Here is a 144,179-nt window from a genome sequence, read left to right as displayed (position 1 = left end):
AAAATTAACGATAAAAATAAATGGTGTTTTGTTGTCTGGTCTGGTAGACACAGGTGCGGACATTACCATAATTGCACCAGAATTTTGGCATCCAGCTTGGCCTCTTCAGGAGGTAAACGTTCAACTGTTAGGAATTGGGACATTATCTGGAGTGAAACAGAGTGCAAGATGGCTGGAATGTATAGGTCCAGAAGGACAGAGAGGAAAATTAAAACCATATGTCGCTAACATAGCTATGAACCTGTGGGGTCGAGACTTGTTGCAACAATGGAATACTCAGATTAAAATCCCTCCAATCTCAGAAACAAATCATAAACTAGCACATGTTTCTGAGAGAAATATTAGAAGGCATTATTTTGAGTGGTCACCAGCCATCCATATTATACAGGAACAGGGCACAACAACTGATAATCTTCCAAAAATACCAACAGCTCTACCTTTAAAATGGTTAACAGACAAGCCTGTATGGGTTCAGCAATGGCCTTTAACAACAGAGAAACTCCAGGCTTTAGAAGAGCTGGTAGAAGAACAGTTAAATGCTCAGCATATTGAACAGTCAACCAGCCCTTGGAATTCTCCTGTATTTGTTATTAAAAAGAAATCTGGTAAATGGAGAATGGTAACAGACCTTAGAGCAATTAACAAAGTAATTCAGCCGATGGGCTCTCTACAATCTGGAATTCCTTTGCCTACTCTGTTACCAAAAGGATGGCCTCTCATAGTTATTGATTTAAAAGACTGTTTCTTTTCAATACCCTTACAAGAAAAAGACAAAGAAAGATTTGCTTTCACAGTGCCTACTTATAATAATTCTCAACCGGTTAAAAGATTTCAATGGAGGGTCCTCCCACAGGGAATGTTAAATAGTCCAACTCTGTGCCAATATTTTGTACAACAGCCATTGGAAGTGATACGTAAAAAATTTCCTAAATCTATAATTTATCATTATATGGATGATATTTTACTAGCTGACTCAAATGCAGATACTTTAGAAAGAATGTTTGAAGAAGTAAAGAAAATTTTGCCTTGCTGGGGATTACAAATTGCTCCTGAAAAAATACAAAGAGGAGATTCTATTAATTATTTAGGATATAAAATAGAGCTACAAAAAATTAGACCCCAAAAGGTGCAAATTAGGAGAGATAGACTACAGACTCTTAATGACTTTCAAAGATTATTTGGAGATATTTCTCATCTACGAACTATTGTTGGGGTGAAAAATGATGAACTGACTAATTTGTTCAAAACCTTAGAAGGTGACAAGGACTTAAATAGTCCAAGAGAATTATCACCTGAAGCTGAGAAAGAATTGGCCTTGGTAGAAAAGAAAGTACATGAAGGGCACGTGGATCGTATTGATCCAAAGCTGGATTGCATTTTGGTTATTTTACCCTCTAGGCATTCCCCTACTGGAATATTAATGCAGAGGGAAGATATTATATTGGAATGGATATTTTTACCAAATAAACCAAATAAAAAATTAAAAACTTATGGGGAAAAAATCTCTGACTTGATTTGGAAAGGAAAATTGAGACTTCGTCAATTAGCAGGAATAGACCCAGCAGAAATTGTCGTACCTTTAACTAAGGAGGACATTGAAAAATTATGGACAGAAAGTGAACCTTGGCAAAGAGCTTGCAGTAATTTTTTGGGAGAAATTAACAGCAAATATCCCAAAAGCAACAGAATTGATTTTATAAAGAGAGCTGATTGGATCTTGCCTCGAATTGTACGGCAAAAACCCATATCTGGAGTTCGTACATTTTATACAGATGCCAACAAACAAGGAAAGGCAGGTTACAAATCAGAAAATTTAAGTAAAGTGGTACAAAGTCCTTATAATTCAGGGCAAAAATCAGAATTGTATGCTATTCTGTTGGTATTAATGGATTTTTCAGAACCTCTCAACATAGTAACTGACTCTCAGTATGCTGAAAGAGTGGTATTACATATTGAGACTGCAGAATTTATCCCTGATGCTTCAGAATTAACTTCACTATTTATTCAATTACAAGATACAATCAGGAAAAGGAGTCATCCTTTATATATAACTCACATCCGATCTCATACTGGTCTGCCAGGCCCTCTAGCACAAGGCAATGATGAGATTGATAAATTATTGATAGGAAATGTGCTGGAGGCCTCAGAATTTCATAAAAAACATCATGTCAATAGTAAAGGTTTAAAAAAGGATTTTCCCATAACCTGGCAACAAGCCAAAGAAATAGTAAAGAAATGTCCTACTTGTTCCTTCTATAATCAAACACCATTACCAGCAGGATGTAACCCAAAGGGTACTCAGAGGAATGAAATCTGGCAGATGGACGTGTTTCACTTTGCAGAATTTGGAAAACTGAAATATGTACACCACACTATCGATACTTATTCAGGATTTCAATGGGCAACTGCTTTGAGTTCTGAAAAAGCTGATTCTGTAATCACTCATTTGCTAGAAGTTATGGCCATTATGGGTATACCTGCACAAATCAAAACTGACAATGCTCCATCATATGTCTCTGTTAAAATGAAACAGTTTTTTGCTTATTACAATATAAAGCATATTACAGGTATACCACATAATCCTACAGGTCAAGCAGTTATAGAAAGGTCAAACAGAACTCTAAAGGATATGCTAAATAAACAGAAAGGAGTAACAAAAACCCCCAGAAATAGACTGCATAATGCTCTATTAACTTTGAATTTTCTGAATGCCAATGAGAAAGGAACAACAGCTGCAGAGAGACATTGGGTAATAGAAAAAACTACAGAATTAAATCAGCCTATATACTTTAAGGATGTGCTGACCTCAGAATGGAAGCCAGGGTATGTATTACGTTGGGGACGAGGTTTTGCTTTTGTTTCTATAGGAGAAGATAAGCTGTGGGTACCATCAAAATTGATAAAGGTTCGATTTGAACAAGAGAAACCTCTTAATTAGAGGAGGTGATAGTTCATCAACCAGCATGAACATCCAATTTAAACTAACTTGTACCTGTAACACATGTCTTTTCATTTAATCAGATAATAACTTGCCAAAAAGGAACATCCCCAAAATTAGTCTTGGGGGAAGGTTTTTGTTTTTGTCTTTTAGGAGAATGAAGGTTAAGGAATCTGAAGGACACAAGACAAATGAGACAACTGAAGAAAAGGGACAAATCATCTATCCCAGGAAACAGAGTATATTGGAGTATATGGCATATGGGTATATATTATCTAAAAAATTTTATGTCTTCTTAAATGTTTGTTTCTGCTTTTCTCTAAAGATTTAACACTATTGGTTTTCTAATAGTCCCAGTTCAATTAAAATTTAAAGCTGACTTTGGAGTTGGAGAATGGCTCTCTCCTTCTTTAAACTCAAGCATGTTGTTAAAATGAAAATACAAACTCCCTGTATCATGACAGAATAAAAGAGCCATTTTCTGCTATGGGACAGGACAAAAGCCAAATTAATTAAGGGACTATTCTATTACTAATCTCAACTCTTTGATTCTATTCTGATTCTTTAAACTTTTCTTAAAGTATAAATTTTATATCAAAATTTACAAGATTAATATATATATACATTTTAAACTTTGTTAAGATATGAATGGTCATATAGAGTACTAACTAATTCTAGAAAAAAGGCTTCAGTTAGCTGCATATATATGTCTTTGTGTTCGAGTCTCTTATCAGTTTTCTGCAGGAAATCACGGCCAGGCCTAACATCAACTGAAGTCTCCGGAAAGAAGATGGGGCCCCACAACAACAACAACAACAACAATTCCACGTGGACAATAATAATATCACTAAGCTGACAAACATCATCTACAGATCAGCTTTGAACTACAAGGTGCTCAGAGCAATTTTGAGATGACTAGCTGAGATGATCCAGTCTCAAAGACTACTTGAATAAGGACTTGAGATAAACCCTGAACTTTGGCTTTATACACAGACTGGATAATAATGAAGGATATAGTTACCTTTCCTAGAAGTTGACAATTAACCTAAATTTTTCTTTCAGGATAAAGATAACTTCCCCCATACCCAGCAGGAAGCAATTTTAAGAATATGACACCCACATTGCCAAAGAAGTGGTGTGGGGCGGGTGGTTTTTTGGTTCTTTTAATGGGTTTTGGGTCTGGGATAATTTTCATTGTTTAGGGGGGTTGGTTACAAGTTGTTGTCAAGGGTTAGGAAAAAGGCTAAGCAAAGGAGATTAGATTTAAGGTTATTGTTAAAAAAAAAAAGAAAAGAAAGAAAGAAAAGAAAAGAAAAGAAAAGAAAAAGACAATTGCTAGTTTTAAATACTTTACATTATTACCAACTATTAGGATATAAAGAAATGAAAGTAGTTAGACATTACAATAGAAATTGTAGTCATATTAGATATGTTTTAAAAATTGAGCAGATATATTTTAGACAGGTCATCTTCAAACCCTTCAGAGATCTAACGAATATGGCATTTAAAATATTTTAATAACTTAGAAATTTTTCTTTTTTTGAGACATGTCAGCTCCTGGCAGTACCAATCTACTTCAGAGAAAATATGGGCATTGAAGAAACTGCATATGGAGTTAATTTTCATTGTGGCAAAAGTTAGCCACTGGACAACAAAGTATCCTCAAATCAACAGGACAAAATGGACAGACAGAACACGAAACAAAGGACTACCGATTCCTGCCAAAACAAGTATGGTTATGGCTTTATCAGAAGGCATCTTCTGAGGCCAGGACAATATGGCACCATCCCTGAAGTGGCCTTCACAATCTGGAAAAGGTACAGTGCCCTTTTCTTTGAAGGCAGCTGAACAGGCAGTGGGCCGATGGCTTCTGTTGTGCAATGGAACAGCAACTGAAAGCTCACGCCTCTCAATAGTAGACTGGCATTTAATAGAGGGATGTGGAGAAGGGATGCTTAGATGAAGCCATATATACACAGCCAAGAAGAATGGACAGCTGAATTCAAAAACCATCAACAATTTCCAGAATTTAAAATCCTGAATCATGACATGACACTAGTGGAATTCAGGTGTTTCTGGTACATGGACTGCTCTCACCCAGTGTGAGGTTGAACTGTTGACCTTGTGTACAACCTACTTCACAAGTGAGTCTGTCAGATACGCTAAGCCTATAGGCTGAAGATGATGCCCCAACACTGTGGAGAAACCTCAGGTGACTGTCCAGGCAGCTGGCTGTTTCTGTCAACTCACAAAATTTTTGGAAGTTGCTTTTGTGCACTTCCTGTTTTTATTTTTGTTAGCTAATATTATTTCCTTCTTGGGTCTCTGAGGGAGTTGAAGATTAGTTAGTTATAGTTGAAGATTAATTAGGATAGAAAGTGAATTAGATACATTTTGGACTTACTAAAATAGGATAGATAAGGGAATTATTTTCTCTGATTTGTCAAATACAAATGGACTAGACATCGTTTAGGTATTTGTTACTTGTATATATTGTATATAGTTATTGTACTTTTGTATATAGTTTTTCTTTTGTTAGTTATAACCTTTTGCCTTTTTTCTTTTTATTAAAATAGAAAAGGGGAAATGTGGTGATATTTTATTTGTACTGAAATGTTATTTTAATTTTATGTTAATAAATAAAGTTGCCCTGGGGTCAGAGCTATTAGAGCCATAGTGAGAGCGTGGTGGTTAGAAGAGCTAGGTAGATTTCTGTGTGTTCAGGGATACAGCCAGTATTGGAGACATACGCCTTTAAGACCTGGAGGGCGGTACTTACAGGCAGTGATGAGGCAGTCATGTGGTTGGGTTTACAACCAATGAGAAGGCAGAACAGAAAGATTATTTAAACAGGGACACAGGAAGTACCTCCCTCTCTCGGGGAAGCTAGGAGCACTGCAGGAGGTAAGATTTTATCTCTGAGCTCTGACCTCTCGGCTTTTCTCTTTTACCTTGGCTCTGTGTTTCTTATTTTAATAATACGATTGGTTACATCTACACACAGGTTTGCATTTCTTCTTGTTTTGTTTTGTATTTTTAAAAATATTGCTGTGATGAGCATCTATTTAGACCTGCCTAGGTCTAACAAATGAAGATGGGTACTCCAATTCAGTTAGATTTAGATTTCAGATGAACAACGAAAACTTTTCTGTCATAAATATAGCATAATCTTTAGGATGTACAAACACTAAAAGGGTATTTATCAGTTATCTGAAATTCACATTTATATGGACACCTTTATTTTATTCATAATACTATAAGTATTTCTTATGATCATCATTGGTTGAAGCAGATAAAGGAGAGAAAAGCACATAGAACACGCAATGTGGTTACAACAGTTCTCTCCAGGGTGGGATTTCTTCTGACTTTTATAATCATTAAATTGGTATGATCTTGTATAATATTATAAGGACCAGCCTTAATATTATACATCCCAGGGGCTCAGGAGAGAGAACTATTAATGGGGAGGGCTATTTTCAGGAAATAGAATCTCAGCACACTGAACTCTATAGTCCACTTGCTTTAATTCCTGGCATAACATCGTTTATTCACAGCTTCAGTTCTGTTCTCATGTCTAGCTCCTTTCTTGCCTGATTTTTCTCTGTTTATCTACTGCTCCCTCTTAAGTCCTATCTTAATTCTCTCATCTTAATTCTTTCTCATCTAGATCCTTTTCACCTTGTTCTTACCCAGCTAGGACTTTCCCATCTGACTCTTCCTCATCTTCCATCTCCTACTGTGAGACCAAAATGAGCCATCTTAGAAATAAGACCAAAATGCTTTCGCCCTAAAACTAAGGCCTAAGATTTCTCCTTTTAGGAATAGGCCATTAGTTACTGAAACCAGTCAGTTCAGATTCCAGAAACCAGGAAGTGTAGAAGTTCAGAGTCACAAGATAGTCACAAGGTAATGCCTGCCAGACTATGGAATGTCCTCTCCCTGGTTTCCAGGGTAACTGGCCACAGAAATGCCCCCACCTGAGGGCAGCCAATGAGAAATGGTGGTGAGCAACCACTCCCTTAGAAGTAATTTCTAGAAGTCCCTAGAAGCGAGCCAATCAGAATTGTACCTGTACTAGCACCCCTAAATGATGTAACCTTGTGACTTTTCCCTTTAAAAACTGAGCTTGCAGACAGGTGAGCGCTTCCTCCAGCCTCCACTGCGTTGGATGTATTGGACGAAGTCCCTGCCTAGGCTTGTATTGCTTTTGGATATCCAGAATTAAACCTTGCTTTTGCATTCCGGCATGCTCGTCTTTGGTGGTCTCTCTGGGGGTCACGATCTGGGCACAACACTACCTCCAGTACTCTTTTCTAGCTCTTCAATCTAGTTCTTTCCCATCTCAGTTTGTTCCTCTCAAGTTCTTACCCATCTAGTTCTTTCATTCTTTTTTCTCTTCTCTCCCTTGTGCCCTGGGAGTCCCGGTATAAAAAGAGAGGGTCCGAGCTAAATTGTGTAAAGCTATTACTTAACGTCCACCTCTCCTAGGCGGTGTCTCCTTGTGGAATTTACCTTAAGTCAGGAGACTTGCCTGTGGGTTGCTATCATTGTTAGTCCTAGGAAGTTGGGCGCCCCTTGCAGAGGCCTTGTGGAATTTAAGTTCTCCAAATACCTGGAATGTGTATGTCCAGAGAGTGATCAGTCTACACTGTTAGCCCTTCTTAGGGAAAAGCCAATTGGGAAAACTATGAAGGCACACATGATTTTCATAACAGAATACAGCTGATATATAACAAGCCAAATAACACCCAAAACTCCTTGGGATTTGGCTTCCTCTGGAGGAATTCCCTGATTCCTCCAGGTAGTGACTTTGCCATAACCAGCTGAGTTCTTATGATATATTCCTGCGGCCTGCAGCAATATGAGATTTCCAATTTTTTATCTTAGCTTTTATATTCAGAAATCTAGTGCAAGTCATGTTTTAAATGATCTGTATAGCGGACTTATAGTTATGCAAATTGTATCCAAACAAAACTCATTCTTTGGAAATGGAATCCACACCTCCATAGCAGGCTGAAGGAGTAACTGGCTTTGAGGATCCCTTGTCATCATCCTGAATTTCATGCAGAGGAGCCTCACCCAGGGAGAAGAAAATCAGCATTTCCATCATAGAACATGCCTGCAAATGAAAGTGCCTGTGTGCGCTGCAGAGAGAAGCCAAGGTGTGCACTGTAGAAAGGGAATGGAAGCTGTCTTTCAAAGTGATTGTTTTTCAAGTCCCAAACCACACAAATTAGAAACAGTATGAATTAACTTTTTTTATTTGATACACGATGCATTGATTCTGTGGCAAATATCTTTTCTATAAATTCGATCACTCATGGGTAAGTATTGGGACAAAACAAAACAAATTTCACAGCCACAGATTGCTCTTCTCACTTGAATCTTGCAGACCATAAACAGTCCCACTGAGACTTCGTAAGCTTTTCAGAATCATGAATATTTAAGTGAATTTTCTGTATTATTAATAATAAAAATGTAAGCTACTTTTCCATGACATAAGAAGAAGCAGCTCAGAATTTGCATTAGCAGTTCACAAGGGTCACAATCAGACACCACTTTTGTTTATACATACATTCATTTGAAGTTATTTTCTCTTCATGAAATAATTTATTCAAGTTTTGTGGTCTCTATGGTTTTATAAATCACCCTAAGAAATGGTTCCTCATGGATATGTTGGCATTCTTGGTGAATTTACATGATTAGTGATGATTAAAGGTTATTAAAAACTTACATGATAAATATTAAATAGCCATTGTGCTAATTATTGGCTCTTATTCTAAGTCATTTTTGTAGTAACAGAGGCTGTGAAGGGTTTCTGAAATAAAACAATGGTGTTCACAAAAGGCCTACCTCTTAAAGGAAGCCTTCTTTCAACTTCTGATTCTAATTGACTAAATTCCTGACCTCATCTCTGTGTTCCCAGCCATAGACTAGAGGTGAACGGAAAGCCAGCAATCAGCATTAGGAGGACAGGACACTCCTTTGTGTCGGCTTTGTTGTGGCTGTTGTTCATTTTCCTTTTTATTTTTCCTGTGGTTTAGGGTCACTATTCCATAAATAAGAGCTAAGTAAGAATGATGGTCTAAAAATCAAAGAGAAAAAAATCAGCTGCTGAGAATTTTCTTAGAGAATCTAAAGCTTACCTCACTTTTCAAATGTCAAGTAGCAACTCCATGCTATGGCATTAGAGTGATGTCTCTGTTCCTTGGGGCGGGGTGGGGGTGGGGTGAGAGGTGCCTCCTAGAGTTCACAAGGCAACCAGGGGCTGGTTTCTTTCAGCATACTGAGGACATGGTTGCTCCTGCCAGTTTGCAGTCAGCAAGCTAAGACAGGCCAGAGTCAGGAAAGCCAGGAGGGGAAAGAGGGAAAAGGGAACAAAAGGAAGGAGATGGAGGGAAGGAAAAAAGGAGGAGAGCAGAGAGAGTGTGGTACTTTAGATGTAATTGGCTGCCATAAGCTCATAGGGACTGCTACTATTAGGAGGCGTGGCTTTGTTGGAGTGAGTATGGCCTGGTTAGAGGAAGTGTGTCACTGTGGGGGCAGAGTTTGAGGTTTCCTATGCTCAGGGTACCACCCAGGGTCTCAGTCAACTTCCTGTTGCCTCTAAGATGTAGGACTCTCAGCATCATGTCTGCCTGCACAGATCCATGCTTTCCACCATGATGATAATGGACCGAACCTCTGAACCTGTAAGTGAGCCACCTCAATTAAATGTTTTCCTTATAAGAGTTGCTGTGCTCATGGTGTCTCTTCACAGCAATAAAAGCCCCAACTAAGACAGAGAGGAGAGAGGACAGAGAATAGAGTAGCAAACTGGAGCACACAGGTAGGAATAGCCTGATGCAGAAGTACAGGAGTCGGAAAGTGAAATCGGGGGTTTAAGGGCAGCCACTTGCTTGGGGAATAGTTTCAATGGGAGGGGAGATGGCTAGGTGTGAAAAGTGCTGTGCAAGCATGAGGAGCTGAGTTCAGGGCCTGGGGATCCCAAAGGCTAGAGACAAACTCCAAATTCCACAAGAGACAACTCCATCTCAAAACTTAGGTGGAGGGGTCAAAAAGATGGCTCAGCAGTTAAGAGATTTAGCTGCTCTAGCAAAGGGCCTGGGTTTCGTTCTTAACACTTACATGGCAGCTTCTAATCATCCATAACTTTAGTTCCAGGGGTTCTAATGCCCTCTTCTGGTCTCGGTGGACACTATACACACCACACAGTACACACACACACACACACACACACACACACACTTTTACTAATTGAGACTTGTTGGAATATGTTTTACTCCTCTGCAGTTCAGACCCACACTCACACTCACACTTGGATTAACATATACTCCTCAGACCTGTTCTGATGACCACACCCTCAGCCTTCAACTTGACTAAGACTATGTACCTCAGACAGGTCATCAGCATTTGGCATACAAGTGAGAAAGGCAGAGCAGAGCTGCTTTTGCACTGGAAGCTGAGTAAGTCCTGGTCATTTATCATATTTCTATGCTTTCTTATAGCTTAGGAACTTTTTCATTGTTTGTATTTAATTAAATTATAATTACATCACTCACCTACACCCAGTGTTGTCTGCATGTATGTGCTTCTGAACCAACAGAGCTCATTCATGGAGAAGACTAATTCTCCCTCTCTCCATAGTCATTAATTGCCCATAGGTCTTCTTCTTCATCTAGGAGTAGGGCCATTAAGACTCTCCCCATTTAGGTTGGGATGTTCTGCTGGCTAGTTTTATGACAACTTGACACAAGCTAGAGTTATCTGAAAGGAAGGAACCTCAATTGAGAAAATGCTTGCATAAAATCTGTTAAGAAATTTTTTAATAAGTGGTTAACAGGGGAGTATAACAATCATTTTCTTTGGGCCATCATCTCACAAATAATGACAGGGAGACTTATTATTAATTGTGAAAGCTCGGCCTTAGTTTAGGCTTATTCCTAACTCATATTTTTAAATCTATGTTCTGTCACGTGGCTGATTACCTCATCTCTCCATACTACCAATCCTGCTTCCTCTGCATCTGGCTGGCAACTCTGCCTTTCCTCTTCCCAGCATCCTCTCTGTCCCCAGAAGTCCTGCCTAACCTCTTCAGGCCTAGCTACTGGCCATTCAGCTCTTTATTAAGCCAATCAGAAGGTGCCTTCACAAAGACACATCTTCACAGTGGAAACAAATATTCCACAATGGGGGGAGGCAAGTTTATAGTGAGTGATGCTATCCCCAGGCTGGTGGTCCTGGGTGCTATAAGAAAGCAGGCTGAGCTAGCCCGTAAGTAGCACCCCTCCATGGCCTCTGCATCAGCTCCTGTCTCTTGGTTCTTGCCTTTTTGAGTTCCTGTCCTGAATCCCTTCAATAATAGACTAAGATGTGGAAGTGTAAACCAAATAAACCCTTTCCTTCCCAACTTGATTTTGGTCATGGTGTTTCATCATAGCGATAGAAACCCTAACTAAGACAGATGTAAACTGATTTTGGAATGGTTCATGTCTTGTTTAGGCATCCATGTTTTTGAGAGTCATGGATGTAGCTTCCCTGTCATAGCTAGAAGGCACAATCTCACAGAGGACGTCCTGGTCCTCTGGCTCTTATAATCTTCCTACATCCTCTTCTACAATGTTCCCTAAGCCTTGAATGTAGGAGCTGTGTTGTAGATGTATCACTGGGGGCTGAGCACTTTACAGTCAGTCATTCTCTTTATTTTGACCAGTGTGGCTTTCTGTAATGGTTTCTATATGATATAAAATAAGCTTATTTGATGAGGGATGATAGCTACACTTATCTGCGAGTATAAGGATCAATATTTAGAATGTAGTTAGAAATTATACCACTTTAGGAAGTGACAGCAGTAGGTTCTCCTCTAAGATTCATGGCCTTACTAACCAGACGCATTTAGCTAGTTTTAAAGTAGCAGGCATGAGTTCCTCCTATTAACTAGGAATTGAGTCCAATTAGATAACTATTGGTTAACTCCAATGCTATAGAATGATCCATTTGTACATTATAAAGATTTGTCACTCAAATTGGTTTAATAAAAAGTTGACTGGCCAGTAGTCAGGCAGGAAGTATAGGTAGGACAACCAAACTAAGGATGTTGGGATTAAGAAGGGTGGAGTCAGAGGAGATGCCAGAAGACACAGAAGAAGCAGGACATATAGAAAATGACATAACAAGGCATGATCCACGTGGCAGGTGGTAGATAAGAAATATGGGTTAATTTAAAATGTAAGCATTAGCTGGTAACAAGCCTGAGCTATTGGCCAAGCATTTGTAAATAATATTAAGTCTCCATGTTGATTATTTGGGAACTGGTAGGCAGGAAAGAAAAGTCCACCTACAAATGGCACACAAACATGTGGCACCTACACCCCACGTAAAACTGAGAGAACTTGGGAAAGGGTTCTAGACACACAGAAATGGAGCCGTGCATGGTTTCCCTCTTGTGTCTCTCATGGCCGGCACAATGCGGAGATGTGTCTCCCAGCTACTGCCCACGGACTTGAGTTGCCAGCCTGAGCCCTGCCTACATGCCATGAGGTAAGCCGCTTGGCAGGTTCCCACAGTCTCTCATGCAGGCAGTGTTACAGAGAGGTGTCTCCTGGCAGCTGCCTGTGGGAAGAGCCAGCAGCCATGTACTACCACCATATGCTTGAAAGCTACACCTGCAGCAGCTGACAAACCACTTTAAGATTTATCTCATGAGATCAAAACCCAATACAGATATCTTGGTAAAAACAGATCCAGACTGAAAAATACCTCTCAATGGGTTACAGTGTTTTTAAAAATATACACAGGCTTGGGAAAGAGATGAGGAAGAGTATATACAGTCATAGATTAAGAAATATAGTTTTAAAATAATAAAGTACTTAAAAGGGAGTAAAGTAATTTTAAAAAGCCACGTGAAGATGGAAAACACACAGAGAGTCTGGGTACTGTATGTTATTGTGTTGTCTTTGAATTTTTTGACTACTAAAAAAGGAGTGGTAGCTACTAAGAGACATTTGATTATAAAAGCTGCTGAATTAAACCAACCTACATATTTTAACAATATCTTGATTTCAAAATTTAAGTCAAAAGGTATGTTATTTTGGGAAAGAGGTTATACTTTTATTTCCACAGAAAATAAAAGGCTATGGATTTATTCAAAGTTAAAGATCATCAGGTTTGATGGAGGTAGACTTCCTGAAAATCCTGGCTACAAACATAAAGAAAGAAATATAAAAAATTACAAAACACATAGCATATATTTTACCTGCTCAAACATAAAACAAAAAAATCATCTTTGGCAAACTTGCATACAATACACAGTCTATACTCGTATTAATACAAAAAAGATCGTTACCTTTTAAAGTTTATATATTTTCAGAACAAGGAGACCAAACACCAATAAAGATGGATGACCCAGGTTATCCAACATCTCAAAGCACCTCTGTTACAATTTCCTCTGAGTTCTACATCCAGAACAGCTTCAAGGCTGCTGGCTGAGATGATCCAGCCTCACAGACTATTCCAGCCAAGATTTAACAATTATCCTGATTTTTCTCAAGGTTCCCCCAAAGTTGTCAGTGACCCCAAACAATAGGAAGCAGCCTAGAGAATAATACCCACATTCCAAAAAAATATGGGCTCTCCCTATGGGTGTGATACACCTGAAGCCTCATCCTCAGTCACTGACCTGCATGGTCTAGTTCTAGGACCCTAAGTTCTAGAAGAAGTCACTCTGACAAGGCCAGGCCTGGGTGCTCTGCTATGCCTATGGCCACCCGCACTCCATAGCCCACCAACAGCAGCATAACAAGAGAAAACCAGCTAGATAGAACCAACACCATGGGCTGCCTTCTGCTGAGGCAGAATCATGGCTCAACACTGCTATGAGCAGCCACAAGTAATTTTAGCACAAATAAAACTCAGATGGAGTAGACCCACATGTCTCCACCAAACACCATGGCTGTCCCGGTGGCTCTTGCCACAAGCAGGTCTGAAGACAGGGTCCTAAGGACATGTCATGTGAGGCTGCACCAGTCTATCACTAAGTTCTGAAACTGTCCTTGGCTGTCCTATCCTCTTCAACCAACAGTGAAAAGTCATTCTTCATACTGTGCTGCTTGAAGTTGAGGCAGTGCTGGTGAAGTAGTCTGTTGGCCACTGAGGTTGATTCTAAACTGGGGCACATCTGAGTCTCTGAGTCACAAGGACCTGCACACTCTCAAGGGAGCACCCAGACCCCTTTACCAACTGATAGTAATGCAGACCAAAATATGAGTCGGTCCCACTAAGGTAGAGGTCTCCATCTTATGCTGGAAGCCTGTCTAGAGGATGTATGTGTGAGTGCTAGCCTTCGGATAGCTGTTCGGCACAAGGCTAGGGAATGTGTAATGGATTATTCATTTGGCCACCAAGGCTGGTGCTAAGCTGACTCACACCTGAGGTTGATGATGCTCCAGGTACACTTCAAAGATGGCAATGATTCAGGCTAAAACTTGAGTGTATCCCACAAGTGTACAGGTCACCACTTGATGCCAGGAACGTCTAGAATTTCCATGCATGGACTTTGTCCTAAGTGTAGAGGCTTTCCGTTTCTCTCTGGCCCACCCGCTCACCATCAAGGATGCTGCTCTGAGCCCCTCATCAGAGTCCTAGGATACCTTTTATTTCCTGTTCCTCATCAGGTAGTCTTGTCCCTCCATCCGCCGCATCATCAGAGTGAATTGAGGTGGGAGTGGTGGAGGCATTCAGACACCAGTTGATAAGTTCTGCTGACTTGTGCTGTGGCCACTTGCCTGATGCTAGGAATTGCTGGTCTCGTCCCTGGCACAGATACTCACTCTGGATACCTGGTATCTGGATTCAAGAAGAAGGCCTAAACTGAATTCCTTTTCTTTCCCCAGATAGTAGTGTCTTTATCATCTGGAGTTGGAGAAGGGCTGAGGACATCTTCCTTCCTGTGTTCTTTATTGCATCTTTCCCTTATATTGTACCTGACATGGGCTGTCCCTTGGCTTCTTCAGCTTTTGCAAAAGGAGTTTGAAGAGCTGTTCAAGATGGTGACTTTGTGAGAAGAAAGCTATTAAATAATATTACTCATTGCTAGTTCACTCTACTTCTTTGGTTGGATGACTGAGGAGAGGTATGTACACCTTGGGTAGAAATGTTGGAGACCATTGTAGAATTCTGCCTACCACAGCCTGAAAGCAAGAAACCAAACCTGGCTTCTTGGAAACATCATCAGGGCCATAGAGGAAATGTCCAGGTGATGTGCACAAGACTATGAAACTAGAAAATCAGTACCATTTAGCAATCCATTCCTCATTGTTATAGTGAACTGCCCCAGTCTGGAGACTTTATAAAGAAAATGTTCACATACTGTGCTGTTCTGTAGAGTAAAAGTCCAATCTTGGGTGGCTTCATCTTGTGCAGCTTCTGATAAGCACCATCCCAGCTGTGTCACACATGACACATGGCTAGCGTCATGGAAGGAGTTTGCATGTGATGGAGACATCAATGTGGTGAAATGGGAAGCTTGGCTATGCAGGGGTCAGCGTTACTGCTGGAAGTAGAGCCTAGTACTTTCTGTGCCATTCCATTGTCTGAAACAAGCCACATGGCCAAGCTGATGTAAATGGTGTAAGTATCTACAACACTCTCCCAGGATGGAGGCTGCCAAGCTGCTCCTCAGACCACACTTTTTAAGAGCCTTTATTAGGAGTACAGAAAATGAAAATCTCTCTAGGGTAGGTACACCTGTATTGCCTGTGGACAAGGCCTACTCAATAGGAGACTCATGGTTGCTACTGCTAACCCAGCCAGTCTGTGGCTACAGAGGTCACAGACCCTCAAAGAGAATGTACCATTGCCATTTTCCTAAATCAATATAGCTTCTAACTGTATTTTAAATACTTATCCTTATACTCACAGATGAGTGTAGCTGTCAGTCTTCACCAAAGAAACTTCTTTGTGCAGCAAACACCATTACAAAAACCCACATCTGGTTAAGAGGCTGATAGTAAGTAACCATGTGATGCCTAGACACAGTTGTTCCAGTACAACCCAAACAGCTAAGACTCATGGGACATTTGTGGAAGAGGGGGCAGAAAGACTGTAAGAGATAGATCCAAGACGTCTGCTGCAAGACATTGTCTCTAGATGTGACAAGGTGCTGCATCCATGAAATCTCAACAGCATGGTTACCTAAACAAGACCTGCATAATGACCATGAGTAGATGGGGGAAATTTCACAAGGCCCCACCTTAGATGAAGAGCTATTGGTAAAGCAATGGCTGATGGGAAAGGGAGAATCTATTTCTTCAGTTTAAGGGGGCAGTCCTAAACACAAGTGCATATGAACAACATTAAATGGATCAATTGACTCTGTGTGTGTATATTCATGTGTGTGTGTGTGTGTGTGTGTGTGTGTGTGTGTGTGTGTGTGCATCAATAATAACTACAGGAGAGTTCATTAATTCAAGAGGGGAACAGACACAGTAGGAGCTGAAAGGGAAGGAAAGAGGTGGAAATTATGTAATTCTAGTACTCATGTATAAAATTTGCAAAAAATATTTAAGTTCTGATTATCAGATAAGGGGACACACACACACACACACACACACACACACACACACTGCATTCTTCTCTCAGAAGCAAACAGGATCTGTCTGGTTTTCTTCTCTATGCTACCCTGGCTGAGCTTCACGCATTCTGAATCCCCAGCGGTCACAGGCCTTGCTTGCTCAAGTGTCAGCTCATCTGGCAGGGCCTGGTGCTTCTTCTTGTGTTCCTGCCAATGTGTCACCACAGATAGGGTTAGATGTTTTGATGGGAAGCAAACAGTTTTATACAAATAACAACTTGACTCTCAGCTATCTCTGAACCAACTACAAAGCAGTGAGAGGTTTTGGAATCTCAGTAATGGAACATGGCCTTCTCTTACTGAGAAAAAAAGTGTCCAGAGGCTGGTGAGGTGATACAGTGAGTGAAAGGCTGGCCACCAAACCTCTAAACCTGAGTCTGATTCCCCAGAACTCACAGGGTGAAAAAAAACTCCAAACTCCCTGTCATCTCCCTGTCATGTTGTCCTTTGATTTCCACATGGGGGCCATGGAATGAACACACACACACACACACACACACACACACACACACACACACACACACACACGTCAATGTCAAAGGGATGATGAAAAGAAAGGCAACAACAAATGGCTGGGGTTTATTTTCTCTCCTCGCCTCTTGCACTTAACATCTTTTTGTGTGTGTATTGGACGTGGAACAGAGATCATTTTCCCCAACTAAAAAAAATTAAAATTTAAGTAATAGACTTAGTTTACTATAATTACAAACTACCTAGTTTCTTATAAACTTCAGTCTCCTGGGCTAAAACCCAGAAGCATATCAAATGTTTTAACAGTATTCCCTAGAACAACTTCACATTAATAAAGCCATATCAAATATTTTGAGAGTAAGGTTCACTCAAGTGAATTCCACATCTTCAAAGAATACCTTTTACACCTATGACATGAAGTTGTCATAAGAGAACTACCTTCAAAGTCAGTGATCCAGACTACAGTTACCTAGACTCTAGCTTACCTACCACTCACTGTCCCTGCCATTAAATATACATATACTGTATTATATATAATAGAATTTTAGTTATATCAAAAAGGAAATAAACACACCCACAGACACATTCAAGCATGCATGCATACATAAAAAGTATGTGTAAACACATTCATATTTATATTATAACATACATACTATTTTAGAGTTACAATAAAATACACACAAATGTGTATGAAGCATACATAGTTATATAAGTTAAAACTGTGTTTGGATTTAAAATTATGTACACAAATATAATATATAATGTAAACTATTACTTATTTAAATTATAAATATATATTTCTTACTCAATTTATTACAAATTATACATGGATCTCATATGCATTTCTGTCACTCCAAATAACTCTGCATTAATAGGCAGTTATCAAAATCTTCTGTTTGAACTAAACACCCTCAAGGTAATTTGGTATCATGAATGTCTAGTTTTATTCTTTTATGAACCATCCTTTTAACACCTTAACGTAAAGCTTATATATTCTCAGTTCTGCCAAAGCTTCCTTGGCTCAAGGACAATGGAAATGGCCTGGATTTAATAGTCACCCGAATAAAGTGGATCTTTTGTCCCCATCGGGATTTAAAGACAGTTCTTCAGGTAGGCCTCAGTGAAGCCACACACCAAAGAAGCTGCGCTTTGAGTCCCCACGTGGCTTCATACAAAGCAAGTTATTTTTACATCACCTAAAATGAGCACTAACACAGTAGTGTGTTCACAAAACAACAACCCACGTTTTCCTCCTCCACATGGTTTCATAATACTTTAATTAACTTGAATTATTTTGTTAGATAAAGTCTGTAATTGAACTAATAAGAGCCTCCCACTTCATTATTGCTAGGAGTCACAACTAATCATCTTGAAATACAATTTCTTAACTTGATGCTCATTATTAAACCATGCAAAGAATTAGAATAGATATTTTATTCATCATCTATTATTAGGGGATATGTATTTTAGTTATAGCTTTGGATAAGTGTTATAATTATTTTTCCAACTTTTGATAAAGGTTTTCTAATCAAAGAACTGGAGGAAATGTTATAAAAGAAGAAAAGGTAAGGATAGTGTCAATGAAGAGTCCAGATGTGAACGCAGCCACAGTGAATAGGTGCTCTGAGTCAGAGGAAGAATAATGCATTTTGGCTTTTCTGTATTTAGGTAGAATTTTTCAAATTTCCTTTTGGCCAAAAACTAGATTTAAGGAAATCTGAATCCAATTTCATAATCCTTAAACTTTACAGCACAAAAAACAGCTACCTATCTTTGCTTCTCCAACCCCATTTACTAACAGCAAAATATTCAAACTACCTCACAGTAAATCTTTAAAATTTGGTAGAGAAATTTACTCCAAAGAGTTTTGTAAACTCATGACTATATAAGGTAGTTCCCAAGAGCCTAAGAGAGACAATTTCTGTTCTATAGAAAGGTAGTGATTGGAATATTTTTTAGAATTAGTGTATATTCATTGAATAAACAATGGCTTGGGTGACATTTTCACACATGTATATAATGTACTTTGACAATATTCACCTTCTGTTCTTCTTTCCTGACTCCTCCTGCCTTTTTTTGGTCTCCCTTCTCTTCTCAAGTAATCTCTCTTCTATTTTCATGTCTTATTTCTATATACTCTAGATTGTACATATGAGAAAACAACATGTGGCATTTGTCTGCGTCTGGCTTACTTCATTTAACATGATGATCTCTAGTTCCATCATTTTTTTTTCTGAAAATGACATGATTTCATTCTGATGTTTGTTCACACTCCATTGTGTACATTTAATACACTTTCTTTATCTAGTCATCTGTTGATGGACATCTAGGACAGTTTCATAACTTTTCCTACATCTTGGCAAAGATAGCTGTTTAGCTCATAACTCAGAAATAAGAATAGCCATTTCCACCTCCGTTTGAACCATGGGGAAAGTGTCTCTGTCCCTATAAAAATTCTATTATTCTTGGGGAACCCACTGCAAGGATGCCACTTGTGCAATTATTTCTTATTTCCTCTATTTATTTTTCCTCTGGATTGTTCCAACAACTCAAAGACATGCTCAAGTTGCTGGTGTTACCCATCCCCCCTCCAATGAAGTTCAATGATGCCATCAGGAGGTTAATTTCCTTGCATCTCTGCATCCATGCATGCTGTTAGCTTCATCCTCAAAGCAGTGTCTCTTACACTGGCCAAGTCACTACAGCAGTTCTAACTCCATATCTGCAAACCATGCCATACAAAATGATTGGGGAGAGTGATTTTGGCAGCTTCCTTGGTACTCTCTGAAAGACGTGAACTGCTTCTTTCTATAGAAACTCACAGAAATTGAGACTATTAACATTTTATTTGCCAAATATTTTACAGACCTACTTCTATTCTAATTACCTTGAATAAATCAACATCATATGGAGAGTGACTTAAGTCTATGTCATGTGAGTCAATGACTATGATATAGGAGAGGAAATATTGAGACACAGACATCAAATCTATGTTAGTCTCCAAGTAAGGAACCAGAGCCCTCCAAATATAGCAGGTGCCACACATGGTGATGAGAAAGAAGTGATGGTGGGAGAGGGTGCCACTACCCCACACATCATTTCCGGAATTATGTTTCACACTCCAATGTGAGATGCCCAAGCTAGAACTCTTTTACTGCCATCTGCCATCACTAGATCTGGTATCTTCTCCGGTATCCCAGTAAATGCTAACATTTATCACTTTGTTGATAACCAAAATTTAGAGATTATTTTAACTTGACTTGGTTTCCATCTTCCCGTCATCTAGACCATCAGTGGGGTCTATGAGTCCCATATCCCATCTATAAAAAAGCTAATGATCTCCTGATTCCAAGAACACTGTCTAGCTCTTCCCACCCTGTAGATTTTACTGTTTTCTTAGGTTCTAAAGAGAATTTTAGAAAAGATATTCTAACAATAATCAAAATAATTTATGCATACAAATATTAACAGTGACAAAAATAATTGCCAATACAGAGATGGGTAAGCTTTTAATATATTTACTCAAAATGTCAACATAAGATCCATATATTTATTAATCTCAGTATTAATTAAACAAATAGAAAGTATGTTCATGTTATTTTAAATTCAGGAAGAATGGAAGCATGCATGTTGAATAAAGAACAAGTGTCCAGCCCTAGAAATGGCTGTGGGAGTTAGGCCAATGTTGTAAAACGGTCAGTCTAGTTCTTTTACTTGTCCCAGTTTTAACATTTTTGTTTAAGACATATTTAGGAATTCTGGGGGAGGGAATAGAGAGACAGCTCAGCAGTTAAGAACATGGGCTGCTCTTTCAGAGGTCCTGGAATTCCCAGCACCCGCATGATGGCTCACAATTGTCTACAACTGTAGCCCCATGGGACCTCTTCTGGTGTACAAACCATGCAAACATACATATATATGTGTGTGTGTGTGTGTGTGTGTATATATATATATATATATATATATATATATATATATATATATGAAATATTTAGGAATTCTTTAAAATACTTTTAAGTTCTTCAGGTATGGAACAATTTTATATAGTCCTGCTACTTAAAATGTATTGATTGTTATTTTACTTTATGAACATTAGTTGACATTGGCTTACTTTGCCTGGGGTAGGGTCCTCTTTAAAAGCAGTCTTCATGCTGGGTTGGGTGGCAGTTGTGAGGTAGAAGCAGGTGAATCCCTATAAGTCCGAGGACAGTCTGGCTTACATAGTGAACTCCAGGCCAGCCAAGGCAATATAATAAGACCCTGTCTCAAACAAACAAAAACAAAATGTCCCTCAATTCTATTAGAGTTAAAATTAAATAAATAGAATGTATCCTGAATTCTTTTTGAAGAGTTCTTAACTATATGCAGTTGAAATAAATGAAATCCTTTTGATAGTTTTTTAAATTAGTTCATATTCACTATGCATAGTGATGAGTTTCCTGGACATTTTCAGTAAAGCATACTACATACTTTACCTATATTTAATCCCATATGTTTTTCCCACCTCTTTCCCCACCAGTCTGTCCTTTTCACACACACACACACACACACACACACACACACACACACACACACACACACAGACAGAGACAGAGATAAAGGAACAGAGAAACAAAGACAAACAATATATTGATACATATCTAAAATCAACATATAAGAAAAAATTGATATTTGTCTTTCTGAATTTTGCTTAAAATTATAATCTCCAGTTCCATCTACTTTCCTTCTAATGACATGACTGAGTTTTCATCATAGCTGATTAAAATATCATGTGTGTGTATTTGCTACATCTTCCTTACCAGCCTGATGGACATCTAGGCTGATTTATAACTTGAATAGTGCCATGGAAAGCACAGACAAGCTGGTACCTTTGTAGTACATTTAGACTCCTTAGGATATGTCTCCAGGAGTGATATAGCAGAATCATATGACAGATCTATTTTCATTTTAAAGTTTTTGAGGGAGCCTCTATATTGATTGCTATAGTGGGTAGACTAATTTATACCCCCAACAACAGTGTAGTAAGTTTTCCTTTTCCCCCAACATTGTGACCAGGATTTGGTTTTTGTTTCCATAATGATAGTCATTTTGAGTGGGATAATAGCAAAAATAAATGTAAAACATGTCAAAGACCTTAATGCAAATCCTGAAAGTGAAAATGCTTCAGAAAAAAATATTTCAAGATATCCACATAAGCAAGGATTTTCTTAAAGGATGCCACATAAAATTAAAAAGCTTCTATACAGCAAAGGAAATAATGAACTGAATGAAGAAATGCCTTACAGAATTGAATAGAAATCTTTGTCAGCTACATATCTGGAAAGTGATTAAAATTTATACTATATGAAGATCTCAATAAAATAAAAATAAAAACTCTCCAAGCTAAAGACTCCAATCAATAAATGCACAAATGAAATTGTGCTGGCTAGTTTTATGAAAGCTTGACACAGCCAGAGTCATCAGAAAAGAGGGAGTTGCAGCTGAGAAAATGTCTGTAAGTGCTTTTATTATTTTTTATTTTTATTTATTTTTTATTTTTATTTTATTATTTTATTAATAATTTATATTGGTGGTATCAGCTCATCTTGGGTTTACAGTCTGGGATATATAAGAAAGCAGACTTAACAAGCTATGAGAAGCAAGCTAGTAAGCAGCACCACTCCATGACCTCCACTTCAGTTCCTGCTTCCAGGTTCCTACTTTGAGTTTTTATGCTCACTCTCCTCAGTGATGGAGCTGCAAGGTGAAATAAACCCTTTCCTCCTTGAGTTACTCTTGGTTATGGTGTTTTATTACAACAGTAGAAACCCTAACTAAGAAAGAAATGGACAGATGATTCTCAAAGGATGAAATACAAAAAGGAAAAAAAAGAACAAGAGGAAAAATGTTTATCATCCTCAGCCATGAAGTAAATGCATGTCAAAACTGCCTATTGATGTACAAGAGACTTCAAATAGGCAAAGCAATACTGAGCAAGAACGCAATGCTGGCGATATCACAATACCCTACTTGAAATTATCCTACAGAGCCATAGGAACAAAACAGGATGGTGCTGGCACAAGCTCAGACATGTGGACTGATGAAACAGAATCAAAACCCCAGAAATCAACCCATGCAGCTACACTCATTTGACTTTCAACAACGGAGCCAAAAATTCACATGGAGAAAAGAGCCTCTTCAACAGTAAATGACCTGTCAACAAAATTTTATTATAGTCCAATCTACAAAAAGGAATAAGAAAAGAATATCTTTGATCATTCATAGTTTCTAAACTAATTTCCCCTGAGACTGAGAAGTGTTATCTTGGCATTCTTCCCTCCACAAGTATTCTGAAGTGGAAGTCCTACTCTGGGAAACAACGGTACCATAGTGTTTGTGTTCTGAGGTTCCCATGGTTGAAGATGGTTTTATGGAGAACTCGGACAGAGAAGAAAGGGGGAAGGAGAAAGGAACAAACCTCCAGAGACCCATAAACACACAATCTAACTCATAAACTCTGCCATCACTGCAGAAGGGGGAAGCTCACCATGTCCAAAGTCACTAAGCATCTTATTTTCCTCTCTTGTCCCTGTCAAGAAGAGCTCTCTCATTTCCTGATGCCTTTCAAGGGTTGAGGTATGGAAAACAGGAGGCAATTAGACATTGTTAGGTGCCCGGAGCCTCGAAGCCTCACAGCCTTACATTATGATGGTCATTTCCTATTTTTGTTTTCAAATGAGAGGAGGGAATTAGGATTATGTCATTAAAACAGTCATTGGCTTAACCTTCTATTTGAGGTAGAAAAGTGGTAGCAATGGAGACAAAAAGAGACGTCTCCGGGATATATTTTGGAAGTAGATTGACATATATTGTGGTTGGAGGAATAGCAAATAAAAAAAGAACTAAGAATTACTCTGAGGTTTTTTTTTTTTTTTTCTTTGAATAACTGAGTTTCTTTGAGTGGATGCCACTACTGGGAAAGGGAAATGTAGTCAAGAGGTAGGTTTGGGGAGTAAAGAACAGAAATTAGAAAGTTCTGATTTGGGCCATTTGAACTTTGCAGTGTTTGGTGGCCATGTAAATGCAGATCCTGTTCCACCCAGCACTAATCAGGCTGACATACGCATCTTCATACACTGCCACTTCTGTTCACCGTTCCCAGAGGGGAAACTTCCATGTCATACTAAATCAGGCCTTTTATTTCTGTCAGCCATTTTCTCCCAAATCTTTCAGGCTTTCTACATTTCATTGCCCTGATGCTAACTCTGAATTTACATACCCAGCCCACTTTTCACCCCAATTTCCACTACTTTGTGTTCTCTGTAATCATTAGAAGAAAAAAAAAAAAAACAGGATCGCATAACTTCTGCTGGCTGTATACATCAAAATACAAGAAACAACTCCACAAATCACAAGAATGTAGTCATCTGAATATGGGAGAATTTGTTTATTTAAGCTGTTCCTACTTGCATCCTTCCCACCCACTCTGAGACCAGCAGAAAATGAAGATTGTTGAGTACCATTGGCCATATATCATTTGGTTTTCTTGATCGTGGAAATAAAGGGTGATAACCACCACCAGGTAACACTGCAAAGGAGCTAATGGAATTCTGGCTACCAGATGCTCCTGTGTGAACATTAAAACTGTTCCCAAAGGTAAAAAACAAAAAACAAAACACCTTTAGTGCACAGCGCTCTTTCCAGCTCAAGTCTGTTCAGCTCAAAACTCCAGCTTTAGCTAGAATGTTCTTCATCATCTCTTACTTTGTCCATGCTTTAAGATAGTAAAAATCAAAGGGAGGAAGGGAGGGAGAGGAGGGGAGGGAAGGGAAGGAGGGAGGAGCGAGGGAGGGAGGGGGGAGGATAGGAGGGAGGGAGGGAAGGAGGGAAGCTGTGCACACATCACTTTATTTCCACCCTCTCAAACTTTATATCATTCTAACCCAGAGTGTAGTTTGAAGCAATTTGATATGCTAAGAACATCTAGCTGGATCTCCTGTGAACGCCACAGGTAGACTATACATGTAATTCGTGTTGCATACATGGTGAAGAGAGAAGTGATGGGGATGAATAATTAGATATTTCTTCAATCTTTTCAGCAAAGGTTCTTGGGAGTAGAGCATTTCCACTGATATTACAAGGGAAATGAAGACATCAAACATGAAAGGAGGAAGACAGAAATGATGCTAGTTAAAAAAAACCAAATACTATGAATTGATGCAAAGTCAGTCAGATTGGCAGTTCACGAGTATGCTTGCCTGAGGAGTGGACACTCCCAGGAGGCCCTTGTGTGTGTTCAACAGAAGTCATCAGAATCAACCGACAGGAATTTGCATTTCACACCTGGGAAATCCCCAGAGCAAGTGTTTTCCTTACTTTTCTGCTTCTGTGATAAGCAGTGTCACGAAAAGCTCCCTGAAGACAAAAGGGTCTCGTACATCTCACAGCTTAAAGTCTGCTTATTGGCTTGCTCTCTATAGCTTGCTCAGCCTGCATTTTCACACAACTTAGGACCCCTTACTTGTCCAAGAGTGACACCGCCCACAGTGGGCGGGGCCCTCCCACACCTGTCATCAAGTCAATGTCCGAGACTTGCCTACAGGCCAACCTGATGGAAGCATTTTCTCAGTTGAGGTTCCCTCTTCCCAGATGACTCTAGATTGTGTCCATTTGACAAAAAACAAACAAAAAACAAAACAAAACACCTAAGCAGCATACCACGGGACAGCAGTTAGAAGCAACCAGACTAGCCAGAGTTGAAAACACCTCCATGCTGTTCTCCAGAGCTCACCTCCATAAGAAATCAATTTGTGTTGCACAACTCAGCCTTCTGGTGTAGACAGAAATATTTCATTTTTTAGAAATTACTAAAAATATTTATAGCTTGACGAAGCTAATTTAAAACACACAGCAAAAGCAGGCCATTTCTTGGGTTCTCTGGGCTGCAGCTGCAGGGATGGCAGCTTCTGCCTCAGCAGTGATGGCTCAGGTCGGAGCTCTCTGTGAAAGCCATTCTCTATTCAAGACAACCCTTGAGAGGGCAGCAAGGCCTTTCTGCTCATCGGGCAACCACTGAGCAAGGATATGAAAATTCCTCCTGTCCCATTTCCCCTAAACTTTCCAGGCATTTGGGCCTCAACAACATCCCGACTTCATCCTAGCGAGAGGTGGTATTTTTTTCTGACCCAGGAAAGTAGTTTATAATCGATTTCCTAATCTAGGAAAAGCTGAATCTTACCCGTTTAAAATAAACAAAACAAAACAAAAAAACAACTAAAATTTGTCCTGAAAAACAAGTGCAATTAAATACAGTAATTGGAAAAATATTTTCTTTGTTCTGCTGAGAAAATTCAACAGAGACTACGGACCCCAGCCAGCCTGGCCATTAGGAATCCTGGCCAAGGTAGGAAGGTGGCCATGCTTATCCTGTCTGGCAGAAACAGCCATAGACATTGCTGATCTTTTTCTGCTCCTTGGATAGAAACAACTGCTATTAGCTTCTTTAATAGTTCTGGAGAAGATGAACTCCATCATCTCTGCACATACTAAAGGAATCAATTTTTCTCTGATGGAATTAACAATACTTCTTGTGGAAAAACTATTTTGTCATAAATTTTAATGAGCACACAAGGAGAAACAATTTGCTAGCTCCAAAACGTACAAAGAAAAAAAGAGAAAAAAAAATCAAAAGGGAGGATAAGGGAGGCCATCAGGAAATGGGAAGACCCACTAATCACATTCATTCTGAGGACGTTGCTAAGCGGGTGCTGATTTCACACTCCGCATTTGAGGCACATATGTCTCTTGATAAAAGCAAAGGGAATGAAATTATAAAGCCTGACAATGTCATCACCGTAAAAAGCTCTGAAAGTTATTGTCTTAAAATAAGCGCCCGGGAGGCCTGGATAGCCTCACCCACACAAAAGCAATTTCTTTGTCGTCTTCTTATTTAACTACGCTAATCCCTAGCGGAGCAAACATGGGGTTCCTACGACGAAGTGCAATGTTGTGAACCATGACATTTAACAGATGAGCAAGCTGTTCCCCCAGATGAGCCGTTCCTCTAAGACTGGGCAAAAAATAGCCTGAAATGAATCACATAACGTACAATGGCACAAAAGATGATTCACCGGGTCCCAGGGCAAATAAGGAGGAGTGACTGGCTGGTGTACTCGGTAGCACAATCCCAACGGGCGGGCGGAGTGGATTGGTCTGTACCACACCGAGCTTGGAGCTGAGGGGACACCACAGGAAGTGCTGTGATGGACAGGGCCTGAGGGAACTACTCCTTCGGGGATGACAGCAGGCCATGGCTGCTTGTGTTCTGAGGCAGACAGGGCCCACTGCACTACAGGCTCTGAAGTGTATGCAGTGGGGTGATTTATCCAGAAGGCGGCACAGCTGGCATCAGATGAAACATTTGGGATCATTTTACTTGTATGTTACCTAGAGGCAGCATTCCCTCTGCTGCTAAATCTAAACCATTCCTGTCCTGTCATTGAAGGCTCTTTAATGAAATCTGTTTCTCACAGGATGTCTCAGTCTTGGAAATAGTATGTGATTCCCCTACCAAATGGAATCACCTATATACATAACTCCTTCTCTTTCTACACACACACACACACACACACACACACACACACACACACACACACAGAGAGAGAGAGAGAGACAGACAGACAGACAGACAGACAGACAGACAGACAGACAGACGAGGACTTCCTTTAAAGAAAAAAAATCTCAAGATGAAGTGATAAAGATGTGTTTCTCAGGATGGGCACATTAGCACCTGCAAATACCTCATACTAGAGGTGACTGCTCACTGACTCACAAAAAAGCCCCAGAGAGACTGGTTCCCATAGTTTCCCTTAGGGAAAGAGGGACAGAAAATGTGGTATGATAAACATTCCCACAGAATTACAGCTTCAGTGGATTCAGGGCAAGTGGAATTGCCTTTTCAGACATTCACCATGCAAGAGTGAATTAAATTAAACTCTAAGAGAAAACATTCAAAACGCACCCCACACAATGCACACAAGTCCAAATCCAATGAGAATGTATTGATAGGTTGTGAGTCTATCCTACTTAATGCTTGAATGTTAGTCAAGTTTACTTCTTGATTCAATTTAAAAGCAAAATCAATATTGTGATTATGACTATTCATATCTTAACTATAGGTTCCAAAACTATTTTAAGAAATTAGAAAGCATGTTTAAGCAAGACCCAGGAAGAGTTCCAGTTTGATGCCCAAACATTAGCACCCTTTGCAATTGGTAAATGAGCATCTTGCTCACATCCATTATAACCCACAGGCATACCACATCTTTAACTTTTCCCATATGTCCTGGGTTTGCATGGTGACAATACTGCTGCTTACCACAGTTTTTCACTTCATCTAGAAATAGTCAAAGAATTGGATGCTATTTCTAGCATTCCAGGAAGGATGCCTAGAGTCTGTGCAAGTAGTTAACAGTGCTTATAAGAGTCTACAAGTGCAAGGAAGGGTTAGCAAGCCTTGTTTGGTCTGAGTGATCTCTTCTTGCTTCACAATGGGGCTCAGAAAAAAGATGACCAAGCACAAGTTCACACAGCACTCCTGTGAGGCAAGCAATGGGCAGGTCATCAGGTGCCCTTATCGGTGACACCTCAGAACCGGGAAGCCTTTGCTTCTTTTATGTCCAAAGAACAGGTGCCCATAAAATCACTGAGACTTCAAATGACCCAGGCCACTCTGGCTCTTCAGTTTGAGTGAACTTTTGCCAAACTGCTAAATTTGCTGTGAACGGTGAAGTCATGGTATGAGTAGGTAATATTGGTAAAAGCTTCCACTTGATAGTTTACGGAATATAACATAAAGTCAGAGGGAAAAGCTGGTTTTTGGAAGCCCTGAAGTCTTGCATCAGAGGTTACTTTAGGGGTCAAGATGGGGTCTACTTAAAGCACAGAAATCAATGCTGTGGCATAATTAACACAGCAAAAAAACCTGCAGTCCTCACTACCAAAGCAAAGAACTTTAGTCTTCCTGGAATTCTACTGTGCTTTCATCCATGTTAAGTATGCTGAAACACCTCACCTCTTCACATCCTTTTTGATATAAAGGATGCTTTCTAAGAAGTCAAGCATTTATTCAAACTTAGTGTGTGTCAATAAGTTCTGGTATAGACAAATTATTATTTGGTATTATGCATTGTATTATCCCTCCAATGAAAGGCATTCATGGAACAATATTAATTGTACAAACTTATCTATAGAATGCAATCACCTCTATGATAATCAAGATGTTGTTACATTATCATACCAAACCATTCCACTCTTGCTCCATCCTAAGAACAGAACTGCTGATTATAAACATCTGTTGGTGGATTTAGTCAAGCAAAGGTGAAAACAAGTTAACAAAGCAGTCCATCGCCTGCCTGTTGGTCTTTTTGTTGTTTTAAGATTTATTTTACTATTACTTATATGTATGTTGTGTGCCTGTGGGTATCCACACATGTGCCTTGGGAAGAAAGAAGAGGGCGTCAAATCCTCTGGGGCTGGAGTCACCAGGCAGTTAGTTGTGAGCTACTTCATGTGGGTGCTGTGAACCAAACTCAAGGCTTCTACAAAAGCAGCAAGCGCTCTTAACCAATGAGCAATTTCCCCAGACCTTTAAGATCTTCATTTAATGTTCAGAAGAGATTGGGTGGGATTCCTGGTTGATTTCCAGAATGCAAACAGAATCCATTTTTTTTTTTATTTAGTTAAAACATACAGCAGTTAGCAAAGCCTGACAATGCATACTCAGTTACTAAGATATTTTAGATGATTTGTAGGCAGGTCATGGAATGGACCAAGTAGAAAAGTAGGCACTACTCTTAAATATATTGTCTTCTTTACCAAAAAAACAAAAAACAAAAAAACCCTGATCTCTTGTATCAGTGTGGAAATTTCAGTTCTTCTGACAGCAACATCTAATACTGGCTCACAAATTACAAACTAAACTTGCTTCCTTGTGCAGTGACCATGAAGAACATTGACATTCAGTAACATAACACACACACTTCAAGAACCAGTGACTGTACTCACCAGATGTGGTTTGATTCCACCTAAATATAACCTTACACTGCTTTGCTATATAAAGAAGTAGAGAACTCTGCAGTCACTTCTTAACTGAAAGTATGTGGAAGAGACACCACAGCAAAGGGAAGGGAGCACGACCCAGTGTTCCTGAAGAGGAGCAAAGTGATGGTTTCTTTGTGCTTTGCCCTTTGCTTGACTTGCCTTATCTTCCTTCCTTCCCTCTCTGCCATCAGCTCTGTCCCAAGCCAGAGACCTTCTAAGAATCTGTCCATTTCATCTGCTATGAAAGCCACCTATAGGATCTGACAGCCTCATAGGACCAATTGGATCAGATTCTTCCTGGTGACGTTGCTAGAATCGGCTTGTGCATTTTTTCTATCAACTTGACACAAGCTAGAGTTGTCTGGGAAGAGGGAACTACAACTGAGAAAATATCCCCATGAGATCGGCCTGTAGGCAGGTCTAGGGCATGCTCATGATTAATGATATGAGAGCCCACTGTGGGTAGTGCCAGCCCTGGGCAAGTGGTCCAGGCAGGTGTAAGAAAGGTAGCCTGGGTATCATAGGCCTAGGTATCATAAGCCTGGGAAACAAGCCAGTAAGCTGCAGTCTGCCATGACTTCTGCTTCAGTTCTCTCTAGGTTCCTACCTTGAATTTCTGCCTTGACTTACCTCAGTGAAAGTGTAACATGAAATAAACCCTTTCCTCCCCAAAATGCTTTTGGTCAAGGTTTTTAAACACAGTAATAGAAACCCAAGACACTGCCTACCCCAGAGTTCACTCATTTGTTCCTTCAAAGTAGCCTTGTTTTCAACACTGGGTCTCTGCTTAGGTTGCCCTTTGATATTTTCTTTGATAGTTTCCACGTGCAGTAAATTCTCTGCCCTCAAAGAATGGCATTAATGGAGTTAATGGAGACGGGGTCTTGACAGTTCTTACCAACAATATCAAGAACTGAGTCCTGTCGCCAGTGCCCTCAACAAAATATAGGTAATTATTTGGGACCATGACATTTACTGGCTCAAGGATTCCAAGTTCTTTGTACCACTGTGTCCTCAAAACCTGAGGGACTATGTAGCCCATGAACAAGATGGAACAACAATCATTATTTCATCTTTTTTTTTTTTTTTTAGAAAAACAAACATTAAAAAAAACCTACAACTTTTTAAGTTTGAAATAATTATAGTCTCACAGAAAGATGCAAAAATACTACAGTCCCAGAAAACCATCAGCAACATCCCAAGAAGAGCTACAGCACATCACAAACCTAGCACGATGGACGAACCAGGAAAGTGGTAGCCATCTTTTCCTGCTCGGTAGACTTCACTAAGTCACCACCGTCCGGCCATAATGCGTACTTCCATGTAACAGCTTCCACAATGGAGACAGAAAACCATTCCACCTCTTTTGGGTGGGTACCTTGGATTTTGGGCCCTGCCGTAACTGGCACCTGTCCCCTGGCAACCACATGTCTGTTATCCTCTATAGTTTTATTTTAATGTTTTTTAAATACAATATGAAATCTTTTGACTTTGTTTTTCAGCAGCCATATAGTCCTTGAGGTCTATGAAGGTTGGAGTCATGTACCAACAGCTCATTCCTTTCCATTGTTTATGCATCAAAGTTTGCAGAGTATAGGAATGCAGGGACTATTTCCATCTCAGAAGTCTCCTGCCCTAGCTACATAAGTAAACAGTAGCAAGGGCTGAAAACAATCCACCCACAATGCAAGGGATGTAGGTTGAGATCTGGTTAGCTTCCAGCAATCTCCAATCACAACTAACCTAAGAAGAACATCCAAGTACAAGTTTTGTGTAAGTATAAACTTCTCTATCTCTAGGAAAAATACTTAGGTGGAACTGTTGGTCACAAGGTCAGTTTTCCACAACAACTGTACCATGTTTCATTCCCACTAGACAATAACAAACCCAGTTCTTCCAGGTCCACATCATCACTCGCTGTTTTCACTATTTCTCATTTTAGCCACGGTAGTAGGTGTGCAATGATATGCCAGTGTGGTTTTAATTGCTATTTTCTACTAGCTAATGAACATGTTTTCATGAGCTTACCTGTCAACTCTACCCCCTCATATGGTGAAACAGCAGCTGTTTTCCCATTTTGCAATCAGATTGTTTTTTATAGTGATGTATGAGAAAGCACGAGTGTGCGTGTGCGTGTGTATTTAGGGCCCGGAGCTTGTTGTTCATACTTAGAATGGAGCCTTTCACTGCTGAACATTTTCTACTGATTCAGTTAATGCTTTGATGGCCAGTTTCTCCCTTAGAAGGAATTAAGGACAGACACATTTCCATTGTGCTTAAATCTACATAAGAGGACTGGGAGAATGCCTTATGGAGCTGCTGAGGAACAGGTAGACATGAGGGACATGCAAGCTCAGCAGTATTTTTATGACAATTAAATGATAAATGCATATGAAAACACCCACTTTAACAGTGAATTACAAACCATGTGTATTTTTTGTTGTTGTTTTTGTTTTTGTAGACAGGGTTTCTCTGTGTAGCTTTGCGCCTTTCCTGGAACTCGCTTTGAAGACCAGGCTGGCCTCGAACTCAGAGATCCGCCTGCCTCTGCCTCCCAAGTGCTGGGATTAAAGGTGTGCGCCACCACCGCCCGGCCCATGTGTATTTTAATACAAGAGATAGAATTCTTTTTTTCTTACAAAGCAGTTGTCTTCTAACATATCATAGTTCTTCCAGTCTTTCTCTGCTGAGGAATTGTACTGGCTGCATCTGTGATCTCTGCTTCACCACCTGCTATGTTCTTCTATGAATCAGCAGTATTCCATACTCTGGTCAAGTAGGAATTATTATTGTACATCAAAGTTTGCCAAGCGTAGGAATGCAAGGACTACTTCCCTATCTCAGAAGTCACACTCTCCTCCCCTGGCTACATAAATAAATAGTAGCAAAGACTGAAAATGATTCACCCACCACACATGGGATTTAGGTTGAGTTGTTGGCTAATGAAATGATGAAAGGCTGAAGGAGATGTGCCTTTGTTCAATTAGATATTTTGCAGGAACCGTTTAGTGTGCAGCATGATTTCTAGTTCAGGACATGAGAGAAAAATCATCTTCAGACTTCAGTAGAAAATCCACTCAGAACAAGGAAAACAGGATGGAGATGTGTTTGTCTTTGATTCTCTGCACCAACGTGGCTGCTCAGAGTCATCTGTAACTCTGTTCCAGGGCTCTCTGATGCCTCTTCTGGCCTTTGTGGGCAATGTACACACAGTGTGCAGACATAGAAGCAGGCAAAATACTCACATATACAAATAAATAAATCCTTTTAAAATTAGAGTAAAAGGATTTTGAGACCAAAAGTTTGGGCTTATTTTAAAGGATATAAAACACAGTAAATACATTAGAAGTAATAAGGACAGTGTAGGACAGAGAAGAGAGAAGATATGGAGGAGACAGGGTGATAGATGTTGAGACCAGCAAGTGTGTAGAATGGGGAAACAGAGAAGCAAGGAATGTCCCACAGGCTTGGCCTGAATGATTTGGGTAGATGACTAAGGGACAAGAAAAGAACGGGAATAGTAGAATAGCACTTCAACACAAATCAAAGGCTGACTTAAGAACAACAGAGGAACAACTAGAAAATGAACCACGTGTGCCTTGGAGCAAAGGTGCAGCTGGTTAGGTAACACATAAGGTGGCTTTGACATCTGTCACAGCTTGACATTATCTTAAGAGAGAACACCTAGACTTCAGCATGTCTCACATCAGTGTTTCCAATTTCTTCTTGGAAGATAGTTCTATTTTTTCCTGAAAACCTATCTATATTGAAAATCTGGAAGTCTCTGGACTATAACTGCTTTATTAAGAGGTCTTCTATAACTTTTTCCTTGGCTAACTGCTGTAGATAAATGACAGTTTCAAAGAGACAGCCTGCTATAGTTAGAGAACCACACTACAAAGATAGAAGACATCATTCTCATTGCTCACTTTCTGGACTTCGATTTCTTCAGTATATAAAACAAACCACCTGAGGTAAATCAATAGGGCTTCTTTAGATCTAAAATTGTGAGAAATGGGCATCAACCCCCATCTTAAAAAACAAACACATGCACCCTGCCCTCCAGAAGAGCACCAGACAAGCTGCCCACCATGGCTGGGCTTCAGACTGCAGCTGTTCCCATGCGAAACAGGATTTCCTAAGACTTGTCTTTATAATTTAGAGACCCAAATCCTAGTATTCTGTCAACAACTTCACTTGACTTAACTTGCAGTTTCTTGATTTCACAAACTTTCAGCACATTCTGCTGCTGGTCCTCATTCCCCCAGCCCAATGTTTCTTACACCATCACCTTTCTAGACTCCAGCACTGGGTCTGTGAGTCTTAAAGGGCCTCTCCATCCCATTGATCACTTCAATTGATGACTCACAGACTTTCTTCAGTTCTACTGGATTCTCTTGAATCTATGTACTAGAGATGGATGAGTTACTACAGGAAGAAGGTACTGTTAGGAAAAACTACCATCATCCTCCTGGGTTTTCAAGGCAATATAACAGATGTCATCTTCATGGACTCATTCATGAAAAACTAGAGTTCACAGCAGGGCTTATCTTCCACTTTTCTTGCAGGAGACTTTCTTCCCATATAAAATTTTATACAGTAGCTCACTACATAAAACAGACCATAAAGTATAAGCAATGTGGTCACGGTTTATAAGAAATGACAAGGGTCCCAAGCTTGTCAGCCCCAGCTCCTCCTTCCCACCTTCCATCTGCAACAAGGACTCCTGCAGATGCATCACAGGCATGGAAGACAGGAGAAAAGCACCACTTACATTCTTCTTCTGAGTATCAAAGCTTCCAGTAAGCCTATGACTTTGGAAAGCTTCTTTACTGATATCAAAAAGGCATCGTAAAAGTCATTTTTCCTCAATTACTCAAACATATGGAATACAAAACAGGATTTTTAGCAGAATAAAAATATACAATGGCTGGCTATCAGTGTGGCACATGAGGGAAATAATTAGGAATAGCTAGAAATTCTTTCCTCAAGGTTTCAATCAGACACACATTAGTAGTGAAGTGGATCAAGATTACTTTTTATTGCACATTTGCTTACACATCTGCTGCTTGCGGGTGGAACTGAACTGAAACACTGAGTTAGCTTCAGCCAATTTCCCATCAACTGAAGTCAAGCGGTGAACTGCCTACATGTGCCCAGGGATTCTCTCCCAGAACTCAGGCACTGACATTCTCATTCTACCTACACACCAAAGCACACATTTTAATAATGTTTTTCTTTTCATTTTAAACACTCAAAAACAAACCAAACAGCATACTATAAAGAAGATAATCAAAACTGACATGTCCACATATAATCCCGGCTCACAGAACTTCTGATCACACAGCACTAAGAAGGAACTGTAAACAATCACTCTGCAAACTCCTCAGCAATCCTATGTTTGTTTTGGAAAATCCCAACATTGAAGAAACTTACTCTTTCACAATTAGGCATTCATGACCTCTCTTGCCACCTTCCCACCCAACAAAAATTCATGAATCCAAATCTCCCAAGAAGTGATGATTCTTGACCAAAATGTCCAGAGCAGTTAGGAAGAACACAGCATTTCATCAGGTCCAACTTTAAAGAGGCCTAAGACATTAACAGCCCAGTGAAAAAGCAACAAAAGACACATCCACTGTGGCAAACAGAACATTCTGGCCAGTAGTGGATTAGAAGTAATGACTGAGGCTCCTGCCTTAATCTCATCAATGTCTTACTTAAAAACATATGTGGCAAACTCTTCTAAATTACTCCATATTCTAAAATGAAAAAAAAATATTTTAATGGATCATTCCTAAACTTTACACTTCACCCATATTTTCCTGTTTAAGGTAATTTAGAGTAAACAATCCAACCAACCTTAACCTAACATTTTTCCTGACACATCTTCACATAAAAGCTACTAAAATCACAATTTTGAAAAATTTCTCATTAGTCATACAAACATTATAAACTACAGGAAGAAATCATATCCACATCTGCTCTGACTAGAGCAATGTGCTACCAAACATGTCCCAACACTTGTGCACGGGTTCTCTTCATGTCAGTGCAGCAATCACAACCTCGGCAGCAGCCTCCTCTTTCCAGTGAGCTAGCACCCGTGCTTGTTCCACATAGGCACTGCCAAAGGCCCCTGCGGTGTCCTCTCCACGACGACAAACTCATCAGGGTTGCCAAATGCCTCATAGAAAACCAGCAAGTCTTGTATCGCATGCTCCTCAACCTGGGAGAAAGAAGTGAAGAAGATTTACTTCATTCTTTTAAGTAGAACACATTAGTGGGGTTAGCAGTGTTCTGACTTCCTTTGGAGAAATTGAGACTTTACATAGATACAACACAGCAGAACTGAATCAGAAACCTTTCTAGTCCCACTGCCTTGCTAGAAACCTTGAGTCTGAGCTGGAATAATCAGATACCTGTTCTCACTGCAATTCGAATCTCTTCTCAAAATTGTTATGTGCGTGTGTGAGTGACTGAGTGCATGGCTGTGCACTCCCTGTGTGCAATGTCCTGGGAGGTCAGAAGAGAACTTCCGAACTCCTAGAACTCGAGTTAAACGGTTGTGAGCTAACCAATGCTAGTTAGTGTTGAGAACCAAACCCAGGTCCTCGAGAAGAGAAATACATGTTCTGAGCTGCTGAGCCGTCTGCCAGCCCCTCAATTTGAAGCTTAAGTTAAGGGAAAAGAAATGGAATTGACTTTCTGGGATCCATTCATGGTAGCAGTTTCACCCCGTGAGGTATTTCCTGCTACTGCACATTCCTCTACAACTTGCTTTTGCCCTCTCCACTGTCCTGGGGCTTATCTTTTCCCAGCCGGCCTCTCTAATCTTTCAGATATGTCTGTGAAATCTTCCATCTCTCAAATAAATCCTCTTTTTCATAAATTAAGCCCAAGATGGTCTCTGTTGTCTATAATCTATAAGCTTCAGTAGCAACTGAGAAGAGCAGTAACACCATCAAATTCTTTTAAAGTTTAGAACAGCCCAGAGCATTGCCAATACTAAAAATAGAAACCTGATTGCAACGTGCTAGTTCAAATTATCCTGAATAACTCCAATTAATGACTTAAGTTAATGGATATTTCAGTCTAGACTTACATGCACTTAAATTTTTATAGTAGATCTAGTCAAATGCTCTAAGCCAGTCAATAAAATGTCCTACAGACCTGTGGATGGATGTGGTGCCACACCAATAATGTGACATTTGGAAGGCAGAGGCAGGAAGACAGCCAGGAGTTCAAGGCCAGCTTGGACTAGAGAGTTAGACATTGCCTCAAAAATACAACAAATAACAACCAAACCCATGGGCCTCGGGTTGAAACAGAGAGCAGTCCTGGCCGAGCTGGAGCCCGCCAGTGTGTCCCTCACCTGAATGAGAGCCAAGGGTTTCTCCCGACTTCTGATGAGTGCGGCTTCTTGTTGCCGCTCTTCTTCTATGATAGACGCAAAAGTGACAGGAGCGACTGCCGTGGGAGCAGCCAGTGAGGAAGACAGCCAGGGACTGGAAGGATGACAACAACAACTTTCATTCATGTCCTCAGAGTTTTGCATGTACAATTTCCTATGGATATTACTTAGCAATGCTGTCCCCCACCCCAGGGACTATTCCATAATGTAACCCGGACACTTTTGTAGAAATTACAGAATGGTGAGTAAAAACACAGAAAAGGAAAATTATTATTATTTTACTTAAATAAGTATTACAGATAAAATTTTAGAAAATTCTAAAAAGTAAAGGTGTAACAGAAATGATATAATTAACTCTTATTTATTAAAGAGAATACTCAAATAATACAGTCTAGTAATTTCAACTACCCAATTATCCATTTCTTAAACATGTATTTGTGTCAATGTATAGCACCAGCTTAGCTTTTGAGGCCCACAGGTAATCAATTAAGCTTACTTGGGACTCTCTAGAATTGGAAAATCAGAAACATGATTGCTTTCTAGTCCTGGAGTTCCATGAGTTGAACATCTGCAAAACAAATTCCAAAAATTGGGATTAAGGCTTTCAGTAATATTAGTAACACTACTTATTAATAGATACAGCAGAGCCATAAGCTTCTAACTCAGAGACAAATGACTGTTTGCACTCAGACATAGTTTAAGAAAAACAAGCAAACAAAGGAATTTGCAGAGAATTGAACCACACAGGGAAAGCATCGTAAGAAGCAGTCTTTTTCTAATGATGTTCATACATCATTATATATGGTAATCAGGCATACATGAGAAGTATGAAGGCCTGTGTGAATAACTAGCACTCAGTACTAACATACTGTTGATATGCTCTAGATGATAAGCTCTAGATGACAGATAGAATAGGAAATAGGACATGATCCGAAAGAGTTTCTGTCTCTGGAACATAAATAAACCTTTTTCTGTAAACTGCCTTGGTTATGGAGTTTTATCACAATAGAAAAGAGACTAATACATGAAGGCATTGCCCACACTTGTTCTTTTATTGTGTTTTAACACCCTAGCAAGACTCTGCTCTAGCCCTGACCTGACTTGTGAGATCGTCCCAAAGACTTCACCAAGGGAAGTTGCATTTACTCTCCATCCAAGTTAATTCCATCAGAATATAGACTATTTCCCATTTATGTTACCCTCTTTTGTAGATCTGAAGGTTTATGATTCATGATGGCAGAGCAGAGAGAGTATGTATGATAGCTAGAACAAGCTGAGAGTTCACATCTTCAATCACAAACAGGAGGCAGAGAGAGTGTACTGGAAATGGCCCAAGTTACTCTCAAAGCTTGCCTCCAGTGACATCCTTCCTCCAAGGCCATGCTTCCTAAGCCTCCCCCAACAGTACTGCCAGGTGGGGACCCAAGTATTCAAATGCCTGAGTCTATTGGAGACAACTCATTCAACAACCACACTTCAGATGCTGAAAATTATCCTGGTGGTTCTGGGAACCAATTAAAATGTATTGACACTTTCAAAGATGCACAAATAATGTAGAACCGATAATTACTTAGTTGTTAGATAACTATAGTAAATCAGTAGTTAACAACTATTGAAGAGGAATAAAGGGTAGACATGATCAAAGTACAACAGTTATATATGGAAACGTCACAGGGAAATCTGCTATTTTCTACAATTAATATTAGCAAATAAAGGATTAAAAAAAATGGTGTGTTGCTGGCTAACAAAAGAAAATTACCAGTCTAAGGAGGTTTCAAACGCAGGGCCTATTAAATCAATGTAAACTAAAGCTTTAAAAGTAACAATTCCAGCCCGCCGATGGTGGTACACGCCTTTAATCCCAGCACTCGGGAGGCAGAGGCAGGCAGATCTCTGTGAGTTCGAGGCCAGCCTAGGCTACAGAGTGAGATCCAGGATGGGTACTAAAGCGACACAGAGAAAGCCTGACTCGAAAAAAACCAAAAAAAAAACAACCAAAAAAACAAAAGACTAACAAAAACCAAAACCAAAGACTAACAATTCTACATAACATTTCATATTTTATGAGAAGTGTCAGTAGGTTTGTATGATATAGTATTGTGGCCCTTACTTCATATATGACATTCAGAAAGGGCTATGATGTGATGCTGAAACATCAATCTGGAGACTGTAGGTTTAATGTAAGAGAGCAAGTCCTCCAAAAATTTTAAAACGGCAAAAATTTGTTTCATAATATTATAATCCCACAACTCTTTCCACTAATAATATTTAATGGATAATTATATTAATCATTTCTTTATCCAAAAAACTTGGGAGTCCATCAAAATTTCATCATAAAATATAGGAAAGCCATTAAATAAAACAACTAGTATTTTTAAGAGTTCTAAGCTTCCAAATAATATAAAATTAGTAAGCTTCAGATATAAAAACAAAACCAGACATTCCAATATACAATCTGTATATAATTAGCCTTCTTAAAAACTACCAAAAGGTTATCTAAAATATTCTTTAAAGATTTTTGTTTAAATTAAAAGGTACTGTCAATTTTAGAAGTTAACTGAGCTATTTTTGTTTAGAAAATATCTTTTTATAAGATTTTATACTACCTTTATTTTAAAAATTTACCTAATACTAAAACTAATATAACAATAACAGTAACTTTGTTCCAGGAATAGTTTTTGATGTGATTAGAAGCACAGCTCACATTTCCCAGTGCAGAGACACAGTTATTTAGGTGAAAGGAAAACAAAAACAAACAACAACCACACGGAACAAAGAACTAAAACAGAACACAAAATCCTTCCCTTCTGCACTTTAATATCCCCAGAGGACACTGCCTTTCTTTGCTTGCCATTGCCTTGGAGGCGAAGCATTTTTTTAAGTCCCATTTTGTACAATTAAGACATAATGTGTGGTGTGCAGAGCCTCCTCAGCTGAGTCCGATGCTTACACTCTAACCCCTGAGGACCACCTGCGTTCCTGTCCTCCTGCTTTTCTCCCACTGTTTCCTGTGAATGCTGTCTTTTCTCCTATCTGTCAATGTTTTCTTTAAAGATCTCAGTTGGCATTCCCGAGCCTGTGACATCAAAAGGATAACTCTTTTCATGGCCTGTTACTCTGCTGTTCCCACCGTCCCACAGTAGAGCAGGACGGTCAGGTCTGCAGCAGCCACAGCTGTTCTCTACCTTACTTCCAGCATGTCTGACTCTCCCTTTGCCAGGTCCTCTTCCATGCTGCACTGCATTGTCCTTTACTCTGCCTTGGCGTTGAACTTCATGTCTACACAGTCTCACTTATTAACCAGACCTCAAATCCAGTAAGGCGAGGTCCTGCACATTATAGGTTTATATACGCCCAACAGAAGTCAGTACAATGCTGTGCCCCTGCCAGGTATCCCATAATTTGGTATTGTTTTTGTCTGCTGTGTTTTATATGTCCTTTTTGAAAAAAACTTACTGGAGAATTACATGTTTTCTATGGTTAAATAAAACAAGAAACACAACCCACAACCTATGCTTTTTTCCATATCCTTATTAGTGAGAACCATCTACATAAAAATTAGTTCCCACGTCAACCATCAAGCTATTGACACATGATCTCTCAACTCAAGCTTCCAAAGTCACACAACAGCACATACTTCTCACAGTTAAGTTCCAATGTGATAGCACACTCTAGTGACCAATGAGCAAAGCACAGGTCCTTAAGATTTTTCTGAGTTCCATGACCAATGGCAACATATTCAGTGAAGAATTAAAATCCTAATGGACACTGCTAGTATTCAAAATGTAAAATACTATAAAAAATAAACTTAATTTTTATACTTTCAAATTTGTGCATCAGAGATACCCAATTCATGACATTTAAAACAAATATCACCTGAAAAAGAGTTACAGTTTTAATTCATTTATTTATTCAATCACCAAATATTCATTAAATGCCCATTCTAAATATATGTGTGCAATGACCAGCAAAGAGAGACATCATCCTTGCTTTAGTAATACTGCTACAAAAACAAATGCAGCACACATACATCAGACAATAAGCTGGCTCACATCTATAATCCCAGCCGCTGAGGAGGCACAGGTAGGGGCAGGTGGAGCTCAATGAATTTGAGACTGGCCTGGTCTACATAGCAAATTCCAGGCCAGCCAGAACTATATACTAAGATCCTGTTTCCAAAACAAACAAAAGAATCATTAGCAACAACTATAACCACGTAACAGAAATAAGTAACAAGAACTTACTAACTAAAGGAAGTAAGACCCTTTAAAATATTCAACTAAACAGACTATGAAGAGTTGGAATCACAGTTAAGGTGATAGAAAGAAGGACAGTTGAACAAGAGAAATTCAAAGATACTATAACAGTATGGCTTCCACTAACATGAAATTCTAGAAAGTATACAAGCTCTAGATTGTCAGAAATTAATGGGTAACTGCTAGGGAAAAGGAGCATGAGGCAGACTCTGGAGCAGTGATTATATTCACTCCTTTCAGTATATGTGACCACATCATGGCTGTAGATATATGCCAAAACTCCAAACTATGGCTTCAACATGACATTTAGTATAAGCAAATATCTTCAAAAGCATTACCAAAAGTAAAAATAAAAAGAAAGAGGAAATGGACTTTTTAACTTTAATCCTGAATTACAAGAAGTTATAACATATGCCCTATACATTTTTAACATCATTTCAGAACAAGAAGTCACCAGAGAATATTTTAAGGTAGAAAATATAGTTTTGAATTTATTACCTCACAACATTTAGGGCCTGAGAGTTTTCGATTCCTTTCAAACCAACTTTTTTGACATGATCTCCTGAACTATGGCCGGTAACAGGTTTTTTGTCTCCTAGTAGGAAATCCCGGAATGACTTGGATGAAGGTGAGTGCAGAGAAGCCCTGCAGAAGAAAGCAAAGAGCATGTTAAAAACACTTTGCAAAGGGGCATTACAAGGAGATAATACGTAGCATGAAACTGTCAAAGAATAAAAAAATATAAAAACCAATTTCATAGATTTTTCAACAAAAACATTTAAAGACAGACGAGCTTCACAGTTTTTTTTTTTTCTTCTCCTACAACTGTTTATTCCAACAGAGTTTCAGTGTGCATGCCTGAAAAGGACATGATATACTTAATTTTTTTTGCTCAACTTGATACAAGCTAAGATCATCCTGAAAGGGGGAACTTCAGCTGACAAAACATCTCTATCTGGCTAGCCTGTAGGGAAATCTGTGAGGGGCTTTCTTTAGTTAATCATGCAGATAGGCCCAGCCCACTTTTGGACTACCCTGGGCAGGTGGTCCTAAACCATGGGGACCAAGCCCTTTCCTCCATGGACCGTGACCTGGGACATGTAAACCAAACAAACCTTTACTTCCCCAAGTTAGTCCTGGTCATTGCTTTAACACAGCAAAGAAAAACAAACTAAGACACTAGAAAACACTTTCATTAAATGACTATTCAAAGCGTATGCAAAAAAATGAGAGGAGAATATACAGTGATTTAATTATAACTTTCAATGTGGTACTGGAATTTTGTCAACTTTGCACCAATGAAAATTATGCCATAAGAAAAAGGAATTACTAGATACCTGAGCTGGAGATAAACTCTAGATATTAAAAATTAGCAAGGATACTAAAATAGTTACTATAGTTGTGCAACAAATTTATGTTGGGATGTGTGCTGGCTAGCTTTTTGTCAAACTGACACAAGCTAGAGTAATTTGGAAGGAGGGACTTTTAATTGAAAAAATGTCGCTGTAAGACTGGCAAGTCTGTCAGACACTTCATTGATCAATAACTGATGAGGGAGGGTGCAGCCCACTATGGGTGGTACCAACTCTGGGCAGGTGGTCCTGAGTTGCATAAAAAGCAGACTGAGCAAGCCAATAAACAGCATTCCTCCCTGGCTTCTGCTTCAGTTTCTGCCTTGAGGTCCTGCCCAGACTTCCCTCAATGATAAGACTGTGAATGTTGAACTGCTAAGGAGAAATAAACCCTTTCTTCCCCAAGTAGCTTTTGGTCATGGTGTTTTATCACAGCAATAGAAACCCTAGCTCAGACAGGATGAATAAAATGACATAAATAATGCAGCAGAGAAAAAGAAATGATAAAATAACAATGGCATTTCAAAAGTGAAACACAATGTTAAAAACAGTTAATTGGATGGACTTGCAGACTGAAAGTCACTAAAGGATAAATCATTGGAATTGTTGAATATGGAGAACAAACAGATGACTGCCACTAATTTAAGTCAGCCTTGGTGGGTTATGAGACATTAAGTGGCTAATCTTTCCCTACAGGAGAACCAGAACCAGCGGAGATATACAGAAGACAAAAACGGAAATCAGACAATGACCAAAATCTTTTCACAATTGGTAGGAGACATAAATTTAAAGATTAAAAAATGTTAGCAAACTCCAAAGCCAAACGCAAAAAAAAAAAAAAAAAAAAAAAAAAAAAAAAAAAAACTAAAAATTTGCTTTAAATTAAAGATAAAAGGAAAAGCTGGAGGGCCAACACATTTAGCTCAGTGGTACAGAATGCCTAGCATGCAAGAGGCCCTGAGTTTGATACCAAGACCAGAAAAGGTGTGTGTGTGTGTGTGTGTGTGTGTGTGTGTGTGTGTGTGTACACATGCATGTGCTCACGTGTGTTTGGTGCTGGTGATGTGGGGTGCTCTGAAAACAGACACAGAAATACATCAGAATATGAATATAACTAGCTTGTCTCAGAAAAAGCAGTAGAAAGAAGTCACTAACACACCAAGAAAAAGAAAAATGTCAAGCCAGCCTACATCTCCAACAAAACTTTGAAGCCATAAACAGGCCTTGACTGTGTTAGATGAGAGCCAAGACCCCTGAACCAGGCAATAAACACTAAAGCTGCATTGTAGGGAAAATACGCTATGGAACAAGATAATACAATGCACCACAGGGATTATAAAGGTAACGAGGAACTACTGAAAACAACTCAATGGAGAAAAGTGACAATTTACATGGCATGGGCAAATATATTTTTTTTAAAAAAATCTATTACCAAAGATTAAATGTTCATATACCCAACAGAGGTAAATCTGCAGAACAGGCTAAGTGGAAGAAACCAGAAAATGCACCTATTTCCAATTCTACTGAAATTACATATAATATTCCAATTACATATATTCTAATTGCATTATGTTTTAGAGTAGGTAAAACTAATCCACTACAACAAAGAAAATGACCAGTCATTGGCTCTGGGACAAGAAGGGCGCACGGTTAAAGAGACTATTCCAGTGAGCATGTTCTAGAGTGACACTAATGTTGAGTAATTTATAAAACCAACAATATACAATTAAGAAGAGGAATTTATTTTAGGAACACTAAAAACAACACAAAAAGTCAATCAATATATATAATTCATCATATTAAGATGACAGGATGAGAAAAATCCTATGAAAAAATTGTATGATTCAGTCAACAGAGGCTTCACAAACAAAATACTTAGGAATATATATATATATATTTGTACATTACGAAAACTGTTGAAACAACCCTAAGATTTACTATGCTCGTGATTCGGAGCACACTAAATTTAAGATAATTACCAACAAAAGTCCATCAGTCTTTTATCTGTTCATAATATATTTATTTTTGACAAAATTCGTGTAAACATGCAAAAGATAAAACAAATAATTTTGGAAAAAGTCTGAGAACTTAACGCTCCCCAATTTCAATGCTGACAGACACTTCTCACGGCAGTGGAGTAGAGAGGACACAGACCTAACAAATTCAGTAACGGGTCTAGGTTAGACCCACATTCAGTTCCAGCAACAAACCCTTTCATCAGCAGATACTGGTCCCTCTTTAAGGTCAGTTATTATAAATAAAATCTCAAGCAGTAGGAGACAAAATAATTTCTTTAGAAATTTGTATTAGAACCATGAACTAATAAAGTATTTGTGTTTAAAAAAACTTAAAAAAAATTAATCTGAATTTGACTTTATCATAAAAATTTTGTACTCAAGATGCGCGCGCACGCGCGCGCGCACACACACACACACACACACACACACACCAAAAATCCAAAGTCCATTTGGAAGAACCACCTTCATTTCCTTTGCAGCCTCAGCCCTAAGCCACACACATCTACAGGGACGGACAGCACAAAGGACAGGAACCATGAGTGACTGGGAACACTGCTGAAGATCCTGACAGCTTGCTTCTAAATCTAGGAACTCTGTAACTCCTACTATGAAAAGACAAGCTGTCAAATTCACTCATGAAGTTAGGAATTCCCACATGTAGTAAACAGCATACACCCTGCCAGGTTCTTTCCAGACAAAAACAGTTCTTTGCTTAGGATAATAAACTACTAAAAAGTACCAAGAGCAGTTAGAGAATATCTTAAGCACACACACTCATTAACTGTGCACGGTAACCACCTATAAAGCAGCTAATTCGGCAGTCTGAGCAAGCCCAGCCCTTTCCATTGGTTATGCCCAGATGTAAAACAGAGTCTTGTTTCCCACAATTTTTCTTTCTGAAGTTGGGCCTTGGCTATTTTCTATCCTAAAAGACACAGAAAATTTATGGAGAAATAGTTGCAGAAATTTATATCCATACAAAAATTAGTCAAGATTCTGTTCCTTAGCCTCAGAAACTTTAATAAATAAAATTTCCAGGTCAAAAAGGCTAAATAACTGCAATTATTTTATATAAGCTAGCTCAAAAGAATTTTATATTCAAACATCACGCCAGGCCACAAAGACCATATATTTTCCACAAGATGATAGTGAAAAATATATTTCGCCAAGTAAAACATTAGAAAATGAAAAGTGCCCAGATCCCACACACACTCAATGTTTCACATTAGTTTTAAAATTCAACTGGCTAGAACTCCATTCTAAGGCAAAACCCCATTCTATTTAGCACTTTCCATGGCCAAAGCCAACTGTAGGTAGCAGGGGTACAACTATATCTTGGGAACTTAGAGAGTTATTGCATGGATATGTGACTAGACCAGTAAACACTACCACAACCACAGTGTAAGATTTAGCAGGCTCATTTGTGCTTTAATTAACTGCACATTTAACATTAATCTAATGACAAGTATAAAAACATTTACAAAAGTAAAATTTCATTAGGTGATTCCATAGATAATGAAATGTAAGTAGCTAAAAAAAAAATCACTACTATCGTAAATACATTCTGTAAAGATAGCCTAACAAATCAGGTTAAAATGCTAACTTTAGATTTATTTTCTACTTTCTAAACTAGAATATAATTTAAACTCTACCAATTACTTTTCAACTAGCTTGTACAAGGGATAGTATCTCAGGAGCATTCACCATGCATTACACATGTTTTCACAGCACATGTGTCTGACTTAAAAATCAAATTATGTATTATATTGAATAATGTGATTAACTGTATTTTTTTAAAGATTTATTTATTTATTATGTATACAGTATTGTGCCTGCATGTGTCCTTGCAGGCTAGAAGAGGGCACCAGATCTCATTACAAGTGGTTGTAAGGAATTACAAGTGGTTGCTGGGAATTGAACTCAGGTCCTCTGGAAGAGCAGTCAGTGCTCTTAACCACTGAGCCATCTCTCCAGCCTGATTAACTGTATTTTAAGTATTTTGTACATAATTAACAATTATAAATCTATCAAAAGCAGCATATTATATTCATTTTTTGTCTTAAGCTCAATTTAAGCTTTACAGACATATACTAATTCAAGAAAGAAAATCACTCAACAACTAATATTTATTTCAATTTATCCTAAAACATGCCTCAAAGTTCCTAAAAACTAACCATTAACTAATTATTTTATATAAATGTATTCTTTAAATTTCTAACAAGTAATATTGGGGAATATTATTTTAAGGTGTGTTTCTTTTATTTATGTTGCATTTGTTTAACTCTGTGAAGCTGTGTTACTGTGCCAAATAAAGATGGTCTAATAAAGAACTGAATGGCCAATAGCAAGGCAGGAGAAAGGATGGGCAGGGCTGGCAGGCAGAGAGAATATATAAAAGGAGAAGTCTGGGAGAAAGAGACTGAGGAATGAGGAGGACTTCAGTGGCCAAAGAGCCACCCAGCACACAGCCAGACATGGAGTGAGAAGGAAAGAAAAGGTATACAGGAATAGAAAAAGATAAAAACCCTGAGGCCAAAGATAGACGGGATAATTTAAGAAAAGCTAGCAAGAAACAAGCCAAGCTAAGGTCAGACATTTATAATTAAGAATAAGCCTCCGTGTGTGCTTTATTTGGGAGCTGGGTGGCAGGTCCCACAAAAGAGCAAAAACCAACAACAACACTGGTCTGTGCCAATAACTTAAGATAAAATCCACATAGCCTTAAAGCCTATTACACTCATATTATGTATATTATTCTAAATAGAGATCTTCACATATATACTTGCATATACATTTTTAAAAGTTGTTTCAGTTTAGTGTTTAATGAGTATAAATTCAAGCAATGTATAATATATCCTAAAGAATTTCATAGAAAAGCAGTTTTTGAAAGATCCTAAAGGAGTGCTGCACAGCTCAATGGCAGAGCGCTTGCCTTGCACACCTAAGGTCCTAGGGTTCAATCTCTAGCACCAAAAAGTAAATAAATAAATAAAATCTTTACGATGAAATGTAGTTGAGTCTAAAATTATAAAAGAACATTAAACATAAACCATTCACTTATTTTCAATCATATTAATAAATGAATTCAGTAGATTCACTTCTACTTAGAAGTCAAAATAATCTATATTTGGTCAGTTATATAAATTGTCTTGATAAGATATAAAAATTAATCACTCATTTGTTTGCACTTAAGTTTTGTATTTGATCATGGCACAATTATTTTTCAAAGAAAATATCTTCATATTTCTGCCAAACTTAACAGCATTTTTCTCCCCTTATTCCTAGAACTCTCCTTAATAAGCAATAGCCGATTCCCTGAGCATTTTAGGAAGACAGTGCCATCCATGTGGAGCTCAGCTCATGCTGCTAGTGATTACTGGAGAAGAGAGTCAACTAAATTTGAACATCAACATCCGAGGTTTCAAATACCTCATTACTTTCACTAAGATCCCATATAAGGGGCACACAAAAATAATCAGAATAAAGACATAATGCCACAGCATCCTGAGGCCAGCCAGCACGAGCGCAGCAGTAGACAGCTACAGGGACAACTGGTCTGAGTGTGTAGGAAGACTGAATTAGTAGGACCAAACCCCACAAACTCCTGTCTGCTGGAGACACCCTTGGAACCAGACCGTGGTGTGGCTGGGTTACCAGATATCACCTACCTTAGCACAAGGAAAAGTTGATTTGAAGTCACAAGTCAAATGGAAAACAGGAATAATAAGCTGTGTGCTATGTGTCGTCTCAACTTGAAATGGTAAAGCATGTGAAAATCTATACCAAATGTTGAGAACCCAGCACCAGCGCTAACCTCCTTACCCTGACCAGCTTCCAGAATACCAGCACCTAAATATGCAGGTTTGTCAGCAGAAGCAGAAGACGCCCGTTAGAAAACTAAGAACTCTGGAGATGAGGAAAAGATACCAAAGATCACCAACATATGTGGGGTCCTAAAAGGGAGACTGCAAGGAATCATAGTTATACACACAGGCACACAGTATTTCCAACTGTAGCACAAAAGCAAAAGAACCAACATACTTATGCAGCAAGACATAAAAATGAACCATAACAGAGACCTCTGAAGCAAAGGGCAGTGTTTAATCAAACGCTAGTTTTAATGTTTTATGAATGAGCCATACAGTATGACTTTTTGACTTCCTATATTAATATATTGCTAGGATCCAGCTATGGTTATATTTAGTCATACTTCTTTCATTATTCTGCAGTATTATACTTTCTAAAAATGTTTAGCCATTCATCAATGACAGATGACAAGGCTGTACTAGGTTTTAGGTACTGCAGTACTGATAATATGAATATTCTTACAGTGTGTAGACACAGATTTCTGATTCATACATGCCAAACACAGAATCATTTACAGAGTAGATGGATCTATCATAGTATTTGAATCATGAACACTATATAAAGGCCAAAAAGCACCACAGCAAACGAGACAGACCACAGAACACAGACGCCAAGAAAGATGTTGCCAGGAAAAATCCTGAAACTCCCTATGCTTGTTTACTGCTGGCTTTTAAAATAAGCCAAGTGATGACACAGCAAAATCCACAACATTAAGCCCAATGTATCCTCAAGTATTTAACAGCTTCTCTCAGACTACAGTAACATCCGGAATCGCAACAGTGGTTTTCAACCAGATTTCGCCTGTGTTTAGACAAACACCTCAGTGCCACCTCAAATCTCCTTAACTCTTAGCTGGGTTTTCCCATTTCTTGTCTCTCTGCTTCCCTTCTCACTGACAATGCCTCACATCTATTGCTACCTTTGGCAGGCCCTGACAGCTCTACCAGCGACCTTCAGAAGAAAATCAATTGTTTGCTATTCTCTTCAAAATAATTTACATTTTCGGTGGTGGGGAAACAGAAAACAAAAAACCCTTCAGGAACAGAGTGACAGGCATGAACACTGACGGAATCCCCCTAAATCCTGAGACAGGATTCTCCTGTCCCTTCCCTCTATCCATGCACCTTTCTCTTAAACTGGGTTCCAAGCATTATGAAATGAGTTTCCAAAAAGGGGAACTAGGAAGGAAGCAAAAACAACATTTTACACAGCTCATCTTTGGAGATGATTCCTAGCAATGTGGCCACCACGGGAAGACTGTGACGGCTCAAACCGCCATGATGTGACACAAAGTCAAACAGCACAGCTTGGACAACGGACGCTGCTTTGGCTGTCCCGTGTGAGACAACCAAGGATGCACACACAAGGACTAGAAGATCGGATTACTGAAGACCAAGCTTGCGGTTTTGAAATTTTAGTCTATTTGTTCTTTATTTTAAAATGAAACACTGAATCTCTTTTCAACAGATACTATAGGATGGCAAGAATGACATCCAAAAGTAAAAAGTAAATCCACTCTCTTGAAACCATGTTGTTAATACATCTAAAATTATAATAAAACAAAAATACTTTAGAAGTCTGTACTGCACAAGTTCCAACATTTAAGTTAAAAGCCAATAGGGGAAATGAAATATTTAAAAGGACTTTAGAAACACATGCAGGGGAAACTCAGAAGCCAAGAACCACCACTGAAGCCAAGGGAAGACCTCTGTAATTTTAACAACAAGAGCATACCATGCGTTCGCTGGCTTGGGGGACTTTGAAGGAGCTGTTAGAATTGGTTCCATGCTGTTTGTTCCTGAATTGTTTTCTTTGGTGGTCAATGCAATCATTTTCCTTTGCCTCTGAGAAAGTTTGACTCCATGAGAAATAATTTTCCTAAAAATTAAATTAGGGTAAACCAATTATTTCTACTGGCTTCACTGCTTCTAAGAAATCTTAGTTTCCTAAGAAATCATTATGCTCAAAACAAAATTAAACCCCCCAGCATTAATGTCTGCTTAATCAAGGTCATCGTAACATGTTTTCTATTAAGTTTCAAAAGTTAAAGTTTCAGTTTATATTGCTGATGATCAAACAGTGGTTAAACATGAGCCCCCAGAACAGCATTCTTTTCAAACAACTTCGCATCAGGCTTGTGCATTTCTTCAGAAATAAAACTTCATGACAATCACTGCAGTGACAACGGTACCCTAGCCCTCTGGCATGTAACACTGACTCTAATGCACTAGAGCATCAGACCAACTCAATCATCAGCATACAGCTAGCAAACAGTACTGAGGCTAAGGTACCTATTGGAGGGTTTATAACTATTGTATCAACTGCACAAAAATAATAGGAAAGATCCAGTATGTTGTTCCAATTCTGTAGGACAGAAATACAACACAACATGGTCTTTTGTCTTAATTTTTTTTTTTCTTTTTAACCAACCCTAAGTTTAACTTTGGTGCTGCGCCATATTTTTGTCTACTTTCTTCTGTTTCCATGATGGTTCTGAAATCCACAACAGGAGGACTCACAGGACTAAAAGACAAAAACAAAACAAAAAAAAAACAGCATTCATTACCTATAATGCCCAACACCGAACTTAACTGAATCGGTAAATTATATATAAGACTGATAATTAACTTATAGACTAATAATTCATTTTGTTAGCTTCAGGCACCCTCAAAAAAAGATATTCTGAATGACAGCTACTCTCATAGATACATATATAACATTACCAAATAATCTGAAGTCTTCAAGTTGAGCAATAACCTGAAGTTATTCTAACAAAACAAAAGGAGTCCTAGATCATCTAAATTAGGCAAAAGAACTCACTAAAATTCTAATTAAAATCTTTATCACTACAGATGAATGAGGCTGAAAATCATTTCATTTTCAAAAACAAATGAAATCGTTACTACCATCTATTATTAACAAAAACAGGCACTTTTCAAAAAGTATGGGGGTGCTCAGCAATACTGAAGACATATCCCAGATCCCTCTGTACTCTAAGGGGAAAAAAAGAGGCCCTTAGGGGTATGGGAGCTGCACTGTTAGGGGAAAAAAAAAATCTCTAGAAATAGTTTCTGATACAAGTGAAACCTATGATATAGCTAAGAATAATTCACTTATTACATATGTATTTCATATTTCCAACTGACAAATGGTTGCAAAGCAAAAACTAGTTTTCTCCAATGGAATCTCACTAGGGAAACAAACCACTCTTAAGGGCAGACCCCATGCCCAGTAGTACATGACCAACATAAAATGAATCAATAGTGATTTTGTAGATGTTTTGTCTTATATTGCTTTGTTTGAGCATTTTTTAAAATGTTTCGTGTCTTTTGCTTGTATTATTATGGTTTCTGATTTTGTGTTTTTATAGGTGTGTGTGTGTGTATGTATCTATTATGTGTATTTCCTATGGTTTTTCTTTTTGTTTCAATTCTGCTGATTTTTTTGTTTGTTTGTTGCCTGTTTGTTGTCTAAAGAAAGAGGAGGCAGGCATGGAGTTGGAAGGATGGGAATGTGGGTGAGGATCTGAGGGGAGATAAGGGAGGGGATACCATAACCAGAATATATTATATGGAAAAAGTTCATTTTACATAAATAAACAAGTAAGAGGAAAAAAAGGACATCCTACCTGCAAGAGCCAGCAACCCAACTGGAAGAGCCTGCAGTGTCGACGCTGTTCCTGGGAATGAACTGCGGAGCAGATTTAGACGTTGGTGATTTTTCCCATGGTTTTAAATCTTCCCTAGCACATGCAGGAGGTGTACCATTCACATATGGTTTAGCTTTCCCCTGTGAGAAAAAGGAGAACCCAAGTAGTAATGGCAAGCATCTAACTTAGTAGCTGAGCGTGATAGTCAGTGACACCGGATCAGCTAGCACTCGCCATGTCTGTCTCCAGGCCCACCACCTAGCCTGCTCACCCTCATCACTTACTACAAGCTGCTGCGCACACAGGAAAGTAAGTGCACACCTTAAAATTCTACTCCGACAAAGAGCAAACAAAATGACAATAAAAGTAGTACATATAAGGTATGAAATAGAATTTTAAAATTCCTATTTTAGAAAGAAAATTCACTTTAGACATGAAACTGTGGTACAAATGTCTTATAATCTACTCTATGATGTAGCATTTTAAATAAAATGAAAGTAACTAATACTGACACTTCAGGGGCCTTTGGGTCACAGCTATTAGAAAAGGCTCGGGGAGGTCTTAAATGGCATGTGTACTACTCCTCTATCCTCACAAGACATTCCCTACGCACCTTCACCCTCCTGACACCTCACTGGCCTTCAGATTAACCTTATGAAAACAACAATTTCTTCAAACATCTGCATTAAACTTGAACACTTTGTAAGAATAAATTTATAGTCTCAGAAATTCCCAGATGTTCCAATATGTTTTGTGAATGTGGCAAAGGTTGTAGGAAAATGACTCAGTTTCTAAACATGTAACCATTTTCCTTCCTGTAAGGAAAAGCTGCGGAGCAGGTATTAATGGACGTCGAGAAGAAAGCCTCCTCAGAGGTAAGCCCAGGAGGAGCGCTGCAGCTGTGAACAAGTCAGCCAGCCAGCCCGGCACAACAGCTTCCGGCTGGCTATGTCCGTTAGCACCAGGTAAAAAAGAGACCACGACATCTGAAACTAGGCTTACTTTCAAAATCATTTCTCTCTGATAAATTTTATTTCATTTTAATAGCCACTTCTTAAAATGTTTCTGGAATTTAGCTACAAATATACTTTCCATTGAATAATATTGAAAGTCTATTGAATAATACCACATTATATATATCAATATATTTATCATCAATATATTTTACTTGCAAAAGGATTAGAAATGAAATCATAAAGGATTGAAAACTGTATTAAAATTTCTACAATTAGAATAATTAGCCAGGCGGTGGTGGCACACACCTTTAATCCCAGCACTCAGGAGGCAGAGCCGGGCAGATCTCTGTGAATTCAAGGCCAGCCTGGTCTACAGAGCAAGTTCCAGGACAGGCACTAAAACTACACAGAGAAACTCTGTTTTTTTTTTAAAAAAAAAGAAGGATTATATAACTCAGGAAGAAAATATAAATTATACATACTAGTTTTAGTTTTTTGTTAACACCAAAAAAATATTTGAAACTTTGAGAGAATATCATGAAAACTGAGGTAAAACTAAGGGCACATCCAAACATGTGGTGAGGAAAGAATGCTGTATCAGACCAACCTCGACCTTCTCCGGATGGAATCCTGCTGTAAAATCAGGCGACTGTAAGTCCCTGGGACTACCCACTCCTGCATAGCTTCCTTCAGAGTCTGAGGTCAACAGTTCTGGGAGAGACTCCACAGAATTGTTCTTACCAGACTTCAATAATCCTAAAATGCAAAATAAAATAAAGTAAATAAACTGTAACCACACATAGTAAGCACATATGCATTTCACTCAATGAGCCAAATGGAAAGCGAGCAGCTTATTGCTCCAGACTACACTAACACTTAAATTATATTCACCACACTAACAGCACACTAGTTAAGCTACGGTGACAAAGACATTAAGTGAAAGATCAACATGGAGGAGATAGTAACAAAACTGTTTATTCATCCTAAGTCTCAAATAACTCATCAATCTCAACAACACAGAGCACCACAGCATTTGCTTTGAAGAGATGGTTAACTTCTTCCTCAAGAAAGGTAAGGAGGGAGAAGAGGTGACCAACTCCACAGCAACCCCACCTCTGCCTGTCCCTTTCCAGCTGTGCTCTGCAGGGAGGCAATGGCTCAGCTGTGAGAGAGGAAGTACCTAATGGTCTCTGTGCCAGCAGACGGCCCAGGAACACAGGCTCCTACTGACCCCACTGGCAGCCTGTTGGAGGGTTCATCAGTTTGTTTTCTGTACAAAAAAATCTGTCATTTGAAAATGTTAATTATCTTACCCCCAGAGATGACCTAAATGTTCACCTCTGTTATCCCTAAGTTCAGGTTCACCACACACATACTACAAAATAAACTTCTACTTGATTTCAGGTGATAATTCATGCATTTCAAATTAATTAGAATCTATATGAAGTGCCAAAAGAAACTTGAAGATGCAGACATTATCTGAGCCATAAAAGCTATACAACTGATTAAAAATAACATGTGCTGTCTCTTATACATTCAGAAAAGTGTTATCCCTTTAAGGAGATCACCACACACCATAGCCTTCTTCTCTTGTCTATTACTAAAAACAGCTTGGCAGTGACATCCAAACTTTCTCCTACTTTCATAGGTATTTTAAGTAAATTTTAATTTCATATATTACACTTAACACTGTATGCTTCCAAACCCATTAAAATCAAGACAATCAAATAAATGATTGACATGGCAAGCAATTATTTTTGGTCAAAACAACAAGATCACTCATCAAACTTCAAGGATTAGTATCCATGTCAGGTCTCTACACAATTGTTTCTGATGAAACATGGCTTGTACTCAAATGTTCCTTTTGGTCCCCAATTAAGTTCCACCCTTTCATCATTATCTACTTGGGCCACAGAAATTATGCAACATCAGAATGTATATGGAACTTGACTCAAGAGAGCAAATACTATTTATTCCTTTTGTCATTATCTCAGATCATCATAAACTTTCCAGATCCATTCCCTGATGTTTAAATGAAAAGTTTAAAGTAAGGGACATAAAGTATTTCTTCACTAATCTCCTCCAGTTTTGAAATGTCAAGAGTGTGTGTGTGTGTGTGTGTGTGTGTGTGTGTGTGTGTGTGTGTGTGTGTGTTTATATCCACATGTGTGAGCATGACTCCACACGTCACAGCAAATGTGTTAAGATCAGATTATAATAACATTGGGTGTCCGTCCTCACCTTGTATCTTCTTTGAAGCAGTATTTCTTTGTTGTTTGCCTGCCATGTATACCAGGCCAAGCTAGCTGGCCTGTGGCATTAAAGGGATTACTGTCTGTCTCATCTCCCAGAGGTGCACTGGGATTTCCTATCTTCTCGCTCTGCATCCAGCTTTTACTTGGGTTCTGAGGGTTATAACTCAGGTCCTCACTTGCACAGCTAATGCTTTTACCCACTAAACAACTCCCTAGTCCATGAGACTCTAAGACTCTACTACACACACACACACACACACACACTCACTCACACAAATTGATTCATACTCTTTAAAGCAAATCTAGTATCTACTTTTCCCTTCAGTCATTAGGTAACTGAAAGAGCCCCAGTTTCACAACTGTCTGACCATTTACTCACTCTTTATCAACCTACCTATGCTTTGTTTTCAGGCTAGAAGTAAAGCATTCAACAGAGAATACAAAATCACAGAATTCTATGCTTGGAAAGACCCTAAGATGTGTCTTTCTCATTTCTATATCTCCTGATTCCTACCTTTAATGCTTCAAAAATCAATCTAGGCAAATAATCTCCCCTTTTAAATATCTTTTACTTAAGCCAATTATTACTTAAACCAACTATTCTCAACATTATTTCCTTTAGTTGTGACAAATATCAAATACCCATTCTTTCTTTGCCTTGTATAACAGCCATCTTTCCTAAGGACCACAAGTCAATACACAGGGTAGACTGCCTGTGAATGATGTGACAGAAACTACACCAGATTATGTCTGATTGCCATACGCAGACACACCTACCACCTCAAAAGCCACACTATAGTCTCGTTACTTTTTGGTCATACTTCACAATTTTATCTAAAGAAACCATTAACATTCTGCATAGTTTAAATATAGGTAAGATGAATCTAACACAAGGGACACTATATAAAAGAACTAGGATAACGGTTGAGAAACAGCACAAAACAAATAGCAGGGAGGATACTGTTCTAGCTAAGAGACACTAACATCAAAGGCACTGTTATCCTTGATAGAACAAGAGAGAACGCTGAAACAGAGCTCTGAAAACACTGTTGAGTACTCATGAAAATCTGGATACAGACGCTAACACTAGGTAAGGCTAACCAACCGTGTTAACTATCTGATACTGATATCGGGGGTTTTAGAGGAGAGTTCTTAAGAGAGTCTTACTATACTATTTATGAGAAACAGCATATTACAAAGTATTCCAATCAGATCAGTTAAAAACAGCTCTGTTAATGCACACACACTATGGTTAGAGGACCACTGTGGGCAACAAGCAACTGTGCTTCTCATAAGACGCAGTCTGTACAGAGCTACAATGCAGGGAACTGCCTGGCATGTATGCTGCCCAGGGTCAGTCCTCAGCACCACAGAAAGGAAAGGGTAGGAGGGAGAGAAGGAAGAAATTGTGGCAATAAATTAACAGTGAGTCTAAATACAGTATAAAGGTGTTCATAATGTTGTGTGTGTGCGTGCATGTGTGTGCCTGCATGCATCTTTTATATTTTCAGTAATTAATAAAAAAATCTTCAAAATAAGGCTGGCAGATGGACCAGCAAATAAAGGCTTCTGTCACCAATCATGATGACCTGAACTTGACCCCTGGAACCTACATAGTGGTGAAGGACAGAAATCACTCCTGAAAGTTGTCCGCTGACCTCCACACACAGACCAGAAATATGCTCAAACATACTAACCTGTAGATGGTGGACTCTGAAGAATATCTGAAAGGTTGTAGCCTCCAGAACTGTCGGAGCGCTTCCGTGGCTTCTTTTTAGCTCTTGTTTTGGCCTTCTTGAACATTGTTTCCCTAGGAAAAGGCAAACATAGAATCGAAAGGCAAAACGTTTGGTCAAGCACAAACCACATAAGGACATGCAGGTACCATTCATACGCTCAGGCAGACCAGGGGAAATCACTAACCGTGCTACTCACCAGTGTCATCTATTTGTGCGTTAGCCCCAGAATTACCGTTAAAGTTAAAAAAACACAATGTTGGCCACAGTAGCCAACAAAGAGCAGCACTGAGAGTTCCCTGCCACCACATCTCCAGGAGTCACCACAAGGGCTCCCAAGTGATGGCAGCAGCTTGAGATCCACTCACTTCCACAGGCACTTCCCAAGTTCACTAAGACTTGATCTGAGATATGGGCCTAGTCACATATATGTAGCATACTACAGAGCTGCTCCAGAACTCCAAGGGCAAAGGGACCCTCAAGTTCACCAAGACAAGAAAGAGGACGTACATCTGTACCACGAGGAAGTGAGAAGTGAACAGCATCCTGCCTACGATAAGGAAAACTTGTGCCAAAGACTGAGCCTCCTCCCCATCTCCTCATAAAAAAGCCTTCACCAAAAAAAAAAGTACAACACTGTACATAGTTACATTAACTGTAATCATCAAATAAAAACATTTGGTGTGTGCATGCGTGAGTGTGTGTGTGAGAGAGAGATGAATGCGTGTTTGTACAATGTGAAGGCATCAGGGGTCCTGCTCCATCACCTTCTCCTGGATTCCCTGGAGACAAGCTCTCTCAATATTTTCTTGTGTTACTTCACACTAACACCTAGGCTCCTGCCTCTAAACTCTGAGTGCTGTTGGACTTCCAGGACTATGGCCAGACCTGGGTTTTAACAATGGGCTGAGGTCCCACCTCAGACCTTCATGCTTGTGCAGCAGTGTTCTTTCCCATGGAAGCACCTCCTCAGCTCCTGTGGTGGTTTTCTAAGAGTAGCTGAGTGAATGTTTAATTGCTTGAATTAAGTACTATGAATCAGGAAAGGGAAAGTAGGTATCTGTGAGTGCAACAACTGTCTTATTTTAGTGAAATATTTAACATCTCATTATATACTATAGTCATGCAAGCCAGCTGTGAATATATCATTTTGTGGTAGTTAATATGAATCATTTTAACTCAATGTTAATGCATTTTATAATATTAATATCATATATGTTATACACTTAAGGATATTATGTTTAACTTCTATTGTCCAAAATGATATCACACATCAGAAAAAAAGCTTAGAAAGTAATTAAAAGAACACTTGTAGAACTCAAGAATAGTTTTTCAATGAGGTATAGCTATTTGTCTATCATAGATGACCTCAATGTCCAAAGACTTCACCCTACCAAGTTATTTGTCCCACAGATAATTCTATGATATGAGCCTAAAATACTAATAAGTTATTAGCCTAAAATACTAATTAGGTATCTATTCTATGCAAAGGTTGTCAAAATTGTTAGACCCACATTTTGGTGATGGACTCCCAAATCTCAATTTTTGTGGATTACTGTTGGGGTCTGAATATGAAATGTCCTCCCACAGACTCATATATTCAAAGTGGTCCCAGATGGAGTAAGGTTCAAAAGCAGGGTCACAAGAAAAGACTTGGATAATAAGGAGTCCAATTTCATCAATGGAATAACAAATTTATGAGTTTACATCTTAATGTGCTATTCAGAAGTAAGTTCCTAGCTGGAGAAACGCGATCGATCACCGGAGCATTCCTGGGAAGAGTGTGTTGTGACCTGGTCCCTTGTTTTCTCTCTGCCACGCCGGCACTGCTGTGACATTCTGCCTCCGGCCTTATAGCAAAGGAGCCAGCAGCGCATTGACAAACCTCACAAGCTGGAGGATAAAGCAAACCTTTTCACCTTTAATTGGTTTTTCTCAGGGATTTTCTCACAATGCAAAAAGCTAGTGTAGTCACCATCTACTGAAGTAATCCGGGTCTACAGAGAGGACTCCTGAGAAAATATAACCCCATCTATGGCTGTCACATTCCTCTCTGAATGCTCTCTAGTCCAGCCTCCTGAGTACAAGTCTGTAGTCTTCCAACAAGATGGAGGAGAGACAGTCACCTGACTGAATGGGGTTCAGGAAAGGATGGCATCTACTTGTCCTAATCCTCACGAGCTGGGCTACCATAACTGCCAAGCATTCCAGAACTGTTTCAAGTTGTGTGCTGTCAATACTACAGAGCCACAACTTTCCAGCCCACAGCAGCCGCATCTCCTGACCCCCGCTGGCACCTCTGCTGCTCTTCCTGTCTAGGGCAAGCAGCACGCCTTTTCAAATGTCTACTGTAACTTCAGGAGGCTTGGAGGAGGCCATTACGACAAACACACTTGACTAACCTGTCTGTCTGTCTGAAGACTACAGTATTTTTATACTTACATGTTAAACAGTTTAGATTTAAAATATCAGCCATGTATAATTACTATGTATTATATCAAAACTGAACTGCACATTCATACTTCCTATATCAGAACTTCTCAATTTATAATTCCAATGTTAATATAAAGTGTCAGGTGTCCCACGGGGTAAGGAAGAAGAAAAAGGAAAGAAAAAATAGAACAGGGCTTACGAGTAATTTGGTTCCATATTTATTTCTTCTTTAAAAAAGACATCTCCATCATCTACTTGCATGTAGCTAATATCTGGTCCATCTTGATAGGGTGTAATGACTCTTCTCTCCATTGCTGGAATCTACAGAATGAAAGACAGTAAACATAAAATTGGTAAAGATTTTTAAAAACTAATAACGTGTCACTTATACTGTCAAGTGGTAACATTAACTAGGAAACGCCTAGGATGCCTAATAACTCTCAAATACAATGGGGAATTTTTTTTTAACAGATTCAATAAAAAGCATTTTATATAAAATCATTGGGGGTGAGGGCTGAAAGGCAGCTTTGCTTTCTTATTAAGTACAGACTGATCCATCTCTCAGGAGTCATGTGAACCCATGCTCTGTATGTACTGTCCTGACATTTGTAACTAAAACTCTGAAACAGCAATTTTTATTATAAAGAAATTATAAGAGATGTGTTAATTTTATTGTCTTCAGTTTTGATTTTCACACTTATCTATGGGACTTGAAAGTTTATGTTCTAATTTCTAAAAGATTATGTATTTGCGTTTGTTATAAAATTATTCCATTGTGTCTGGTCTAATACCCTGTTTTGAAAGGTAATATGTTGTTTTTTGCTTTTTACTCTTTTTGGGGGGGCCCGCCACCCAGCTCCCAAATGAATCACACATGAGGTACTTATGAATGCCCAGCCTTAGCTTGGCTTAGTTCCTAGGCAGCTTTCCTTATCTTAAATTATCCCATCTACCTTTTGCCTCTGGGCTTTTACCATTCTCTTACTTCCATAAATCTTACTCCTTGGCTTGCTGGCTGTGGAGCTGGGTGGCTGACCCCCGATGTCCTCCCCACCTCTGGCTCCTTCTCGATCTCCCTTTCCAGATTTCTCCCTCTATATACTCTCTCTGACTGCCAGCCCCGCCTCTCCATTCTCCTGCCTTGCTATTAGCCAGTTCTTTATTAGACCATCAGGTGTTTTAGACAGGTACAGTAACACAACTCACAGAGTTAAACAAAGTCAACATAAACAAAAGTGACACACCTTAAAATATTCTACTACTGTAATATCTTAGCTTATAAAAACTGTACTGAGAAAACAAAAATATTACCATTTTTCGGTAAAATGTGGAAAGATCTTTCAAAACATCCTCACTTAAAACATCAAGAGACCTGAAAAACAGGAAATAAAATTCTAGCTTAGACTCAAATGACTGAGCAGCTATCAAGATTTTCAAGTATGTTTATTTCAAGTTGTCAAATATGTAACAAAGTTCTTTTTCAAGTTTACATACACTAGCTATGAAAACTCCTTCTGGAAATACATCTAGTTACATGTTATGGATTTCAGGTAACCAGCAAACACATTATACAAATATTTTGATAAAACTAAAGCAAGTCTTTGGAAAGGGAATAAACATGATCTTTTCTTCTGTAACATGATATCAAGTCCTCATTTCTCAATCTTCTTCTGCAAACTGTAATGTCTAACTGTGTAAAGAGTACTGTAATGAGAGAAGACTGCCTTAAGCATCCGAGTATCAAGGTTCTACCTAACATTATCACTACTCTCAACTACCTCCATGACCAAGAACAGCTTACTTTGCTTCTGAGTCTTAACATCTTCTAGTATAAAATGAAAAATGGACTGCATCAACTATATTCAAGATAAATTCAAGTCTCACAGGTTCCAAAAGATACTTTAGGCATCAATGAAAATTTAAAACAAGGTTTACATCCATTTTTATGTGTGTGTATTTATGTATATATTGTTTTATATATACAGTGTTATGTGTATGCATTCACATATATACTGTTGTTTTTTAAAGCTATTTCTACAACTAGTACAAAGCAACTTTCATATTCAAATTTGTACCATAACAGTTTTCAACACTTGTAGGATAATTACTTACATTAGCTTATAATGCTAAGTAAATTTGATATAGCCCTCCTTTTCTTAATATTTCCGAACACGTTGTTTTCACTTTTAGCAAACACATACTTGATTAAGAACAGTTAACTTTACATACAAAGTTACGCTTGTCTACTCATATAAAATAACTGAGAGAAATCACCACAGCAGGAGCTATCCTGAAGTGGCTCAGAGGATACACCTGTCTCACTATAACAGAAAAACCATGTGATATGGCATTTTCTATTACAGCAGTGTTGAAAGAATTGGTATTTGTTTTATTTTTTGGTAGCCTCTTATCTGACAAACTGAATGAGATTAATCTCACAATATTGAATAATAAACCTGCTCTCAAGAGAATCACTAATGTCAGAAATGAAATTAAGTCCAGAATCCTAACCAGCTTCTAATATATTTTTATTTTAATTTTAAAAATTACAAAATAATTCTTAAATAGCAATAGAATTTTCTTTAAATCAGTCCTAGCTCGTGATTGAGACCATTCGTGATTCATCTCAAGAAAACAGCAGAGCACTTTATTTCAATGTTTTAGAATAAGTTTAATTAAAAATCATATTGAATTTGCAAAGTGGGTAGGTAGGTAAGTTGTTATTTGTTTTGCTTTGTTTATTCATTTTATTGTTGTTTTGATACATAGTCTTACCCTATAGCCTTGTCTGGGCTAGACTCTGCTATGTAGACCAAGCTGGCCTTGAGCTCATAAAGATCCACCTGCCTCTGCCTTCAGATTGCTAAGATTAATGGCATGCACCTCCATGTCAATTGTTATCATTTGTAATGATCAAGATTTTCTCATTTCTTTCCTCCCAAATTAAAAAGGACAAAAGTTCCTCAAGCCTTCTTGTAGCACGAATCCTAATTGGACTTAATAATAAAAACCTTGAGTCAGCTATAGGGGTAAATGCTGAAAGATCAGAGAGACTAAAGAGCAAGCCACAGCCACCACCTCTTACCTCGCTAACTCCTCAACCTGCAAGAGCCTGAGCTCCTATCTCTGTGGCCTTACATTCCTCTCTCCACCCAGCCGTATCACTTCCTGTCTCTGCCTCCCTAGTGCTGGGATAAAAGGTGTGAGAACCCAAGTGCTGGGATCAAAGGTGTGTGCCACCACTGCCTGTCCTCTATGGCTAACTAATGGCTTAGCTCCGCACTCTGATCGTCAGGCTTTATTTGTTAGATCACACACAAAACATCACCACACCTTCTCATTTGCAGTACTAGGATATTAAGAAAAACTATTTCACAAGTATGTGAAAATTAATTAGTCTATGTAACACTTTTAGAAAAATGATCAGTATATATATATATAAAACACTAAATACTAATTATTGTAACTATTCAAACAAAATATAAAACTACATATATAATAAGCAGTATTAGCTACTATTATTATTACTGAAACAAAACACAGAACAAAAGAGAAGATAAATTATCTTAAATATCTTAAAATGCAAACTGGCACCAAAGGCTCCAAATCCAAAAATCTTTGCTCACAAATGTAGCCTCATTTATTTTTATCCTCTTTAGGTTTAAAATTTTTCATTAAAAACAAAAAACAAAGAATTCACATGTCAACAGGCCTCATACACATAACCCTAATGATTAGGACCATAAAGCTGCCCTTGGCCACATAGCCAGAACTTATCTCAACAAAAAATAATTTTTAAATCACTGTTAGAAACCCTGGAAGTTTCCATGGTCCCGCTAATTCTGAAAGTAATGACTCCTTAGCATTTGTCAAATTCTTTCCATCCTAGTAAATACATTATTCCCTTTTAAAGTCCAAGTCCATCTTTTATTTACATATAAACATCTGCCTGTGTAAAAATCATACAGCACAGGAACTCAACCAACCTTGCTTCAAGTACGGCTGCCATATTCAGCCCTATGAACTGTAAACAAGACAGTTTCAACTGCTGAGCATTGTACATCGCTGCAAACTCCAGCAGCATAGCAGCATTCTTAAGGGTAACTACAGAGAAAAGAGATTTGCAAAGTTAGATGAAGAGTGACATACTTTAGCAAGGGAAATACTTGCTTTTCCAAAGTTACAAGATTTCAACATTTAAAACAAGAAAACTGTTCTCTAAACAAAGAAAGGAATGCTGAAGTGAATACAGAAATGAGCTTCATTACAATATTAAAGCAATTTTTACTGACTGGTTTCGAGGTGAAAAAATAAGCTTGCACACACAAGAGTTTTAGAAAACAAAATACATAAGGGTATTCATGTTAGCTGAAAGCATATACATAAGAAGTACCATTCTGGGCTGGAGGGATAGCTCACAACCAAAAATATAACAACTACCATTCTTCCTCCCAAAAGCCTTGAGAATTCTTCACTTTTACCAGTGAACATTCCTTTTCATTCACATAGTACAACAGTCTTCTATAACACTAAAAAAGACTGTTGGGCATAGTAGTGAACACCCTGTAATCCATCCCAGCACTCAAGAGGCCGAGGAAGGACTTCTGTGCATTCACCAGTCTGGGCTACATAGTAAGATCTTGTCTCAGAACCAATAACTACAAACCAAAACAGGCATTAAGTCTAGGAGAAACTGTCAAGCTAATTCTAAATGTTGACTAATCTGTATATATGAAATATAACTAAATCTTACTGTAGTATTGTCCATACCACTGCATAAAACTATACAAGAGCTTAGGATTACTAACGTTTAGTAATGTTCTATCTATGTGAAATGCGTTTTGTTCGAAACCCTCCAAGAATATTCCACCTGCTTGTAACTCCAGCTACCTAAAACTCTCATCTTCTTACTTATACTGAGTTCCAGCCAACAGAAGAATATGGCAGATTTTTACAGTCTGTCTTCTCCCATTTCTTTTTTCTTTCTCTCCTAAACTGTCAAAATCTACAATCACAGTCAATAACAGTCTGCCTCCCTCTGACTAAGTTAACACTGCAACTGATGAAATCATCTCACAAAACAAAAGCAGATCACATGAAAGCTTTCCTTGAACTGTTTAGCTGGAAATGATATGTGCAATGACTAGACAGGCTTCCATGGAACCCTTCTGCTAGGAATTTACCTACCAGTAAAATCAACTGTGCAGCTAAGACTAGGAAGGAACATCCCAGGAGGTCAACAGAGACCACTGAGTCAATGAGAGTGCCTAGGTACATACGGTACATCTATGCCACAGGAAGCCCTTTACTGTAGCATCTTTTCTTGCCTATGGAAAGAAGTTCAGGGATACTTGCCTATTACTAATCAAGAAGACAGCCCACATCACTCAAAAAGATGAGAGAGCCTGGCAAGCTCCTACCAAAATCAAAAAAAATTTAGCAGAACTTCTTCCATATTTCCCAAAGCAGCCATGAACTAAAACATATAAAACTGGCCTAAAAGTTTGCATATCAGATTATGAAAACTGCAACTTTCATAATAGAGTAAACAAAATTGTCTAAATGAAGAAAGGAAAAAGGGCATTTCAAGACCACTGTGGTACTGAAAGGATCAGTAACACTGAGCTCAACACAGTGAGAACCAAACAGTGGGCAAATAGAAAATGCATGGCCTGCACAGCTAAGTCATTTCTACAACTTGAAGAAGCAGGTACAACAGCGAAACCATAAATAAAAATTAATATTTCATTTCTAAAATGAAAAAGGTCCATTGATTTTGTTGAGATAAGGTAAGGGGAGAAGTATATAAAATTTACAGCAAACAGAAAACGAGTTGGTTAAAAAAGAGAAACAATAAGCGATCAAGACCAGGATAATGGTAACAGCTTGCTTTCAAACCTTCACTATTGAAATCCCCAAATAGACTGGATATCACTGTCATCATTTATGGTTTCACAGCATGTTAATAAAAATATTTTCTAAATCTAAGGTGTGTATGTTTTCAATTATTTCTAAGGAAAGAATGTGTTTACAAATGATGGCATGTAATAATCTAAATGTCTTGCCCTTTCTTTGTTTTTTGTTTGCTTTTGAGGCAGTCTTACTATGTAGCTCTGGAACTCTCTATGTAGATTAGGAGCTCTGGCCTGGAACTCTGTATAGACCAGACTGAATTTAAACTCAAAATGATAAACTGCCTCTGCCTCCCAAGTGCTAGGACTGAAGGTGTGTGTCACCATGCCCAACCATCTTGACTTTTTTTAAAAGCACACACACATAACAACGGTGTTTCACCATAATGGAAAAATAAAGCTAATACAATAAAGTACACTAGATCAATCTGAAAACAACATAGTACTCTAATTCCAATTACTCACGTTTTTCAGTCAATGCTCCTTCACAAACCTCCTTTAATCTAGTTATGAGAAGCTGATCGGCCACTACAAGAACACTACAAATAAAATCCACATTTTGAGACTCTAACAAGAAAAAGAAAAAGAAAAAGGAAAAGATTACTGTTATTCTGTAACCATTTTAACTAGTAAAAAACAAAATTAAGACATCAAGGTACAGAGGCTTATGAAACACGTCAAATTATCTGCACCTTTCAGGTGGACAACTAGAAAAAAAAGCCCCTAAAAATGCCTTGGTATTGAAAATTCTCTTCCTATCACTGTGATAAAAAACCCCAACTAAAGCAACTTGGGGAGGAGGAAGGGTTTGTTCCAGTTCACAGTTCGAGTCAGGGCGGCAGCAGCCTGAAGCAGCTGCTAACACTGTAACCAGTGAGAAGAAAGTAAAGGATGCATGCTCCTGCTCAGCCCCCTTTTCTCTTCAGACAATCCAGACCCCAGTCCAGGGGATGCAGCCCCCCACAGGGGATGGCTCTTCCACCCTAGTTAATGGTCTTCCTATCTCCACTGCCATATTTAGGACAATCCTTGGCGGACACATACCCCCTCCCAGTTAATTCTAAGTTCTATTAAGTTGACATTAACCACTAACCATACGTGGCTCATACATTCTCACCATAGGACCAATAAAATGATTAATCTGAAGTGACTATTTCAGTGTAAAAGGCTACTAGAATGTCTGACTTGTCTATAATTTCCCATTTCATCAAGAAATATTCCTAGACTAACAAATAGAGTCAAGTCGCCCATTCTCCAGTGCAGGGCACAGAGCCATACATATGGGAAGCAATAACTATACTTTGTGGTCTATCAAAAATAAATAGTAAGAAAAAAAGAAAAGGAAGTTGAGAGGCAAAAAAGTTGGAGATACATGGGAGGAGTTGGAGAAAGAAGCAGGACTGAATATGATCATATTTCATTGTATACATGTATAAAATTTTCAAGAATAAAAAACTTTCAATTAAATTATAAAGACAAAATATCATAAACATAACTACACACCAAACAACAATGGTAGAAATATATTTTTTCCTTGATGACACATTTTTTTTTTCAAAAATGTACAAATCAATAATAGACTATGATGATGGGCACACAATTTCTATAAAGACATAATGACAACAGAACGAAGTAGGTGGAAAGGGGGCTATAAAACACATTTTTGACTAATATTGACACTGAGTTAGAATTAAACAGGTTTGTTTTGACAGTAAAAACCTCCCCTAAAACTAGAAAATTAGAAAATCACTTTTTCTGAACATAGCAAGGGCTAGCAGAATGGCTGATTTGGTTAAACAACTTGCCACCAAGTGTGATAACCTGAGTTCAATTCCCAAGACCCACAGGGTGGAAGGAGAGGACCAACTCCAGTAATTTATCCTGACCTCCAGCACCAGGGTATCCGACACCCTCAGCTGGCCTCTAGGGGCACCTGCATATACAACATATACAACACACACACACACACACACACACACACACACACCTTAAAAAAGAAATAAAGACAAAAAACATTTCCATTTAAAATAGTGGCAAAAAGAATTCTGAGAACAATTATTTTGACAAAGGAAGTAACTGCAAAACCTACACACAAAAATCAACAGATTAAAACTATGGTTGCACACCCAATGCCCTATACTCGGGTTACTGTTAAAACGGCAGCTTTCTCACATTAATCTACAGGTGAAAATACTGTACAATTTGACAATGGTGACAAGGGCACAATTTTAAATTATAACAACAGATATGTACTTTAGAAATGTGTAATTTATTTGATGTGAATATCTCGATTTTTAAATAGAAATATATATATACATTCTTTTTAAAATATACTATTCATTTCAAATATATAAATAACAAATGTGTGTTTTAAAGTCGAAGTTACATATCAGGTACACAAATATTCTGAATGTCACCCTCGGTCGAACACATCTTAACAAAGACCACCCAGACTTCCTCCTGCAGACTGGGGTTCTGTCCCTGCTACAGACACCTGTCTTCTAACACAGTTTGATTCTCCTCCGCTCGACTCTAACTTTTTGCAAAGCGGGTCTTTTCACTTTAAAAATTCTTCAATGTACATCTGTGCCTAAAAACTAATGGCACAATGAACCCCACAAACGTTATTCAGAAGAACTGCAGCAAATCAGACCCACAATCAAATCGTGAGTTCTGCTTGACAATGTGCACAAATCACTTCCTTCACAAACTTCCTTTGAGTCTGTCTGCTGACACATTATTAGAAAGAGGAAATTTCATACAGAATTTGTCAAAAATTATACTCCTTGTATTTACCAATCTTAACACAGAGGTAGCTAGAGATGAAAGTTCTATCACTAATTTCAACCATGACACACAATTCTAAAATGATTCAGGGCGATGAAAATGTAATTTTTTTGCTAATTACTATATAATAATCTGTTACATTTAAAATTAAACCTCTAAAGACAGCACAAGAGGAAAGTGATTCCTGTTGATTTCATCACTCTCCTATGATGTTAGTACCTTTTATCACCACAGCTTCATCAGTATAGAGGTAGTCCAGAATAACTTTCAGAATCTCAGACTGTATTGGCATTTCCAGAGCTGCACAACTGGAGGCCTATGAGCATATAAGACAAAACAAACTCATTAACCTGAAACAACAAAATACTACCATACTCTAGGCTGAGTTCGTGCTATGAAACTAACTCTGGACAGGAAATAACACAAAGGACCCTTGGAAGAATTTATAAAATACAAATCTAAAATTAAGATGCTTAATTTTAAAATATAACATAAAAAAGGGACATAGAAAATTCAGAAAACAAGATACACAAGGACAGTCCTAATGTGTGTCTCAATAATGGTGGTGAGACTGATTTTTAAGCAGCTTTATGGCAATAATTTTAACTTCCAAACGTTGGAATTTTCTAGCAAACTTGAACACACATAAGGTAACACAGAAATGAAGAACTAATCCAAAATACCACGTCCCAATTCTGAATGTCCCCTAACCCCAGGTATGCAGAGATGCCTACCCACTCTCTATTTACACCTTACCTCAATCCATGAGCTGCTCAGCATGCTGTGGAAATATTCTGGAAGAAAAACAGTGCAGTGAGAACAGAGAAGCAGAACCCAAACAAAGGACCCAGCAGCTAACAAGATGCCACCTACCAAGTCTTGCACAGAGCACACATTTATGACAGGGGAATTCCTTCCCATCCACAGACTTCATGGTAACATCATACAGAAATGAACTGGAAAAAAAAAAGTTTACTTAAACAAAGATCAATTTCTTGCATATTTACATAGGGGTAAAGAAGCCCAAGGATTTGGCTTAACTTGAATCTTAGTCAAATGCTGGCAAGAGTAAAAACACTCATGGATACACATGCACCTCATCTCTCACTATCTCAGGAAAGACAATAACAGCCAAATCATCTTCAATTTTTTTTTAGGAGAACTGAATATTAACACTTAAAAAGCTTCCATTTGATTTCCTCTTTTTGCACTTGACTTCCTTTGTGTTAGTGGCAGCTGGTGGTGCACTCCAAGCCCTTTCACTCTTTTTTGAACAACCTGTTGCACACCAAGTAATCCTTAGAAATTTTCAGTTTTCTTTTTTCTTTTCTTTTTTTTTTTTCTTTGTTTTTTTTTTGGTTTTTCGAGACAGGGTTTCTCTGTGTAGCTTTGCGCCTTTCCTGGAACTCACTTGGTAGCCCAGGATGGTATTTCTTTCTTCAAGATTTATCACCTATAAAGTATCTAACATAAAACTTTTAACAATGTATATGGTCTATTTATTTTTGAAAAAAGGCATACTAAGCAAAACAATCATAATCATAATGAAAATACATAAACAGTCTGATTGAAAGAGATGAGGTCTGCATAAAACCCCACTTGTAAGATTCACAACTGAAGAAAAAGCGAAAATTGAAATCCCTCTCTTCATCTGCATAAACCAGAAAGCATGATCTCCTCCAATGACTTGAGCAGTTGTGCTCTGTCTGACTCAGTGGCTCCCTGAGCCCCTGAAGTAGCAGAGGTGAGCGGTCTCCCTTCTCATGACAGCTGCAAGCAGCTCCACTTTCACCTAATGAGCCCAACATCTAAATATGCAAGGCTGATCCGCATTTACTAACTTACCATTTTTTCTGACTTAGCTTCAGTTTATTACCAGTTTTCTTCGCAATAACATTAATTTTTTCATTTTCAAATCTGACTCCATCTAACCTATCAAGGAAAAATGTAAATTAACAACAGGTGGATGGATATAGTCTTCTCCTAAGACCAACACACAACAAAATCTAACAGTCAGGCTTACAGTCAACACAGCTACGTCATTCTCCTAGAAAGTATCAACAAACTTCATTCCAACCTATAATATATCAGTCTTAATTTGAATTTAAAATATGCTTAATATCATTACTGACAAATCAAAGCTGTAACATAGTCTTTCTGTACTTTCCAGTAGGAATCAGAGTATAGTCCTCCCTGCCCCAAATCCATGACAACGGTTATTCCAGCACAAGCAGCTTCATATGAAAGCCTGTGAGAGAAAGAGCGTATCAGTGCTGGTTCATAATGTGACAAGTGCCATGAGACACGTCTTTATCAACAACACAGGACTTTACATCCTGAGAAACTGAGGTCTGAGACAAAGCACACACTGTGTAGGTCTTTCTAACACCCAAGATCTTTCCAGCACACACTCAGGGCATAGCACCTGGAACCCACCAGCAACCTTTCTGTTCTTTCATTTCAAATGAAGAAGTCCCTACGTGGTAACTGTACCAGAAAACAGCAGTCCCTCTCTCCCAAAGAAAGAAGGAAAAGAGAAGGCAGAGAGGGGAGCATAAGGAAAGAAAGAAAAGGCAACAAATACTTCACAGGAGGACTGAATGAGGTAAGCAGAGGATGAGGAACATACCTGCTACTCAAATTACTGAGGCCAAATTTCTTTGCAACATTTTGCAACATTCTTACAGGATCATCTTCCCCAACACCTTTTCCCTTTTTGGAAGATTTGTGTTTGCTTTTCTGCTTTTCACTAACTGTATGAGCTTGGTTGCTTTTGTAAACCTCAAATGCTGCCTTCTGGTTATCATCTGCAGGGCAATTCTTCTTATTCATATGAGAATCTGGGGAGCCCTTACAGTCTTCTGGGTTTTTGTTCACGAGTATTCTGGGTTTGAAGCCATGCGTTAAGAAGTCACAGGTATCTGTATACATGAACTGTAAGAGGTATTCAAACAAGTCAGGATGAACTTTCTCCACCACAAAGAGATGACACCCTGCAGCATCTTCGTCCTTCCGGTACACATCTGTCAGTTCTAAAGGAGTGCCATCTGAAAGAAACAATTTCTGGAAGAAGTCAGAGCGCACTGCTAAAACGTATTTATGAGCAGGGAAGAGTCTATTGCCAACTTGAAATGTCACATCGTGGATGTTATCCATTTCATCTGTTTCCCTCAGGAGCTTGCCAAACTCTTCAAAAAAAGACGAAGAAGACACAACTGGAATTTCATAAAGGCTGGAAATGAAACAAAGATAATTACTACATTGAAGAAACAAGACAATGGATCCCAAGCTGATTCCCTTGAAAAGAAACGGTTTACTTAAACTTTGAAATGTTCTGGTGTTTTCTAAATATAAGAATATCACCCAAAAAATGTTAAGTACTCTATTACCCTTTAATGTTTTTCTATAATGTTTAAAAAACATAACTGAAAACAATAAAAATAAGAAAAGTTCCGAAGTTTTTCCTTGTATACATAACATTTTACAAGTGAAGAAAAAACAGGAACTAAGCAAATAAGATCACAGATCAAGAATGGTTATTCATTCAAGTAAAAATACATATACAATCATTCTAAACCCTGAATGCTGTATTCCTATAATTACAACCTGTTCATCTACATTTTACTCTACCAAGGAAGGAGACTGATGCTCTTGCTTTGCCTTGGACTGGGGCGTTCCCAGCTTAGGACACTTTCAGTGCTAAACTGTTAACCTGGGCAAACCAGAATGGATCATCACCTGACTTCCAGGCCCTCCTCCCTCTTCAAAAATGCCCCTGATGTTTATCTTCTCTCTTTACTAATGTAGTTAGAACATGTTCACTGGGATTCTACCCAACATGTGACCACACCACCTCTTTTTTGTCAATTATCACATTTAAGAGTCAGAAATTTTTATACTACCAAAGAAATATTTATAATCCATTCTTCAGAATCTGAGAACCCCAAGTCTAACATGTACTAAAGACAGCCCCTATGGAGGCATGTGTGTTTTTCTTGAATGTTTTCAAAATCAGGTTGTAAAGTAGGGGAACACACACTACTATCCCCAGTGTAACAAACACTCGTTTCTGATCGCCCTTGTAATGCACTCATTTTTGAAGGTCTTGGTAACAGCTCCTCAATTTAATTTGCATCAGGAGCTACTGAAAACAGAAGAAGGTCTAATGATTATTCCTTCTAAACATAGAATGTATTAAAGACAATTATACCTTGTTTTAGGGTCTGACTGTAGGATTGCAAAGTTGCACCCACTTGCATCTGTGCTGACACTAACAGCTCTATGGGCAAAAGGAAGTTTCTCAAGTCGAATCCTTTCATACATACTATTTGTATCAGAGACACAAGACACATCTGATGAGGAATGATGTAGGTTTGGTAAAATGTCTGCTAAAAAGAAAATAAATGAACTATCATTAATCAAGGCTGCAATGGAATTATTGAAAAGACTTAGGAGCAACTGGAATAAAAAATGACATGAAAAATATCCAAGTACACATGAAGTCCTTCTGAAGAATTTAGAACCTCTCCATCTTCAACACAGATTAGGTGCTGCGTACTTTCTATACATACAGAGAACTTTCAGGGTTAGCCACAATCTATTCTCCCAATAAACACCTTCCACACTATAGCCAAAGTCACCTTTCACACTGGTAGCTGTATCCATATTAGCTGTGTATGACCCTAAGTGTCACCACAAGCTCCCTCCTTTCTCTGCAGGCTCTGAGGAGACACCCCAATGACCACACTGTGCTACTGAGATTCAGTGATCACCAATAAAGGGCAATCAAGAGTCAGCAGGACAGAAATGCCCCTACCCTCAATAGTCCAATCCAGTAAGGAAATCATACCTCCGAGAAATAACTAGTCAAATTCAGTCTATAAAAACAAAGTATTAAAATGTTTCCATGTAGACATGGCACTTACAAAGAAATTATTCTGGCTGCAACACAAAAAGATTTTAAATCAGAGAATATACACAAAGACTCTTTAATTCCACACATAGAAATAATAAAAAAGATGATACAGATTGGGACTGTAGCAGTCAATCTGGAGAGGAGAAAGGAGGAATTTTAAAAACACATTTAAGACAGGAGTAGCACAACTTGGTAACTGTAGATGTACAGGAAGGGGCATGGGGTGAAACCACTGAAGTGCAGCTGAGGATGCATAAGACCATGAATTCTATCAGACCACCAAAGAGTGATGTAAAACTCAAGACTCGCAAATCTTCTTACACGACAGACCTGTGCTCCAGTTACCTTTCAAATGCAGTCTATTCCAGTCTCCTGGACTTTACTATGCTTCCTCTAACACTGTTATTCCCATCCCTATGCTCCTAAGAAACTCACGTACACATTACATTAGTTATAGGTCTCAGGGAACTTTTAAATCAGATGTGTCTCTTGGCTCTATAAGCTATGATACCTGTTAACAAGGGGCTCATCTCCCACATTGTTATATCATTAAAATGCTGCCCTGTATCTACCTACCACACAGTCAACAAACCTTGCGTGTTTACAGACATGAGTCATCTATAAAGAAATAAAACAATAAATCAATATTATGTAAAATTCCTTTTACGTTTTATAATTTTGAAGAGTCTATAATGCTCGAAGCAATCATAAATGTTTTTAAGATATACTGTAAGCCTGTAACAATTAATATATTGGTTCAGGAGGATATAACGAAGGACCACGATGTGCCAGAGAATACATTAAATACTAACAATAGAGAGGAATACCTATGTCCTGTACCATGAGTGACCTTCTATCTACAGGAGATAAATACTGAACTAATCACAAAGGCAAATACACAATGCTTAGGGGTAAACCTAGCAGTTCCGTCACATTAATAGCTGACTAGAGTTCTTCAGTACAATCATACAAACTGACCTTTCTTTTCAGAATTCTTTCTTTTGTCTTCAAACCATTTCCCTTTAAATCCTTCCCCATCCTGTGTGACAAACAGAATTTCGTTTCTATTTAAAGCAATATCGGAGATTGACACCTGGCGTGGATAGGCCCATCGGCACTGCTTCAGAGAGCTGCTAAGTGATCTCCAGCAGAACACCTAAAACGAAACCAAACCACAGCACAATATAAAGCGACACAGCATCAGGAAAAGCAAAATCAGAATTTAAAAAGAGTGCTGTCAAAATAACAGTCTGAACTTGTGTGTTTCGATGGTTATTCTTCCACAGAAAAAAGAGATAGCTGCAGGCAAAACACCAATGCACATAAAATAATTAAGTAAATGTTAAACACACACACACACACACACAGAGAGAGAGAGAGAGAGAGAGAGAGAGAGAGAGAGAGAGAGAGAGAGAGAGAGATGCTACAAGAAATCAAGATGATGTTGGAGAATTACATCTTTCAGGAAGCAGATTAAGCACCATGAAGTATTAAATGTGTTTCCATGGCACTCCCCCTAGGAGAAGCTGTTTTCCATATGCCTTGCTTGGGGCAAACAGTCCTGCTGGGGTATTATAGCATACTAAAATGTTAGAGCCAACACTTCAATGTCAGGTAATTACCAAACTCAATCCAAAAAGAAGACATACTTCATTGTATAAGTAAACAAAGTCTTAGATGAAGAAGTCACCCCAGTTCAGCGACTCCTAGTAGTCCTGGGAACAGGACAGGGAGTGGTGCTGAGGTAGAGGACGCAACGGGAGAGTGCTGGGGTGTCCTGCACAACTTCAGCTACGAGGCGCACCTTTGTCTGGTCACCGGGCACGTTCTACGTTCACACTGCTGACAGAGAAGGAGGGGCTGTTGACTTGTTTTAAGCCCAGCGCCTACTCTACAGCCCAGGCTAGACTAAGAATTCATGAATCCTAGTCTCACTGTCCTAACTACTGGGATTAAAGAGTGTTCCACCATACCCAGCTAAAACTGATGATTTCCAAAGTCTGACTCCCCATAATCAATTTTTGAAAATAATGGCTGTAACTTGTGCCTATAAACACACCAGCAGGTGGAGCTTTGCAATTACATCTTGTTGTATCCGTTTATCTTTGAGGGATGGGGCTGAAGCAGGGTTTTCTAAACCCCAGGCTGCACTGCATCTTCCAACGCAGCCAGCATGGGCTCAGTTCACAACCTTCCTGCCTCAGCCTCCAGCATGCTAGGATTACAGGAAAGCACTCCTGTGCCTTTCTAAAGTCTATGATGGCCCATGAGGAGGGAAGGGGCACTCTGTAGTACTGACAACATGTCCAGATGTGATTATTCAATTTTTAAAATGTGAAGCTTCATATTATTATTTAAACCTCACAAAATATCTTATCATGTCATTATTTTATCAGAAGAAAACTGTTTTCTTAACCAGTGTGTAATTTTATCAATATTACTAATATATGAAAGTTAGATATAATATTAAATTTAAATATATTTAAACTTTATAATACTATTTAAAATTTAAAATATTTATAATTTAAAATATAATTATGAACCTATATTAAGCATGTCCTTAAATATATAATTAAATATTTTAGGTAGGGCTGGTGAAATGGGTTACCATTTAAAAATGCTTGCTGCCAAGTCTGATGACCTGCGTTCAATGCACAGGGCTTACATAGTATAAAGAGAGAAGGAGTTCCCCAAACTTTTCCTCTGACCTCCATAGAAGTGCACCACAGCATGTGCTCATACACATAATTTAAAAACTAAAAACATCTAAAACTGGCAATTCTATTAGAGAAATGCATTGATACACTTGTAAAAGGGATGAAAATTACAGTTAAGAGATAAGACCTAGAAGCACATTATTTATATATGTAATAGAATAAAGGGTATCATAATCTCTACATACATATATAATGTATACATTGATATAAAACTATAATTGGGGACAATCTTTACAACTATGGCCCAAATGTGTAATATATTGCCTGTTTACTGTTATAAAAATAACCATATGACATGATCTTCTATCTACACCTTTCAACTCTGTTTACGGATACTCGGTTTACATTCCAAATAATTCAAACTACTTGTTTTTTATTTTAAGAAGAGGAAATGAAGCTTTAGGCTACAGTTTAGCAACAGTACTGGCACCATTGGGTTAGAGACAGTCCTGGGTGTCTCTGGAACCCTGGCTCCTCACTAGGATGTCAAGAAGGGAAGGAGCATCAGTAGCAACCATCAAAAACCAGGCACTACACTTCACATTATTACCTCTATACAGAGCACGTTACTAGTCTTTAACATAATGTATACTCACCCTTCCGGCTCCATCCATAGCAAGGATGCATATTTTCTGGCCCCCATTTTCTGTCAAGTGTTCTGGATCAACCTTGTATTCCATACAACCTCCAGATACAAGAACCTTTTTCAAGTTTAGTTGTCTGAGTGAAAAAAAAAATCATAAATTAGCATTCTCTAAAACACATGCTTTATTTTATAGAAATAATAATTCAAACAATAACTGTCGAGGAAAGGAGGAAGAGTCCACCTCTCCTCACTGCAGTCCCTCCCCGGCAGTTCCTTCTTCCTACAGCATGTCGTTCTTCTTCCTACAGCATGTCGTTCCTCTCAGAGTCTCTACTCACACCATGGGTTCCCAAACCCCACCTGCCTAGGTACACATTCACTTGGAGTTTCATTCACTGGAAGGCTATCAGCTCCTAAGTATGCCCATATCTTAACAGAAAAAAAAAATATTAAAAATAAAATAGAAATGCTTCAATATGGCTAATCCTAACCAGTCACACATCCCATGAAGGTCATGGCCTCGGCTACTCCCGCACCCATCGGCCACACATCTGTTTTTCTGCGTGTTTGATGTACAGAACACAGGGCAGAGCCTGCCCACTGCTCCTCTACAACTGCCTTACCTCTCAGAAAGTTCACTTGCTTTGAAAACACAGTATTTTCAAAGTTACAATGCAATAATTTAATCTGTATCAGAACAATTTCTTAGTGAAAATTTGGAAGGGAGGTATATTTATACAACTTCATGTGTTCGGGGGAAACTTTAAAATGTTTTATAAATGTGAGTTAAAAACTACAACTTAACATTCTGCAAGTCAACTCACATCTATTTAAATGGTTCTAAGAAACACATGTGATCACATTTCCATGATTCTGAAACTAAAATGCAACCTACAATCAATGTTAGACAGGGATGTTTCCGTGGTAACCTGATGTCTTAACAACCTGAAGAAGTCACCATCTCATCATCACCTTCATGCATAAGCAAGAACATGTTCGCTGCACTCAAATTTAAATCTCTGTGTTTCCAAAAGCTGTTATACTTTTCCAGGAATCAGTCATAGTTGTGCAAAAAATTATTTCCACACTGTATTCCCTACTTTAATGAAATATGATAGAATGAAACATTGCTCAAATATTGCTCTTAAATATCAGTCTGAAATGAAAAACTTTTCCTACAAAAGGTGAATACTTTGGAAGGACCTAAAACAATACACCACTGTCAAATCAGACATGAATTAATAAATGACTAAAGACCATAATGTATCAGGAACACAAGATTACCTCCCAGTTATTTTTAAACACCTGCCCTTTGCATCAGTCTAAACAAAATCAGATGAGACACGTGGTAAGTGAGAGGCAGAGGGCTACAGCTGGCATGGGCACCCAAACCTAAATTGGATTCTGTGTCCTTTGATATCCCAGGTAACAGCTAGTTTAGTGCACGTTACTGCAGCATGGTAACCACAACAAGTACAGTGTGCCAGGATAAGCAGCACACCAGTCAGATGTAAAGAGAGAGCCTGGAAAGAGCGCTTATGGTAAACAACTCTTTTAATAAACAGTGGATAAGACAGTAAAGTCCACAGATGAAACAGTGACCCTAATAGAAAGCAAGAATGAGGATTAGTCTAGTTCTGTGTACCAGATACATTAAAAAGGAAACTAAACCTTGTAGGGCACAGCTTATGTTAAATATGATTCAAAAACAGTATTCTACAACTTGCAAACAGAACTTTTATATGTCTACCAGATCCTTGTCAAAAAACAAACAAACAAAAAAAGATCCAAGAAAGCCATGCTTAATTTTCCCTTCCATTCTGTCTTCTCGTGAAGCACAGCATGCTGGTGAGCAGATCTAAAATCAATTCTTAGAATGACAGGCTTCTTTTTCAGAAATATACATACTTAGTGGCCATCTTCTTGCACTGATAGTCTGCAAGTAAGTAAATGTCTCCCCTTGTGGTAACACAGACAGTGGCGCCATCGCTTGCGGCTACCAAAGACATAGTAATATCCTTATGATGAAGGGCAGAGACTTGACGAGGGGCAGTGACACACTTTTCTCCATTGGGATCCAGTAAGTGACCTAAAAATTTACACAAAGAAGCAAACCATAAAATACCTATTCTAAGATCATACTGTAGCTTTTAGATATTGCCATGAAAAATTTCTTACCCAGTTGTCCACCATTCAGTCCCAGTGTGTAAACGGCTTCTCGAGTCCACAGCACCGTATGAAACCTGCCTGCAGCTACTCCAATGACAGTCTTTCCTTTCAGGTATTTTGCCTGTATCTATTCAAAATGAGAAGTAAGACTCTGCAGCTGACTACGGATCTAAAATCTAGTGCAATCTTCTCTAAGATACAGTCCACCAGATAATAAACATCCTCCTCACAACCACTGTCTTCTCAACCACGAACACATCTCCCCATCACACCAAGACCCAGATCAGCAGAATACACTGATGAAGCCACTTTCAGTCATCAGTTTTAACAAACTAAACCAGCATTGTATAAGACTCAAATCATTACAATTTTAGTAATAGTAAACATTTACAAAATAATCATTCTTAAAAAAATATATACAGTGATTTCTAATCTACCAAATCCAGGATCTCACAATGGTAACACGCTTGACATTTTGGCACAGATGATCTTCTCTCACAAAGGACTGTCTTATGCATACCTGGACTACACCCACTAGCTAGCTATCATTAGCACCACCATCCCACTCCTGCTGAAACTGTCTTCAAATACTGCCGTGTGATCCCTGGGAAATCGAAGCTTCCCTATCAACCTAGGATTCCAAGGTGGCCATATAATGACAATAAAATAGGAGTGCAATCCATTCGCTGCTCCTAAAGAACTCCACAAAACTAAATACCCACAAGTGGACAATAAGACTAGAGACTACACCCAAATATCCTGGAGTAATACTACTGACCCACTAGCAATTCAGAAGAGAAAAGAGGAAGATTTATACACTTAATTAAAACTGTCAATTCAATGATAGTTTTAGATACAAAGGATTAAACCAAAAGGGAATTTAACACATAAGACATGTGTAAAGTGTGATGCACTGAAAATATCTGTCATGGGTGATGAGTTTAATAAAACAATTTAGAGTACTCCATGTAAGGTTTCTAAATTTGGGGAACAGGTACCTTTTGATGGTGGTCATGTGCTGATGGGAGTAGGAAAATGGTGGTTTGACCCACACACCCTCTTGTCAGCAAGTGTGACACTTGAATAGAGACACATTTAATAATGCAAAGGCTTTTTTCTTAGTACCTTGCTTGTGTAAGTATATATTATATTGATACATTTCTTTTTAAGGAAAACAAGTTTCAAACTCAAAAATCTGGGTCTGAGAGTAAATTTAAGTAGTAAAAATCCTGTCCAGCTTGCAAGAACCTTGACTTCAATTCCTAGCACCAAAAAGGGAAAAACAAAAATGAAAAAAATCAAACCACATTCATCTCAGCTTCTAAATATTTAAAGTTAAATCTGCAGGCTGGTGAGATGACTCAGGGGTTAGGAACTCACATTGCTCTTGTGGAGAACCTGAGTTCAGTTCCTAGCACAATGTCAGATAGTTCACAACCGCCACCCATAACTCCAGCTCCAAGAGACTCTTCTGACATCCAAAAGGCACCTGCCCTCAGGTGTACTTACACAATTACAAGTAATTTTTTTTTAAACTTTAAAGTTAACTCTATGGTAATTTAATAGGCAATCTCCCAAGTGCATAACCTCCCCTGTGCTTTTATTTTTAACTTCAAATGCACACTAATTTGTACTGTCATTTTCTTTTTCTTTCTTTTTTTTTTTTTTTTTTTGGTTTTTCGAGACAGGGTTTCTCTGTGTAGCTTTGTGCCTTTCCTGGGTCTCGCTCTGTAGACCAGGCTGGCCTCGAACTCACAAAGATCCTCCTGGCTCTGCCTCCCGTTTTTTATGGAAAAAGATAAACACAGGGAGCATAGGAAACGCTGAGTGAGGTCGTGAGCTAATGTGTACCGCTGACATGGGCACAGCCATGTGGAAGGCTCCAGTTCCTCAGCCACAAGGGAGTAGCACAGCATCACCTGGGTGAAGCTCAAGAACAATGGCAAAGCTTCCCTCAGGAGCTTGAGTGTGAGTGTTTATGAACAACTGGCCAGTGTGTGCAAAGACTAACAACTGCAGCCTTCTCCGCCTCCTGGCTGTTTACAGCCTGGGACTGTGTAGAGACCTCCTATCAAGACCAGCTAACCCTCTCCCTGTGCGGCACCTAATACACATGCTGAGGTTCCAGGATGCTGGGGGTAGTAGGCCACCGCTCATCAAAGTAAGTACACTGCCACTTGATCCCAGCTTCCCCAGACATACGACGTCTGCTTGTCCTTTCTTCATTCTCTCAGTACTGCTAGCCAGGACTCGAGGACCCAGCTGCACAAGCCACATCAGAGAAGTATGTATCATATCACTGAAGAGAAGTTAACTAAGTAGATACAGTTGCTCCATTAATAAGCTACATCTTTTATACATATAAATTTTATAGCAAATAGACACCTTATTGATTAAAAACAGAAGCTTACCTGTCTGGGTACATTACAGCTGGAAGGTGGGGGAATAATTCCTAGTTGGTGAAAAATGTTGAGACCAAATGTATAAACACATCCATCTTCAGTTAACACAACAGTGTGATCCTTGGCAGCTGCCACTTGGGAACAATTGTGACCAACCAATCCTTCCACAAGCCTGGGAACCTAGGACACAGTTAACTTTATTATAAATACACTAGTCAGTAGTGATCATTTATATAAAAATGCACACAGACTCTGTGACACCACATCCAAAATGGTACAACTAGAAGACTTCCCCTTCCAAAGGCAAAGTCTGCGTCTCATTAAGGGACAGGTAAACTAATGAAATTATGTTCATGGTTTATGAGCAAAACGGATGCAAGACCAGTAGGGAACTTCAATCAAATAATTTAAGTGAGTTTTAAAAAATTTTAAAAACTGTTTATTAAATTTTTTCTTTGTATGTGTGCATGCGTGTGCGTGCGTGCATAAGTGTGTGTCTGTGTGTGTGTGTGTGTGTGTGTGTGTGCGCGCGCATCACATGGTACATGTGTGGAGGTCAGAGGAAAACTTGTGGGGTCTCCTTCTGTGATTCTGAGAACCAAGCCCATAATGCCAGGCCTAGCAGTACCTGTTTAGCCAACTTGTTGGGTCTCAAGTGACTTTTAAGTCCTTACTGCATCCCAAATGCAAATTTGGTGGTGTGAATAAAAGGAAAAGGATCCTATGGTGGTTTGAAAAAAAAAGTGGTTCCCAAAGGGAGTGGCATTGTTAGGAGGTATGGCCTTGTTGGAGTAGGCGCACTATGTTGGAAGAAGTGTGTCACTGTGGAGGCAGACTTTGAGGGCTCACATATGCTCAAGCTACACCCAGTGAAACAGTCTACTTCCTGTTGCCTGCATATCAACACATAGCAGCTCCTTCTCCAGCTCCATGTCTACTGTACACAGTCACGCTCCCTGCCATGATAATAGACTAAACCTCTGAAACTCTCAGCCACCACCTCAAGCAAATGTTCTCCACTCTAAGAGTTGCCTTGCATGGTATCTCTTCACAGCAACAGAAACCCTAATAATAACCAAACATACACTATCCTATTTCTTTGTAGTTACTCATACTGGACTCGAAGCTCACATCAGCCACTTACTAGCTATTTGATCTCAATCAAATTTTTAACTTTCCCTCATTTTCCTTATCTGAGAACTAAGCTTTCTTAGTGTTACTGTAATTTACACACAATATAGACAGAAGCCCTTGCAGCTGACCAGACCATTGTGAGGTTCACTGTAAGCAACAACAGTTCACCAAATTCCCCAAGAAGCAGAAGTTAATAATATTGTAGCTTTCTTTCATTTAATAGATAATTTTAAAAAAAAAATCAGCCTTTTCCAATTACCACTAAGTTCCAATAACATAAAAACTAACATTCTAATAATAAAGAAAATATTTTTCACCTTTTTAGATCATGCATATTTTAAGGAAATAAAAATCTGTACTTCTTCAGAGGAGGGTTTTACAATTAGTCTGACCTTTAATTTCAACTCTATAACTTATATATATACGTATACATAATATATTATATATACACGTATACATATATTATAAATACATATATTTTCCTTACTCAGTATTTACTGTTATGCCAAATATTTTTTAGATACTTTCACTTTTATTTAAGTCTTTAATTTTTATGCTATATACTAGGAAGCAGATTTCTTAAAACTATAACTAATTTTGAACATTATTTTGCTTTACAGTTAGGATAAAAAATTAACTGATGTTTCCAATTCATCACGGCTTACTGATGTTTACTATGTAATGACTCACTTACCAAGCATGTCTGCTCATCGCCATGGCCTAACCGTCCACCACGACCGTGCCCGCAGGTATAAACCTGCCCTTTCTGGGACAGAAACACTGAATGAAATTTGCAAAGCACCACCTAAGGAGAAAACGGAATTATGTTATTAAAACTCTCTGAAAGAAAAATCATTTATTTCATTTCTTTAAGAGCAATATTGTTAATTGTATAAGTTAAATAATGTGTTCAGGGGTATTCACTATACTATTCTCTTTACAAGTGTTCTAAATAAAAATAAAAAATATATATGCCTCATTTTAAATTATAACTATAAAATACATGGGAGGGGAACAAAGAGAGCAATTATAGTGAGAAGTATATAGTGTAATATAGTGTAAGCTTTCAGTCCTCAATGACAAAATCACTGTCCTTTGTTTTCCAGTTTAGTGAGGTGTCAAACAACAAGAACTGAGCGGAATGCAAAATGGAAAGTAAGATTATCAAACAGAATCTGTGTTATTAAATAGTCAAACATCAAGAGTGTTTTTAGAAAATAAGTTTGATAATGCACAGCTGGAGAAGCACTGTATCCTTTTTTGATCTCTGTTTTTAATCAAATATAGCTTTAATATCCTTACATAGCCTTAAAGAATTCTGTATTTGTTTTCAAGTCTTTCTCTTTCCCATTTCCTTTTTTGGTTCCTAACATCAACCAGCTGCTGGCACACACTTGGCACTCACATACTCCACAAATAAGCATATCAAACAGGTAGACTGCATCACGAGAAGGTAGCAACACCCAGTCCACAGCAGCTTTAGACATGCCCATGCTCACAGGCGACCCCACAGGCCACGTTTTGCTGCTTTCACGCCAGCATTACGTCCCTCTGCCTTACTACTCTACACCTCCTTCCTCTTAAGATACACAAAGATGAGAAAGAAAGAAATCCTAGAATCGTTCTCCAGAAAGGCATGGCCCTTCGAAAATAAGAAAACTGTAAACTGAGCTATAGAAATCGATGAGTGACTCATAGAGTTCTGTAACACATGCTTGCCCCCAAAAAAAGAATATAAAATACTCATTTAGCTGTACCACAAATACAATAAAAGTCTAAAAGCCAATCCCAAGTTTATAGTTAGAATTTTTAAAGGAAAAAAATTGAGTCAAAACGAAATATATTTGGTTCAATTACATATTCATTTTTATTCTACTACTAAACCCATGACACCAGAACTTGATGTTTTGAATTTTTAAACAATTCAACATGGTTTTTCACTTCAGTTCTCTAGGATATGTAATGATTTTATCTCTGCCCCATGTTCAGTTCATTTGGTGCTATACTACAGAGCTCTTTTTCAGTGAGTAAAGGGGCTGGCTCTTCACCCAACTGTGCTCAGTAAATACTCCCATCCAGCTTCCGCTTCCTGGACTGAAATTTACAATCCTTTTCTTTTCTCACACCTGTCCACACAGCTTGCCTTACTCATGTTCTATAGTAAATAAAGTTCCCTTGATCCTCAGTTTCTTCACAAATAATCCTATTTCCTTTCATTAGTGAATTTTGTTTTTTAATGTCTTGTTTATACCATCAAGTAGAACAGACTCAGTTTTCTTATACTCCATATACAAGAGGACCAGAAGGTAGACTCATACTCTAGGTCTCTTAATAGCACCATTATTCCCTCATTACAGGCAAAAGCTCCCCACTCCTCAAGACCACAAAATCTAGCTCTACCACATAAAAACTAGAAAAGGAAAAACATCTTTTGAATATCCTAAACGGTCAGTCATTAACACCTATGAACAGATTACCATCTTATGCTCTAAGACAAAAACTGAAGGGATGGCACACCACTGTGAAACCCTTGAGGACCTGATCAGACTAACACGTACTGAGCAGCACCGCCCGCCCGTGGGACGGCATGGCTGTGCACCTGTTCCCCTCATGCTCTGACAGCCCATCTCCTCGTGTTCACTACTGACTCCGACACCGGGCGCGGGATTCCCATCCATGCTGTCCTTCCATCATGGTAAGGTTTTCCCGGGTCTAGAGCCAGCTTTTATGACACCATCCTACCATTCCCTGCATTCTCCAGTCTCTTCCCATCCCTATACAAGCTCCTATTCCTGGCCTTTCAAAGTTGAACATTCTCTATAATTAACTTTTTTTATTAAAAAACAAATGAACAAACAAAAACTTGCTAGCTATGATCCATCAGAGCTTGGCTTTGTGATGTTATACCAAGGCCTAACATAGTGCTTGTATCATTCATATCCAAATATTATTTTAGTTAATGACACTAACAATTCCACCAGAAAACCCATCCAAACCAGAACTGTCACAGGCAAGCCAGGCATGCACAGTAATTTTAAAAACTGAGCATTCCAGTTTCAAATATAAACTAAGGATTTGTAATGACACGTGACCTTAGGTGAAGTCAGTACATTACTAAGATTTCCAAAGCCTCTTGTGTAAAAGGTTTGGTTCTCAGGTTGGTGTTACTAAAAGGTGGTAGGAACTCAACAAGGGGGCGAGGAGGAGGTTAAAGATCATTAGGGGAATGCCCTCAAAGGGACTATGGGATACCAGCCTCTCCTTCACACCCCTTGCTTCTTGGCTGCTCTTAGGTGAGCAGTGTCTTCCGTCACAGTCTCCTGACAGCTGTGCTATCTCACAAGACCCAAAACCAGAGCCAACTAACTATGGACTCCACAACGTGATCCAAAATAAATCTTTCCTCCTCTCAATGAATCCCAGGCATTCCTTTATAGTAACAAAGATTAACATAGTTCGTAAGACAAAGATGAACTCAAATGATGGGCTCTGAGGTATAAAATGTAAACATCTTAGCATTACAGTGAGTACAGTGTGAGTGACTTGTTAAATTTAAATACTTTTCAGGACTGCCCAGAGTCCTGTAAACATAAAAGGAAAATGAAGCTTGGAAAGAGTAGTATTAAAGACACGCGCGCGCACGCGCGCGCGCGCACACACACACAATGCTGGAGAGGAGGAACAGACTGACAGTGGCAGTCTGTGGAAGTAAACCACATCGCTCAGCAGCAGGACAGAGAGCATGGAGGAAAGCTTCATAAGTTACCAGCTCAAAGTGCACACTCACTCACATTTAAGAATTCAGGATCATGTACCAAAACCAACACCAACCTGCAACACATGCACTCGAGAAATAAATGGCTTAGCACCCACTACACATATGTCTGGGGTACCTTAGTCTTGATATGACCAAAGCTAATGCAGTCAAAACTGAAAGTAGCAAATTCCTAATGGATTTCATCATTCAGGTGTTATTAGAACTTCACAAGAGTAAAAATGTGCAAAATCCGAACTATCAAATGTAATACTTTGTCTTATCTCCCAAAGTACAGACATCTCTATTTTAATATCATCTATTTTAAAATACCTGCTTTACGTAAACTCCGCTCCTGGAGAACAGATCCACCAGCTCTGGGTGATGCTTGCTATTCTGGCTTCCGTGGCCCAAAGTAAAGTTTGTGTTATCGCCCCAAGTATAAACTTCTGTGGGATCTGAAATAAAAATTAAGATTTTATACTGTTATAGTTTAAATGAATGACAACTTAGCCTAATTATATATACACAATAATCATCCATTTACCTGAAACATGACTCAACAGAAGCTAACTTAGCTTCCATATTTAGAAAGATTGCACTCTTCATAAATATGACTTTATTAACACAGTATATATAATTCTAGGAAATTCTAAAACTCAGAAAATCCACATCACAGTGAAAGCGAGAAGAATCTGATGTGAACAATCCCAGCATTGGCCCTCACTGAGAGCTAACATGTAACCTCCAGCTGAGAGAAGCATCACCTGCCCTGTCTATCTTGTTTCCAAGAAAATCTAAGTATAAGATTGATAATTATACCTGCGTTTATAAAGTGAGCACAGTATCACTGTTACTATATGTTATGAAATAAACATTGACTTTTTTTCTTTTTTAGGGGAATTGAGGGATTCCGAGTGCAGAATGATTTCTGAATTTATTATGTAAGAGAACATGGCCTTGACCTCCTCACCTTGCTACCACCTCCCAAGTGCTGGGATTACAGGTGTGAACTAACACATCCAAGACTAACATTAGCTTTCTCAGTTCACTCTTGATACACAAAATCACAATGACTAGGGAAATAGCCTTTAAACTGATATAAAATTTAATCAGAGGGAAGTTTGTGGTAAGTCTTCAGTTTTATTCTGGAAGACTGAAAAATGTTCTAGAACGAAATTATGATTGTCATATACAATGTAGGGGAGGGGATGACTGTTCTCACTTAGATAAAAACTCTGCAACACCCCCATTTAATCCTCCTCTCCCTTCCTGTAAATTCACAAGGGCAAAGAAACTGGAAGAAGTGATACTAATCTGTGCAAGCAGGACTTGGGAGACGATTCAGTGGGCAAATGTGCTTGCCACAGAAGTGAGGGGACCTAAGTTCAAAGCCCCAGGACATGAGGCAGCCAGACATGGAGTGAGCATCTGTAATCGCAGCACTCCAACAAGAAGATGGGCGAAACCAAGAAAATCCCAGAAGCTTGCACAACAGCTCACCTGGCAGATGCCATGCATCTCTAACAAGGTGAAAGGCAAGAACCAATACCAGGGCTGTCCTCTGACCCTCTGACCTCTACATGTGCACTCTGTCACATAAGCATGCCCACATTCACACACAAACGCAGACACACATCCACAATGTGTGCACACACACAGAGACACTTACTAAATAAACTGGTAATTTTTTTTTTTAGGTAAAATAGTTACTTTTTCAGTTACTTTGGGTACTGATGTTATTTTCTGGATACACACTATGGCTCTACTATAATAATAACAATTATCAACTGCCAACCCTTTGGGTTGTGCTTTAACTCTTAAAGACACAACTTAAAAAAGGCAAAACAAGATGTTATGAATAAAAAAATAAAAATAATCAACAGATGTGAAAGTAAAAGTTCTTTGTAGATATTCAAACACATAAATCCTCAGTATCTTAATCAGAAAAAATACTAGCAGGAGTTTCCAGAACTGCACCTTGCTGGACTGACTGTGTGAAGCTATCCTTACCAGTGTTCTTAAATACAACATGAGTTGGCCTGTCCTTCATTAGAAGATCCAAAGGTGACAATCCTTCTTTATCTTGAATATACAAGCTAACACCATGCTAGAAAAAAAAAAAAAGTACATATTATCAATATCCTCCCAACCAGTAACTTCTATATCAAATCAAATGATCAACACCATAAACACACTGAATAAAGAAAGATAACCATGCAATAATTATCTCTCATAGTTACATACATTTTTCACTGATACACAAAAGAACTAAAAAATGCTCATCAAAAAAAAAGCTCAGTCATGTTCACTACAATGTCTGTAATGCATAGGTCACGCTATGGCATGTATCATATACTCAAAAGATATTTGTTCTAAATACTTTGCAGTTAGTGTGTCATTCAACCCATGCAACTCTGGGATTCTATTAGGTTTTCATAACAATAGGAAAAACCAAAGCAAGCTCTTCCAGACCACGGAGTAAACAGCAGTATAAAAATACAATGGCACCAGGTGCTAGGCAGTAGGATTTACAAGTTTGAATTCAGCTTGGAAAACTAAACGGAATCTGATCTCAAAATTTAAAAACAAGACTAAGTACAGTCCAGCCACAGAGTACTTCCCTACCATGTGTGAGGCCCTAGGCTCACCCCAATATTACAAATGAAACAGTTTAAAGGACACTTGCAGAAGAACTCTATAAACATAAAGCCTTTGGCATTCAATCTCATCATGGAATAAAACGGTCAAAACAAGGCTACTTAAGATTGTTACCACAGGCTGGGCGGTGGCGGCGCACGCCTTTAATCCCAGCACTCGGGAGGCAGAGGCAGGCGGATCTCTGAGTTCGAGGCCAGCTTGGGCTACCAAGTGAGTTCCAGGAAAGGCGCAAAGCTACACAGAGAAACCCTGTCTCGAAAAACCAAAAAAAAAAAAAAAAAAATTGTTACCTCAACCGTACCTTTATGTATGCAAAGAGTTTCTGCTGAGGTCTCTTGTATCTCGAAATCAGAGACTGATAGTGTTGACAGTATGTGTGTATATTTATTGATCAATTTATTTTGGCATTTGACATAAAAATTTCTATAGTTCTGAAGTTTATCAGATGCAAATTCTCTGAACCTGCATTCATGATTATAGTGTTTGTTATCAACAAGTAACACTTGAAGCAAGCAAAAGCCCAAAATTCAGGCCAAATCACAACTGTTTCAAGTTGAAGCCCTAAATATAGACATATGCCTAGCAACCTCTCAGACAGAAGAAAACCAAACAACCCTCAAAACTCAACAGAATTAGCAGCAATGCAATATTCTAGCCAAGGTTTCAGGGGTGAGAAGGAGTAGGCCTGCAGCCAACTGATGCTTTAATTCTTTAGCTTCCCTACAGGGAGAGAAAAGGGATTGGTGATGCTCCTTACAGATGTGGAGCAGAGAGGCAGAAGGACTACTACTCCCCTTTTGTAGATACAACTGAGGTCTCATGTTTGGAAATTCATCCAAGATGACTCGGTAAGTAGGGCCCTTACACAATTTAGCTACCGAAGGATGATATTGTACTACCAATAGACATTAGAAATCATTTTGGTGAGAATATATTACAAAAAAAAAATCTTATGTAAATAATTATTTTAAAATAAAACAGCTGAAAATACTAATGGTAAGATTCCTAATTTGACTACAAATTGCTTGAGGATAGAAAGACGTTAGTATTTTCTGGGCCTGCATAAACTTGAAAAAATGCCTGTATAAAGCGAAGTTACACATTTAGAATGAATGACTCAGTATTCATTAGTGCCATAACACCGAGTATTTCTCAAAACACTTCATAATCTGGCTATTCACAAAACAAACCTAGATGGAATCTACTGAGTGAGAAATTTCATATAAATTAAGCTGATTTTAATTATCAAAATTTTAAACTAAAAACATTTTATTCTAGTTAAACAAGAAGTGGACCTATTATTCAAAACTATTAATTCTGATGCTCAACAACCTTGTAAAGCAGTCAACGATAATTTATTTTTTAAATACCCAAAGATATTATTTTAAAATTTTCAGTGGAACTCATTAGACTGGAGTCACTTTAACAGTGAGTTTCATTGTAGCAAGCAGAAGCTCAATATAAACAGAGCAACAAAGGAAGACCTGACCAGTCACAGGCACCAACGAACCTCCATGAGGTTTACACTCTGCCCATCTGCTCAAACAGCTCTCTACACCTCTGGGCGGGGGTGGGGTGGGGTGTGGGGTGTGGGGGGTAAGCAGGGTACTGGAGGGGGAAACCTGGACCTTGAGAATGCTAGGCAAGTATTCTGCCCCTAAGCTACTTCTCCACACTGAACCTCTCTTGGGTTTAGGTGCTGCCCAATTAATAAACTATTCTTTGTTCAAATAAAACTGTTCAAGGTTTTTTCTGTCAATAGCATACAGTGCACATATCATAAAACTGCACAATAGCTCATCGTATGTTGTGAGCTTTGATGTATATTTGAAATTTTACATAAAATGTGTAAATAACTAAGATATAAGGGATTTTAAATCTAAAGATGAGTTATAGCAGTAGAGTATCAAACACATGTAAACCTCTCTTAGAAAATACAACATGAAATAGATTAAGAAAATGCCATGCCTAAACTCCAGCCAGGGAAGCAGATCAGTGCCTGGCTCTGCCATCAGCAGAGACGCTTCCTCCCGCAGCACATGGTAACAAATACAGAGACCCACAACCAGACAATAGGCAGAGTACGAGAGATCTTGGAACACTCGGCCCTAAATGGGCTGTCTCCATCAAATCCCTCCCCCCAGGGCTCAGGGAACCCTGTGGAAGAGGAAGTGGAAAGAGTGTAAGAGCCAGGGGAGATGGAGGACACGAAGGAACCATGACCTTCTAGATGCAACAGGAATGGCACATGTAGGAACTCACAGAGATGGAGGCAACCCGCACTGGGCCTGCCACACCCCACCAGATGGGTCCTAGAGCTGAAAAGAAGTAGTTGTACCTCCAACAGTAGATGGCCAAAAGAAAATGAACTCAATGGCAACACTGGAGACACTTTATCTCATAATGTCACATCTGTGATATTGAACCTTTTTTTTTAAATTTTACCTTATTTTTTAACTTTTATTTATTTATATTTTCTCTATCTTTTTACTCTACAGGTCCTCTGTGTATATATTATAGGTTCTAGTGTAGTGTGTTTTTATGAGATTCCTCAGTGTGCGAACAAGTAGGTCTGTTTCTTATGCCTTTTCTTGAGCTCTTTTCCTTCTGTTTTGTTCAATTGCAATGTGTTAGTTTTTGTTTTATTTCATTATGCTTTATTTTATTTTTATCCAAGAGAAGCCTGTTTTTTTTTTTCTCTCTCTTTTTTTTCAAGACAGGGCCTCACTATATAGCTCTGGCTGTCCTAGAACTCAAAATGTAGACCAGGTTGGCCTCAAACTCACAGAGATTTGCCTGCCTTTGTCTCCCAAATGCTGGGAATAAAGGCATAAACCTGGGATTAAAGGCGTAGCTTGCTTACTTTCTAATGAGAAATAGGAGGTGGATCTGGATGGGAGTGGAGATGGGAAGGAGGTAGGAGGAAGAGAGGGAGGTGAAACCTTAATCAGGATATATAATGTGAGGGAAAAAAATATATTTTCAATAAAAGGAAAAAGAAAAAAGAAAAGCACATGCCTAAATAAGTTTTAAATAAACTGACACTTACCTTCAACAGAGACCAAACGCAATCAATATGTCCATAAAAAATGCTTCTGTGCAATGCTGTCCAGCCTGACTCCTTGTCTTTCACCAGCAAATCCACTCCTTTCTCAATAAGCCAATCCAACACTCCTTTCTTCCCACAGGAGGAAACCAGGTGGAGGGCATTCCTGCCAAAGACATCCTTGACAGTTGCAGCATTGAAACAGTGACTGGAGAGGAAGGCCTTGATCTGGTTCTCACTCCCCTTTGTCACCACAGAGAGGACATCCATAGCATGCTTCAGGGATCGGCATTTTGATGTGCAGTCAGGGGTGGCAGAATCCATTCTAATTGCTTTTATATTGCTTACTCCTTCAGAACAGTCAGTGAAGAAAATTTTAAAAATGAAAAGCTAGGACACAAGGATACTATTCAGGAAGAATTATTGAGAAGATATGATCCTCTGGGGGTTATAATTTAATTAATCACAACAATTATATAAAACTATATATCTTTGTATAATCTTTTGGCACTTAAATCAAAAAATTATAAATAGTTCTATAAAGTTCATATCAAATACAAGTTCTTTAATTTTTTCAAAAAATCCCAGTTTATAAAGTATTCCTGGAGTCAAGCACCAAGGGGGAGTGGGGAGGGGAACTCCCCCTCCACACCGTCTGAGCCTTTCAAATATCCATAATTGCGAGGGTGACCTGGAGGAAAACAAAATAAAAGCAAAATTACAAATCTAACTCTCTTGAAGTACTTTACAATGTAACTCCACATCTAAATGCCCTTCATTAAAAAAAAAAAAAAAAAAAAAAAAGCTATCAACTTTCCATATTGGTCTCTTTCAGAATGTTCATTATCTCCTGTATTTTTAAACTCTATAAGCTACGTCCCCAGGAGCTATAAACACATTCAAATCTATTACCGTCAAGAGAATGTCTTCCAAAAGGTCACCACTTAAAACTACATCATACCCATTACCAAAACAACCAACACTTCACCCATTTCTCTTCACTTTGTGGTAGGCAATGTGTCTTCTCACCTGAATGGCCCCTTGTTATGGGGGAAATAAATAACTAAACTAGGGGTATCAGAAAAACTGGAGCACTATCTGAAAGAAATAATTTTTGACACTTTATACCTGTATTAATATAAATTTTAGATGGCTCAGAGACAAAAAAATGAAAACATAAAAGTCATTATAGTCATTGCATACAAAAATATGATCTGAAATCTTGAAGTATAAAACGATGATGAGATTCAATATAACTCTTAAAGCTATATAAAATGTTAAAGACAAAAAAAGGAAAACCTTTCCTATTACATGGTGTGTAAACTTTTCCTTGATATCTAGTCTCTGGGAACAGGAAAATAAAAAACAGTTACAAGACTCTTTAGAGACAGACCGTAGTGCACTGTGTGCACAGGGGAAACTTCGGAACATTAGATACAAATATGGAAGAGTCTAAATAAGTTATTTCCACGCCCACCTGAAATCACAACATCAGAAGTCTAAGATCTAACTGGCTTTCCGATACTGACTATTCTGATGAGTCACCTTTTAGAAATGAGAGCAACAAACTACTTGAATTCTAATTCTAACTCCAGGTCTGTTTCTGCAAACCTATACAGTTTTAACTGAACACAGACCTACAAAAACAAACAAGCCAACCAACCAACCAACCAACAAACAAACAAACAAAAACCCACTTCAAAATCTTAGTTTGAACCTAAAAGAATAAAAAGTCTTTGGCACTTAACTGGCACCAAGAAAAGGAACCAATGCCCCAAGTAGTTTAAAATGTCAAAACTAAACACAATTTATAGCAAACAGTCAAGTCACTGATCTCACTCTTGCAAGCTCTAAAGCCCACACCACTCCTGCTTTTCCCACATCAGGAGGGGTTAGAGGTCAGACGGCCTTTTGTGTTTGAAGTGGCCACTGTACCAAATCCTAAAAGGCAGGATGGAGTAATAATGCAAGGCTCCTGCATGGGTGGTGGGCTAAGAAAAAAAGGGCTAAACACTTTGGAAATCAGAAAAAAATGTAGCACACTATACTGGTTTGAATGAGAATGGCCCACATGTTCCTATTTTTGAATATTTGGTCCCCAGTTGGTGGAACCATTTTGGGAAGGAGTATGAGGTGTGGCCTCACAGAAAACATGCTACTGGGAGCCAGCTGAAAAGTTTCAAAAGACTCTAGCCATTCCCATTGTCGCTCTCTGCCTCCTCCTTGCAGATAAAGATGTAAGCTCTCAGCTATTCTCGCCACCCGCCTTCGCTCTGCCATGATCATAGACTCTAACCCTCTGAAACTATAGCCTCAAATAAACTTTTTCTTTCACAAGTTGTATTGATCATGGTGTCTTATCACAGAAGTAAAAAAGAAACTAAGACAGGAGCCTAAAGAAACAAACAAACAAATTATAAATAAATCTTTGTCTTATACATGACCTATGAAATGCTGAAGAGAGCTGGCACAGAGTAGCTAGCTAGCTTAGCCACCGGCAATGGTTCAGCCCAACGACTGTCCCACCACAAAGACTTTAGCAAGTCAACACTGAGTTCTGAACCATGAGTCACAGGCCTTATATTCCTCAATAATTAAGAGTATAATTATATTTTAAAACAAATCTAATCATCTAATCATCTACTCCCCTAATATATCCCAAACAAAAGAAAGCAAAACAAACAAACAAAAAACCCAAAGTCTCACATGTTAAAAACAGCTTTATCTAACACTAATCAACAATCTTACCAAGTGTGAACCCTGTGAAGTACAACAACCAGCCTGACAAGGTATGTTCACTGTTGTAATATTGGCACAAACATTATGAAGTAAACACTTTCTGACTGGACTTAAAGGCTTGCTCCATAACATAGAACTCATATCTGGCACCATTAATGGGGCCAGTTAATGGTTGGGTAGGTCACAGGCCCTAGCTGAGAATCTACTACTATTATTCTGCTAAATGAGAATAACTTTTAACAGACTTCTAAGGACTTTTCATTATATCCATAGATGAGTGCATCTCTCAACCTTCATCGGAGAAGATTCTTTTAGCAGTAGATGGTGATTCACACAGAGACCCACAACTACTCAGCATGCAGAGTAAGAGACTGTGGAATGTTCACCTCCAAATGAGATATCTATATCACACCCATCCTCCCAAGGCTCAGGGACCATTGTGGACAAGGGGATAAAATAATTTAAGAGTCAGAGGTAGTACACAGCAATTTTTCTGGACACAGCACAATGGTTGCACATATGAACCCACAGCCACTCTGACTGCATACACAAGGTCTGAACATAATAAAGCCAGACAAAATCTTAGCGTGGGGCAGGGAGGTAATCATGAAGTCACTTCCCTAGCTGAGGAGCTACTGACAATTGATGGCTGATAGAGAAAGTCAGGGGTGTGGCTCATACCCATGCTACAGTAAATAGCCTTACACCCATGCACATACAGGAAGCATAAGTTGTCTAAGTGTGTGTGTGTGTGTGTGTGTGTGTGTGTGTGTTTAAGACATTTAAGTGGAAGGGAATAGTGGTAGAAAGGACAGGGAAGGAATTAGAGGGGAAGAAACAGGGAGTGAGTTTAATCAAGACACCATACACATGTAAGAAATTCTCAAACAAGAAATAAATATCCTTGGAGTCTAGGTAGAGTTTCATATAAGCATAGGTATTTGTGGTGGTATGAGCAATAATGTCCCAAAGGATCCAATGTTTGAATGCTTGGTTCCCAGTCAGTTGAACTGTTTGGAAAGAATTGGGAGGTGTGACTATGTTGGAATCAGTGTGGCCTTGTTAGAGGAGGTGTGTCACTGGGGGTGGGTTTTTTTGAAGCTTCAAAAGCCCACACCAGGCTCAGTCAGCCTCTGTGCCTCTCTCTCTCTCTCTCTCTCTCTCTCTCTCTCTCTCTCTCTCTCTCTCTCTCTCTCTCTCTCTCTCTTCTCTCTCCTTCTATTTTGAGGATCAGATGTGAGCTCTTAGCTACTGCTACAGAACCATGCCTGCCTGTGTGCTGCCATGCTCCCTGTCAAAATGATCAAGGACTAACCCTCTGAAACTGTAAGGAAGCCATTAATAATGAAATATTTCAACTATAAATCCCTTTGGTCATGGTGTTCCACAGCAACGAAGACTGTATTATGCAGCCCACAACGCTCAGATTCTGAATTCAGGACACCTGAGCTAGTAACACAAGTATGTAACTACCTAAGGATCCTGAACACACCACTTAATTTCTCTAAGCTTCAATATTTTCATTTGTAAAAGGAGTTTTAAAGTATCTCTTGACCTGTTCTAAAACTTAATGAGATATTTTATCCAACAAGTTAGGAAGGAAAATAGGACATCTTGATAAGTCAGAAAATGTCAATACTATATTAGGGCCCTTTTTTTTTTTAAATACTTTTCGTCCAAATCTTTAAAAGGCTACTTCTCAGTACTTATAAAAATACCTACCATCATTGAACTTTCATATGGACATGTACATACAGAGCTTTAACTAAATTAACTATGTCTCATTTCAACCTGTTTATTGACCCTATAAATATTACTACCTTCACCTTACTATGAGGAAACAAGTAACCTACCTAAAAATCATACAGTGAGAAGAGTACTCTGGATACCACTTGTCAATCAACTGGCTCTCTCACCACAGTTAGGAATGTCAATAGGATGTAATATAGTGTAGTCAAGAAAACTGTCACTTGGGTTGCTACACTAAACCATAGACAAGCGGCTTGAGTTCCCTATTCCTCCATTTCTTCCTTTGTGAACTACTGACAATAACCTCCCCTCGAGATAAATGCCTTGCCGACATGGAAGGCTTTTAAGATCCTTACAGTAAGGGAGAGAAAAGCATGGTATCCTTCTTCATAATTTTCACAATCAGTAAGCAAGACTGTTTTTACTGAGCTCTTTAGAACCAAAATACCTCCCCTGTACACCTATATCTTTACTAATTTAAATGTTTCAAGCTACATATTATGAGTCATAATCAAAGATCAGTTTTTACAAGCCTAAACAAATTTTTTTTTTTTTTTCGAGACAGGGTTTCTCTGTGTAGCTTTGCGCCTTTCCTGGAGCTCACTTGGTAGCCCAGGCTGGCCTCGAACTCACAGAGATCCGCCTGGCTCTGCCTCCCGAGTGCTGGGATTAAAGGCGTGCGCCACCAACGCCCGGCTCTAAACAAATTTTTAAAAGTAAGCGCTTACAATGGCTAGGACAGTAATTTAACTCTATTAATATTGTAATCTAATGTTCTCAAATACTCTCTGTGTAGAAGACCTAGAAACTTGGTTTAGTTCAATAACTATCTCATTTTCATAACAGAAAATGTGCCCATTTAGGGAGCAAATAAGTGCATCTGGATGTAGCAAAGAATAATAAGAAACGAGTGTGTCGAAAGTAACAAGTCATACCAACATCCTTTAATAGGTATACTTATTTAGTCTAGAATTTTAGAATCCAGAAGCATCTTGAAAGTTAAAAAACTAAGTGAAATCATCACACAAAAACTAGCATACTGAAAGTCCTTCAAACAAGTTTTATTAAAAATGAAAACCAACATATCCAATTAATTTTTGTCTTGAAGCTGCGATGTGACTAAAGTTTGGCAAAAACTTTTTTAGAAAACACGTTTTTTTTTTAAAAAAAGTTCTGACCTCATGTACCATGAAGTAGGTTTCTAAAACAATAAAAAACAAACGAACGCATTTCAACAAAGAAGTCAGAAATTAACCAAAAATGCCTGCGAATTTGCATTTGGGAGGTAGCCGCACTATTAAGAAAAAAAAAATTAAAGCACCACCCTTCTCATTATTTCTGAGGAACTTCTTCAACTGTCCTACTTCGAGGGCAACGGAAGCAGGTGCTACTCAACTTCTGCTCCTCGAAAAACACCCCCTCGGGCTAACACAACTCGAGTTTCATGACTACGTTGGGATGTCAGATAACCGAGTCAAACAAGGCCTACGGCCTGGGTTGGCCATTTCCCCTCTGAACTGGAATTCCCTTGCAACCTGATAGGAAGGAACCAAAGGCCTCTTTAGCCTATCTCTGCAGAACACACATAGTCCCTTTCCTCCCAGCAGCACGCCTTCCTGCAAGACCTGCCTGCTTCTGCAAACTCAGCAGGGCCCACGTGAACTCAAAAACAACAAAAAAAAAAACTTGGTCAACTCCACTAAGGGCTTAGGGGACACGGGCGCCTCCAGGAAGGGCTCCAAGGGAAGTGACGCCAGGCAACTCTCGGAACTAGAAATGCAACGTCGCTGGAGGGCGTGTCGGAAAGCCGGGCGACGTAGCACTTCGCGGGACCAGGCCATTCATTTAGCTGGAGGGGGCGGCGGGGCTGCGCTCCCGGGCCACCCGCCCGCGCCACGCGCGGCGCGAAGCTCGAAGCCACCCCTCCGCGAGTCCCCTCCCCGGGGCCCTGCTCCCCCCGCCGCGCTGGCGGGACGCCGTCGCCTCCGCCCTCACCAGTCGCTAGATGAAGGTGCGCCGGGGGTCTCCGCTGGGAAGGCGCGCGGCCGCGCAGGGACTCATCTTCAGTGACGGCGGCCGGGGACGATGAGGGGAGCCAGGAACCGCGCTGCCCGAGTCCGCTCCGGAGGCTGCTGCAAGCGACAGCCGCGAATGCCGGCGCCGGGACGGGGTTCGGGGACCTGGGCTAGAGCGGGCGGGCCTCGGGAATAAGGCGGGCGCTGATTGGCTGGAGTTCGTGTATGCCCCACGGTGATTGGTCGGGGCCTGCCCACAAGGCCTAGCGTGGCAGCACCTCGGCTGTGGCCTTCCCCTAGGGTCCCAGAGGAACTTGACCCTGCCGGCCTTGGGGGCTGCAGACACGGGCTGCCGCCTTGGACTCAGAGCCCGTGGTGTCCCTCGTAGATGGCAGATGTCATCCTAGTAGTTGTGTCCCCCGGCAGGTCGTGACTTGGAAGGGAGGAGAAGGCGGGGACGGAGAAAACAAGGATCTGGCTGGATGCCCGAGCACCGGTCACCACTCAGTAGAAGGATAGACACCTTAGCTAAGTTGCCTCCCGGGTCCCTAGCAGTGGGGGGACTTGGAAACCAGGGGTGTCCTCTTCCCAGGTCTTAGCCCTGCTGCTCTGTGGGCCCCTGTTATGCCCAGATTGTCCGTCACTCCCTTTGTCAGAAGGCACCACAGCTTTTTCAAATCGCCACTGTCCGACCCGCTGCTGACTTGGTGTCACACCACTAGGTACCTGAGGCCAGACTTGCGATAGGTTTTCTCCCCCTTAAATCTAGATCTAAGGGCCATTTTAAAAGTTGGAAACTGTTAGGGAGGAAAGTAAACCAATAATCAGTCCAGAATGGAAAACATACTGCTGCTGAAGTCTGATACAGAGGCGCCTTAGTAAACATGGGTTCGGGGAGGAGCAGCATGACTCAGAAGAAAAACAGCACTAGGAGCCTGGAGATGGTTGAACCTCTGCCATGTTTAAACGGAGTTAAACTCGATATCTTCTTATACCTGTTCAGCCTGGTTATCTGTTTTGTAGACTTTGTAGGACGTTAAGTTGCTAGATCAACGTGAAGGAGAAATGAAAACAGACCCAGTTCCCCAGCTCTCCCAGTACAAGAGCTTTCCTTGCTTTCCTACTTCCTCCTTTGACACGTAACAAAACCCAGTCTGTAGTGTATAAACAATGACTTGAAGCTGTGTAGGATAGTCACACACTCAGGAACAAAGAAGCCCAGCGATCCAAAACTAAGAATGTAAATAAACGTGTTGACCTGAGTTCACATCTTTTATCTGTCTCTTCCTTGTATCTGAGTAAGTCCTTTAGGTTTCCTGAAGCCTTATTTCCTCATCTTGCAAAGTACATTTTGCTGTGTTGATAGCATTGAATAGAGTGCCACACACACACACACACACACACACACACACACACACACACACAGCTAATTTTTATACATAAAGTATGTCCTTAGATGAATTATTGTAAGTATTCATTCATCTGGAAGTTGCCCTGTTTCAAACACTTGTAAACATTGGGGGCACAAAATGTTCACATAGCCATAATCCTATACGTAAGAATCAAGTGCAACTTTAACAAACATGTGAAGAGATACACTAAAGTACTACAGATTTCATCTGACTTCCCAAAGAAATGACAAACTAGGTCAGAAGTAGAAGATAATTGGATAATGGAGAAAAAGAAAGGACAGAATCATGTCAAGGAATGTCTTTGAAGTTGGGGGTGGGGGCCAGAACTGGTCCTGCTTCAGGAAATAGCAGAGGAGAAAGTCTTAGAACACTGCTTACGAAGTAGAAACCCACCTGCCACAGCTGTCATGGTGCTGACCATGACACTCTGACATAATATTATTGTCCCTGGCACAAACAGCATGAGTTTCATATTTTTATACACTGTTGGACCCAAAAGGAATGCTAGCTGGTGGCCAATAGGTATCATATATGTAGTGGTTGTAGGTGGCCATGTCAGTTAAGAAACTCCAAGCTAATGAGAACTTAACCTTTTACTGTAGATTGAAAGAAAACTACCTAACTTTTACCTCAAGGTGAAAATTAACCACATTACACCAGAAAGTAAATAACCTGGCTTACCTTTGGACGAGACAGAAAGACACTGATCTGACTCTTAATCTTTTTTTTTCTTTTTCTTTTCCCATCCCTTCTGCTCTCCCCTTTTTATTTTACTACAGGTTCATCAATATTTGTAAGTCATTACATTTTTAAGTATTTTTCTCTTCCATGCCTTTGTCTAAAAATTTTATGCATTTTTTTTTTCATCACTGGGCAATCTTCCTTTTAGGGCCTACTTTTCCTACCTGCTTTCTGTTGCCTCCTTTCTCTTTTCTAGTCTACTTTTAGTAACGTTTTGGATTTTATCTTACTGGTTGCAAAAGTTTGTGTTTTCTGTCTTTATTCCCCTTCTGCCACTCATCAAATGTTATTTTGGAGCTTTCTCACTATTGGGGAATTACTCTTTTCCCTTTTCTCTTGCTAACTGCGTGTTCCTTTCTTTCCTTCCATCACAGTCGTCACTTCCTTTTTCCTTTCATTAGCCTGGCTTCTCCTCCGGCTTTCTGAGTCCTTGACTCCTTTCTCATCTGTTGCAGTGTTAACTGTAAGTGACTGTTGGTCTTATACCAGACGTGACCTTGGTTTTGCCGTTTTCTGTTTTATGTCATTGGTCGTCCACTACTGAGATTTAATTCATTTTGGTGTGGTTTTTATTGCACAGTTTGATGTTGCTGCTACAATAGTTTATCTTTTCCTCTCTTGAGTAGTACTGGGTATTAAGCATCCAGGAGAAGTATTCTCTATAAGGAAATACTCAAATACAGCTAAAATACATTGAGAGAGATTCCAATGAAGAAATGTAAAAACCATAACACAAAAACACAAGAAACATGAAAAACACATAAACTTAACTCCCTTAGAGTCCCCTTTGCAACTATAATTCCTCGATTATTGAATCTAAAGATACTGAAATAGGTACAATATCAGCTAAAGATCTTAAAAGTTTACTAGTAAAACCTGTCAAGGAACTTAAAGAGAATACAAGCAAGCAGATGAATTCAATCTAGGAGCTAGAGAAGAAAGTAAGGGACACAGAGGGGGGAAAAACAACTCAGCAAAATAGATGAGAAAAACGTGGATATAAAAGAAATGTTCAAGAATAATTCTCACCAGTAGACTTAACCAAGCAGAGGAAAGAAATCAGAGATGGAGAATGAGGTAGAGTATATACTACATCCAAACATCAATAAAACAAAAATAAATAAGCATGACCACAAGATTCAAGGGCCCTGGAATATAATCAAGAGACCAATCCAAAGAGTCTATGGATAGAAGAAGGAACTGATAGAAAAATTAAAGATCCAGAGAATCTACTCACTGAGATTTTCCCAATTCTAGAGAAATAAATGGACTCTCAAACACAAGTTATTTAAAACCATGAGTAGACATGACCAGAGAACTTCTTCGTGACATGTTATAGTCATTCATGTTGAAAACATAAAGAACAATATTAAAAGTGGTAAGAGATAAACTCTAAATTACCTACAAAAGCAAGCACATCAGAATTGCATCACTATCTGATGAACAGCCCTAAAACCCAGGAGAAGGAACCATATTTTTCAGGACCTGGAGGAAAAAACTGTCAACCAAAATTGTTACACTCTGGAAAGCTCTCTTAAAATTGATGGAGATGGGGGTGTACCAAGACAAACACAAATGCTATGGTTCTTGATGACCAATCTGCAAAAGGATACTTATGGAAATACTATACATAGAGGAGGAAGATAGACTTAAGCACAAGACCAAATATGAGAGGAGTAACTTAATGAAGGGTAAGAAGGAATCATGTCCAACATAGTAAACCAGCATATTCCTAATACAAATAGGGTAGAGAGATGTTATGGGAGAGGCAGAGAAACAATCTTGGAGTTAACCAGACAAATCAATAAGAAAATGCTAGGATTTAGTAAACATCTCTATAATACATTTAAGTGTAAATGATCTCAACTCACCCATAAAGAGATGCAAACTAGCTGACTAGATTAGAAAACAAACAACAACAACAACAAAAAAAAAAACTACATTCAAACTATCCACTGTCTCTAAGAAACATACCTCACTGGTATACACTCAGGAAATCTGGGTCAAAGGATGGAAATCAATTTATAAAGTGAGTAGAAGTTGAAAATAAATGGTATAATAATGCTGATATATGGTGGAATAAACTTTAAAAAAGTTTTTTTACAGCCACTGTATATTAATAAAGGATACAATTCATCAAGGTATAAGTTTCCATCTGTATACACACAGGTAAGTGCAGCTCTTACCTCTCATCAAGCAAGTTTTGTTTTGCAGCAGAGGAGACCATCACAGAAACTCACAGTTGGTCAAAATGCAAAGAACAACTGACTGGGGTGGGTGCCCATATGCAACTGATACATCTAAAACAAAACCCTATTACTGAGGCTCAGGGAACACCATGGAAAAGGGGGTGGAAAGAAGGTAAGATCCAGAGGACCAGAGCGTCTGCTGCATATGACAAGGAGTTGCATGCACAAAACCTTGACAACATGCTCACTTAAAGACCTGCAGGAGGCCAGGCAATGGTGGTGCATACCTTTAATCCCAGTACTGGGGAGGCAGAGGCAGGTGGATTTCTGTGAATTCAAGGCCAGTCTGGTCTACAAAGCAAGTTCCAGGACAGCTAGGGCTGTTACTCAAAGAAACCCTGTCTCAAAAAACAAAAACAAACAACAACAACAAAACAACAAAAAAGCTATGTATCGGGGACCAGCCCTGACCTGTCAAAGGGTTCTTGAATGGAGCAGTGAGGAAATGAGAAATAATAGGAAGAAATATAGACGTAAACAAAGAAAATGACAGAGACACAGGATAACTTTGGGAGGTCCCTGGGTCAATACCCAGTCACTCCAAGTTTATTCATGATGGGCTTTTTCATACATCAGCAAGGAGAGAGGCAAAAGACTTTCAAGGTCAAGGTATAAAGTACCAACAAGTGTAGACCCATCAAAACACTTGATAAACACGCCTTTGGTCAAATCATCCTATTATGCAGCCTTACTGGGCAAAGCAAGCTCAGACTTTCTGACCTTGAGTAAGGCCTTACTAGGGAGCCTCTGTGGGCCCCCACACCTGCACAATGACAATACCAGTTGATATGTCAGGAAAAATCTCACAAGGTCCTACCACTAAATGAAGAGCTACAGCAATTAATGACTACAAGAGAAGAATAATCAGTCTTCTCCAGAAATGAGCTGCTGATAGATTATCTAATCCCAAGTAGTTAGTCCTAACAAGTCACACACACACACACACACACACACACACACACACACACACACACACACACACACACGTATATGTCAATAACATGTATATGTCAATAATAATTAGAGTAATGAGTTTGAGAGGAAGTAGGGAGAGACATGGGAAGAGTTGGAAGGAGAGAGTGTTGGGCAGAAATAATGTAAATATAGTACTCATGTATGAAATTCTGAAAAAAACATTTAAAAATAACAATAAGATATAATAATATTTGGAATACATATGCACCAAATATTTGGGTTCCAAAAGTCATAAAACAAATTCTAATGAACATAAGAAGCCTGCCAGGTCCTTATACAATAATAATGGATGATTTCCATACCTTACTTTCATCTCTAGATAGGTCATTTAAACTGAAAAATTAACAAAGGAACTCAGACTTAATTTACATCATAGATCAAGTGGACTCAATATATATATACATACATACACACACATACAGAATATTTCATCCAACAGATGCAGAATATACATTTTTCTCAGCAGCCCATGGAATCGCCTCTTAAATAGACTACACAGTCAGCCATAAAGCAGGTCTTAATGATACAACATAACTGGAAGTTTCTTTGTGTAGTATAAGATCATAGTGCAATAAAAATAGCAACCAATGTCAAGAGAAATTATTCAAAGGTCAGAGACGGAACACTGAACTTTTGAAGAGCCAGTGGATCTTCTAAGAAAACAGAGGTGGAGGAGATGTGAAAATCTGAGATCAAATGGAAATTAATGCACAACTGTCCCAGTTACTTTTCAATTGCAGTGACAGAACACCATGCCCAAGGCAACTTGTAGAAGAAAGAGTTTGATCTGGGACTTGTAGTTTCAGAGGGTTAGAGACTGTGATGGCAGAACAAAGGCGTGGTGGCTCACATAGCTGAGAGTTTACATCTTGATCTGTAAGCAGGAGGTGGAGAGAAACACTGAGAATAACACGAATGGTTTGTAACCTCAAAGTCCAACCCCCCAGTGACACACCTCTATCACCACAGTCACACCTTCTAATCCTTCACAAACAGTTCTACCAGCTAGGGACCATGTATTCAACCATGTGAACCTACGGGGGCCCTGCTCACTAAAACAACCACAACAACTTTCCAGACTATTCAGGACACATCTAAAGCAGTTCTAGGGGAAATGTTTATAGCTGTAAGGTTACAATAAAACTTTTTAAATTAAAATTAAAATTAAAAAAAAAAGCCCACAGAGATTGTTACCCACTGGTATACTTCAAGAAAAACAAAGACAAGGCAAGTCCAAAAGTTGTAACAGAAAGAAATAAAGATGAAGGCAGAAACTAATGAAATGGAGACTAAAGAATGATTAGGAAGCTCAAGCAGAGTTAATCTTTGAAAAACAAAACAAGCTAGAAAAACTCACCAAAGTTAAAAAAAAAGAAGATGAAAATTAATAAAATCAGAGAAGAAAGGGGGGAGTTATTACAACAGATGCAGAGGATTGTTGAGAAGTACTTTAAAACTTAAATTCCAAAAAAACCAGAAAATCTAGAAGAAATAAATTCCTGCTGAACATGACCCACCAAAATTAAATTAAAAGGGTATAACCAAAGCAAATAAATCCATGATTGGAGCAGCAATAAAAAGCCTCATAACAAACAAACAAAATTATGGATTCCTGTCAAATTCCTCAAAATATCTAAGAAAAGCTAACACCAAGGCTTCTCAAAGTGTTCCAACAATAAAAAGGAATGGTACATTACCAAATTCATTCTATGTCATCAGCATTACCTTGTACCCAAACTGGGAAAAGTATACAACAGGAAACCTATAGACCAATTTCTGTCACGATCACAGACTCAAAAATTCTAAATAAAATTCTTGTAAACCGAATTCAAGGACACATGAAGACCCAATGCCATGATCAAGTTGCTTTCATTCCAGAGATACAAGGACAATTTAACATATCTAAATGAATAAAGATAATACGTAGACAACACAAACATTGCATGAGCATCTCAACTGATGTAGTAAAGGCTTTTTAACAAAGTTCAACATCTTAACAATAAAATTTCTAACAAACTAGAGAGAAAAGAAACATATATTAATGTAATGAAGACTGTATTTGACAAACTTGTGGCCAACCTTCCATTCAGTAAGGGAAACCTGAGCATTTTCTTTAAAATCAGGACTGAGACAAGTGTGCTGAGATAGTTAAATTTTGTTGTTAATTTCAGCAGTGTCGAATCACCTGGGAAGAGAAAATAATGGGTAATTGTGTCAGGCAAACTGGCCTTTTGGTATCTGTAGGGGATTATCATGAATGCCTTGACAGGTGTGAGAAAACCCAGCAGGAGAGTGGGGGGCATCACTCCCTGGGTTTTGACTCTATACTGTGGAAAAGCAGAGAAAGTCAGCTGAGCACTGATCCTGTGCATTTGACTTTTTTTTTTTTTCACTGTGACACAGCTAGCAGTTTGGAGTCCCAGCCTTTGGAGTCCCAGCCTTTGGAGTTCCAGCCTTTGGAGTTCCAGCTTCGACTTTTTTGCAAAAGTGGACTGTGAGGCCAGACCAAACCAAACCATGCCAAACCCAAACCCTTTCTCCCCTGATTTGCTCTCTGCCCAGATACATTATCACAGCAACAGAAATAAAATTAGAAGAAACATTTTCAGCAAAGTAGAAAGATATAAAATCAACATTTAAAAATCAATAGATTCTTTTGTATGCCAATAACCAACTTGTAGAGAAAGAAATCAGAAAACATCATATTTATAATACCTTCAAAATAATATAAACATTAATAGTAAAATAAAAATTGTACCAGTAGGGAATTATTTGACATATCTCTTTGCCTTTTATTTGTTTATTTTAAATGAACCACTCATTGTTATAAACTTAACCAAGGAGGGAGAAACCTGTATACTGGTCACTTCAAGACTTTGAAAAGGAGCTGAAGAGAGCCTTGTGGTTAAGAGCACTTGCTTTTCAAAGGAATTTCTCCTTCACCTGTAAAGAATGTCTTTTGGGAAAGAAATGCAGTTAGCAGTGAACCTAGGTTGAGTTTTGAGTACTGTGGTAGTTTAAATAGGAATGGTCTCTAGAGGCTCATATATTTGAATGCTTAGTCATCAGGGAGTGGCACTATTTGAGAAGGATTAGGAGGTATGCCCTTATTGGAGGAAGTGTGACACAGGGGCAGGGTGGGTGGCTTTCAGGTTTCACAAGCCCACAATAGGCCCAGTCTCTGTCTCTCTCTCTGCCTGTGGACCAGGATGTAGCTCTCAGCTACTGCTCCAGCATTTGCCCAAATGCTTCAAGGCTCCCCTCCGTGATGATGATGATGGGCTAAACTTCTAACAATATAAGCAAGTACCCAATTAAACCTTTCTTCTGTAAGAGTTGCCTTGGTCATGGGGTCTCTTCACAGTAAAAGGTCAGTGATGAAGACAAATGCTAAAATGGTGACTAATAACCATCTGGCTTCTGAGGGCTCCAGGCATACATGTGTCACAAATAAATATATTCAAGCACAATGCTCATACACATAAAATAAGTCTTTGTTTTTAAAATCCTAAAGAAATAAATTGAAGACAGTAGAAGATGGAAATACTTCACATGACCTCAGGCAGTTGTACCTGTGAGTTGTTGTACCCGTTTCTAGAATCCCAAGGAGCTGGTTTCCGATGCAGTCATATAAGGGTCCTTTTATTCAGGTTCAACCTGGGCCGCCGCATGGCAGATGGAAGGAAATGTGGTGATAGCCATGAGCCCAGGTATAGAGGGTTTTTATAGGGGAAAACCACAAGCTGGGAATTGGCAACTTGGCATTGGGTAGAAGGGGCAAGGTGATTTTTTGAAACTATTGGTCTAGACTTTTGGCAGGGAACCACAACCCACTGAACAGGATTATCTGGACTGCTCAGCAAGATTATCTAGATATCTCCAAGGGCCATAAACCACAGACAGGATCCTGTTAAGCTTTCCTTTCCTGTATTAACAGCAGACAGGATGTCTGCATGAGTATCTGGATCCTGTTAAGCTTTCCTTTAAACAGCAGACAGGATGTCTGCAGGAGGATACTGCTCTGTATCCGTTCAAGTTATCATGGCATATTCCTGAGCCTGTGAAGTTAAGTCCAGGCCTTCGCAGAGTCAGCTATTCAGTTCTTGGGTATGTACCCAAATGACTCTAATTCAACATACAGAGGTACTTGCTAACTTTAAAAATTAAAAATGAACTACTAAAGGACAATTTTTAAAGTGGTAAACATTATGGACTTGAGTAAAAAAAAAATGATGCCATTTTATTTAAGGCAGCTGAATTAAGGATAAGGGGATACCTACAACTTTCTATGAAATGCAGCTAAAAATCCAAGAGGGAAAAGAGAAAAAGCCTATGGATATGTGATAAAGTATGCTTAAATGCTAATGGTGTGATCTTAATGGATATCCAGTTGTACATGGTAGAATTCTAAATTTCTTATATATTTCAAAATTTTAACAGAGAAAGAATAAAAAAGAAAAAAAGCTGGAAATAATTCTTAATGTATGAATATCCTTTGAATCATGATTTGGACACACCACGTGTAAACTATTTTTAATTTGTGAAGTTCTGTGATCATGACTGCGAGCTCACTACTTTTAGGCCTGTTGAGGGGGATGCTGTGGATCCCGGGTACCACCAACCTCACCTTACACTTGAGAGTGGGCTACTCTGAGCTCAGCCACTGCCAGTGGTACCTTCTTCCTGAAGGCATTCTCTGCCTACTGAAGTTCTGTTTTCTGTTCAAATGATTTTCTTTACAGGCAAAGGAGAAATTCCTGGGGAGAGCAATCCACTTCCAGTTTCTTTGGATCCACACATTCCAAAGAATCTATACCCTCCTTTTCTTGTCTAATTTCCTCTTATGTCTTGAACTGTTTTGCCTCCTTCCTAATAGACTGTTGGCATTCAAGCATTTTTATCATTTCCATGTCTAAAGGAAAACAAAGTGTGGAATTGAGATAATGGCATTTAGGGTTTTTTTTTTATTTTAATTTTTATTTTTTTTTAATTTTAGTTTTTGGAGACACATACACTGAAAGGTTTACAGATAAAACTCTACTGTCCGAGTATTTGTCTCAAAATACAAGTGTTGGTGGGAAGAGTGAGCGCAGCAATATATGAAAACAGGACAGAGGGTGAGACTCACTGACCTTCATTGCTAGGCACAAGGGCTCATTATATACTTCTATCCACTCTCTGTGTCAGAAGATCTACCCAAAATGACTTAGGCGCCAAGGATGACAAAGGATTCATTAGAACAAGCCATTGCTGCTTGGGTTCTGCTGAGCAACTCAGTGAAGGAAGACACTGATTTTTAAAAACTTTACAGGGCTGAGCCTTCCAACATGCCTGTAATCCTGGCACCCCGGAGACTGAGGCAGGAGAATCAGGAGATCAAAGCCAGTCTGATCTACATAAAGAGTTCAAAGTTAGCTGGAGCACTATCACTCATAACAAGAAAATATCCAAGAGTGGAACAACACTAAACACTGGCAGATTCTGCCCAGGCATATTCCCAATACTTTACTTGTAATAACATAAAACTTGAAACAACAGATTGCCCTTCAGTGGATAAAAGGCTTAACATACTTAGGTGTGTCAATTCCACAGAACGCTACTCAGCTGTAGGAAGGAACTCACTGTTGATAACACTGCAGTTGTTAAATGGGCTTCAGGGGTAACATGCTGAGTCCAAAGTCTAATCTCCAAAGATCACATGATTCCACTATAGGACCTTGAAAACAGAGTAAAATGAAGATTGATGGATGATTGCTAGTGGTGAGGGAGGAGAGAGAGAGGGTGTGACTATAAAGGAGAAGTATGGAGGAAAGCATTATGGCAGTGGACCAGAGTGGCATCCTGATTGTGTTGTGGCTTTATGAACCTATGCAGTTATACAGAACTAAATACACACACACACACACACACACACACACACACACACACACACGCACGCGCGCGCGCGCGCGCGCGCACGCGCACACGCACACGCACACGCACACGCACGCACACATGCACACACACACAAATTTTCTTCTTTTAAATCTGTTCCACTTATGTAATAAGTAACCACTGAATGACACTAGTGGATGGGCCTCTCTGAGCTAATTCTGCAACTTCCAGGGAATCTGCACTCTTTTCAAAGTACAAAGTAAGGAAGGGCATGCAATTTTTAAAAGCCTCCAGATTTAACTGAATGCTGAATCCAGTGTTGAAAGTGTGAGGGTGAAATCTTCCTTTCCCCTCTCTAGAAGCAGGAGTGAAGATTTTCACTTGAAGCCCTCTAGCCTAATCTTTATAGGCCCTCTACCCTCTGTGAGGCTTTCTTGGAGAACTGATAAGCTTCCCCCATCTTAGTTACTTTTCTGCTTAAACTAGACAATGTGGGTTCTTGTTTGCTGATTTGAATACTGACTGATTTTTATTCTGATAGTTTCAATTAGCTGTCATTATCTCCTAAGAGATTTAGGACAGCGATAAGTAAAGCTAATTTGTCTTCATACACTGGAGACACTGATGAAGTTGATACAAGCAAGGAATTAATTAATGGATGGTTAATATGCCTCAGGACCATCTTTTCCATGAGCCTGACTGATTACAGCAGCTTTGTTAACACTAGCAGCAGAATGGACAGGAGCCTATTTTGCCTTGTGGAGGTTGGGAGCCCTCATTCTGTCGGCCTCTGTGTCATTCCGAAATACTCAGGAAACTGGAATGTTTAGGCTTACACCTATGCCAAGGTCCTTAATTTCTCTTCCTTTTTTTTCACTAATGTAGTGATACACAGTGTTGTCCTAACCTCATGCCCATGCTTGGTACTAGACAAAGACTCTATGGACAGTTCTCCTGATGGGACGGGGGAACATCAAACACATCATTACTGTTGCCCTCAGTAGTACGGTGATGAGGAGTGACGCTTAGGTCAAGCAAAGTACTAGGGGAGAAAGCAAAAAGAAAAAATGAAACATGTAGTTCAGATAAGAAATAGCACCTACATTTGGGGTAAGTTAAAAAAAAAAAAAGGAGAGAAGGCCAGCCTGGGCTACCAAGTGAGTTCCAGGAAAGGCGCAAAGCTACACAAGAGAAACCCTGTCTCGAAAAACCAAAAAAAAAAAAAAAAAAAGGAGAGAGAGAAACTCAGAGCAGTATCTTAGAGAGCACCCTAATCCACACTTTAGTGATTTCCATTGTTACTACTTTGTACTGTTTATATAGGTAGGAATCTGTCCTAATTACATTCTGTTGCTGTGACAAAATAATCTAAATACAAGGAATCTTGTGAAGAAAGTATTGATTTGGCTTACAATTTTAAGTCACAGACCATCATTTCGGAGAAGTCAAGGCAGAAACAAAGCATCTAGTCAAGTCACACCCACAGTCAACAGCAGAGTAAGAATAAACACATACTTGATTACTTCCTCTCAACTAGTTTTCTCCTCTCATATTCAAGATACCCTGTCTAGTGAATGGTGCAACCCACCATGGATTGAGTTTCTTCCTCCATCAATTAACAATCATGACAGTTCCCCTACAGACTTGCTTACAGGCCAACCTGATCTAGATAATTCCTCACTAAGAAACTCTTCCCAGGTGTTTCTAGAGTGTGTCAGGTTGAAAATTAAAACTGTCTAGCACAAACTCTGTGTCGATATTGGAACTTTATACCCCATGTACTTAGATTAAAATTATGAAGAAATTGTTAAACTTTATGAAGACAGAAACACAGACACATATAACTTGAATAGTACTTCAGGCTGATCCATATAGAAGTGGTCAGCTTTATTTTTCCTTCCTTTTGGTCCTAGCTTTGTGTTTGTTAGTAAAATGCATCCAGGTATGCACTTCCTAAAGTCATACATAATTGCTTCAAAGGGGATGCCCCAAAATGAAGCTGGGAGAAGGGACTATCAGGGGGGACACTGCTTGGTTTTTGTTTCTTCTCTGTCTTTTCAAAGTTTCTACCATGAGATATTTAGATTGTTTGTTTGTTGTTGTTGTTGTTGTTGTTCTTTTGGGTTTTTTTTTAAGATAACAGGGAAATTGAAGCAGCTCCGTGTCAGCCAAAGGCCACCATTTGTTTTTAGGTGTCTCTTTAGTACTTTCCATTTACGAGTTGCTTGAAATCCTCTGTTTCCTGTTTATGGTTCTGCTTTTTTACAATTATGGGAAAGAAATGTAATCTTAAAATATTTTCAAAAGAATTTAAATGTGATCTGCTGTGGGATGGTCTGTATGTCAAATTACTCTGATTGGTCAATAAATAAAACACTGATTGGCCGGTGGCTAGGCAGGAAGTATAGGTGGGACTAACAGAGAGGAGAAAAGAAAGAACAGGAAGGCAGAAGGAGTCACTGCCAGCCTTCGCCATGACAAGCAGCATGTGAAGATGCTGGTAAGCCATGAGCCACGTGACAAGGTATACATTTATGGAAATGGATTAATTTAAGCTAAAAGAACAGTTAGCAAGAAGCCTGCCGCAGCCATACAGTTTGTAAGCAATATAAGTCTCTGTGTTTACTTGGTTGGGTCTGAGCAGCTGTGGGACTGGTGGGTGACAAAGATTTTTCCTGACTGTGGGCAAGGCAGGAAAACTCTAGTTACAGAAATCAGTCATTGTGAAAACTGCAGCTTTCTCTCTTTCACTGAAATTGATTTGACTATTCAGTGTTTCATAGGCTTTTTTTTTAATTAAATTTGTGATTTTTAGATTTCCTGTAAAGAAAGTTATTAGTCTTTTGACAGGAATTGTATTGAACCTATAAATCACTTTGTGTAGTATGGACATAAAACAGACTATAAAGCCACAGTCAGTAAAACAGCATGCATCTGGAATAAAAGCCAACACATGGATCAATTGGATAGAATAAAGAACCAGAAACAAGCCCATATAGCTATAGTTCTCTGACCAGTGAAGGTCACACACACACACACACACACACACACAGAGAGAGAGAGAGAGAATAACAACAACAAAAGATAGATATACATTAGAGAAAGGATTGTCTTGTCAATAAACAATACTGGGGGGAAATGGATATAAAACCAGATTCCTATTTCTCACTGTATTAAGATACAACTCAAAGTGGACTGAAGCACTATAGGTAAGACATGAAACTACTAAACCACTATAATAAAGCACAGAGAACACTTTAATTATAACTATAAGCAATAGTTATTTTATAAAACTCTATAAGCAAGGCAATGATACAAAAACACTAATCATAGTACTTGAGAGGCTGACGCAGGAGGATTCTGAGTTTCTGTCTGGTCTATATAATGAAACTTTATTTCTCAAGAAAAATTGAAAAATGGAGAAGGAAAGGAGGGAGGGAGAGAGGACAAGCAGACAAATGGGATCATGCATGACAAATGAAATAACATGGAGTGGAAAGACAATCTACAGAATTGGTAACTATACATGTTACCAATGATTAATATATTGAATGTATCAGGGACTCAAAAAACTCAACAGCAGTAAAAAATAATGTAATTAAAAATGAGCAACAGACATTTCCCCAAAGAAGATACAAGTATGTGAAAAAAATGCCCAGTATTAGTAATTCCCAGGAAAAGGCAAATCAAAATCATAATGAGGTAGCACCTCAATCCACTTAAAGTTACCATAGTTTAAAAAAAAAAAAAAAAGACAAACCACAACAGACACTAGTGAGAGTGTGGATAAAGGGAGATTCTTATACATTTTGGCTGGGAAATGTAAGTATGCAGATTAGATTCTCCAACTGATAACAGAAGTGCTGCATAATCCAGCTGGAGGAGGTGAAATCACTGTATCAAAAGATACCTGCACCCCCATGTTTACTAAAGTACTATTCACAGTAGCACAGCACCAACCAAGGTGACAGATACAGATGTACCTTGTCTAGCCATGAGGATTGAAATCTAATAATCTGCAGCAACACGGACTGAAGAACTGAAAAACATGGTGGTAGTCAGGGATCCAAACACAAATACTTCTCCTCACCTGTGCAGTCTACAAAAGTCTCCTTCATAGAAGTGTTGCTTTTTTGGGTTTTTGTTGTTGTTGTTGTTGTTGGTGGTGGTGGTGTATTGTTATTGTTTATTTTAACTCTTTGGGGACCCATCACCCAGCTCCCAAATAAATACATAGAATCTTATTCTTACTTATGAATGCCTGGCCTTAGCTTGGCTTGTTTCTAGCCAACTTTTCTAACCTAAATTAACCCATTTCTCTTCCTCTACATTTTGCCTCTAAGCTTTTTAACCTTTTGTAACACGAATCTTAAACGGTCTTATTAATAAAAATAAATAAATAAAAACTCAGGGCCAGATATTGGGGTGAACGCTGAAAGATCAGAGAAACAGAACAAGCCACATCCAACTTCACCTTGCCAACTTCTCAACCGATCCTGTTTCCTCAAACTGGAAGCCTCTGAGTTCTCATCCGAATGAATCTCAGCTGAAATGCTGCTGAAAGCCTAAAAGCTTAAAAGCCCCTAGTTCCTGGTCCTCATGTCTTATACTCCTTTCTGCTTCCTGCCATCACTTCCTGGTATTAAAGGCATGTGTCTTTCCCAAGCAAGACATGAGTTGTCAAGTGCTAAGATTAAAGGTGTGTGTGTCACCATGCCTGGCTGTTTCCAGTGTGGCCTTGAACTCACAGAGATCCGAATGGATCTCTGCCTCCCAAGTGATAGGATTAAAGGTGTGTGTGTGCCATCATTTTCTGTCCTCTATGTCTATCTGTTCTTTTCTCTTACACCAGATAAGTTTATCAGGGTGTACAATATATCGGGGGACACAATATCACCACAAACTTTCTTTAGTCTATATGTCTTTCTTCCCTTCTTACTTCATGGCTGATTGTGTGGTTGGGTGGCTGGCCCCTGGCATTCTCCTCTCCTTCCCCTTCTCTTGATTCTCCTTTTCTCTCGAGCCTAGACTTCTCCTATTTATTCTCTCTGCATGGCAGCCCCACCTATCCCTTTCTCCTGCTTAGCAATTGGCTATTCAGCTCTTTATTAGACCAATCAGGTGTTTTAGAAAAGCACAGTAACAAAGCTTCACAGAGTTAAACAAGTGCAACATAAAAGAATGCAACACATCTTTGCATCATTAAACAAATACTCCACAGCATAAACAAATATAACACATTTAAAGTAATATTCCACATTTCTCTTTTTGTCTAAATAAAAATGAAAGGTTTTAACTTTAACATAGTAAAACTATACACAACAAAAACAGTTATCAAGTAAGAATTATATTTACAATATTCATTCAATTTGTATTTAGCAAATTCAGAGAAAATACTCCATTATCTGTAGCAGGAATCTTAAAAGTTCTTATTAATAAAATCAAACCCGAGGTGAGTTATTGAAGTCCATGCTGGTAGATCAGAGAGACAGAACAAGCCACAGCTATCTCACCTTGCCGCATCCTCACCTGGTCTTGTCTCCTCAGACTGGAGGCCTCGGAGTCCTCATCCGGAATGGGTCTCAGCTGAATTACTGCTCAAAAGCCTGAATGCTTAACCAGCCAAAATCCTCTAGTTTCTGGTCCTCACGCCTTATATATCTTTCTACTTTCTACCACCACTCCCTGGGATTAAAGGCTGGCTTTCTGGGATTAAAGGCGTGTGTCACCATGCTTGGCTGTTTCCAATGTGGCCTTGAACTCACAGAGATCCAGAGGGATTTCTATCTCTGGAATGCTAGGATTAAAGGTGTGAGTGCCACCATTTTCTAGCCTTTGTATCTAGTGGCTGTCTGTTCTCTGACCCCAGATAAATTTATTAGAGTACACAATATTTTGGTGAACACAATACCACCACAATTATCTATCTTATGTTGGTGATTCCAAAGTTTTACACCCAATTTACTTTCTATCATAACTAAGGAAAACTATAACTCTAATTATTTAGTCTTTAATTCCATCAAAGACACCAGAAGGATATAATATTACCTAACAATAGAGACATCTGGCTTACTGGACAGTCATCCAAAGTTCCTCTGCAGTGTTGGGGCATCCATCTTCAACCTACAGACCTAAAACATCTGGCAGACTTTTCAGTGAAGCAGGAAATTTGAAGGACTGTCCCACATTGTATTGGTAAAGTTCATCAATTGCTTCCCTCTGTGTCCTGTAGAATGTCTGGCAGACACTTCTGTGAAACAGAAATCTCAAAGTACTGTCCTGCCCCTGCCTTGTCTTGGCAAAGTTCAACAGTCTTTTTCCTGGGGCCCACTGGTCTAGTCTGTACAACACACTACCAGCAGCACTCAAAGCAAGAGCAGGTTCTTGCCCAAATGGCTAGCCTAACCACATTGAGAACAAACTCCACATGGAGTTTCTTCAATGCCCATCAGCTTTTTATGAAGTAAATTGATGCTGCCAGGAACAGATGTGTCTCATTGTCATGAAAATCCATAGGTTATTAAACATCTTAAATTCCATATTTTGTAGGTCTTTGAAGTGTTTGAAATTCATCTATCTGTCTAAAATATACCTGTTTAACCTTGAAAACGTAACTAATGTGAATACAAGTTTGATTATTATTGATTAACTACTAACCTCATTTCTTAATGACACATTGCATTTTTAAAAGAGCTGTGTAATCACAATACCACAAACAAGAGTAGAAACATATATAAAGTATAACAAAAATAACTTTAAATTTCTATCAATATACCAAAATCCATGCCAATGCAAAATATTTGAGACTAATTATTGTCTTTTTATCCTGTATTCCCCTAAATGATAACAAACATCCATAGCCCACCAAATAACCAACAACTACCCATACCATATCTTGGGAATGTGGGTGTCATCATCTATAGATTGCTTCCTGTTGTATGTGGGCAATGGCATCTTTAGGATCCCTGAGAAAACTGAGATAATGGCCAAGTCCTAGGAAGACGAGTTGTAACCTTTGATGGCTGGCCCCTCTTGATTCCCAGGTCCGTGAAAGCCAAGTCTAAAGCTCACAGGCCTGGTCAGAGGTAGGTGGCCAAGAACTGCATTCAACACCCCAGATCTGAAATGCCAGTGCTCTGTATTGTGGCAAACAATTTTATTTAGTTTTTCGTTTCTTTTTAGTATGGGAAAAGGTTGTTTAAGTGCTCTGATGTACAGCAGAACTTTTTTAAAGAGCTGTATCTTTCTTCTTCTTCTTCTTCTTCTTCTTCTTCTTCTTCTTCTTCTTCTTCTTCTTCTTCTTCTTCTTCTTCTTCTTCTTTTCAGCTTTTTCAGGCCCTATGTGGAAATTTGAGCCTCCCATTGGAACAACAAAATGATGTTGTTGTTTTTGTGTTTTAACTCTTTGGGAACCCATCATCCAGCTTCCAAATAAATACATATTTATTTTTACTTATGAATACCTGGCCTTAGCTTGGCTTGTTTCTAGCCTACTTTTCTAACTTAAATTAACATGTTTCTTTTCTTCTATGTTTTGTCTCTTGGCATTTTACCCTCCTTATTCTATATGTCTTTCTTCCTTTCTTACTCCATGGCTGGTTGTGTGGCTGGGTGGCTGGCCCCTTGGTGTCCTCCTCTCCTCCTCTTCTCATTCCTCCTCTTCTCTCAAGCCTAGATCTCTCCTCCTCTTTATTCTCTTTAACTGACAGTCCTGCCTGTCCCTCTCTCCTACCTAGATACTGGCTGTTTAGCTCTTTGTTAGACCGATCAGGTGTTTAAGACAAGCAAAGTAACACAGACTTACAGAGTTAAATAAATGTAACATAAAAGAATGCAACACGCCGGGCAGTGGTGGTGCATACCTTTAATCCCAGCACTCGGGAGGCAGAGGCAGGCTGATCTCTGTGAGTTTGAGGCCAGCCTGGGCTACAAAGTGAGTTCCAGGAAAGGCGCAAAACTACACAGAGAAACCCTGTCTCGAAAAACCAAAAAAAAAAAAAAAAGAAAGAAAGAAAAAAAAGAAAGAAAGAAAAAAAAGAATGCAACACATCTCACATCTTTGCATCATTAAACAAATATCCCAAAGTATGAATGAATGTAACACATCTTAAACTAATATTGTAAAACATGGAAGTGAAGAAATGTTTCTAGATGCTAGGAACTTTAGAAGGGAAGGGGATGGAGTAAGTTTTAATAAAAGACACAAAAACAAAGTAAGTTCAAGTGTTCTACAGCACAATGAGATGACTACAGGTAACTGATTTATTATAGTGTGATGAAGGTGCATCATTGTGTATCACTTAAATGTTAGAATCAGAATATTTTTAATGAGAAAGATGAAGTTTGAAGAGGTTAGATGACTTGCTCAGAAGGTCACAGAGATACAAATACTCCATCTCCCATATCAGAAGCGGAATAAGCCCATTGCCCGCTCTAGCACCAACAGATTAGCAGAGAAAAAAGAAAGAGCTCTGGGGGAATCTTCTGTAATTGCTCCATATCAGCTGACTGGCAAATTGCCTTCTGCTTCCCAAACCCCACTGCATTTGCCATTTGACCAGCTCACTTGGGCTTTCCTTATATTTTGTCTTTTCTTAAGCTTTTAACATGAAAATAGGGGGCTGGAAAGAGGGAGAGTGGGACTGAAAAGGGGAAACCGAGAGACAGAGATAGAGGTGATTGGTAGATAGATGATAGATAGATAAATAGATAGATATATAGACAGAGATAGATGGATGATAGGTAGGTAGATAGGTAGATATGATAGAGTGATAGATATATAGATGATAGATAGATAGATAGATAGATAGATAGATAGATAGATAGATAGATAGATAGATAGATGATAGATAGATATAGGAGAGAGGGGAGAGAGAGAGAGAGAGAGAGAGAGAGAGAGAGAGAGAGAGAGAGAGGACTGGGTCCTTGGTTACATAATATGAATATTAGAATTAAAAGTCTAGATACATTCTCACAAAATTTAGCATAGTGTATTTACAAATAAGTTCGCTTTTAATTTTAAATTAAGTAAATTATATGATCACAAAGAAAGTAAGATTTTGGCCCTCAGAAGATACAGTTCAGAACAACTCATTTGTTTTTCTGTTGCTGGACACCTTGGTTGATTCTGTAATTTAATGAAGTAGGCCAAGTACTCTTCTATCTATTAAATCTGTCACCATCATCTTAAACATTCTTTTTATTGTTTTATTTATTTTATCTTGCAGTGAGTGTGCAGGTGTGTATGCATATGGAGGCCAGAGATTATCTTTCAGTTTTTCTCTTATTCCATCAAGAGGGTCCCAGGGATTGAACTCAGGTTGTCAGATGTGGCAACACACACTTTTGTCCACTCCATACAGTAGTTACTTTAGGGACAAAGTTATAAACCATGGGAAAGTGAACTTAGATGTCTCAATTAGCAAAACACACTTATAGTGAAAATTCCGAAGTTAAAATTGGCTTCAGGTGAATTCTAATCTTTCAGGTCAAATATTGTAAGCAAGGCTGAGTTTCTTTTTATCTTTCTACTCAGCTTTCTTTCTTGGGGTTGGCCCTACCTCCATACCAAACTCTGATGGTCTCAAGATGCCCTTAGCAAATCATTCTTTATTAATATTGAACAGGTAAATATAAAGAGTATGTTCTAATATTCACAGTCAAGTTCATAGGTCATATATACACCATTGAACTATTCCCTCTGGCCATGAAAGACAGAGTAATGTCAAATGAAACTCAGACTTACATTACCATAGGAGCTAAAAAGGAAGCATTTCCTTGGAATCACATGGATCACCAAATGGATATTAGTAGCTACTAGACAGACAGAAAAGGTACTGTAGAGAAGTCGTGCATTTCTTTGATGTTCTCATATTTTAGCCAGTACATATTAAAATAAGACATCAAGCAATATTTGGAGTGCACCAACAGGGTTAGTATTACTCTAGTTATCTCTCCCTCTTGATTCCCCTGGCTGTTTTGTGTTGTTCCTCAGTTTATTAATTTGATCAAACTTTCTAATAATAAAATCCAGAAACAATCCTCACTAAATCATTATCCTTTGACTGCTGCCTCATTTACTCATGGCTAAACATTAGCTGTCTTTGCACAATGTAAACCATGACAAAATGGGCCCAAAAAAAGGTCACTTTGCACCCACAAAAATGGACCCAATCCCTCTCTAGCTAATAGATATAAAATGTATTGAAATCCCCAAACATAAAATTGCCCCATTGTCTAAGTTCACTTCCTTAAATTATGTCCCAAATTACTCAGAACAAATATTACCGTCTTGAAACTCCTTCGTTCCTCACGATGAGAAGCTTCCCTGTTGCAGTGAGCAATGAACACAGTTGGTTCAGTGAAGGGTATATTTTGCTGGGTTCTTGCCACAGGTGTTACTGTAGTCCTTATTATAGCTATGGACTCTCTGAAATCCATACTTGTGTCCTTCACTCTTTTTCTGAATTACTCCAATATTCACAAAATGGTTTTCTTTGTATCCAGGCTTATTTCTTCCAAGGCATGTCCTCGAGTCCTTCCCAGAACTGTATTTCTGAGATTTGGATCTGGCAGTATCATCTCATGCCCTAATTGCTTCCGAATATGTTCTTGCCTGTGATATCTTCTGGTGTGTTCTCCAACTGTCCATTCCATCAGGCATCATCTCCCCAACTCCAGTTTCACTGACCAGCTTTGATGAGTCTGTCACTCTTCCAAATCATTTGTCTGAACCTTGATTATCTTTTGGCCTCTTCTGAGTCTGGAAATCTTTGTCTAGATAACATTTATTTGTTCTTCAAGACTTGGCTAAGTCTCTGGCTTGAGTGTTTCTTCTTCTGATAAGACATTTTGAAATTCTTTGGGAGTCAGTGGTTTGTGCTGTGGATTATCTAAACCATCTTGTGATATGTTTACTTACTTGCTTTCCCTGGAAGGTTCCTGAAGTTCAGAATCTTGTTTTACTCATCCTGATACTCTCCAACAGTAGACCTTACCCAGTGTTCCTTAGCAATGTTTGGAAATGCAAACTGTAAAATAAATTGTTTTGCAATTTCTAGAGGAGAAAATAGGGCAAAGGAGCCAGGTTGTTCAGGAATTGAGGACTATTCTGTGTAGGAGCCCATGGATAATCCAGTCTATGCTATGGTAGTGGGGCACTGGGTCTCCTTTCATGTCTTTATCTCCTCGATAAAAGAAATTAAGGAAAGACACAGAAGGAAACTCAAGGGCAATTTATTGGAATCAAAACAAAAAGCTGGGCGATGGTGGCACATGCCTTTAATCCCAGCACTTGAGAGGCAGAACCAGGCGGATCTCTGTGAGTTCGAGGCCAGCCTGGTCTACAAAGCGAGATCCAAGACAGGCACCAAAACTACACAGAGAAACTCTGTCTTGAAAATACCCCAAAATAAATAAAAAAGAAAGAAAGAAGGAAGGAAGGAAGGAGAAAGGAAGGAAGAAAGAAAGAAAGGAAGGAAGGAAGGAAGGAAGGAAGGAAGGAAGGAAGGAAGGAAGGAAGGAAGGAAGGAAGGAAGGAAAAAGAGAAAAAGTCAGCAAGGTATATAGCTGGTGATATTGGCAAGTTCTAGGAGATGGAAACTGACAAAGACAATACAAGGTGAAAAAAGAAACACATTGGAAGACCAGATGGACATACTGAGAAAAAAAAAAGAAAAAGGTACCCAGGGACATTGTTCCTTGTAGTCCATATTGAAGGGGCACAGCTGCTCTCCTCTTCTGGCACTTGAGTCTTAAATGAAAAAGCAGCATTCCATTCTTCTGGATGAATGAAGGTGAAAATGATTTACCACAGTATTATTTAACCTGGCTGTTAGCTAGAAGTTGCTTCTTATAACTCAAGGGTAATAACTAACCAGTTATGTTTATTGTTGTCAGCTTACCTTCTAGCTATGTTATCATCCTTGGGGCAGTGTAAGGCCTTGATTATCTTTAGTGCTGCCCTGTGTTATATGCAGCTTGCAGTTTTTATTACTCACTGAACAGCCTGGGCTGCTCCACTTCTCGTCAATGAAAGCCAGAGCTTGAAAATGAGTGACCGACAGCTTGGAGATTTTCCTTCATAGTACTTGAACTCTGCCTGCTTTTTAAACTTTTAAATTTCTTATGTATAGGGTATTGTTCACCAACGATCCTGCCCTTTGTCTCAGAAGAAGCTGGCATGCTGAAGTTCATGTCTCTTAAGTGGTGCCAGGAAAGGAGGCAGCCAAAGATGGCACCTTGATTCACTTTCTTCCTGACTCACCCATTACCATTTTGAATATAGCAGACCATCTAATACCAGGGATTCTCTTGTGAAAAATACTGGGTCACATCCATTGAGAAACCAATGGGTTCTCAATAGTTTAAAAATGAATAAAAGCCTAAAAATAAGTGAGGATGATAAAGAGAAAATTATGAATAAATAAATTGGGGAAATCAGCCCAAACACTGTACTTGAAGATCAAAGTGTAACTTAAAGTGTGTGTGTGTGTGTGTGTGTGTGTGTGTGTGTGTGTGTGTGTGTGTGTGTTGGGGGGGAATTGAAGGGAAATCCATGTTTTCACGACGCAAAAATATAACATTTCTGTCCTACCCCCAGAAGCTGTGATACTCAAACTTGGTTGCAAAAACTAAAGTAAGTGCAAGCACACTTGATGACATCTGGGGTGGGGTGGGGTGGGCGCTGGAAGTCAGCTACCTGATGGGAGGTGGATCTCTGTGAGGCCTCTCAGACCACGTGGCCTATGACATTTACCTCACCTTTTGTCAAGGCGCCTTTTATCCCAGTTCTGACTTGAACTTTATGTTCAGCCATTTAACCTAAGGCCCATTACTTGCAGTTTATTGTTGCTGCAAATTAAAATCTGCAGGGAGCAGATATGCACTGTGGTTTTATTGGCCAATGTAAGCACAGAATGACTCACATCTTCCCTTCAGGGAAATCTTAGGTAGGAAAAAGTTTTCCAATGCTCAACTTTTCCTGGAATAACTTTGTCATTAAAGATATAGGCATTGAATCAAAAGCTAATTGACTCAAACTGTGAATAATTTAATCTGGAGTTCTAGATCCATTTACTGCACAAATAATTGACACCAAGCATCTTTTATGCAGTGATGCCAACCACTTCTGAGGTCCAATGCACTTATTTCTGGTTTTGAAGGAAATATTTTAAACTCCTCCTGTCTATTCAAATTACTAATGATATAAAAAAAAAATCAGTGTCGGGGTAGGGAGATGGCTCAGTGGGTAAGGGCATTTGCTGCACAAGCCTAAGGATCTGAATTTAATCCCCAGCACCATGAGAAAACCTGGACATGTGCACATGCGTGGCCAATAACCCCAGTGCTGTTAGCAGTATAGACAGGAAGGTTGCTAGGGTTTCCTGGTCAAGCCGAAAGGGCAAGCTTCAGGTACTGTTTGTCTTAAGGGGAAAAAGTGGAAGATGATAGAGCGGGACACTCAATATTTTCATGACTTTCAGCATTCAGCATTCTCCTTTGGCCTCAGAGCACACAAAGGTGCATTCATTTGTGCATGCATGCACTCAAGCGCATGCTCTTTCACTCACTCACTCACACACACACACACACACACACACACACACACATACACACACACAGAGAGAGAGAGAGAGAGAGAGAGAGACAAAGAGAGAGAAAGACAGACAGAGACAGAGAGACAGAGACAGAGAGAAAGAGAGAAAGAGAGAGAAGGATTTTAGTATAATACCAACCCACACATGATCTAAACTGTGTTTATAATTTCAGGTGGTAGGAAGACTGGTTTCTCTAACTACCTTTCCTTACCGAATATCATAGTCTGTTTTGTGATACTACAACAGAATACCTGATACTGGGTAATTTATAAAAGATAAGAAGTTATTTCTTGTGGCTAAACAGTGGTGGTGCACTTCTTTAATCCCAGCACTCAGTGGGCAGAGGCAGGCAGATCTCTATGAGTTCGAGGTCAGCCTGGTCTATAGAGCCAGTTCCAGGACAACCAAGACTATACAAAGAAACTCTGTCTAAGAAAACAAAAACAGAAAAGAATTTATTTCCTATAATTCTGGGAGCTGAAAAGTCCTGAATCAAGGAGGTCCTCATGTGGTAAGGGTTCCCTGTTGTGCTGTGTTATGTCATCTGATAAGAAAAGGGGGAGGAAAGGGAGGGGGAGGGAGAGAGAGACAAACTCACCTTTATCTACTAATTTGCTCTTCTGATATACAATCCTGACATAATGATATTAATCCATTAATAGTGGTGGAGGCCTAGTGGCCTGATCACCCTTTGAAGTCTTAACTCTTGATACTCTTGATATTGCTGTACTGAGGGTTAAGTTTCTGTCTCAGTCACTGTTTTATTGCTGTGAAGACATCAAGACCAAGGCAACTCTCACAAAAGAAAACACTTAATTGGGGGCTTGCTTACAGCTCCAGAGGGTTAGTCCATGCTCTTCGTGGCAGGAAGCAGACAGGCATGGTGCTGGAGTGGCAGCTGAGGGCTTTACATCCTGATCTGCAGGCAGCAGGCAGAGAGAAAGAGATGATGGGCCTGAATGGGCTCTTGAAACTTCAAAGTCACCCCCAGGGACACATCTCCTCCAACAAGTCCAAACCTCCTAATCCTTCCCAAACAATTCATTAACTGTGGACCAAGCATTCCAACACGGGAGCTCATGTGGCCATTCTCATTCAAGCCACCAGTTTCCATCTCAGGCAGTTTGAAGAACACATTTACACATGCATATTAATTTAATCCTTCTATGAATCAGCTGTAGGATCTTATTGCTTCCCTGGTTAGTTAGTTAGTTAGTTAGTTAGTTAGTTAGTTAGTTAGTTAGCTTGTTTTTTTGTTTGTTTGTTTGAGACAGGGTTTCTCTGTGTAGCTTTGGAGCCTTTCCTGGAACTCACTCTGTAGTCCAGGCTGGACTCGAACTCACAGAGATCCGCCTGCCTCTGCCTCCTGAGTGCTGGGATTAAAGGCGTGTGCCACCACTGCCCAACTTCCCTGGTTATTATAAGCTGTACAAAATCTTCAATGTTAATTTTACACTTGTATGAGGGTCATGATTGTATCCTGTTTAAAACATTTTTCTTTAATGCTAGTACTTTTCATCTGCACATAATCCTCAAGTAACTAATAATATATCCTTCCCATTTTGCCTTTATTTGAACATTTTAATATGCACCTCAAAGTTTAGAGTATGGTTGAGAGTTCAAAGGTTCAAAGATAGAAAAACAAAGGACAAGATGAGTAATTGCTTCTATGGATAGCATTGGAAAATATTATCCTAAGTAAGAAATACAAGTCCAGAAAGACAAATGCCACATATTTGCTCCCATTTGTGGAGCCTAGCTTTAATTTTAGATTTGTATGTTTAACTTGCAGGGTCTTTAGGGGTCAGAAATCCAGGAAGGGGGGGTGCATATTAGGGAGGGAAGGGAAGAAGTCTTAGTGGGGGAGAGGATAGTAGAGCGTATTTGACATGAAAAGGAAGAACACAGAACTACTGGGGTTTAAGTGTAATAAGCAGAGATGGGAGATGGAAGAGAGGAAGGGGTGGGTGGAGGGTTAATTAAAACTAAGAACTATGGATATGCAACAAAGCCTTATGGAAACCCACTACTTTATAAGTTAACTAAAAATATAATAATAAAAAAAAGAGGAGTAGACAAGGCTAGAAGATAGGAGTTAATTAAATGAAAATCTCAGTGTTAGGATACCTCCTTTTTAGTTATTGGTCAGGAAGCCTAGAACAATTCCCCCACCACACACACACACAAACAATATAGGCTATTGCCATTGGTCTTGGTGTTTCACCATAACTAGATGGTAAGACACTGCTACTGAAGGCACCACGTGCTTTGGTTGTAGAACATAAATAAACCAGTCTGGAGCCAATCAGTGAACTTTGTCTTTGCTGGCTACCTTTCACAGCAGTAGAAGGTGGTGCTTCACTGGTGGTCTTAGACCCTGCATACTGACCTGGCAAGTGAGCTGTGCCCACGGGTACAAAAGTGGCATGAAAGTTACGGGGGTTAACCAGCTGCTTTCTAATTGAAATCGAGGCTTGCTCCACAGGAGGGAACTCATGTCTGGTACTATAAACCTGGTCAAAAGCCCATGGCTGGGGGAATCATAGGACCTATGAGGGATCCTATTATTGTTATTTTACTAAATGGTTATGTTGTCAAGCTGCCTTCTAAGTATCTTTATATAATATTATATTCATAGATTTGTGTGGCTGTCCATCTTCGTCCAAGAAGCTAATCTTTGTTCTGAGCAGCCGTTAATACAGAGAGGTTTATAACCAGTCAAAGTGCTGAGAATTGTGACTATGAATGCTCAGCCCTAACGGGACATCAATATCAATTCCTGGGATATCTATATCAATCCTGCTCACACTAAATGCTCAAAAACATAGTGAATGAAGCGGGGATGAGAAGAATGTCAGAATGGGAGGATGAAGAGGGGGAGTCTGAAATGCTGTGTTCTAAACGTAACATGACTATTACACAAATGAATTCACAGCAGCTGTGGTCGCCTGCTTGATCCCTTTGCTAGATCCCTTTGCTAGATCAACCCAGTTAGAATTCCAGCGTCAATGGGAGGCGGTGTGTTTCACCAGACTCCATGAGGCTCCACCCCTTCCATGAGAAGCTATTGGCAGTTGATGGCTGCTGGGAGAATAGAAGAGTCATTTTTCTTTGGGGGTGTGCTGCCACTGGCATGTTGCCCATGCTTTGGTGGATACCCCAATGCTTACGTGCACATGGTAAGAACTGATTGGACTCAGAGAGTTATAGAAAAGAATGAAGTTGGGAGGGGGGCACGTTGGAGGTGCCCTGAGAGGAGTTGGGGGTAGAAATGGGGAGTGAATATATTCCAAATAAACTATATACACATTTTAAATTCTCAAAGAATAAAAATGTATAATGTTAAAAAAGAGTTTTTCCTCTAGAAATTCAGAAACTCTCAGATCATTTGTAACTAATACAGAAAGAAAGATTGAAAAAGAACTATTGAATCTAGGGACTATGAGGCATTGGGTTATGTCTGAGAATAAAGCCTTTTCTTCAAAACAATACATATTATACAATGAGTGTGTAAATATTCAGATTTATATTTTACATAATATATTTTATAATTATGAATTGTACATATGAAGATAAGTATACATATACATAAATTTATAAGCATATATTTACTATTTATGTTAGAAACATCCCCTTGGAGCCGGGTGGTGGTGGCACATGCCTTTAATCCCAGCACTCAGAAGGCAGAGCCAGGCAGATCTCTTGTGAGTTTGAGGCCAGATTGGTCTACAGAGCGAGATCCAGGGCAGGCACCAAAACCACACAGAGAAACCCTGTCTCGAAAAACCAAACAAAAGGAAAAAAAAGAAAGAAAGAAAAGAAATATCCCCTTGGGGTGTGAGTCTTCTATACATCATTTGACTCTGATGTAAGACATCTGATATAAGACAGATACATGAGCCATAGTCATTGTGGTATACTTCTCTTCAAATCTTAGCCACTAAGATAGGAACACAAGCATGCTGTGTAAAATCAAATTCTTAGTTACAGAGAGATGGATGGACAGAGACTGTCCTTCTTATTCTAGAACCTTCATTGTTGAATAGGGAAAAAAACCCAACAACCTTGTTTAGTCCACAGACACAGCTGTTTATCCTTGATGACACACTGTGTAGTTGAATTTTTTTGGCGGGGTGGTGGTGCTAGCTCACAAATAACAGCACAGAGACTTATTATTAAATATAAAAGCTCAGCCTTAACTAGTTTTTTTGTTTTGTTTTGTTTTGTTTTTGTTTTTCGAGACAGGGTTTCTCTGTGTAGCTTTGCACCTTTCCTGGAACTCGCTTTGGAGACCAGGCTGGCCTCGAACTCACAGAGATCCGCCTGCCTCTGCCTCCCGAGTGCTGGGATTAAAGGCGTGCACCACCACCACCCGGCTTTAACTAGTTCTTATAACTTAAATTAACCTATATTTTTAATCTATGTTCTCATGACTCATCACCTCATCTCCATACTGCCCATCCTGCTTCCTCCTCATCTGGTTGGCAACTCCGCCTTTCCTCTTCTCTGTCCAGAAGTCCCACCTATCTCTCCTGACTAGATATTGGCCATTCAGTGTTTTGTTACACCCATCACAGCAGTACATCTTCACTGTGTACAAATATCCCACAACAGCACTGTCTGTCTATACCTCTGCTGGTCTATCATTGGTACCTCATGGTATTACAGAAACTTCTGGTCCTACTCCTACCCAAACCTTACAAATATCTCCCCAAGTAGACTGACTATCAGAAGTCTGGTCCCTCATCTGGTTCTGCCCAGACACTTCCTAGTACACAGAGACCAATCCCCACCTCAGAGTCTCCCACTGGGGTCTCTACTTAGAGAGTTCTTACCTAATCTAGCTCATTTCCTGTCTTGGAGAAGCCCAGAAGGTCCAGGTTCCTGACACTGAGCCTTCCTTTTACTGTAACCCACAGAAATCACTTGTCTGTTTTTTAAATTATTCGGTCCTATTGCCTATATTGAACTAAAGTCTAGACCATGAAGATACAAACTTCTCTTTATCTTCCTCTCTAGCGGTCAAGTACTCTTAAGCAGCCAGAGCACAAAAATCTCCAGAAGATAAGAAGTATAATATAAGGCACCATTTGTTCTTTAGAATTATCAGACTTTGATTTTGTCTCTGAAGATGGATGTCCTTCACTCTTAACTCTACCCATAAACTCTATAAACTTTTATTAGAAATCTGCACGCTTTATAAAGTATTTATAAAACACTACAGATGTGTTTGCGTTCTTCTGAAGTGGGGAGAAGATGTGAAGCCCTGCTTGAAACCTCTATGTATGTTCAGTCTCCATGCAGCTAACAAGAGCAGAGGCCAGCCATGGGCAGATGGATTCCAGGAGGAGGAGGAGGAGGAGAAGGTGGAGGAGCGTCCTCTCAAATCAAGTTATTCTTCTCCCTTACTACTGAGTCTCACCGTTCTGCTTTCAAGAGCAATACAATAAGTTATCTTAGTCTGTTTTCTAGTGCAATGATAAACACCATGACCAAAAGCAGCTTGGGGAGTGAAGGATTTATTCGGCTTATACATCCTGATAACAATGGATCACTGAGGGAAGTCAGGGCAGAAACTCAAGCAAGAACGAAGGGAGATTACTTACTGACTTGCTCTCCATGTCTTGCCCACCTGCTTTTTGCACACAGGACCAGAGGTGGCACCATCCACAGTGGGCTGGATCCTCCCACATCAGTCATTAAGCAAGAAAGTGCTCCACAGACTTGCCCACTGGCCAATCTGTCGGAGACATCTTCTCAGTTGAGGGTCCATTGTCCCAAATGATTCTGCCTTGTGTCGAACTAGCAAAAACTAACCAGCACAGGATCTTATAGGCTCCTAGAAAGCCCCAGAAGTAGATAACCTGAAACAACACTGAGGGAAGTTTCTTTCTAAAAAATTAAAAAAAAAAACAAAAAACCCCTTGGAAAAGTTTGAGTGGATGGCCACTCAAAAAGGAGAGCTACCAACAAAGGATTATAGATTATATATTACTTTAAATAAATTTCTGTATACAGTTTAAGTGTGTATGTGAGCGTATAGGTGTGTAAGAAAGAGAGAGGGGTTTTTTTTGGCCATAGTTAAGATTGTAACATGGTGTATTCATCACATCTTGATCTTGTATCCTAACAGGGTCTGGTTATGCAATTAAAAAATAATTAAACTGCCTTCATATCTTGATGTGAAAATTAGATGATTACATTCTAGAAATATGCTGCTTAATCCTGTTCCATTTCTAACGTATAATAAACTTGGCACTACAAGAGAAGGCTGAAAGTGAATGCTGCCTGGCGTTCTTCCACAAAACTTCCTGCTGTGGAAGATTGGTCCTTTCAAATAACATGGAGTACTGAACTGGTGTTTAATTTAAAAATCTTTAATCAACAAGGATCCCAACAACCACTTAAACTCCACTGCTTTTCAGTTCTACCCACCAATTAGGAAATCACTGCTAATGCCATCTACAGAATGAGAGCCTTTGAATTAAGAGTCTGGGGGCGGCATTGGAAGAGAATCAAGAGCTCACCATGTCGCATCTGAAAGGAGAATGCAGGAGTAGTTTAGCTGAAATTAAGAGCAAGGTGTTGGAGTACTTTTCGACAGAACTGTCTCTGCACCTCAGCCACCTAATCTCATTCTAATCAACACAGTGCATGTGTTTGAAAATCTGCCACTCTGAAAAAGAATACTCATTTTTGTATCCTAGTGATGAAAAGGCAAAGACAAAGAAGCCTTTTCCCGAGCATCAAAGAACCCTAAGAAGAATAGTAAATCAAATGAGGAAGGTTCAGCTGATGGGTTATACTGGGAAGTTCACCAGATGTCATGTGAAGTCTAAACGTCATTTCTTTCATTGTCTCCTGTTAGTCAAAACATTTAAGATTTTCCCAGTGTGTTTTATGTTTTAATGCCCATCAGCTTACCCACAAGACCATGGCACGGCGTAAGAAGGCATAAGAGGATGGAAGAGATCCCAAAGGAGTCCAGCTGTCCAGAGGCAGAGGGGACACGCCAGCAGGGTGTGTGGGTGTGTGTGCAGAGGTGGCAATTGCCACTTGCAGGTTTGGTGGGCTGGATAGGAGCAGCTGAAGAGGGGCCCTAGGAACGGTGGGAGGGAACCCCTGCAGCCAGGGAGGTGAGGACAGAAGAGAGAGACCTCATCCTGGAAGTAACTCATAGTTGAGGCAAAGCCATCTTCAAGGACAAGCTCGAGGTCTCCGAACAGGCCAATGGATCGATGTTTTCTTTCCATGCGGACAGAGGGAAGGTTGTTGCTGATTTTCAGTCTTGCTCATAGTGAGCCAGCTTCTAAACCCTGGTTATTATCTTCATACATATATCTCTTTAATAAGTATAATTGAGACACCTCTTAAAGACTCCAGTATATGTAAAAATTGAGGAAGACAGATTAATTCAGAAGGGTTTAAAACAGAGAGCAGTGAAGCGAGGGCTTTTGTTTTGTTGGATTTACTAATATCGGCAAAGTATGTCTTTTATTTTCTTGTGACAGGCAGAAGTAAAAGTATAGAGAAGTCCAAAGTTCAAAGGCAATAATTCTTCTAAACACTAAAATAGACTGGTCTTTTCTGTGCTCCACAAAACAAATTAGACTGTCAAACTCCTGATGACAACGAAAAGAGAGAGAAAAGTGAGAAACAGTCCCTGCCAAAACAAATGAACAAACCAAGCCAAACCAACCAACTAACCAAAATCTACAAAAGCTCTGGAATGAACGCCTTGGAAATTTTAAGCCAGATCCAATGGCGTGGGGTTTTAAATTTTATCTGCCACGAGATGGCGCTGTATAAACACAAAATACTAAGGCAATCCATTTCAGCCTTTTGAAATTGGTGGTTTATTAATTTAAATAAATCTTTAATGATAAACCTAACCACCTTACAAAGCAATACATCAGTCCTTTACGTCTCTATTAATGAATACTGACTAGCTTTGAGAATGGTTCAAAAGCAGCTTTAGGGTTGTTCTATGACAGATAGGAAACTGAGTAACAAAAAGGTAAGAAAGTTGATAATATAGGAAAGGGAAACAGAACAGAGAAATAAACTCACGAAAGAATGTATAATTTGAATTTTCTTTGGTTGCCATTAAAACTTCTGGAGTCTCAGAAGACTGTGGGCTTGGAGTTCCACCAGTAATACCATAATTCATTCTTTTGTTACATCATGAGAACTGGGGATGAAAAGGCCCATGCGAGCAGAAGTCCTGGGAAGAGATTACATATGCAAATAATTTCACAGCACTTGGACCAGGAAAAGGTTTGTCTTATAATATTTCTTTTAAGTCACACACAGAAATCTTTGGTGGGTTGCTGAGAAGCAAAATTGTAAAATTAAAAAGGACAGAGAAAGGAAGAGAATATTTGAAAGGGACATGCAAAACTGTGGTGAAAAAGTCAAACTACGGATACGTGCAGATTCTGTGCCATTTCCTTTTTTTAAGTTAAGGGAAGGGTAAAGAATTTAGAAAAGTTTAGGGAAGAAAGGTTAAGTGTATTTGTAGCCTGGGGAATTGAGGACATCTGGTTATAATCATATAAAATAGTATGGGTGTGACCAGGTGGCAGGGAGGGGGAACCCAGGTCACCTGCCTTCCTGCAGCAGGCTGATTGCATGCACTGTTTCCCGAGAGCAGTGGGCTGTATTCCACACAGCTGGTGTGCCATCTACTGCTTCCTCTCTGCACCTCCTTCCCCAGGAAATGAGAGAATTTTAGGATGTCAAAGAACTTGAGAAGACCATCTCGATGGGTGTCTGCAGCAGCAGTATGACCGGTCTAGTCTAATGCCAGGGGGGAATGGAGAAACGTGAAGAACACTCAGGGCTCCTGATGTAAGGACCTTCCTTCCGGCACACAGTCTCCCAGGGAACTCCTTCCTCTTCCTTTGTGTTTTAGCCTACAAACAACGGCTCCTTTCTGAAAAGGTCAGCCTGCTGTTCAGACAGAATGGGTGCTTCTCAGCAACTGGGAATACCTTGGTACCAAGAGCACCTATTATGAGAGGCAAAATGACAGCCAAAACAAAGAATAGGTTAACCTCCACATTTATTTTTGATAACAAGAACATAAATTCTATTTCCCATCTGCAATAATTCCATGATGTTCTGAAGATACATTTACATTAGAAAAGGGCTTCATAATCATTTGAATTACTTTATAGAGAGGACATGGCTGCCACCAAAACTGTGGAAAAATACAGAGCATGACTTTCTTTTACTCTCAGTAATTAAGAAAGAATCTAATACGGAATGCTGAATTTCAGATACTGGGGAATTATGCTTCTACCCACAATAAAATGTTAGCTTACTACTTTAGAAAAGCTTTGGCTCATTAATTTTGACACAAGTATTTAAAATAATTTAGTTTCCTCGGTAAATGGTCTGTAGACTCTTCAAAGTGTTGTTCGCTAAAATATTATTAATGTGAAAATACACTCAACATGTCTTATAATTTTGCTGAGAAATGAGACGTGAATGGTGTGTTTTATGGGAGAGCTGGAGGTGGGGGAGGAGTGTGCCTCAGCAGTGTGACTCAATTTACGGGAGTTTTGAGTGACATAGGAAGTAGATCACTAGAAAAACACACAATTTCAACTTTACTATCAATTCCCATTCAGCTCGTTATCTCAGTTACTTTTCCATTGCTGTGACAAAACACCATGACCAAGGCAACTTATAAAAGAAAGCGTTTAATTGGGCTTCCAGTTTCCGAGGATTAGAGTCCATGACGGTGAAGCAAAGGCCTGGCTTCAGCAACAGCCAGGAGCTCACACTTGAAGGTAAGCAGCAGACAAAGAGGGAACATTGGAAACAATGAGAATCTTTTGAAATGTCAGTGCTCCCCTCCAGTGACACATCCTTCTGCAATGAGGCCATACCTCCTAATCCTTCCCAAACAGTTACACCAACTGGGGCCTAATTTTCAAACATATGAGCTTATGGGGGCCACTCCCAGGCAAACTGCCACATTTATTCCTGAAAAACAATTGTTGTGGGGAATAAACACCCTGAAGATGGTTACTGACATGCTTATGGCCAGCTCAGCTCGTGCAAACCCTGTGATGACCAAGAGCAACTGGAGAAAGAGCTAGCGAGTCTAATTACAAGGAAGGAGAAGTATAGCCACAGTGGAGCTAACTCCAGCCAAGTCTGTTTTGCAGAACTCTCAGGAAATATTTGGTGGGAGTGAAACTTTGAGGAGAAAAAGTCAAACTGGCTGAATGACTCACTCCTCATCATAACGTCAGCTGTTCTGCCAGAGCGCCAGGTACCAGGTATATTTTCTGCTTCCCTCCCACAGAGCAGGGCTGGCTTTCCACTCGAGCCTCTCTCTGCACCCTCCTGCGGCTCTCCTTCACTTTTCTCCCAGGTTATTTACTCCATAAAGTCACCCCAAGATCCTCAAGAACATCTACTCCAGGCCTGCCCCATAACATGCTCCTCCAATCAGTTTTACCTGAACTGCTCTCGGGTCATTCATTCTATGGTTCACTTTACAATGATGTGTGCATTCCGTTGTATTTCTTACTGAAATAGAAGGTCCTTATAGGCAGTATTCTGGTCAGCCTTCTCTCTCCAGATAACAAAAATTCCAGATATATCTGTATCAGTCCCTCTCCACAGAGCTCTAGGAACCATGTTCCATGGGCACCACGGGGCTTCCTAATCTTTCCGTGTACCCAAGCCCCCACTTAATGACTGTTGACAATGTCTTCCTTCACCCAGGATCTCAATAAGTTTATGCTCTCCCAGGTTGCATTAGCTAGCCTGCTCTGTGTCCCAGGGCTAGGGTGATCAATTGTCCTGTCTTTGTAGAACTGAGAAATTTCCAAAGAAGGATTTGCAGGACTACATACCTTGTAAACTAAGGTCATTGGTCAACCCAACACTTTTTTCCCAGTCTCCATGCTTACACTGCAGTCAGAGCTCTTCTAGGCATGTCTTCAATTTTCTTGTTTATCTCTCTCAATAGAGCAGTGGTTCTCAACTCATGGGTCATGATGACCCCTTTGGGGGGGGGTCACATATCAGATATCTTGTATATCAGATATTCATATTACAATTCCTAACAGTAGCAAAATTATAGTTATGAAGTGGCAATGAAATGATTTTTTGGCTGGGGGTCACCACGACATGAGGAAGTGTATTAAAAGGTCACAACATTAGAAAGGTTGAGGACCATTGCACTTCTCTTGTCTGTCTGTGTTCCTGGCATCTACCTGGTGACTAGTACTTTTTTCCTACAAGTCTTCCTTCCTTTCTTCCTTCCTCCCTTCCTCCCTCCCTCCCTCCCTCCCTCCCTCCCTCCCTCCCTCCCTCCCTCCCTCCCTTCCTTCCTTCCTTCCTTCCTTCTTAAGAAGATTTTTTTTGTTTACTCTTATTTTGGGATTTTGGGGTGAATAGCTGCTGGGTTTCTATAGCATTTACCTTCTCAGTTACTCTGAGGGCAGTTTGAACATTCTCATCTCATTCATTTTTGGATGACCAGAAGCTGCAATTCTACTCTGGTCCATCGTGTGTGACTAATAAGGGAATAAAGGAACATGGTGAAAGTCCAGGGGGTATTTACTAAGACTCACCACTCTATGCTCACTATTTTATTTAATCTTCCCAGCAAACTTCTTCAAGGTTTGATCATCTCCATCTTATGAAGCAGAAAATTAAAGGTCAGAAAGATGAAATATTGCTCAAGGTCATGCAGCTCACATGAGGTATAGACCAGTTCTGTTGCACATTTTCTTTCATTTGGCTCAGCTGAATCTCTGGATTTTTTTTTTTTTTACCTTGGACAGCAATAGCCCTTCAAGGGAAGACAAGAGCAGCCTGGAGAACTGTGTTTACGTGTGTTGAGACGGTGAGGCAGTGAGCAAGGACTGCTTATTACTAACTCTGTCATCAGAATCATTTCCAACCATGTCCTCAAACTCTCACTCTCTCAGACATGCTAGATATGATATGCATAGGGAGAACACACTAGTTCACAGGCTTAATTTTCTGTGTATATTCATTAGTGATATTTGGGTGAATATGATATATGGTCTGTGGGGACTCAGGAAAGAAAATTCTCATCCCAGATCACATCTGAAACTCCAAATAATTCACTTATTTCGATATTTAAAGCATCCTTTCCATGTGTTTGCTATATATCTCTTGCTCACTATCTACCCCAGAATTATATTTAAGAGGAAACCCCAATGTGGGTTATAATATCATACACACCAACACATACACACAATGTGAATACATGCACACATATGGATACACACACAATTTGATTTGAATAACATGTGATTTATCTCATTATGATTTATTTTTAAAACAGAGAAACAATGGGAGCTTGTAATTAGTCTATAGACTTTGATTCACTACCATGAACTGCATGGCATTTACTTCTATAGAAAAACTTTGAAAGATGAAAGTGGCATCTTATTTTGGTAGCCTTTAGAATAATTTTGAAAGTTTTGCTTGTTTCAGAAAACAATAGTCAATTACATGTGGAGTTTTGCCTTTAATACTTTCCACAAAAGCTTCTATGACAACGAAATCACTGCTTCAAGGCTTAAGAATCTAGCCTTGTCCACTTGATGATTGACATGTACTTAATAAGTGTAGTAAAGGATTCCTTCACGCTTAATATCTGTTTTTATATTTTGTCTGTTCTGGAATGAATTACTCTGAACTAAAGATAGCTATCAATTTAATTAAGCTGGATTATGGCTGATTTTTTAAATAGTGAGATTAGTTGGGTATTGATATTTTGGGCATATATGTTTAATTTTCATTAATATCAGAAGATTCATAAACATTTATTCTTGTGATTCTCCACGAGGCATTTAGTAATGGAAAAGTAAGATAACACCAAAGAAGTCATTCATTGTAAAATGACTAAACGTATGGAGATCTGCCTATCTGCAGGGATACTAAACCACAATAGACAGGACATCCTAACTCAAACCTTTCCTTAGATGCAGTTTTCTTGGTTGCTCTAATTTATTCTGCTGCTGGCATAATTTACACACTGATTTTTATTTATTATGCATTTGTTCTGTCTTTATTCAAGCAGTGGTAGCATCCATGAGGAGATTGGGCAGGCCATCTTTCTCAGAACTAGGGGGATTTTTGTGGTAGCTGCCTGTCAACTTCAAACTAAATTATAGCAAAGACCTCCAGTTTCCCAGAACCCTCTCAGGTCTCTTCCTGACCTCAGTCACTATATAATAAATCACACACACACACACACACACACACACACACACACACACACACACACACACACACACACACACACGGGACAGAGTCTCCCATGCTTTCTCTCAGCCTGTTTGGGCCTCTTGGAGTAATAAAGAGTGAACACCAACTTTGTGGAAGCGCAGAGAACGTTTACCATCTTTCCTACTTTTCTGAACATTGATCTTTATTCATCACCCATATTTCAGAGAAGAGCCAGGGTAGATAGAAGGCAACCAAGAAGAAGTTTCAGAGATTAGGATAGTCTCCCCAATGGACAGTGATCATGAGTCACTGGGAGAATGGAAAGTGAAGTAAAGCCATTGAAAGATCCAGTGGGAAGGGACACAGCTGTGCCCAAGATATGAATATTGTCCCAGAAACAGAATGGTGGTCACTGCTAAAGCCCTGCTAAAGAATCTAACTTCCCTTCCCCCTAGCAACACAGCAGGAGAAAGAGAGACAGAGACAGAGACAGACAGAGACAGAGACAGAGAGAGAGACAGAGACAGAGAGACAGACAGAGACAGAGAGAGGGTGCTCCAGATGCTTGCATTACTCGGGAAACATTGTCCAGTGCAGAAGGCTGCTGGAAGGCAAGGCAGTGCCTGAGAAACAGAGCAATGGGTTCCAGAGATGAGGAAATGTAATCAGAGTTAAGAGGAAATTCTTTGTCAGTTTCAAGATCCATATATGAAGGAAAGTTCTAGAATATAAAATTTATGCTGAATATAAAAGTTATGGCAAACCCAGGTCTGCCACAGATTCTCAGGAAGAGAGGTGATGTGTGAGAGAATGATTGCAGTAATGGGTTCTCCAGGGTAGAGGCTTTTCGGGGATCCCCAAGATCTCCGCGCAAAATCATTCCTGTGTTAGACAGAAATACTATGCCGTGCTTCTATTGATTAAGCTTTAATACATTTCTGTGGGAAAATTTCCTGTCCTAAGATCTAATATTTCTTGGTCTGTGAAAGGCAAAGAACCAGAAGGGAGCAACCCTGAATGCTGCTAGATGAAATTAATTGCCCACACGGAATTGATCAAAGACTAATAATAAGGATGATTGTTCCCACCTATGTTACTGATTTTCCTGTTCTTCACTAATTGTCTGTCTAGTTATTGACTCAGTGTGACATTTTAGCCAAGACTCTGATAATCTCTGAAGATTTTGCTCTTGTATTAATTGAAGATCAACTCCCAGTCTCTCGTGTTTTCTCTTTGCCTAATAAAAACTCTTGTCATTTAATAACTAACAGATTTTTTTTCTGGTAAAATGTTTTACTATATGCCTGACAGAATCACAATGTTGCATATAATACATATAGCTAATAATAGATAGAGCTATATACACAGATATGAGAAAGAACTTGATAGTTACAAACCCATGAATTGGGTTCAGCAAACTCACGTTTGGGTTCATTGAATTGAACTGGGAATGATTATGTCTAAAAATTGTTTTAGAATTTGTTGTTTCACAAATATACTCTTACAGTACATGGGAGGTTTGCGAGGTATTATTAGAGAAAAATACAAGAGAGTGATGTTCTTCTCTAATGGGGTGATAGGCTTCATGGATGCCATTTTCTTGGTTACAAGGGTTCCCCCAAGTATCTTTTCTCAATAATAGAAGGAAATTTGAAAGCTTACTGAGATAAATGCATTCATAATCTCCTTTAATCCTCAAAGGGCCACATTTTACAGATAGAAAAATTTAAAAGAATAATTTTTCCCCTGCCTACTCAAATGCTAGGTGGTAGAGCTTGAGTGGTGAATTTCAAATACGTTCCTTTCTCTTGGAACTGAGCTGACCTCAGTGACTCACTTATTGCTAACAGAATCCACTGGGAGTGGCTCCTGAAGCTTGGTCAGAAAAGGTCATGCAGTTTCCACGTTGCTCTTTTGTGGTGCTTTTTCTAGTGGAAACCAAGGGGTGTATAGGAAATCTTATCTTCTTCAGACCTTCATCTGAGGGAAGCCACATGTCAGCACTCTGGTCAAGAGTTCAGTGTCAATTATCAGTTATGGGAGTGGGGCAATTAAATGTCCAACACTAGGAAGCCATGAGATATTGTAGCCCCATATCTGATTACAATGACATGAGAGATTTTTTCTTTTGTTTTTCTTTCTTTTTTTAAAAATTACTCTTTCATGATAACACACACACACACACACACACACACACACACACACACACACACACACACTGTCCTGTTGTATGATATTTTGTTTGTGTTCTGACAAATAAAGCTTGCTTGGAGTCAGAGGGAGGAGCTAGCCACTAGTTAGTCATAGAGGTCTGGAGGTCTGTACAGACAGGAGACAGGAACTGGATAAGGTAGGGCAAAGACAGGAAGTGATAAGTGGGGTGGAGAGAGAATCTTGGCCCTTTTAGACTGAAGGAACAGAAGGTTGCTCCCCTGCTTCTCTGATCTTTCAGGTTTTACCCTGATATCTGACTCCTGGTTTTTATTGATAAAATTAGTTAGATTTGTGCTTTAATGTTCTTTAATCAAAGTTCTCATTTCTTTCTCCCTTCCACCAAATCCTTTCTTCTCTCCCATGTAAGACACGAACTATCTTGTATTCATGCCTTTTTGTATGTGTGTATGTATGGCCCACAGAATTTAAAAAGAATTGCCTGCATGAGCATGGGTGGGCATGAGCATGGGTGGGCATGAGCATGAGCATTTATTTACATGAATACCAGTGGCTACCCTACTGAGGAATGACTTCCTCTTCTCCCACAATCATTAGCTGCCTATAGCTCTTCAGGGATGGATGGAGCTTTATGAGCCCTCCCCCATCCAAGATGTAATGTTGACAGGACCAGTCTTGTGCAGGTAGACACTGCTGCTGCGGATTCATGGATGTAAATTCTATGCCGTGTTAAGAATGACAGAATTTTATGGAATTCTTTCACATACTCCATCCAGTTCTTAAACTCTTCCTGTTCTCTCTTCGGTGATGTTTCCTGAGCCTTGGAGAGAGGGCAAGAGCTTTAGAGCTCTGTTTAGGGCTGGATAATCTACAGCCACTTATTCTCAGCACATTGATCAGTTATGGATCTATGCATCAACTATTGCCTATAGGAAACAGAAGTTTCACTGACCAGGGCTAAGAATATCACTAACCTATGTGTATAAATATAAATATCTAGAAGGAAGTTTGACATCATTCCAATTAACAAAATAATAGTAGTATGTTCCCCTTGAGGGTTTCTGATACTCAAAGCCATGGTCTTTGACTAAGTTTACAGTACCAGGTATGCATTCTTTCTGTGTAGTGGGTCTCAAATCTAATCAGAAAGTTCTTGGTTACTTCCACACAAGTTATGTCATTGTTGCCCTAGTAAGCAACTGTTGCCTGCTAGGTTGACATGAATGTTGCAAGTGAGTTTCCTCTTTCCACATTTTCCACAGCACTTTGTAGCACCATGAAAGCTAACTATCAGGGAGGATGCTTCCAGTCCAGTTCCAACTTGATTTCTCTTTGTATGACAAGAGTGTGAAAGATTTCTATGAATGCTACCCGGTTTCTGTGTCATACCACTACGTGTTATAGGTGTTTATTGTAGTAACAACAACCAGAATAGCTATCAGTGGAACCTGAGTGTGTTTGACCCCCAAACTCATCTAAATTTATGCATTTTCTGCCTCTTTAAGCATTTAATTCTGTTACTTCATAACAAAATCTAATATGAAATACACTTAAGTATATGATTATATGGTGAGACATTAACTTTGGTGTGTCCATGATGCTTTGCATTCTACCAAATGCTTTTCTGAATTCCATTCTCTTGTCCTTTATCAAACCAGAGAATCACCACTTTACAAATAATAATAATGTTTTCATTCAGTCAGCCAATATTTATTGATCACCACTATATGTTAAACAGATAATAGCTCCCATTAACGCACAAAACATTAGTAAAAGTAGGCTTAAGAACATTGCTACTGATAAACGGTAGAAAGAAAATGAGGAAACACACACTTAAATACATAACATGCAACATAAGAAGAGTTCTCCACTAGAAGAAATGCAGAGAATTCCGGGGAGAATTAAAAGCTTGGTTTTCTAGGCAATTAGAGAGGGAAGGGAAGAATGGAAAAGGAGTCCCTGGGTTAGTTTGTCTATATCCCTAGCTTCAAGTCCTTAATACAAGACATCCTCCCAGCACTAGCCAGAGGGAGGAGAGTGGAGAGAAGAATCTTGATGAGGAAGCCAAAGATGAGCCTCTTGGCAGGCATGTCAGTAGATAACTTGTCAGGAGAATTCCAAGTTAAAGATCATTTTCAATCTACCAGACCTATTTATTTCAGATAAAAATAGTTCATTCCACTTTTTGCTTCTTTTCGAATGGCTCTTAAACTTAAGGTGATTTTCTTTTCAGAGTGAAGCAATGATTCTGTAGATCCATGATTTACACACACACACACACACACACACACACACACACACACACACACACACACACTAAAAAAAGAAGCTTTAGGGAAAGAGGTTACTATTCCAACAGTATTGATCTACAGTTTAAGAATAAGCTAAATATTTCTTTGTCCAAGCAGTGTGGTCTACTTTAAAGAGTCATTTTTAAAACATGCTGTATTTCCTGAGCTAGCTAACAAGAGAACTGAACTTACCTTCAATAGTAATTAATCCCAAAATGAGCGTGTGACCCAAGATCAACCAGATTCTCTTTTAAGAATTGGTGTGAAACAACAACAACAATAATAAAGGACTTGGTGTGAATGCCTGGGGAAGAAGGTTCCTTAGTTGATCTCCTCAACTACAAAGACTATGTAACTCTAGGATGCCAGGAATTATCATCTTCCTCAGGGAGACAGCCAGTCTATGTAATAAAGCTAGTATCAAAGTAGACTGATTCTCTTCTGGAAGCTAACAATGTTACAGTAAGTAAGCCAACCCATTAGTATTTTCCTCCCTGACTTAAGCTAGTTTGAATTGAGTTTTTGTTACTATCCAACATTCCAGTCTTAGTTAAATTCATTGTCATATGAATTCATAATGATGGAATAGATTTCACATCCATATGATCTGCCATATCTCTGCCCTCATTCTGACACCCCCTCATAGTTTCTCAGGCCAAGGTGGTTGTTAGGAGCAATGGCTTTGGCATCAGACAAGACAGAGTTGTGCTATCAACTCTGCTAAGTACAGGCTGTGTGATTGTAAGCTGGGTCGTGTTCTCCAGACACATCTCTGTAAAATAGGGCCTTTGTAGTTTGCATCTTTAGGTTTGTTTTGAGATGATTCATTTTGCTTCAGTAAGACATTTAGCTCAGCCCTTAGTGGATTTTTAAAGTCTAGATAAATATGGTTCATACAATCTTTTTTAGCATTTCTTCTACAGGCATTTCTGGACACCAAGAAAGTGAAAGAAAAGGCTTGGAAAACAGATATATATATATATATATATATATATATATATATATATATATATATACTTTTATTCCATTGATTTATTATTTATTCTGAGGGAAGTGGACACATGTCATGGTGCAGGTGGGGAGAACAAGGGGCAGCTTTGAAGAGTCAGTCCTCTGCTACCATGAGGCCTGAACTCAGGTTAGCAGGCATCAAGAGCTTTTACCCATTCAGCTGTTATGTAGGGCAAAAAATACTCCTTTACTTTTTCCTAAATCAGATTGGTAGGATAGATGGATGTGATAAAAGGAAAAGAGTCTACAATAACCTAAATTTAGTTATAAAGGCCACGAGGCTGGGGAGATGAAACAATATAAGTTACGGTGTTGCTCATGTGTGTGATATGTTTAGGAATGAATGCTTGGGATGAATAATCTATCAGGGGCTTGTCCCTAGAAAAGACTGATTTTTCCTATTCTTCCTGGGAGAAAGGTATTTTTTTTCCACCTGAGAATTTCCTCTTTTTTCTTCTCCAAAAAATTATATCAAATTATTCTATTATAATGTTATTTAATATGTAAACTGTACCACAACACAAAATAAAGTAGGTTTTAAAAACTAAAGCTATAGTTATTTTAAAACTTTGACTTCAGTGTTACCATGACCTACCACCAAGACCACCTCAAACAATCCAGAAAGATCCATCTATCCTACCAAAGTTGCATGCCTTTATCTATTAAGAAGTTAGTGTGTGCATGGATATGTGTGTGTGGTATTTGTGCATGTATGTGCAATGTGTGCATATATACATGTTGTACACATGTAGGTGCATTTGTGGGAGTTCACATACCTATGTAGAAGGGGGACAGAATCAACACCCAACATCCTCCAGTTCATTTTTTTGCAAATGAAGTTCTCACTGAACCTAGAGCTCACCAGCTTGGGTAGGCTAGTGCTTGCAAGTCCCTGGGATCTGCCTGTCTCTGCCTCCCCAATGCTGGGGTTATTCATGGGCCACTATGTCTGACTTTGTATGACGATGCTGAGGATCTGAACTCAGATCCTCATGCTCACACAAAAGGGTTGAATTCACTGAGCCATCTCCCTCTTCCAAGAAGTGAGTTATTAATGGCTATTTCTATTTGGACAGTAAAACACTATGTATACATAATTATTTTGTGCCTGGTCCCATTCTAAAGAAACTTTTACAGAATTACTAATTTGGTTTTGTAAATGCCCATACTTTTTGTTGTTGCTTTTAAAATTCCTTTGAAACAATGCAGACCCGATGGTTGATCACAAGTTAAGATACCAAATGATGAGAAATTTTTCCCTTTTCTAATTTGTATGCATGTTTTTGTCAAAAGAACAATGATGCCACATACGTTTCCAAGATCATGAGTATAAAAACATAAATTCGCCATACAATCATGGTGACAAAGAATGTGTTTTTTCATGGAGTCTCATCAGTGAACTAGCCTAAACATTCCGGAATTTTAGACACATGCAACGCAAAACAAATTTGAGCAAAACACCAGCCATAGCATGAACATATTTGAACCCACCAACGGGTTTACTTCTAGGATTCCAAAAATCTTCAGAAATCTTAAATTTACCCCATGTTCTTCAGTTTTCTCTTTGCCTCTCTTGGAATGCTATTTTCTCATTCTTAGGACATATCTTCAACTTCTTTTCTGGGACCCAACATCACAACAAACCAAAGCCAGCATATCCAGTGAGGTGATGCAGTGACTTCAAGGGATGTTTGCATAAGCAGTCCTCACAGCCACTAGAGACTGAGTCTGTGTAGTGAGGTGCAGCCCAGGTGGAAGGTGCTGATGAGGAGGGGCATTCTCCAGGAGCTTCTCCCTATGTGACGTCAGTTTCCTGCCACTTGCTTCTTTCTCATTTAATATGAGGGGGTGGAGATCTAGTTAGCTTTACCTGACACAGCTTAGAGTACCTAAGAAGGGAGACAGACTCAACTGAAGAATTACATAGATCTGACTGGCGCATGGGCATATCTGTAAGGAATTAACTTGTTTGTTGATGGAGGGAGGAG

General features: G+C 39.1%; 1 protein-coding gene across 2 annotated transcripts; it reads right to left on the bottom strand.

Annotated features, from left to right (window-relative positions):
* Positions 1-35,136: 35,136 nt before the first annotated feature.
* On the bottom strand, positions 35,137-98,784 carry Ibtk (inhibitor of Bruton tyrosine kinase). Of its 2 annotated transcripts, none has more exons than XM_006983727.4 (29): positions 98,619-98,784; positions 92,139-92,826; positions 88,442-88,538; positions 86,762-86,886; positions 83,369-83,479; positions 81,550-81,720; positions 79,148-79,265; positions 78,878-79,058; positions 76,980-77,103; positions 74,645-74,822; positions 72,962-73,139; positions 71,381-71,983; positions 70,597-70,683; positions 69,625-69,707; positions 69,508-69,545; positions 68,971-69,067; positions 66,430-66,531; positions 64,039-64,156; positions 61,364-61,424; positions 60,252-60,373; positions 57,581-57,693; positions 54,236-54,384; positions 52,652-52,812; positions 51,454-51,546; positions 50,758-50,901; positions 42,285-42,431; positions 38,027-38,098; positions 37,492-37,624; positions 35,137-36,345 (listed from the first exon to the last, which is right to left on the bottom strand). In XM_006983727.4, exons 2-29 carry the CDS (start codon positions 92,457-92,459, stop codon positions 36,214-36,216), a joined length of 4,059 nt encoding a protein of 1,352 aa, XP_006983789.1. In that variant the 5' UTR covers positions 92,460-92,826; positions 98,619-98,784; the 3' UTR covers positions 35,137-36,213. The 2 variants fall into 2 exon arrangements, with proteins under 2 accessions (XP_006983789.1, XP_006983790.1); XM_006983728.4 differs by having other exon boundaries at positions 72,962-73,136; positions 98,619-98,779.
* Between the last annotated feature and the right edge of the window lie 45,395 nt (positions 98,785-144,179).

Source organism: Peromyscus maniculatus, chromosome 7 (assembly GCF_049852395.1).
Source record: "Peromyscus maniculatus bairdii isolate BWxNUB_F1_BW_parent chromosome 7, HU_Pman_BW_mat_3.1, whole genome shotgun sequence".
Lineage (NCBI taxonomy): Eukaryota > Metazoa > Chordata > Mammalia > Rodentia > Cricetidae > Peromyscus > Peromyscus maniculatus.
The sequence above is the reverse complement of the archived record's forward strand: the minus strand, read 5'-3'. Positions and strand labels throughout refer to the sequence as shown.

Coding starts and splice junctions, on each gene's coding strand:
- Ibtk (XM_006983727.4), bottom strand. CDS start 92,459: ATGGATTCTGCCACCCCTGACTGCACATCAAAATGCCGATCCCTGAAG. Junction 86,887..88,441: donor TGTTGTATTTAAGAACACTG/GTAAGGATAGCT, acceptor TTTTTATTTCAG/ATCCCACAGAAGTTTATACT. Junction 52,813..54,235: donor TCCATCCGGAGAAGGTCGAG/GTTGGTCTGATA, acceptor TTTTTCTCACAG/GGGAAAGCTAAACCATATGT.